Source organism: Siphateles boraxobius, unplaced genomic scaffold (genome assembly GCF_051911475.1).
Source record: "Siphateles boraxobius isolate OS27281-9 unplaced genomic scaffold, OSU_SipBor_1 41, whole genome shotgun sequence".
In the NCBI taxonomy this organism is placed as follows: Eukaryota; Metazoa; Chordata; class Actinopteri; order Cypriniformes; family Leuciscidae; genus Siphateles; species Siphateles boraxobius.
In genome coordinates, this window is record NW_027509042.1 from 36,053,743 (window position 1) to 36,170,735 (window position 116,993).

At 38.0% G+C, this 116,993-nt stretch overlaps 7 protein-coding genes and 1 long non-coding RNA gene across 12 annotated transcripts in view; 5 read left to right on the forward strand and 3 right to left on the reverse strand.

Moving 5' to 3' along the window:
* The window catches only part of etv5b (ETS variant transcription factor 5b), a 7,473-nt gene extending 5,940 nt beyond the window's left edge, over window positions 1–1,533 (forward strand). The window contains exons 11-12 of one of the 2 annotated variants that reach the window (XM_077199259.1): window positions 1–55; window positions 225–1,533. The exon at window positions 1–55 is cut by the window's left edge and continues 47 nt beyond it. In XM_077199259.1, the coding sequence (XP_077055374.1) occupies window positions 1–55; window positions 225–461 (292 nt within the window). In that variant the 3' untranslated portion in view covers window positions 462–1,533. Of the gene's footprint in view, window positions 62–224 lie in introns of both variants that reach the window. The other variant, XM_077199258.1, reaches the window with a different exon arrangement.
* Window positions 1,534–9,716: 8,183 nt separating this feature from the next.
* Window positions 9,717–13,897, forward strand: gca (grancalcin). The gene is made up of 8 exons (XM_077199253.1): window positions 9,717–9,854; window positions 12,144–12,308; window positions 12,383–12,452; window positions 12,577–12,620; window positions 12,743–12,890; window positions 13,126–13,239; window positions 13,377–13,435; window positions 13,607–13,897. Exons 1-8 carry the CDS (start codon window positions 9,831–9,833, stop codon window positions 13,631–13,633), a joined length of 651 nt encoding a protein of 216 aa, XP_077055368.1. The 5' UTR covers window positions 9,717–9,830; the 3' UTR covers window positions 13,634–13,897.
* Window positions 13,898–16,539: 2,642 nt separating this feature from the next.
* On the reverse strand, window positions 16,540–38,374 carry ptprnb (protein tyrosine phosphatase receptor type Nb). 2 transcript variants are annotated; one of them, XM_077199255.1, is made up of 23 exons: window positions 38,138–38,374; window positions 35,966–36,016; window positions 35,116–35,226; window positions 34,245–34,350; window positions 34,030–34,156; window positions 33,561–33,900; window positions 32,003–32,140; window positions 31,835–31,869; window positions 30,848–31,107; window positions 30,521–30,607; window positions 29,417–29,496; window positions 28,326–28,390; window positions 26,703–26,912; window positions 26,180–26,431; window positions 24,418–24,565; window positions 24,147–24,220; window positions 23,649–23,726; window positions 21,930–22,049; window positions 21,661–21,827; window positions 18,764–18,817; window positions 18,487–18,551; window positions 18,307–18,380; window positions 16,540–18,063 (listed from the first exon to the last, which is right to left on the reverse strand). In XM_077199255.1, the coding sequence occupies exons 1-23, from the start codon at window positions 38,211–38,213 to the stop codon at window positions 17,992–17,994; spliced, it is 2,790 nt and encodes a 929-aa protein (XP_077055370.1). In that variant the 5' UTR covers window positions 38,214–38,374; the 3' UTR covers window positions 16,540–17,991. The 2 variants fall into 2 exon arrangements, with proteins under 2 accessions (XP_077055370.1, XP_077055371.1); XM_077199256.1 differs by lacking the exon at window positions 30,521–30,607.
* A 204-nt stretch (window positions 38,375–38,578) lies between these two features.
* dnpep (aspartyl aminopeptidase) lies at window positions 38,579–47,070 on the reverse strand. Its single transcript, XM_077199257.1, has 15 exons — window positions 46,959–47,070; window positions 46,513–46,603; window positions 46,072–46,160; window positions 45,824–45,937; window positions 45,498–45,623; window positions 44,951–45,075; window positions 44,736–44,820; window positions 42,654–42,761; window positions 41,898–41,975; window positions 41,702–41,782; window positions 41,436–41,596; window positions 40,709–40,748; window positions 40,510–40,611; window positions 39,532–39,699; window positions 38,579–38,880 (listed from the first exon to the last, which is right to left on the reverse strand). Exons 1-15 carry the CDS (start codon window positions 46,962–46,964, stop codon window positions 38,830–38,832), a joined length of 1,425 nt encoding a protein of 474 aa, XP_077055372.1. The 5' UTR covers window positions 46,965–47,070; the 3' UTR covers window positions 38,579–38,829.
* Window positions 47,071–52,046: 4,976 nt separating this feature from the next.
* Window positions 52,047–58,617, forward strand: desmb (desmin b). The gene is made up of 9 exons (XM_077199260.1): window positions 52,047–52,704; window positions 54,622–54,682; window positions 54,771–54,866; window positions 56,113–56,274; window positions 56,347–56,472; window positions 56,562–56,782; window positions 56,906–56,949; window positions 57,884–57,972; window positions 58,218–58,617. The coding sequence occupies exons 1-9, from the start codon at window positions 52,124–52,126 to the stop codon at window positions 58,257–58,259; spliced, it is 1,422 nt and encodes a 473-aa protein (XP_077055375.1). The 5' UTR covers window positions 52,047–52,123; the 3' UTR covers window positions 58,260–58,617.
* Window positions 58,618–58,712: 95 nt separating this feature from the next.
* tmem198ab (transmembrane protein 198ab) lies at window positions 58,713–97,464 on the reverse strand. 3 transcript variants are annotated; one of them, XM_077199264.1, is made up of 6 exons: window positions 97,414–97,464; window positions 97,032–97,302; window positions 65,816–66,093; window positions 63,257–63,838; window positions 61,196–61,398; window positions 58,713–60,378 (listed from the first exon to the last, which is right to left on the reverse strand). In XM_077199264.1, exons 3-6 carry the CDS (start codon window positions 65,982–65,984, stop codon window positions 60,223–60,225), a joined length of 1,110 nt encoding a protein of 369 aa, XP_077055379.1. In that variant the 5' UTR covers window positions 65,985–66,093; window positions 97,032–97,302; window positions 97,414–97,464; the 3' UTR covers window positions 58,713–60,222. The 3 variants fall into 3 exon arrangements, with proteins under 3 accessions (XP_077055379.1, XP_077055377.1, XP_077055376.1); XM_077199262.1 differs by having other exon boundaries at window positions 97,410–97,430; XM_077199261.1 differs by having other exon boundaries at window positions 97,032–97,440.
* Window positions 97,465–100,110: 2,646 nt separating this feature from the next.
* LOC143707278 (uncharacterized) lies at window positions 100,111–101,449 on the forward strand. Its single transcript, XR_013193151.1, has 2 exons — window positions 100,111–100,473; window positions 100,956–101,449. It is a non-coding gene; the product is annotated as an uncharacterized LOC143707278 (long non-coding RNA).
* A 6,059-nt stretch (window positions 101,450–107,508) lies between these two features.
* Window positions 107,509–109,337, forward strand: cryba2a (crystallin, beta A2a). Its single transcript, XM_077199987.1, has 4 exons — window positions 107,509–107,669; window positions 108,434–108,575; window positions 108,848–108,990; window positions 109,092–109,337. Exons 1-4 carry the CDS (start codon window positions 107,509–107,511, stop codon window positions 109,237–109,239), a joined length of 594 nt encoding a protein of 197 aa, XP_077056102.1. The 3' UTR covers window positions 109,240–109,337.
* Window positions 109,338–116,993: the final 7,656 nt, after the last annotated feature.

A 116,993-nucleotide genomic window follows, 5' to 3' on the forward strand; every position in this document is an offset into this window, starting at 1 on the left:
TGACAAGCTGAGCCGCTCTCTGCGTTACTACTATGAGAAGGGCATCATGCAGAAGGTAAAGGCACGTTCACGTTCCAATGTAATTTTTCTTCTTTCAATCCCTCAATAATTAGATTGTAGTTCCCTCATTACCTATAGTTAGTTAAATCCACCCCATCAAAGCATATCAGCTTTTCCCAAACAAGATTTTCTAAAACATTTCTCTTTCTCTTGTTCATATGCAGGTTGCTGGAGAGCGGTACGTGTATAAGTTTGTGTGTGATCCCGATGCACTGTTCTCCATGGCATTCCCTGACAACCAGAGGCCCAGTCTGAAGGCAGACCCCGATGGGATGCAGGTTCCTGAGGATGACACTGTTCCACTCTCACACTTTGACGAGACTAACAGTGTCCCTTATCCAGCAGATGCCAGGGACCAGTGCTTAGTGGGGCCGTCCTTTTCTGAGAATTATGCTTTCTGAACTGTTTCATTACCAGAACTGTAAAATGCATCCTCGCACTCCAAATGCAGCCCATGTCAAATTGTAATCGCTCCAATGAGGAATCTGTAATGCCTGCTGAAAAGTCTCTATACTTTCTTGCCACATTTTTATTGTTCATTTGTTTGTTACTACACAGGTTCCATTATAGAAAAATGTTTGCTTTTTTTAAATGTACACAAAAAAAGTAAAGGGTCACAACAGTATTTTTCAGTATATCCTTTGATTTATATTTCAAAGCTTATACTGAAAAATACTGTTGCTTTCTTTGTGTATTGGGCCTGGTGTCTATTATTCAATGCTCTACTTCAGTGAGTTTTTTTAGAACACTTCCGACAATGCATAATGATGCACCTCAGGCTGTGTTGTAATTATCTGTGTATATAGCTTTGATTATAATCTGGAAAAATGCACAATTTTTCTCCAGCTGGCCAAGTAAAATCTTTATAACTGTTCAGAAATAGTAATTTCATCTGCTTTTGTAATGTGATTTTTAAGGGTGGGGTAGAATAGGCAAAAACAGAGCAGGGGAAATGAAAATTGAAGAATCTATGTATATTATGATTATATTTTTGCAAAAGCAGAATTGAATAGCAATGTATAAACTGTACAACAGACTTTTATCACTTCTACTCTGTTCTGTTTCTACAGTGGTGTGTGTGAAATTGAAAACCAGCTCTTGATATAGGGGAAAATTGAGGATGAAAAGCCTGATTGCTGATTCAGGGTCAGTCATGCTTGTGTGACCTTTAACTATTTACCAAAGGATTAGAGCAAGGCCATCTGATCACTGTTCAGTAGTAAACCAGCATGGCAAGATACCCCCTAGCTTTTTCCACATTCATTGTCAACCTTACTTGTCTTTCCTGGGTACAACAGACCCCTAGTTCTGTTTCACTGTGGATAAAACTGTTTTTTCATTGTCTTTTGAAGGCAATTTCTTTCATTAAGAATTTTTAAGTACAGTTTTGGTGTACAATTACAGACCTGTATTTTCTAAACTATAAAAGTACAGGATAATAAATGTCCATAAACAGATATGGTTCTTTTTGGATACAGTTTGTTTGGTTTTTGTCTCATTTATAGCCAGTGGCACATCACCTACACTTTGAGAACATATTTGGGGTAAATGAACAAAGTAAAGAGCATTATGATGGTCATTAATACATTAAGGCCTGGTTTCACAGCCAGGATTAGACCTTAGTTTTTTAGGGCATTTAAGTAGTTTTTATACGTAAATGTGCCTAAAAAACATTACTGGAGTGCATCCTGAGACAAGACAACGGCAAGGGCAAGACAATATTTTATGATATGCCAGTGCAAGTTGCTTTCACTTAAAACCACTTAAACATGCCTTTTAGTCTGGGACTATCTTAAGGCTTGCCTGTGAAACCGGGGGTACGTGATTTTTGCTCAGATTTGCAGTCTGGACGAATCGAATCGATTCTTGGTGACGAAAATCAGTTTTAGTGTGACAGATTGTTTCAGTTTTAGTTTATATACGACAACGATTACTAAAAACAGAACGTTTTTTCTTCGCATTTTTCGCATACAGACGACAACATTGTCAAAACGAACCCCATTCACGCGGATCCGCGAAAACAACTAAAACGCTGTATCATGCTGCCATGCCAGTAGATGGCAATGTCACTTTGTAAAGAAAAACAATAGACTGAACACGTAATACGCATGTGCATGACATCACTGTTTTCACAAATTTGCGTTTTTGTAGTTTACACAGAGACGACAATGGTATTGTTTTCAAAAACTTGCACTTTGGGGCCATTTACATGACAGTGTTTTCAACTAAAAATGGAAAACTCTTGTGGTTTAAAAGTATGGTAGTGTGTAATCCTCAGGCGTTTAGTTTATAATGCCTATAGTGTTTTAAAATCTATTCAGATTTTAAAGGTTGTGTAGTGTATTCCAGCCTTTACATTCAGACTATTCAGTCCATTTGGCACATTGAGGAATCTCATTTATGTGCGTCTGTGATCTTTCCAGGAATCTCTCAGTCTGACCACTAAACTGTAACCCAGCAAAGCCTGTGTAACGAGGCGATGCAAAGTAACAGGGTATTGCATAACCTAGTGACGCTCGTTCTCTTTCTTCTCTCCTCTCTCCTTTAGCAGGGTTAGTCTTAATCCTGCTGGTGACCTTGTTCCATGGAGCCAGAGAATAGAAGAGTTATTAAGCTGTCATACATAATCATCATAAAGGAACTTAAGCTTACTGAATGCTTAACAAATTATGAAGTATAACATTTTTGGTGCCAAACCACAGAAAAGTTACATACCTAAAAATGTGTAATTCTTAGAGACTGAGTCCCATACTGTTATACAACAGTTCCAGAACTCAAATCTGAGCTGCGATATAGGCATAATAGCACCGGGATGTCTAACAGTTCGTATAAATCAGTTCCTCTGTGTTTATGCTATTCCAGACCATATATTTAAGTGGTGCTGAGTGGAAGCCAAGCAAAGATAGAGCACTTCTGCTCATGTGATATTGCTCAAATAAATTTACAGTTTTAACAGTGTATTCATATGGAATCCTTCTTCCTTAAATTTAAAATGTAGCTCTTAAAGGGCTCTTATTATGCCCTTTTACAAAGTCTTGATTTTGTTTTTGGGGTGTACTAGAATGTTTTCATGCTTAATAGGTTTAAAAAAAGCATAATTTTGTACATATTTTACATTATTGCAGCTCCTCTCTCCTCAGTCTGGCTCGAACACGCCGATTTCCATGAAGCCCCTCCTTCCGAAATACGAAATGTGCTGTGATTGGTTAGCTGGCCCAGTGTGTTGTGATTGGCAGCCCTTAGCTCGTGTATAACTGCAAGTTCTTCTCTAGTGTAAATATTAATGACGGTGTCAATTTCAAAACATTTCGAGCCCGACTCAGACCCTGACAAAGTTGACAAACAAGAGGATCGTGCAGAACGTATTTCATGCACAGACTTTGCAAGCACAGATTTCACAGGACATTTCAGAGTGGTATGTTTTTTGTAATTTTCTTATACGGTACATTATAGATACAATGTTATCCACCATTTAATCGTTATATTTGTTGGAAAACTAAGGTAATACAAAAAGTGATCTATCCCAAAACAATGGTTAATTTTCCTAAGGAGCTGTGAATGGTCTTACAAAGCTAACAAAAGCGACAGAAAACAAGCTGTTTTCCATAAAATGTCCAGTACACAGATAAATGTTGGGGTTTTTATGCTTGTTTAGGAACAGTGTTTAAAACTCAAACAGTGTTTTAACCACTCAAAAGTTCGTCAGCCTTAGGAAGGTCAAACAAATGAGTTTTGGAAATGATGCAGCGTCTCTTTGACACAAGTATTACGGAATTAATTTGCGTATTCCGTGGGCGGGGATTATTTAAATGAGTAACATTGTGACTTCATAAGATCCGGAAAAATCACGCTGTAGTACAAACGAGCCGTTCGTTGTTGTTCTTAAAAAGGGGATCCTGTTAATATCGAATAAAATATCTTCCTTTGGAGTGGACTTTGAGCTTTGTAACGTTGAAGATCTTTTTTATGCTCAAACAGCAACATTACAGACTAACTAAAGTGGAAAAGCATAATAGGACCCCCGTTTAAAAATAAAAGTTAGGGTTAGGGGGGTTTTCACAACAATGCTATAAAATAATAATTTCGGGTTCACCGAAGAACCTTTCAGTGAACACTTTTTTGAAAACAGTGTGAAAAACAATTTAATACTCTTAAGAATCCTTTTCTACTATAAAGAACCTTCGGTGCAATGGAAAAGTTCCATGGATGTTCTTGTGGAACCATAAGATTTCAATAAAGGACCTTTATTTTTTAACCCAGCAAGCAATAGCCATCATTTCACCGTCTAGGTAAACTATAGACCCGATATAGTCTGGCTATGACCTTGAATTTAAACATTAAATTGAATTGAAAATAACCATGAATTTGGTTACATGTCGTTTTTGCCAAAATAACTTGCTGTTCTATCATGTAAGCAAAGTCAACAGTGATTGGTTTCATTTTTTAAACATGTTCTATGCATAGCCTGGGAGTCTATTCTTGGTCTATGGTTAAATGTCTATTAAATGTTTACTGACAGCCCAAATTATGCCTTGTTTTAGCCTAGACGTCAAGGCTGTGTTTGGATGGCTATTGGACGTCTTTTAAACTCTTAATTGCTTGCTGGGAAGGGTCCAAAACTTACCTCAAACTAGAGTCTTTTTGCCGGGTTGAGCACAGGAGCTGCTAGCTTCTACTTTTAGTGTTTTAGCGCCGACCGCTGGTTCTCAACGTAAATGACAGATTGGTGTTATATAAGCAGTGGCGGATTAAGGCTCTGGTGCCCCTGACACCTAGAATGGTTAAACACCATGGTAAAATCGTTAAATATAAGAATAAATGAATCTTCCATGACAATTGTGTTAAAAATAATATTCTAATGGTCTCAAAACTGATAAATAACGAGGGCTACTTATTATATTTACTGATTTTTAAAATACATTCGGGATTCCAATATCTCCATGAGAATATAGCATTGTTTTTATGCAATTCCAGCAGGGTTTTTGAGACTTTTGCAGTAGTGAACCTCATAAGCAATCAATGTTTAAAAAACAGGTTTTATTAAACGGTGTTGATATTAAAGATATTATATTATACATTTTTCAGATGCCTGATTCATTGCCCTGCATGTCACAGTGTCTGGTTTGTGTTCCCTGGGTTGCCACTAGAGGTCCTCGTTCTCACGGTGTCTTTCACGTTTGACTTCATTTCCCAGCATTCTGTCTGTCACTCATCAGTTCATTGCACTCAGCTGTTTCCCATCACCTTGTTAGTTTGAGTGTATATATACCCTGTCTGTTTTAGTGTTTGTCACGGAGTCGTTGTTATTCGTCACACCACTTTGGAGGTCTGTGTTCTTGCCTTTTATTGTTTTGATTCTTGTTTATGGATTGCCTTTTGGTTTTGACCCCTGCCTGGACTGGTTTTATGATTTTGGATTACCCGAATAAACTGCTATTGGATCTACCCCTGTTTCCTGTGTGTGGTATCGTGACAGAACGACTCCGCCACGATGAATAGATCCAGCAGTTCGGGATTCCATAACCCTTCTCCTGTGTATGGGGAAGGAAGGGGACCACAGAGAGGAGGTTCGCAGGTCGGGGAGGAAGCGCCTCGACTAAACATTTTTCAATGTTTTGGCTTATGGGCCCAGCAGACTGAGGAAGCAGCGGCGGCTAAGGCTTCAGCGAACTCGTCCATCAGAGATGGTGAGTCGTTTCTGGGGACTCGTCTGGCAAAGTTCTCCGGAACTCGGGGAGGTTGCAGGGGAGGAGGTGGTCGACAAATTCCACGACACCATCCTCCGCCTTTCCATTCTTCTGATCCGGAGCCGCCGGACTGGTCCAGTACAAGATTCTCACCGCTGGTTCCACCCCGCACAAAGTCATCATCGTGGGGCTCATCTACCACAAGGTCCTCACCACTGGTCCCGTCCAACTCAAGATCCTCGCCGCTGGTTCCGCCCAGCACAAGATCTTCGCCGCTGGTCCCGTCCATCTTAAAGCCCTCGCCACTGGTTTCGTCCAGCCCAAGGTCCTCCTCACCACTGGTCCTGTCCAGTCCAAAGTCCTCGCCCCTGGTCCCGTCTAGTACTGAGGCTGCAGCTCGCCATCAAGGACGGAGGAGGAGGAGAAGGGCCTCGTATCTCCCCAACAACCCGGTGGTCCCGAGTCCGGTGGTCTCAGTTCCGGTGGTCTCAGTTCCGGTGGTCCCAGTGCCGGTGGTCCCGAGTCCAGTGGTCCCGAGTCAAGTGTCTGCTGTTCCAGAGCCGGAGCCAGTGTCTGCTGTTCCAGAGCCAGAGCCAGTGCCTGTTCCAGAGCCGGAGCCTGTGTCTGCTGTACCTGAGCCGGAGCCAGAGCCAATGCCTGTTCCAGAGCCGGAGCCTGTGTCTGCTGTACCGGAGCCAGAGCCAGCGCCTGTTCCTGAACCAGTGTTTGTTTCTGTGTTTGTGTCTGTTCTTATGGCTGTTACAGTTTTGGTGTCTGTTCCTGAGCCGGAGCCAGTGTGTGTTCCTGAGCCGGAGCCAGTGTCTGTTCCTGAGCCGGAGCCAGTGTCTGTTCCTGAGCCGGAGCCAGTGTCTGTTCCTGAGCCGGAGCCAGTGTCTGTTCCTGAGCCGGAGCCAGTGTCTGTTCCTGAGCCGGAGCCAGTGTCTGTTCCTGAGCCGGAGCCAGTGTCTGTTCCTGAGCCGGAGCCAGTGTCTGCTCCTGAGCCGGAGCCAGTGTCTGTTCCTGAGCCGGAGCCAGTGTCTGCTCCTGAGCCGGAGCCGCCCGAGGGGTCTTCACCGCCCTGGCCGCCCGAGGGGTCTTCACCGCCCTGGCCGCCCGAGGGGTCTTCACCGCCCTGGCCGCCCGAGGGGTCTTCACCGCCCTGGCCGCCCGAGGGGTCTTCACCGCCCTGGCCGCCCGAGGGGTCTTCACCGCCCTGGCCGCCCGAGGGGTCTTCACCGCCCTGGCCGCCCGAGGGGTCTTCACCGCCCTGGCCGCCCGAGGGGTCTTCACCGCCCTGGCCGCCCGAGGGGTCTTCACCGCCCTGGTCGCCCGAGGGGTCTTCACCGCCCTGGTCGCCCGAGGGGTCGTCTGCTTCGCCCTGGCCGCCCGATGGACTGTCTGCTTCGCCCTGGCCGCCCGATGGACTGTCAGCTTCGCCCTGGCCGCCCGATGGACTGTCAGCTTCGCCCTGGCCGCCCGATGGACTGTCACCTTCGCCCTGGCCGCCCGATGGACTGTCAGCTTCGCCCTGGCCGCCCGATGGACTGTCAGCTTCGCCCTGGCCGCCCGATGAACTGTCTGCTTCGCCCTGGCCGCCCGATGGACTGTCTGCTTCGCCCTGGCCACCCGATGGACTGTCTGCTTCGACCTGGCCGCCCGATGGACTGTCTGCTTTGACCTGGCCGCCCGATGGACTGTCTGCTTCGCCCTGGCCGCCCGATGGACCGTCTGCTTCGCCCTGGCCGCCGGCTAAACCATCACCCCCTGTTTCTGTTCCCTTCCATGGACCTGGCCCCCCATCCCTCCCCCTGATCCTCCACCGTTCCACCTCCCTCCTGGTCTCTTGTTTTGTTTGTTTTTTGTGGGTCTTGGAGCGTCTGGTAGCCGCTCCGTAGAGGGGGGGTTATGTCACAGTGTCTGGTTTGTGTTCCCTGGGTTGCCACTAGAGGTCCTCGTTCTCACGGTGTCTTTCACGTTTGACTTCATTTCCCAGCATTCTGTCTGTCACTCATCAGTTCATTGCACTCAGCTGTTTCCCATCACCTTGTTAGTTTGAGTGTATATATACCCTGTCTGTTTTAGTGTTTGTCACGGAGTCGTTGTTATTCGTCACACCACTTTGGAGGTCTGTGTTCTTGCCTTTTATTGTTTTGATTCTTGTTTATGGATTGCCTTTTGGTTTTGACCCCTGCCTGGACTGGTTTTATGATTTTGGATTACCCGAATAAACTGCTATTGGATCTACCCCTGTTTCCTGTGTGTGGTATCGTGACAGAGCAACACCTCAAAATAAATACTTTTGGAATGACCATTTTGAAAATATTAGTTGGAGATTGATTTGGATTTATAATAACAAATACTGTATCAATGATAAATTATAGGCCTACATACAATTTATCCAACAAACCAGTTCTTAAAAAGATATAAAAATGACCTTTCTGAATCCTGTATATTTTGTAAAAAGGATACTGAAACTATTTTGCATCTTTTTTTGAATGTATGTTAAATCATTTTGGATTGATGTGGAATATTTATTTAATATCTTAAGTGGAATTAAAATTGACAGAAAGAAATGTTATTTTTATTATGACAAAAAATACATAGTCAAGAGTCACGTTTTTATGTTAAAATCTTATTATATTACTTGGTAAGTTTTATACACAAATGTAAATGGTCTGAAAGGATACCCAACATCTACCATTTTAAGGCTGACATGAAGATTTACTTTGAAATATTGCAAGGCCTTTCAAAACGGAAAGTAACCAGAACTATTGACATCTACAAAGAATAAAATTCCTCTGCTTTATTTTGATTATAGAAGTATACAGTCTCTTTCCGTTATGTTTTATTTTATTTTCCTTGTTGTGTGAATCGGTTTTCTTTAATATTTTTGATATGAATGTTACCTTTAATGTTCTTCATGGCTTGTGATGCTATGGGATCATTTAGAGTACTATATGTGAAACATTTGTATATTGTATTATTACATGTATAATTTTGTAAATAAAAATAAAATAAAAAATAGAGTTAGAACGTTCTGATGAAAGGGTATATATAGGCCTAGGCTAGAACTACGTTTGAGAATGAATCGCTTGTTTTAAAAGAGAAAAAAAAATTGCGTGATGGGCACTTGCCCAATTGCCCTTATGGTTAATCCATCTAAGCACGCACCAATGATAAACACGTCACCCCTAGCCAATGGCGAGTTACTACAGAATAACTCTATTAAAATTAATCACCAGTAAATACGTCTGTGACCATTTTGAACGTAATAGTGATTCCCATGATGCATTTAATAAGCAAAACTGCGCAATATCATTGGCCACCAAGGTTATCAGTCAAATGGCCACATGACTTCCGTGTAAGATAAGGCTTGTTCGACTTGAACCGGCGCTGCACAGACCGATCGGTTGATGACATCAAAGTACCGCGAGAGCGATTAGAGAGCAGACGGCTCCTTATGCTTTTGAATCGCTCTCGCGGTACTTTGATGTCATCAACCGATCGGTCTGCGCAGCGCCGGTTCAAGTCGAACAAGCCTATAGTGACCGCTTGGTTTCTATTTGGAGTTAATCCAAAATCGGCTCTGCATAGATAATGTAGTCATGTTTTATGACGTAAGGTTAAACTAAAACTCAGCGACCACAGTCAGTCACCCTATCTTTTAAAGAAAAAAAAGAAAAAGAAAAAAAAAAAAAATATATATATATATATATATGTATGTATATATATATGTATGTATATATATATATATATATATATATATATATATATATATATATATATATATATATGTGTGTGTGTGTGTGTATATATATATATGTGTGTGTGTATATATATATATATATATATATATATATATATATATATATATATATATATATATATATATAAATTTTATTTAGTCAGTCCTTATCTCTTTTTTTGTCAGTCCCTATAGCTGTCAGTCACGCTGATCCTAATGACGTCACCATATGACTTCCCGTCACAGTCGAAGTACGGAAGTGATTGGACTCGCCGAAAACTTTCCCATAAGATTCGTTTTTAAGTCGTTTCTTTTCCTTGAGGGTGCAATCACTAAATATGGCGTATCCTGGGTATAACAATGTAAGTATCACTTAGATATGTTATGTTGCAGAATGTAAAAATAAATCGATAATTAGTTTTAAAAAAACGCCAGAATGGTTGAAAAATCTGTCTAGTTACGGAATTGTTACATTTAAACAATTAACGTTACATATAACTTAATACCGGTAATTACATTTCCTCTAATATGGATTCGGCATAAGTGAAACTAATATGTAACGTTAGGCTATTAGGCATACCGATTGAAACCGCAGTAGGTTAACTTATACTCGAGTCCAGTATAAGAAATGTAACTTTTTAACTAATAAAGGGCTAGGCTATTATTTGCCTACCGCCCGCCCACCCGGTTTTCAAGGGCAAGGACATTTTCAACAATACAATATATAAGCCATTACTTTTTTGTATTGTTTTGTTTTGTTTTCCATTGAAACATATAAACATTACTAAAGCAACTTATCTTGATATTTAAAATTGTGGAAGAATTTTGTTTTGTTTTTTCTTTAAAATGTTTTGAAATGTGTTTTATGCATAAACGTCCACTTCGCCTTCTAGAAATTTTATTTTAAGAATGTTTAGATGTTTTTATAAAATATCTCCACACAAAAAAAAGTCACAGCACGTCATCCATCTATGTCTAAAACATAAGCTATTGAATCAAGTGAAATCAATTCTATATTACACCACCCACACATTTTTTAAGGGCAAGGACATTTTCAACAATACAATACATAAGCCATAACATTTTTGTCTTGTTTTGGTTTCCATTGAAACATCGAAAGAAACATTACTAAAGCAAATTATATTGAAATTTTAAATTGTTTAACCTATTGGCAAATAATTTGTCTTGTTTTAAGCATAAACTTTCACTTCTAGTAAATCTTATTTTAAGGATGTTTAAATGTTTTTCTAAAAAATATATATTTTTCTCTTTTTTTGCTGCGTGTCAAAGCACGTCGTCCATCTTTGTCAAAAACATAAGTTAAATGAATCAAGTGAATTAAATTCTCAGGCTGAATTCCTACAGTCAGGAAGAAAAAATGTGGGAAAATGATGCTGGTTTAGCAAGCCACAGCTTGTGACTTGCAACTGGGAAAAGCTGTTGTAGCCTTGAAAGTTTGTTTCCCCCTTTTTTTCTGAGAGTGTATAACTCCAAATATTTATTTATATTTTTAGTCACTTTTATTGACATTTTCTGCTCCAAGTCATGCCTATCTATATGCATGTCTAATTTACCATGAACGATATATGCATGATGGTATATGACCATATAGCATACATGTGGTTTCACCACAGAAAGCACATGTGAAGCCTTTTGGCTATGAACAGGCTGGAGTTTATTTAATAGGCCAAATAGTGATTGGCCACCCCTGTCTGTACTCTTGGTAAAACTCAGTGGAATGTTATGAGTTTAATTGGACAATTGTGTGTGTGTTTTAAAACAAATCCAAGTGGAGTAAGTAATACATGATGTTCAGCAATTGGTTGGTTGATACATTCTTTTGAACAGACACTAAAGGTTGTTTTAGATTGCACATTTTATTATAGCTGTAGCCTATTGTCAGAGGCAGAACCCCTGAACCTAGTTGTAACAAGTCTTAAATGTAGTCATGAACAGAAATTTACATCTGAAAATGATTTCTCATTTTTAATCAATCTGCATTTCAATGAACCAAGATATTTTTGTCTATACTGTTTTCAGGTAGGCTAATGCATGAACAAAACATCAGTAAACATAATTTTTAGCGCACCTAACATTACCATCTAATAATCGCAATAAGCATTGTGCTTTGATACGAAACAAAGTGTGAGCATTCAAATTCTGTACATTTTTTAATGAAATTCAAACAAGAAATGCTGTGTTGGTGCTTTTTTGACATATCACTGTAGCCACCTCAGTTCTTCTTCATTACTTATAGCACGAAATAAACAATAATGTGCGTCAGAAGGTATGTTAAAAGAAACTGTACAACTTACTGAAATGTCTCATGTAATCGCTCCATCAATGTTTCAAGACGTCAATATCTCAGGAAAGCCATTCGATGTCCATAGAAAGCTAATTTATATTACAACCACCATTTAAATATTCATAATTCAACAATGAATTAGAGTAGAAACATAATTATGTCATTATGGTTGATATAAAACTGCCATATGTGCAATTTAAATGTTTGTATACAGCTCAGTATATATAACTAATTTGATTAATTAATTGATTATTAAATAAACTTTGAGGTTTGGTTTTTCAGGCAAATTAATTTGTTTCCGATCAGTACAGAAGGCTGCTTAAAAGTGTCACGTTTTTACTTGCAGTTTGGTGGTCCAATGCCAGGAGTTCCTGCTCATGGTATGGCAATGCCAGGGGTCCCGGCTGCAGGTGGTTACCCAGCACAGCCATATGGGGCGTACCAGGGGAGTTTTCCTGCTTCTCCTGCCCAGGACCCAATGTGGGGCTATTTCACAGCAATAGCTGGTCAGGTGAGAGCTGCTAGCTATACTGTCTTTTCTGTCCCATTATGTTGTTCATGTAGTAAACATAAATCTTATGTCAGGATGGTGAAGTTGATGCTGAAGAACTTCAAAGGTGCCTCACCCAGACTGGAATCAGTGGCACCTACAATCGTGAGTACAAAGATTGTAGAAGGATTTTTAGTTCCAAATGCTTGGACTAGCAAATCAATAATATAGAGCGAGTGGATCATGCTCACCGCGCTGCTTCCCCCCTTTTTTTTTTCTTTTTTTGCAGCCTTCAGTTTGGAAACCTGCAGGATTATGATTGCCATGCTGGATGTATCCTTCACAGAAAAATGAAAAAGCTCTGTTCTTATCTCTACAACTTGAGTCAAAAGTTTGCTTCATGCAGTATCCCAACATTTTGAAGTGGTTTAGATTCTTTACGCATGTGTGTACAGAGAGATCACACCGGAAAGATGGGGTTCAATGAGTTTAAAGAACTGTTCACTGTGCTAAACGGCTGGAAGCAGAACTTCATAATGGTGGACAGGGACGGCAGTGGAACGGTGGATCCTCCTGAGATGTCTCAGTGCCTTGTTAACATGGGTGAGTGTGATCTTTCATAGAAGTATAATTAAAGTCTATTTCTATTGACTGAGATTAAAAAGTAGCTGGTTCTCAGGGCAAAATATCTCTCAAAGAATAAATAACAAGTCACTAATGTTGAGCTTTAAGATAAAATCAAACCTGTCCTTGTACATGTATGGCACAATGTACAGGTCTTAGCCAATAGCCTTGGAGACTGTTATGTAAGAAAAAATTTTTTGTCATGATTGCACAGGTTTCCGAATTAGCCCACAGGCACTGAACGCCATCATCAAACGCTACAGCAAGTCTGGAAAGATCTACTTTGATGACTATGTGGCGTGTTGTGTGAGGCTAAGGGCACTTACAGGTGACACTTTTTGTTAAATTTAGAAATACAAATCTATACAAAACATGATTATTACAACTACACCGATTATAGTTATACTAAGTATTCTGTTATTTGTATTTTTGATCAAACACTGCATGACTTTTTTTTTTACGTAGACAACTTTAGGAGGAGAGATACAATGCAGCAGGGAATGGTGAACTTCCAGTATGATGATGTAAGTGAAGACAAAGTTTTCCCATTTCAGTGCCTATATTTTCTGCCTCACTTCTACCACTTCTTTTTAAAATCTAAGATGGTTTTTACTAATTCATTGTAGAAGTAAAATGGGTTACTTCATGAAAGCATATAGGAAGCTGTTGTAACATCTTCAATTTCCCTCCTGCAGTTCATCTTGTGTACTATGTCTCTCTGAAGCGGATTAATGACAAGTACAGTATGCACTCCAAGAAGAGCACTGAATGAAATATATTTGCTAATTTGCCAGTATGATGTTATATGTGAACATAGGAGTAAACCATATATTGCTTGAAATTGCTTTCAAAATTAGTGCCAAAGCAGACCTCAATTGTTTTTAAATGATCTTTTTCATATTCATTCTTTATACATTCTGTGTATTATGTGAAAATATAACCACACTTACCATATTTTTTGCCAATAAAACATGGTATATCTTAAAGGGTTGTGTTCTGGCTTTATTTAGCAGTAAGGACAGTGAGAATGTGCCGCTGTGGTTCAGGTAGGTAGTAAAAATCAGTGTCGGGGGTAACACATTACAAGTACGTAATCAGATTACTTTTTTCAAGTAACTAGCAAAGTAACACTACTTTTTAATTTACATTTATTTACTGACAGCTTTCCTGTCTGCATGTTGAGAGAAATCGGGAGTAAGCGCAGAGGTGTTGTGTGTGCTGCCTAAACATGAGCTGGCTTGTTGTAGTTCTAGACTAAATGTGAGCATGCATTTACTCGTCTCACTAGCACAAAAACAGATTAAGTATTCCTCAAGTCACCTTCATTATATAGCCCTTTTAACAATATAGATTGTTTCAAAGCAGCTTTACAGTGATATGAAATTTAAGTAACAAAGATGGTTTGGGCTTTAAAGCAGCTCTAGAATGAAGTTATTGTCCAGCTAAAGTTAGTTTTGATTGATTCACTTCCGTTGCAAAGATCATTAGTTATTAACTTAGCGGTCGCTTACACAACACCGTTCTAACAGAAAACCCTTAATGCGCTCTGGCCCTCTCATCCGCACAACAACAGTGCGTGGTGGCTCGAGAACGCAAACCTTGAAATAGGTTCCAAGGTGCAAGTGTTGACAAATTAAAAAAGAAACGTCATCTCTGCCTAAACTTCAAAAACGCGAATCTGTGAAAACGCTGACGCCATGCATATTATGTGCTTAGTCTATAGGTATACGCGTTTGAATAGACATATTTGAATAGACACAGTCTTTCTTTACAAATTGACCTCAACAAACTACTTGTCTGGCCTTAAAAATTCAATGTTTGTCGATTCCATGTGAACTGGAATCATTTTGACAAAGTTTTATCTGTGCAGAGGTAAAGGGAAGGGAAGGAGGCTTTCACAGAGGAGAGAGATTTCGTTGTTTCCAGGTGCATGTCCTTCATCAGATCTGGAGACGGCCTGAATCTGGCGGACTGTGATAAACCTTGGGATAAACAAAGAGACTAATATCAGCATAGATGCCATTCTTCTAGTGATGCAACGAGTACATCAGGATTTATGGGAAGTGTTCCTAGTTCTGGCTGACCTAATCTATGCAGCCTAACATTGAATTATTGAAGTTGATAATGTGTTGTGTGTGGTGGGTCAAAGAGATGTGTTTGATAAAATGATAAAAACAGTGAAATGCAAACTCGGAGTATTATGCAAGCCTGCAAAAATGAAATGTTAAAAATATACTTGATGTATTTAATCTTACTTTATTAAACAATGCTTTGCTGCTGACCTTCAATGATCCAGGTCAACCATATGAATAAGCAAAAATCACTTTAGTTAAACATCACTTCTTTTTATTTTGCTATAATAAGGGGCTGCATCCAAAATTGCATACTCTCTTGAGTAGGTAGTTATTTTGAATAATTACTTAACGGCTGCTAAAAAGTATGTTCAATATAGTATGAATGTAATCCAGGTCATCGCCATGTCATTATCACGTGACCTATCAGCATCAGTTGCGTTGATGTGGCCTCATGGGATAGTAGGCCTACAGTGTCCATCCTATGCACACTTCAGAATCTCGCCGGAAGAAGTACCTGGTCATCCGAGTACTTTTTGTCTACTCTTTTATGAATACTGTGAATTCGGTCATAATTCTTTTTCACTTATGTTCGCAAATCACATAGTAGGGAGGGAGGTATGCGATTTTGGATGCAGCCGGAGGCATACTCTCTTGAGTAGGTAATTATTTTAAATAATACTTCATGACTGCTAAAAAAAAAAAAGTATGTTCTATATAGTATGAATGCAATTCGGAAGTACATCCACCATGCAGTCATTATCATATGACCTGACTACCTTCACAGCCATTCAAAATCCTTTCCTGTGGCCTAATGGGATAGTAAAAGTGTCCATCTTTCTTATGCACACTTCAGAATCTCGATGAAAGTCATCCGTCTACTTTTTGCGAGCACTGTGTATGCGGGCATACTCTTATCTTATACTGTTTTCCACCTACAATATAGTAAGGATGTAGTCGGAGTGTAACTTTCTTCTCCTGCGATTTAGAATGGCAGAATGCAAAGCAGAAAGGTTTGTCTAAGCTGTGCCCTTTACTGTTCAGGCTTGACTTTCCATTTCCTTCAGTCTGAGGCTTACTTATTTCAATTATAATGTGAAAGGGCCTTTCCAAAAATATATCTTTTTTTTTGTTATGAAAAGAAACAAGCCCGGCCCAGCCATAATTAAGCAAAAGTAATGCAACACAATACTTTCCATAAAAGGTTACGCAATTATTAATTTTTAGGGAGTGAGAGAATATTGTAAAGCATTGATTGTAAACGTAATTTTCCCCAACACTAAAATTAATCTTGAGGATGATAAAGCTATGAGACTCCATTCTGTCAAAAATTAGGTTTTGGGACAGCTATTTTTTAAAAGTTCAATATGTAACTGCGTGTTTTAAAATGATTCTTGTTGCAAATTATACAGATATGCACAAGCAATAGAAAATGTTTTTTTTTTTTTCATTTTCAGAAAAACCCATAAAAGAATGAACGTATAATCTATGTGGAAAACAGTTCAATATATTAAAAATAATAAAACACTGAATAAAAAGACACATATACACAGTGATGCTCTGCATCACTTCACAAACAAGTTTTATTAGTCATCACAAGATACAAAATATATACTTTTTTAAATCATTCTGAATTTTTTTTTTTTTTTTTTTTACTGATTTGCCAGAGGAATAGAACAATTAAGCTGATCACAATAACCATAAAGTAGAGAGAGATTTTGACCAATGAGGAAAAGAGGGAATTCGATCACTCTGTCTTCAACATAATACTACATCAGATCAGCATGTTCCTCAAAATCTAATCTGAAATTCAACATATCTTCCACTTCAAGTTCCTGCTGTCTCATACGCATTTGATAGCTTTCTCGTTGAAATGAAGTGTGATTGATTCCCATAGGAAACTTAAGAAATGTGCAGTTTCTAGGATGTAGTTTGAGTGGATACACATGGTTAGGCTCAAACGGAATAGGCTATTTTTTCCACATTTTATGTTCTGCCTGTGAGGGCCAGTTGTTATAACTATGTGTAATAGATTAAAACTGGAAAATAGAAATGTTTTTTTTTAAATGAATGAAAATGCAAAGGGACGTTAAAAATTCTGAGGGCACACGTCAACATTGAATGTGTGTTAAATATGTTGAACATGAGACTACAGAAAAGCTCACCTTCATGACACTTGTTTCCCCCGCCCCCTACCACCCCAGTAGACAAGACTATTGTGTAGGAAACTCACATAACACTGAAGAAGTGTACGTAACAGGACTAAGTCATCACCATGGTGAAACTGAGGGCAGCATAAAAGAGATAGTGCAAACACGGAGAAACGGACTTCCCTTTAGATAATTACATTTTTGTTACCAAGAGTGAAGGCAAGGAAGAAATCAGATCTTGAAGAGCGTAAATATAGGTCCATGTATATATATTTTTTGAATATTCATTTAAAGGAGATTTGAAATTACATGCTATAGGAAGGCAATTTTGAAGAACTAATTGGGATTTACTGTTTTGAGTGTTTATGTGCAATAAATCAGAAGTACTAATTAGGGATGCCACAGAGTCATTTTGTAGGCAAGTACTCTTACATTAAAAACAAGTAATCATTACACCTAAAAAAAGGTAATAAAAAAATGTATTCACAAAGACCAGTCTAAATCAACTTTACAATGGTTTCAGAAGATAACAAGCTATGCCTTTTGTTTTGAAAAGATATAAAGACTAATTACTTATGACGATAAAAAAAAAAGTAATTTTATCATGACATTAATATTACTCAGAAATACAAGAGCTGTAAGTCGATTATGTACGATTTAAGTGAAGGCAAAGGAAAATCAATTTGCGAGTAGTTTGTGTAGAGTTTTACTAGTTAGTTGTAGAACGAGTACTTGTCTAGTTGATTACTTGTGCACATCCCTAATACTAACCTCAGTGGCCACATAAGGTATGTATGCACACATGCATGTAATCTGTGAGTGTGTATGTGTGTGTCTGCTCAGTCATGGGGATTCGTTTCACTGGGGTAGAGCTTTGAGAATAGCATTAACCTCTTCAGCAACAGCGGTCAGTGCAAACTCAAACTGATCCTGAGGAGAGAGAAAAGCATAGATCAGCGTTTCTATTTTACGATCCACTACTCCATCCGTCAAACTCTCCTTTAATAACACCATCAGTGCCAATGAAAATGATATATAGCAGTTACTGCAACTGAGGAGAACAAGAGAGGCTGCTGATACTATGGTGTTTAATGGGTACAATAGTGCTTTTATTTCTCATATGGGGCTCTGTGGTGTTACTGAGCACAGCTCTGCTGTTCTGTCCTTCATTACCTTGGTGCGCACCATTCCTGGCCTCTGGTCTCGAATGTGTTCCAGGGTTGCGGCAATATCGATCTCCTTTACTCCTGTGTTAAAAAACAACAACAAACTTTATTAAGCATCTTCATTATGTTGTACTTACCGAAACACTGATTTCTTCACAAGCTTTACTAGTTTATATCATGTGCTGACCTTTAGCCATGCGGTTCAGGACCATGTCGATCAAGATGTATGTTCCAGTCCGGCCTGTGCCATCACTGCATGAAAAACCAATACTGTGAGCAATACACTCTAAAAAAAAATCTAATGTGACATTTGTGAACATACAAGTCACAATGCAATACTTGATCTCCACAAGAATACAGGGTGTATTTCAAAACACCTTCTAATTAAATGTTTGGTAGGCTTAGCATCTCTTAGCAACTACACAAACATTTAATTCCTCGAATGCATCAATGTGTTAAAATACCTGCAGTGCACGATGATGGGGCAGGAGCGTCCACGGTAGCACTTGTTGACTTTCCTGAAGGGCAGAAAGAAAGATTTCCTGAAGGAAATACTAGTGCTTGCAAAGCAGCTAAAATATTGTTTTTAAGTTAGGTTAGCTCCTTTTCTGAGTAAATAAAATAACGATTAAAAGTTGTAATGGCATTGCTTTCTGTCTGCTGTTCACAAGAGAGCATGCGACAGTGTAAAGGAGTATGCAGTACAAAAGTATGTAATGTGTACCGTAATTAAAGGCCAGAAAAGCAATCCAAATCCACCATCCAAATAGTACGGTGTTGAATAACAAACATTCTATTAATGTAAGTCAGTTTCTAAAATGTCTATAAAACGGTATAGAACTGTATTCAACGGTTTGGGTTTAGTAAGAATTTTTAATGATTTTGAAAGAAGTCAATTATGCTCACTAAGGCTGCATTTATTTGCATATTATTACAATTTAAAACAACTATTTTCTATTTTAATATATTTGTAATTTATTCCTCTGATGGCAAAGCTGAATTTTCAACAGCCAATACTCCAGTTTTCAGTGTCACATGATGATTTTATTATTTATTAACATGTATTATTAATTATCATATTATAACATTTATTATTAATTATTATATATCTATAATTATAACATTTATTATATTATTATTAATTGTGTAAACAGTTTTGATACTTAATATTCGGTATAAACAGTGATGTTGTTTTTTCAGGATTCTTTGAAGAATAGTTCAAAGGTCAAATTTATTTGTATAGCATTAAAAAAAGAACCACAGTTGACCAAAAGTGCTCGGTTAAGCACCAATAGTTTGGTTGGTTTCTATTCTAAGTGAATAAAAAGTTTATTTTAAATATTTTTTTGTAACAATGTAAAAGTCTTTACTGTGACTACTGTGTGATCAATTTAATGCAAGCTTGCTGAATAAAAGTTATTATTATTATTATTAAATAATTAGTAAAAATATTTCTTACCTCAAACCTTTGAAAGGTAGTGTGCACATATAATGTAATGATTAATAATTTTAATCATTTAACATTATAACATACAGAACATTTTTGAAGTTTAAAAAAATAAATAAGTATAAATATGTTGCTCTGTGTAATTTGATGTGCTTATACGATGATGGTGATTTGTATTGATGACGATGACAAATATAACATGTTTTTGTTAAAGTATATATATATATATATATATACACATACATACATACATACATACACAAAGACTTCAGATGTCCCAAAAAACCTGGAGCATTTAGGTTTTTAATTTTACTCTTAACAGTGAAATTTTTGAAAATAACGCAGTTCAATAATCTTCACATAATATCCTTTTCATTGCCATTAAAGTGAAATTACTGAACCTAAACAGATGACCCCGATAAAAAAATGCTCATTAAAAAAATATGTTAGACTGACTTAGAGGTTTTTGGAAGTCTTCATTTATACATACATACATACATATATATATATATATATATATATGTTGCTCTGTGTGTTATTTATTTTAGTATTTATATTAATATTATGATGATCGTGATTTGTATTGATGATGATGAATGTTTGGATTTTCATATGGTTAAGTTTTATAATTTAATAAAAAAACGAAAAGAAAATAGAAATATGTTCTATTGGGTATTATTAATTTTAGTGTTTATAATAATATCATGATGATTGTGATTTGTATTGATGACGAAGAATGTTTGGATTTCGATTAATTTTCTCAGTGGCTGGAAAAAAGAAAGATAGCAAAGCACAACAGAAGCTTAATTTAATCTACAGAGCAAAGTTTAAATTGTGTCTGGACTGGAATATATGTAGCCATTTAAGATGAAATAATTGCAGACTTGGGTGGAGAACAAAAATGAATAAAGATGAGAGGAATTTCAACACGGTTGTAGCCTCGCAAGAACTGTAAAATCGAGGCTAATGTAGAGTAGAGACCCACAGAGATCAGAGGAAAACATCAGGACCACTGCACAGTAGAGAGCCAGAAAGATCAAAAAGAGGAGTGTTATAGCAGTCAAGAGTGGTAAGAAACAAGCAACATCAACCCCACACATCAAAAAGCATGTAATGTAAGGACGTGTTGGAGAAAGGAGAGACACAGAAAAGGAAATGAAAAGAGACTAAGATGAAAAGGTCGACAGAGAACGTGGAAGGGGAGTTAGGCGATGGAGCGTTTCATCAGCGTTGCTGCAGCCACACCTGTCTGTGCTCATTTTTGTGACTATGCAACTGGAACCAGACTACTAGCTGCAAACCACAAAAATGACACAGACAGCTGTGCAATACCTCGCTACTGCGCTCCATCGCTCTCAGAAAGAGACTGACAGAGGTCGAGAGGATAAAAGAGACTGAAGAGAATGGATGGAATAAGAGTGTAGCATGATGGAACGATATCATGGCAGCTGGGAGTAAAGAGCGAGCAAATGGAGAACATGACGTCAAACTGACATATACATAAATTCACACAGAGCTGGCATGGCTGCAAAAAAATGTTTTTTTTTGGTAATGTTATTTCTAACTATTATTTGTCATTTTGTGTGTGAAAGTTATAGTGTACGCTTATTACACCAACACCTTAAGAATTTGCTGTCATTTGTTTACACTGAACTGAAAAGTTGTTAAATATAAAAATATTTATAACTGTTAAAAATATCACCTATCCCACCTTATTATATCATTACAGTAAAACAAATAAATACAAATAAAATTTGAATAATAATGATGGTTCTTATTATTTTAAAGCATTTTATAATATTATGATGTTATTGCTATTAGAGTAAATAATCATGATCAGGTAATAATTAAGCCTTCATACATGTGTAAGTAATGCATTTACACATTATGCATGTTTGTGAGCATGTGTAGTACCTGCGGAAGTCCAGCAGAGGGCGTGTGGAGGTGGGTATTCCCTGGGCGGGCCAGCTCAGGAAGTGGAACTGAGTGAGGGTACGAGTTTCCTGGGTTTGGACGTTCTTCAGGTAGAAACTACGCACCAGGAAGTCATTACACCAGATATGCTCAGACACCAGGTTCACCTGAGTGAGATGATTGAAGGGTAACAAAATTTGATATAGTTCACACTACATAAAGCAAACAGCTCCAGGCATCTCTTCAGGTTCACAAATGATATTACAAACCTCATAAATGTGGTAGAGAGAAGATCCCTCATCCGGCCAGTAGCGATCGCACTGCTTTTCTCCGTCCTCAACCAGAGCCGTCATCATCACTATGACTGTGCATCCGCTCTCCCAAACCATCTGCGCAACATACATGGCTTGCCATTTAAGTTGTATTTACATGAATGCTCAGAAAATAAGCAATAATTGATACGTAGAACAGTGTAAAATATACGGAAATACAACATTCAAAAATGTGGCATTACGATTTTTTTTATGTTTTTGAAAGAATTCTTCTCCGCTCACTAAAGCTGCAAAATTATATAATTTAAATGTAATATATAATTAATTATATATTAATTTATATTTTAAACTTTCATTTATTCCTCTGATGGGAAAGCTGAATTTTCAACAGCCCTTATTCCAGTCTTCAGTGTCACATGATCCTTCTGAAATCATTCTAATATGCTGATTTGGTGCTCAGATAACAGTTCTTATTATTATCAACGTTGAAAACAGTTGTGCTGTTTAATATTTGTATGGCAACCGTAATGCATTTATTATTATCATTTATCTGATGAATAGAAAGCTAAAAAAAAAAGCATTTATTTGAAATAGAATGTTTTTATTAAAGTCCCTGTAAAGTAAAAATTAAGTATGTGTTCTGAGTTTGTCACACCACAGAAAAATGTGTTATTAGCCACCCAGCCAAATTTGAATGATGAAGAAGCCGGCAAGTACATAAAATAAGCTATAAAAATCTGGAAAAAATGAGCAGTAGTCTCTGCTCTCAAACGCTGGGGGCGTGTCCGCTGGCTGCGCTGAAACCACGCCCACTTGCGGGATGTATTACACTCATCAGTTATCGGCGCGACGGGAGGATGAAGGCCGAGGCGGGAGATAGTCGGTTCGGCCCTTTTTTTACAGCCTATGGTTCGGCCCCATTCACCAGCAACAGCGGATTATCAGTGAATCCCAGTTTTGTCTCCAATGAAAGTTTATAAAACTATCCCGTGTAAAATGATCACTACAGAGGCGGGTGTTTGCAGTGATCCTCAGCTCTCCATCAAAGTGGCTCTTCACAAAATTAATCCACCTCTTCTTGATGTGATCGTATTTCGGAAATGCAAATAAGGACACAGATCTGTTTTGTACGTGATCACATCCAGGTAGTACGCATTTCCGTGACGAACGCATAGCTAGCTAGCAAACTGTAGGCTGTAGTAACTAATAATACTGACAGTAACTCACGATTGAGCGGCAAACTGATGTTATTAATGTGCTCTATTTATATTGTTAGGGGAGGGGCCAGATTCTGTGGCTCCAGTGTGTCATCAAGTAGGGGCGTGTTCAGGAGCTCAGGCACTCCAGTGCATCATCAAGACCCCGTTTTAGCCCCGCCCAAAAAAATCCGGAACACAGCAATGGTGAAAAACTGTTTAACGGTCTAACTCCACAATTCAGTACTTCACAGTTCAGTCTTTGTATGTTTTAGCAACACATTTCTAACATTTATAATGTGTTTAGAATTTTTTTTTAGAATTGCCTTTAAAGGGACTTTAATGTAGATATCTTTACTGTGACTTTTGACCTATTTAATGCATCCTTGTTGAATAAAAGTATATATAAATAATTTTACTGACCCAAATTTTTGAATGGTAATGTACATTTCAAGCGACTTGTATTACTTTATATCAAATGATTACAAAGGTCTCACATCCATACACAGATGTGACTGACCTGCCAGAAATCAGAGATGGTGTGTGAGAGAGGTCCTTGGGTGGCGATATAAGCTGGCATCCGGGGGTCATGCTCGATCTAAAGGGTGAATAGTAGACAAAAGGTCAGGGGTCAGTGCTTTAGCCCTTCTTAACCCTGGATCTGCCCATCACCATGACAACATGAGGCGCATGAAGGCTTAATTGATGATCCCTTGCTCTCAACTACAACAGAGCAGCAGGGGATTCCAGACCTAAACATCATGAATGAGATCAATACAATGTAACTATGGCAACGCTGAGAGGGGGATTCCGAAACCAGTGGCAGCCTTGCACATCTATGAGGAATAAATGGATTATTGCCTTGGTAACAGGAGGAGATGCAAGGAAAGGACGGCTTTCTAGCTTTAGATTTCAGCTACAGCGGAAAGGAAAGAGACAATCATACAGGCCCTTCAAAAAGCACTGAGTCACATGATGAGGTCCAGGGCAAAGAGGACCATCAAGTGCGCATACTTACAATGGTGCTGGCGTTGATGTAATCTGTCCTGGAGGGGTTAATCTCAGCTTTCAGCTTCACTCTTGAATGGTCATCTGCATAAAACAATTGACAGTTACACATCTAATCCATTAAAAAGGGTCGATCAGGTTGTGTGAAAAAGAGGTGCGTCCCAATTTACGCACTAATGCACTTTTTTATATTATAAATAGTGTGAGTAGTGTGATCACAATGAACTAACTCCTCAGGTACTCTTGCAGGCAGGGGGTGGGGGCAATGGGTTCTTACTCACAGGGCACGGCATCAGAGCAGCGGTTCTTCTTTATGTTACTTTCACTCTGGGCCACTGAGATGGTGCTGGGTTCAGCCTGGTAGGAGCACAGAGCCTCCCATTCTTTGAGCAAACGGTCTTTATTCTTCAGATGATCCTCCATATATGCCTAGAAAACATGAGAGAGAGAGAGAGAGAGAGAGAGAGAGAGAGAGAGAGAGAGAGAGAGAGTGAAACGCCAGTAAAGACTCCTGATTTCTCAGAAATTCTGCTCATTCATGTGATACTTACTTAAAAAAAGAAAATTTTGAGAATGCCAGTACTTACAAAATCAAAACAGAAACACTCTTTGTAAAACATGAAGTAAATATAGTAAATATAAATGTTTACGAACAGCTGCAGGCCAATTCATATCCGAAGCTTTAACCAAAGGGAAAGAATGAAAGGCTGTGACACACCAGGGATGAATACTATAATGATAAACTATAAAGTTTTAATAAGTGTTGTAATTCTATGAGAATAGGAAAGTCGACACCATATACGATGTATACACCCACACGATCTCATTCCTTAATGACAACAATTCTCCTGTGTCTACTAAAATCAAACTGGAACTTTCAGATCTGCGTTGGCACTGCCACTGACCGGGAGAAAGAAGTTGTCATGTATAGGTACTGAACAGCTTCACAAACTTAGTATTTTCAACCAACCATCATTATTTCTATGTTACAAACAGGGCTTGAAATTAACACCTGCCAACCTGTCAAATCACTAGCCAATTTGGCAGGTTATTTATTATTTTTACTCACTTTGCTGGGAAAGTTAGTGTAAGCCATATCTGTGTAGATTTAGCGCAAATACTCAACCTGTGAGTCATCATGATATATTAAATACAGCGTATTGCGCAGAATCTGCGCATATCTGGCTTGCTTGAACATGCCCGTCACTATAGCGGTGCGCTTGTTCATTTGCATTGAAGTAATAGTGTCGATTAAAAAGCATTTGGTTAACAAAATAGCCATTGTTATTTTCCAACATCCTACATGTTCTTTGTACTGTATTGATCTGGCCACCTAAAACACTTTTTTTTGGTGAAAAGGATGAGGATGAAAGAGGAAGGGAGGAGATGACTGGATTTCATACATTAATTTCTTGTTCAAACAAAATCCTCATTTTATAATATAAGCTGTGACGCAGTTAATCTGGTTTATTTCTCTCTTTTGGGGCTAGTAGAAGTTCTGAATGGCCGGTAACTCAAAAATTTAGTCGACAAATTGGCCGGTGAGTGAAAAAGTTAATTTCAAACCCTGGTTACAAATATTCAAATGATAACAGAAAGTAACCCCTTTTGAAAGTAACTTGGTGCTTCATTTCGAAATATTGTTTAGAACAGATAGTATGCGAATTGGGATGTAGCAACTTATTCATCCAGCAATAAAACAAGTGAAGTATTTATGAACGAGTCATTGAATCATTCATTCAAACCGATTTTTTTTTTTTTAATGATTCATTCGGATTAATTAAACTTTTTAAATAGACCGCAGCCATTGACATTTTGTCAGAACCTCTACTAAATTACTTGTTATTTTGGTTAGTTGTCTGTTCAGAATCGTGGGAAAATCGCAATCTCTATTTGAAACAAAAAAATTGTGATTCTCAATTTATCCAGAATCGTGCAGCTCTACCATATAGTTATCGGTCTTGGTGCGAACGGGCCTTAATTGTTTACACTCTAAGTGAATCGCATTTTTTGTGTCGGTAAATAGGGGTATAGAGTGTCTACCAGTATCATGTGCCCAGTGGAGATATCCATGTTAGACTGTGCTGGCTCCTCACACCAGGAGGGAGTGCTGCTATGTGAACTAGGGCTTGGCTGAGGTGCGTCACTGAACTGTGACGACACGCTACTGACTCGTGACGTATCCGTTCCTCCACCACCACCTCCTCCTCCTGCACCGGCACCCCCTGCAGCTCCGACTCCGCAGTCCTGCCTGCCCATAGAGGACTTAGCAGCCATGTGCTGCCGACAAAGATCCTGAAAAATTAAGAAAATCAGAGAATGTGAGAGAAAGTAACATAGAATTAGCTACTACTGACAAATTGAATTTCACAGTCACACAGTAAATGAATATCGACAGTAATCAAATTACTCTGGTTTGCTTCTGTTCAAATCAAATAAATCTGATCACATTAGTGTCTGATAATAACATGCCATCACAGTCAAAGCCACTAAAATAGCTTGAATTCAGAGAATGATTTTATTGCAGAGATATGATGCAGTACGCATTTCAAACACTCCTTCCGACCTGGTACTCATAATGCGTCACATTTCCTGCTTCAGGTCCTAGTCCCAGTTTCCCTGAGGCCAACTGGCGGGCATGTGTGCGTAAGCAGGCGATGGTCAACGCCCCCACCAGGAGTCCACCCACACAAGCCACACCCACAAGCATGAGGAACACCCACTGGGTGTTGTCACGTACACGTGTTGCCACTGGCAACGCATGGCCGTCGTTCTTCTGCAATGACGGAGAGACGGAAACAGATGAAAACCAATACATCCCATAATTAATGTTGTGTTAGCATAGTTTGTACTATCCTAGAGAAGCACATATTTTACCCCTGAGAGGAACCATAAAGGACTGTGTATTTCTCTGAAAAATTTTAAGATGGAAAAGTGAAGAGGGAGGAGGGTCCATAAGGAGTATTAAAACAAGTATTTAAAACAGGGTTGCCCATCCCACCCTGCTGTCTGGAACTAAGACTCAGTGGGCAACATCATAACGTCTGATGTAAGTACAACAGAGTAGTAATTAACATGACAGAATAGATGAGAGAAAACAGACGGTATCTAAATCCTTTATTACACCTCATTTCAACACACAAGAATCCCATCACATTCCCCAGTCCTATTTCTCAGCTAGAATGATGCCGACCACACAGGAGCCAGGGCATTACATCATCACTCCTGTGTGCACACCGCACTGACCTTGTCGCCACAGCAACCAACTTTACCTGACATCACTGTCTGTGTTGAGATTCTGAGTGCAGATCATTCTGATTGGTCATTTTTAATGCGCGTTCTTTATTTCAACAAATCACTGAGCACTTCGAGGAAAATAGTTTAACGACTACAGCAGGTTCCTAGATTCAAATAAAAACAGACTGGACCGGCCAGTACTCCAACTACTCATTTTATTTATTACATTTAACTTTTATCATTTAGCAGACGCTTTTTTTATATAAAAAGATTACAATTCTGATCATAAGCTTTAAGACTTCGAATGGGGAGTAAAATTAATGCTGGGAAAATCCATGATTTCTTTATAGTTTTACGTATGACCTGCACTTGCAAGTGTTTAATTTACATGTTTAATATAATTGAAAAGGATATTAATCCAACGTTACATTTAATCAAGTTTAAGAAGAAGTGCAACTCACCAAAAAATCAATAAACTAATGGAGAATGGAAACCTCACGCGCCCGGTGGTCCGCCGAAGATGAGCAGAAATTTGTAGCAGCTACGTGCAATAACCCTAGAGCTCTTCTGCACCGGTTTGACATTTGAATTTCGTCCACTTTTGTTAGGAACTGTAAAGGTTGGTAAGTTTAAGTTCGCGGGAAACGAACAACGGTGACCGAGATCAGCCCTGGAACAGACATCGTGATGTTTTGCGGGAATGTTGCGCTCTGAGGGGAGAAGCATTTGGGATGGCATTTGGCCGCGCGCTTAGAGTCGTGAACGCGCCTGACAATTTGACACGTATGATGTCGTTGTCATAGCAACAAAGCAAATGAGACGGGGGTGGGTGTCAGGGGTCTTGTGAGATATTCCCTCCTCAACCATCGAAAGAGACAGAAATCATCGGGAAAGGGATAAACAACAGGCTCAAAAGTTAAGACATTGATTAAATGTTTCTGCACATCCTTACCTCCCCAACACCTGCCTGAAGCACCTTTAGACCAGTCTCTGATTCTAGAAGGTTCTTTTGAGCCACTGCATGTGAAAAAATATAAATCAATGTAAAGACAGTCACAGACAGCTTATTCTAATGTTTTCTCAACATAGTTTCTTATAAGCTGATACATAGAAGACATTTAAATAGACCTTATGTAGAGCAGCGCCATGACAGGTATGAAAGCGAAGCTGTGAGAGATAACTTAGATTTACCATGTTTTCAATGGCCTATAAAGCTCCTAGATCACTTATAATTTTTCATAGTTCATGTTGTCTGGAGTTGTTTTTTTTTGTATACTGAAATATTTTGGAAAGATAATTGTGCAGTGTTTCATAAAAACACATTAAATAACAGTACAACCCACTGAAGAGATGTCTACCCCTCACAGCCTCGCTTTCATGCATTAAAAATCAAAGATGGTGCTGCTGTGAATAAGGTCTATTCACTGTGCGCCAGTCTTTTGTCGTAAAGCAACGAGTCACAAAAGGTTGTGCATTACAGTGATTTTTTTTAACGCAATTCTAAAAGCGCACAGCTTCAAGTAGCTTATTGGTTTAATAATGGTACGTAACAGAAATATGATAAAATACATATTGCTTATGTTCAATAACATTAATCAATAATATACACACTTGATGCAAATATAGAATTCAACGAATGTGGGTCACGTGACTCATCCAACTGATTTTTAGTCACCTGGGTCTGTTTGCTTTTAAGGCTAGTGTGCTTCAAAACATTGTCAAAATTCACTTTTTATACGCAATTACAATCCAGTCCTCTTCCAAAAATAGGTCGAAAAAACTGATGACTCATGGTGCACTCACTTATTAAGTCAAATCAAATGCTCTCTAGAGCGAGAATGCCTTCTAGTGGCAAATCGCCATTTTCTATTTAAAAACAACGACAAGCTCTTCAGAAATACATCAAGATTGGGGGGCCTTTCAAGTAATTAGTTTTTACTTTGTGTTGTATAAATTCTGAGCCATTATTATGTATCTCAGAAACACTTCTGTGTGACAAACATCACTAGTCAATAATCATGAAACATTCTCTTCATTACTCACCAGTCTTTTCGGACACCTCATTTGCTGTTAAATTCTGGCTGTTAGGGAGCACCCGGAAAGTGACAGCTGGACCAACCACACTGTGTAGAGCAGAATTTTTTTTTTTATCACATACAAGTTTCCAGCATAATTATGAAAAGGGTTTGAAATCAACTTTTTCACTCACCAGCCAATTAGGCCACAATTTTTTTTCAATGTCAATGTTTCAAACCATTCAGAACTTGCCAAAACAAGAATATCAGAAATAAACCAGATCATCAAATGCAAAGCTTAGATTTAAATATATCTTATTAAATCTAATTCTGAATCATTGAATGGCATCCAGTTTTATAAAAGTCAGTCATTGTTTGCGGATACCAAAAAAATAAAACAGAAAAAAATCTCTGTGACTTTCCACATATTCTAATTTTAAAGATGTGACGCGACACTCCTCGTCCAACTGCTTTAAGCTTTTGTTTCGATAATGTTGGAGGTTCCTCTTAGGGGAAGGACTCTGGACATAGGTCATAAGGAAAATAGGAACTGCATAGGAAAAAAGTCACATCATTTATGAAACATAACCTGTCAAATTAGCTAGTGAGTTGATATGCATTACCTGCCACGGTTGATTTTCGTCCACATTTGGTGGGTTGGCAGGTGTTAATTTCAAACCCTGATTATGTGTGTTAGATATTGTGATCCAAGCAAAAAGGGATGGAAAAGTAATGAAGCAAATCCACTTTTGAGGTCAGTTCATTCCATTCACTTTTCTCTCTCATTCTTTCCCTCTAGCCATCCCCCTCTGTCCTCCAAGGACAATGGATCAAGGTTCCAGCTCACCACAGTTTGATTTAGTAAAAAGGTTAGTGGGATTAGTGTTTGCTTCCTAACCAGAGCAACAAACAGCAATCAAGACTGTTTGCTTTAATAAAATAATTATATTGAATAAGTAAAGCATTGTTAGCTAAGTTAAACTGCTTGCTTTTTTAATTCCATATCTTCAAATTGTGAGTTAGTAAATGCCTTTGCAAGTTTGCTTAATAAATAAAGCTTAGGGTTAGTGCCCACCGCATCAAAGCTAATTCTGGGACTCTCCTCAGCTTTTGCTGCTAAACCTAAGCCTACCTGATATTGATGAAAGAGCCAGTGGTGAGATGGATCCTCTCAGCAAGGGTCTTCAGAAGACGAACCCCATCAGACAGACTAAGATGGCTGTAGAGAGACATACACATTCATATGCCCCCACACACAATTTCACAAGCGCAAACCAACACATACCTCACAAAAACAACACACAAACAGACTCTCCACCGAATATCCAGTTTGACGTGTGCCCTCAGGTCCTTCGTTAGTGTTTTGAAAACAAATACCACATGACTACTTTGCTTTCAGACAAAAGTAACGCCCACATAGACTAGCACGCAGTCCAACAGTCTAAACTGTTAGTTGTACCTTTGATTGGTGACAATGTATCCAAATTCCTCCTTTAACTTGGTTTCATTCTTTCCTGGTTGCACACTCAGGGCTCCCTTTCCAAGTCGTCCTTCCTCTTGCTTAAGAGCTGAAGGCCCTAGTAGACTGGCACCCATTGGGATGGAGATATCCTGGGAGGTTTCGGGCCCGGGGTTGAGTGGGGAAGGGAAAGAGGAATTTGTAGCTGGGGCAGAAGCCTTCTCCGCCACATGGGTCATCTCCTCCTCTGAAATCTTCATCTGAGCACATAAAATATGCCATGTCAGGAATAGTCTGGAATAAACTCCACAACTTTTACATTTTAAAACACTAGGCATCATATTCTTGCTGACTTGGTTACACTGTCACATACTACCAGACATTAAGTGGTTCGATCATAGTCTGATTGTGAAGCTAAAAAATCTGAGTCATCATACACTACACGATTTTCTGTGAAATCTGTCTACTGAAATCTGCAGACTTGCTCTGACTTTCGGCAACCAACCTCGACTCATCCTGTAAATCTAAGCAGAAATGTGGGCACATGTTCCAGCCTAAAATTCCAGCCTAAAACTGACAACAGATGATCATTTGTTCAATTTATGATGTATACAGCTTATCTTCCTAGTCTTTTCTCTCTTATTCTCTTTAAAATGCCTTTGGGAGGACCATCAAGTAGTGTAGATTTATTTTGTAACCATGACCATTGATCAAAGACAAAAGGTAGAGGAAAGGATATCTTGTTTCAGCAGTAGATACACTAATGTTTGGTAAGAGCCCTAATAGATAAAAGATTTACAAAACAAATCACACATAATCATGGCTCTTGTTTCCCTCATGTTATAATTTTCATAGTATTATGTATTATAGTATTAAGAGTTAACACTTGCTGCCCCCTGTTGGTAATATATAGCATTACTACTGAGATAAACCCAACCTTGTAACAATACTAAAGCACTTTACAGCAGAAACATTTTTAATGCTCACCACTTTTGGAGGTGCAGAAGAATCCTTTGTTTCAGCTGAATAAAGGAAAACAAGCAGTTATGACTTAACATATTTTTTGGAGCTCCAACTCCTCATATATGGTGCGTATATTTTGGAGTTGTATACTGATACTCTATAAAAAATCCAGTGAAATCTCAGGGTGCTCACGTTTTCTCTGACTGTTTGTCGGTTCGCTTTGCAGGAGTTGAAGAACAGTGAAGAGACGCTCCGTCTCCTCGGGGTTCAGGTGGTTTAGATCAAATCCATGTTGCAGGAGCAGCCCATTCAGGTTCTGTTGAGTGGGTCCTGGAGTCAGAGTTCAGAAGTCATTGGCAAAGTATAAAAGTATATTTAACATACAGTGTATATATATATATATATATATATATATATATATATATATATATATATATATATATATATATATACACACTGAACAAAATTATAAACGCAACACTTTCGTTTTTGCCCCCATTTTTCATGAACTGAACTCAAAGATCTTAGACTTTATCTATGTACACAAAGGGCCTATTTCTCTCAAATATTGTTCACAAATCTGTTAAATCTGTGTTAGTGAGCACTTCTCCTTTGCCGAGATAATCCATCCACCTCACAAGTGTGGCATAACAAGATGTTGATTAGACAGCATGATTATTGCACAGGTGTGCCTTAGGCTGGCCACAATAAAAGGCCACTCTAAAATGTGCAGTTTTATCACACAGCACAATGCCACCGGTGTCGCAAGTTTTGAGGGAGTGAGCAATTGGCATGCTGACTGCAGGAATGTCCACCCGAGCTGTTGCCCGTGAATTGAATGTTCATTTCTCTACCATAAGCCGTCTCCATAGGCTTTTCAGAGAATTTGGCACTTCATCCAACCGGCCTCACAATCGCAGACCACGTGTAACCACACCAGCCCAGGACCTCCACATCCAGCATCTTCACCTCTAAGATCGTCTGAGACCAGCCACCCGGACAGCTGCTGCAACAATCGGTTTGCATAACCATAGAATTTCTGCACAAACTGTCAGAAACCGTCTCAGGGAAGCTCATCTGCATGCTTGTCGTCCTCATCGGGGTCTCGACCTGACGGCACTTTGGAGAGTTGTTCTCTTCACGGATGAATCCCGGTTTTCACTGTACAGGGCAGATGGCAGACAGCTTGTATGGCGTCATGTGGGTGACCGGTTTCCTGATGTCAACGTTTGTGGATCGAGTGGCCCATGGTGGTGGGGTTATGGTATGGGCAGGCGTATGTTATGGACAATGAACACAGGTGCATTTTATTGATGGCATTTTGAATGCACAGAGATACCGTGACGAGATATGAGGCCCATTGTTGGACATGGCACCCATTGAGCATGTTTGGGATGCTCTGGATCGTCGTATACGACAGCGTGTTCCAGGTCCTGCCAATATCCAGCAACTTCGCACAGCCATTGAAGAGGAGTGGACCAACATTCCACAGGCCACAATCAACAACCTGATCAACTCTATAAGAAGGAGATGTGTTGCACTGCGTGAGGCAAATGGTGGAGATACTGACTTGTGTTTGGATTATTTTGGCAAAGGATAAGTGCTCACTAACACAGATTTAGACAGATTTGTGAACAATATTTCAGAGAAATAGGCCTTCTTTTCAGCTCATGAAAAATGGGGGCAAAAACAAAAGTGTTGCGTTTATAATTTTGTTCAGTGTATATATAACATTAACAAACAATCTCACCACTGTGCCCAGTAAACACTCCATACTTCTGGGGACCTTTCTTTTGCTCCTGTTGGCTGTTGATCTTCTCATTTTGGGAAAAGAAGCCCTTGTTATAGTCAAGCGGGAAATCCAGCTCCTGAAAAAAAGATGAGGCGGAGTGAGGCGCTGCCACACGATGGCGTGAGGTCAGCTGTCCAGGCGAGGAAAGGAGGAGAGTCATCAGATCCTGCAGAAGCTGATCATCTTTATCTAGAGACGGAGGGAGTGGAGAATTTCCCCTAATGCGAGAGGAGGCCGGTGGGTACCTGCCCCCATCCACCAAGTTCAAAGAGCGCTCCTCTTCATCTTGGTAACCATACTGAGAGACAAAAAGACAAGATGCAGGAATTAAAGAGAAGTAGTTGTAGACATCTGTCTAAAGCTACAATGAGCACAATTTAACTAAAGTGTTACAGTATGTGTTTGGTGCTTGTGCAGGTTCTCTCACTCGCTGGTAACTATATGGATCCAAACTCTGCATATGGAGCGATGACTGAGGTGGATCGACAATCATGTAGTCCATATAAGGCTGCACCAGTTTGGAGTTGAGCTGGTTTGTAGGGCGAATCTGAGGCCTTTTATAATAGAGAGATTAAGAGAAAAATAAATGCAGTGGAAGAAAAAAAGGGGAAAGGAAACTGAATATGTGACAAAATTGTATACTCTGTGGATGGGACATTCTTTATCCCAGAAGAGAGTGGGATCTTCGGAACTTTGCTAAGTTCTTTCTTAATCACTGATTGAGTGACATCATCCCGCCAAGTTAATCCTGCAAAATAAAAAGGGAAAAACACACCAGCTCCGAGCAACCAAAAAGGTTTGTATTGTTTGTGGGTAAATGACACAATAAGAATGTCCATGATAAAAAAGGGAAAAATCTAGTCGAAAACATGTGAAATTTCAGTTTCATTATAAAAATGTCATTTGTTAACCCTCAGACAAAAAGTTATAATGTTTTCCTTACACACATCTTAAGTGTTATATATTTTTATGATTTTTTTAAATATATTTTAAAGTATATATAATTAAATATATTACAAATATCACGAGTAATTCGTTTTAGAGAGTTTCACAGGGTAAGGAGTAACACAGTCCTATATATGGCACATCAGAACATTTTCTTGAATGACGTTTTTTATTGAATGAGGCTTTTTTATTATGATGACAGGACAGTTGTAGCACCCTGACATCTTTATGCTTTATCGAAAAAAAGAGATGATTTAAGTGCAAGTTTAAGTTAAACTGCATTTTTTAAAATCTATTTTTTGATTAAACCAATAGATCCAGAAAAAAATGGCATCATTGATACATGTACATTCACACATGTATTCACTTTTGATTCATTTGACCTTGGTTACTGTGGTAACATTTGGACCATTTTCTTTCACATGCTGGTGGATGAATCGTCACTTTGCCCCTCGTGTTTGCATTGTGTGGTTTCTGTGGCAACCGCCATTTTTTTGCTAGATGGAAAAGTGCCAAGAAATTTAATTTCCAATGAAGGAGGATTTTAAAATTTGCATGAGAAACTCACCTTCCTTCATAAGCGTTTGCAGTAATGACTGCAGTCTGTCCAGTAGAACTGCAGTCACCCTGTAGCGAAACCTTTCCTGTCTCTGTGCAAGACACTGACCAAACAGCTCATCTGGAAAACACATATAGAAACCTTACACTATGTGTCTTAGACAGTGTATATAGACAGTGGTCATGGCCTGTCAATATCAAACAGCTCACCTAATTAAATATATATATATATATATATGTATTGTGCAGCTTTCTATTTAATATATTTGTGACAGCCACAAACATTGACAAAATATACACACCAAGGTTTATCTGAGGATCTCTTTGCCTTTTTATATTTTGCTTTCTAACCACTGCTCTTTCTGCTTGTATTAGACATAAACAGAGACTCCAGCCAGGGTGAAGTTGTGTGATGTCACAGTTGCCATGGAAATGGTTGAAGAACACTGATTGGGTAAGACCAGGTATGGTGAAAGTGTGTGTTTACTGTGTAGTCAATGATTGGTTTTACACACTCAACTGCACAAATCAGCTTTAGCAAAAAGCTACAAAATAGTCAGAGATCAAACTACACATAATAATCTGTATTACCAGTATTTTTTTGTTTTTTGTAAGAAAATCAGTTTGTCGTGTTTGTCAACATGACAGACAATGAAGGTAATTGTATACACATAAAACAAATAAACATGAAGGCAAGACTGATGCATGAAAGCCAGATAAAACATAAAAGACGGAAGGGATGGTAGTAGCATGTAGAGTCAATATTGCACATCTGTTCCAGAGACTCATTATTGTTCATTATTTTCCAGTGATGAGTAACATTATGTAAAACGGAAACTGTAAAATATGGCAGCACTCACCATCCCAGCAAACCTGCCCGTTGGAGCACAGGCCTTCATCAAACAGACAACCTTACCAGAAATAAATGGAGAAAGAGAACATAGAGTATGAAAGACTCTTAGGTTATTGTTTTTCTGACATTTGACAAAATAGACCAGCACAGACCATCTCTTCTCATAAGTGAGCAGGTTGTTTCAAGATTTGTACTAGCTAGCTCACAGCAGCACAAACATCCCAGAGATATGAGTTACATTTACATTAACCAGCACACCTCTGACAATTTCAGCACAATATAAGTCAGTTTGAGCAATTGCTTATCAAACACTTTCAATCAATTTAACACCACAGCAGCAAACAGGTTCTGGTTTGGAATAATGACCAGCCACCATAATGGGCATTAATAACATTTGCCAGAATACAGAGACAAAACAAGCAAGAGTAGTTCTAACTGCCATCTGCATCTCAGTACAAATGTTTCTAAATAGGATTTACAAATAAGAATGGCAAATTACTGAGAGAGAGAGTAATTTCAGTACCCCCACCCCTTGTGCTCTCTCAAATATACACACACATTTAGACTTCGGCAGACACACTCATCATATATAAATTGAATCATGGGATGAAAGTTGGTTACATGAGTGGGAGTTCCTGCTCCAGTCTTCTGTACTAGATCAAAATAAATGTAAAGAGGCAAAAGTGTACGAGATAGGGCACAGAAGAGGAGATGAGAGAAGTCCCCAAGATTCCTTTCTCCATTTGAAACCCATAATTAGTAGTCTAATTACACATCTCCTGTCTATTATGCCATTTTTGTCACATGTAAATCAATATTTATGCTGTACAGCTTCCACAACAGCTCTCTCATAGATTAATGACACCTTCCCATAGAGTTTTGTATGCTCGTGCCCTCACAGTGACGGCTATTATAAGAATGACGTGAGATGGATCGTCAGTGGTGAGTCAGCCTGCAGACGAGGAGCTGACACAGATGCAGTGCACAAGCGGACATACTATCTTTGTGTACGAGACAACCACTCCGACACCCCCCACCCCGCAAACATACGCCCCATCAACTTCAGTTTAATTTGAAGCAATTGTTCCCAAATCGACCCACTGTGCACAATTAGACCACTTCCGCTGTCCATGGTGCTGAGTTTTTAAATCATAACAAACAGAACGGCCTCTAGCAATGGACTATGGTCTTGTGTGAAAGTCGTAAAATGCCTATGAAGACAGAGGATTGCTCAGCTGTTCAAATAATCACTGCATAAGTGATTAATGCCACTAAATAACCATATTGTACCAGTATAAAAATAGTGTTATTACTGTGAACTATTCCAAACACAGACGTGTCTGTTTGCGTCGTATAAATCGCTAGAAGCTATAGGCTGTGTTGTTGCGGGGTTTATCATCATGCCTTTATCTGTCGACAAATTTTTTCTTTTTTTACAGAGAATAAGAATATTATAGCCTACAACAAAAGAAAAATTATACAAATAAATACAAAATAAGGTATATAAATAAATATTTTGTAGAATTTACACATAGCTACTTAATACACAATTTTAAAAGCTTTTTAATCAGAGTTTCTAATAGCCTACTCCCAATAACCCCCTGATTTACCTTAATAACACATACAAAAGTTAGTTTTGTCATTAGTAAATTTACATTAAGACTAGGCTATTTGATAAATATATAGCCTATTTTAAATGTAGCCAAATTTATATCAAATGAATACAATTGTTTATCATCATCATCATCTAAAAGATAAGTGAAAACAAGAAGCACTTTCCCCACAATTAAATATATTTTCAAACGCTGCCATTCCCGAGACAATCTATTCGACGTCAACATTACAGCAAGCACGCACGATTTTCTTTGTCAAAATCATATTAAATGCATGTAGCAAATTTACAGATAGCATTTAGCAAGCACGTTATTGTGCATAAAATAACCCGTTTTTACTAATTCCAGGTGCAGCTTTACATGACAAACGCTTACAATGTGATATTAAAGTACAAAAAAAAAAACTATGAAGGATATAGATAGTGGACATGCATTTAATGTGTGTGAGTGGGGGGAGGAGGTATGCACCATATTAAAATCTGATATTTAATAGTTGATTTTCCGCAGTTGAAACATGCATCATTCAGTCAGCTGAAGTTAACCTGTGGCTCGTCCTCTTGACGTACCGTATCTATCACCGGTGCCAAGCTGACAGCACGCAGTCGCCAAACAGACCAGCATCCACAGACGAGCCGATTTCATCTTCCCTCGGCTTCTCTCCTAGGTCTCCGTTTACACAGACATGTTTAGATGACACAGCGATCAATGTGATGTTGCGCGCGTGCCAAACACCAGAAACACGAGACGTGGGCAAGAGTGCGATAAAGATGAGTGTTTGCGAGAAGAAGCACCAGTGCGCTCCTGAAGGGAGGGGGTGAGAGGGCAGGACAGACTGAAAACCCGGAAAGTGGGCACGACAATCAGTACAGTAATGCAGTTATTTTAAGTAATACACAATTACATCATAATGGCCATTGCTGGTCCGTGCTTTGGACTTAATGCTTACATATTCAAGGCACATATAACATGCAACTAACAATAATGGGAGACATGAAAACAAGGCATCATAGGTTTATCTGTTTTTATTAGCAAGTTCACAAAGTTGAGTGCATTGAAACGTTGTTGAAGTACCACAGTATTTGAACTTTTATTTTAACTCTCCATCTTCACCAAGCAGTGATAAACAAATGGATATATGTAAATGAACAGATGGCAGTGATTGATACGATGAGAAAATGAATGGGTGTTGGAAAAGTGATACTGATGTCGCTAATAATGACGTCCATGAATCCCATCTGTATGGTTCTGATGATTCAGTCTAGTCCACAGTTACTGTTCTTCGTACAATAGGGAAGTGCTCAAAGAAACCCTGCATATTACAACACAGTTATTACAACCCAAAACAGACTTAAATAAAACATTAATTAGACAATCCAACCTTAACCCTTAAAGGAACAGTCCACCCAAAACTGAAAACTCACCCTTATGTTGTTCCAAACCCAGCTGGCTTGAAAAGATTAAAATTAAAAGAATTGCACTTGTCACTCCTTTTCATGCAATTACAATGAATGGAGCATGATGCTTCAAAAAGTGCTCTTCAAGGCATGTGAAACACAAATTCTTGTGTTGGACCTTTTTAATATATTGGTTGACCCCGTTCACAAAACCTCTCTGAATAATTTATTCACCAATATAGCAGCATTTTATGATGCATTCATGGAGCTTTTTTGTAAACCTTTAGCCTCCATTTTTTATTGTCGCAAAGCAAGTGATCCAGGTTTGAAACAACATGAAGAGTAAATGACAAATTTCATTTTTGAGTGAACCATTTCTTTAAGCTTATTTTCAGCATTTACAGGCTCCCATTGTCATTCTGAAATGATTCACTTCATTACCATGGCCTATTTAATATTTCAATTTTCAAACTTAATAGGAGTGTTTTAGATTTATATTTGCCCATATAAAACTAAATTACCAAAAACTTATCAAACTGCCAAGCTGAAGTTAACCTGGCATTTACCTTAAAGAGGGTGGTGGTCTGGAGAACTCCAGATGTGCAGCACATCTCACGAATGGAGTGCATAGCAAGTTGCGGTGCCCCGAGATCCAGGACTGCCATTCCTAAACGAGCTGCTAAAATTGGCCCAATCGTTGTTCCACATGGACTGTCATTCCTAACCATCACATCCTGGAGAAGAATAAGTAGAAAAATCTTTTAATTATATAGCTGATTTCCACAAGCATGAGGTCGCTTTTCAAAAAATACATTTCAAATTAAACTTAAAAGGGATAGTTCACCCAAAAATTCTGACGTCGTTCAAAACCCGTAAGACTTTCATACACCTTCTGGACAAAAATGAAGATCTTTTTGATGAAATCTGAGAGATTTCTGTCCCTCTTTTGACAGTTACTCAACTACCACTTTGACGCTTCAAAAAGTTAATAAACAGATCGTAAAAAAACTAATCCTTATGAATCGAGCGGTTTAGTCCAAATTTTCTGAAGAGACACGATCGCTTTATATGATGAACAGATTGAATTTAGGCTTTTAAATATTAATATCAATGCCCATTCCACACACAGAGAAGAGAGTTATTTGTATCAGTGTTAATTATACAAACAGGGTCTATGGTGTCTTGGTGACCAAGCCAAGATTTCATTCACCCTCTTTCTATCATTCTTTTTCCTCTTCTGCACCCTTTTGTGAATCCCACACAGTTTTATGAGCAGCCTGTAGCTAGGAGCAACGGTATGAAGAGAGATGGCATTCTCTTGATATATACAAACATCAATAAACATTCTAAATGGCTAACAACAAAACAAACCACACGATAGTAATCAACTGCTTTCTCCTGCATTTCATGTCTTCAGAGCAGTGATGCTAATTTTAGCTCAGATAATGAGGAGCACTTGAACTGATTTATATGGCAGAAGAATCTTGACAGATGGTGAAGCAGGATATATTGAAATTGAAGGGAGGAGGGAATGTTCTGTTTACCTGTAGAGGTACGCCCACTTTTCCAGCAATCTCTCGTAATATAGCAGCAGTTACAGCAGTGGTGGCATAGCGCTGGTTACTGTTAAACTTGATGACCGGACCCTGATCCAGGACAAACAATGTGAGAGATTTAGCTAATTGGGCTCTGTCGAGGTCTTCGTGAATGTGTGGAAGAGGCATTAGTGAGTATGTTTGTTACCTTATGAAAAGCAGGCCTGTGGTTCTCCTCATGTTTCTCCCTGTAAGATGAATAATATTTATAATACATTACAAATATAATACGTTTTAAACTAGAAAACGAATATTCCTTTAATTTAAAGTGGACACTCATTTGTCATTGACCCTTGCCCAGTTGGATAATTAATAATAAGGTAATTAATCATTTTATCAGCCTGTAAACAAAACATATACATCACATGCTATGCAAAACGTTTTTTTAGTTTATTTTTTTTTTTAAAACTGCCCTGCTTTTACTGGATCAAAAATATATTAAAAACAGAAATAATGTGAAATTTTATTACAATTTCAAATAACTGTTTTCTATTTTAATATACTTTAAGATGTAATTTATTCCTGTGATGCCAAAGCCGAATTCTTCTATGTCACATTATCTTTTTAGAAATCATTCTAATATGCTGATTTTGTGCTCTGGAACCATTTCTTCTTATTATCAATGTTGAAAACAGATGTGCTGCTTAATATTAATGATAATGCCTTTAGATTTTATAATTTTTTATTTTTTATTACTTCCAAGACTGGAAATAACAATTTGAAAATTCCCAGGTATTTCTTGTGACTGGGAAATATGATTATTATTAAAACAAAAAAAAAGCACAAATTGCGGTGTCACCATAGTGATGATGCATTGTACCAGGATAAAGGCGGTCAGCGCAGAAACAAACAAGCTGGCATAGTAAGAGACTGACTGGTAGTTAGGGTGTGCAGCGTGTGCCATGTCTGCACTGATCATGTAGGACAGTGGCACTGCTTCCTGAAAGGCGGTCAGATTGTCAGGGGTCGAAGCTAGACGTCGCAGAATCAACTCAGTCAGGTTAGACTGAGCTCCCTGAGCGCTTTCAGATCCCACCTATAGATCAACCAAGGAGCCAAATTATTTGGGTTGGGAGACTAGTGACCGATGGATTTAGAATCTGCATTTGCTCATAATATTTGCATTATGTTTTTGTCTCACCTCTTCGTTGTCATATAGAGTAACCATACGGATGTTTGTTTCTTTAGCTAGAGAATCAGGTGTGCTGGAGTCCATGAGTGCCTGGGAGAGAAGACATAAGTATGCATTAATTATTTATCATCACTCCTCAGATCATTTCTGAGTGAGTGAATGAGTGAATATTTAATAAGATGTTGCTCTCTGTGTTCAGACGTACCGTGAGGGCACAGAAACAACTGTGCAGGTTGTCCAGACGAGGAGAGAAAATGAATTCCTCATAGACACCACCTAATGCCTGCAGAACACAAAAACATGTCGAAGCTGATGATAATTAGTTAAAAAGCCCAGGTGAGAACCCCGCCGTAGTTTTGACAGATAGTTTGTGTGTAAATCATATGGAAATGAGAGCCATTAGAGCTTCCAGATTATCTAAAGTAATGTTTCATTCTGCTGGCAGTCCCACTCTCACATTTAAAGGCTTCTCTTCAGTCGGGTAAAAATAACAGCAATCCTCTTTGCTGAGAACAAAATGTACCCTGCATACTAATCCTCTTTATGTCAGCACAATTCTGTTCAAAACCTCAACAAAAAAAAAGAAAGAAAAGAAAAAGACTACCCTAGTAAAAAAACTACACCAAAATGCATTTAAAATACATTTATTTCATACTAAGTATAGTACAAATCCATAAACCTATTTACTGACATATCGCTTGAGACTTACTGATATACATGCACTGCTTCCAGATAACTAAAATACAAATTAAGTTGTTACAATTTAGCAGACTTTAAGTATATCAATTTATTGCAGGGTATTTATAACAAGTAAATACAAATGTAAATATATTTGTAGTATACTTAGCATTAAATAAATGTTTTTCAGATACATTTTGGCCTATTTAATTTTCACTAGGGTACAAAGAAAAACTGAGATCTTTTTTAGGTATTTGTCAAACATGAAGACGAAGAGACTTACGCCAGGCTGTGTGTCTGCCAGACAGAGCTCAAAGTCCAGTAATGCGTTTGGCTCGACCCCGAGCTGTCCACACAGCATCTGGATCAGTGCAGGGTGATGCTTCTCTGCCTGAACACACATTGATGCAAAAACACTGAGAAAAATGTTCACACAAGGATTGGTCACTTTTTCAATTGCTATCAGTCGAAATCAGAAATCTTAAAATATCTGTTTTTCTACTGCACATTGTAACGTTGTAGTGTCTAAATTCACTTGTTTCATTCTACAACAACTGAATTTGGGTTCTATTTTAAATATACTTAATAGGCTTATAGTATAGAATTTGAATATTGGTCATAACCTATAAGAAAATAATTATTGGTCTACTCACTTTCATGTCGTTCCATTAATATGGAAACTCAAAAGTGTTTGCTTCACGCCTGACAACCATTAAGGTTTGTTCTCGCATATCATGCAAGCACGTTTGAGCTTCTTCAAGAACCAATGAGGTTTGTTCTCTCCTGAGGATGAGCTGCCATTGGCCAAATCTGATGTGCTCTATATATGCGTGTTGATCAATGTTTATATGTGAATAAAAGTTTAAATGAAACTCACTCATCATATAAAGTGATCATATCTCTTTGGAAGACTTGGAAGTTAAACGGCTTGATTTATATGGATTACTTTTACAAAGTCTTTATAAACATTTTGAAGCTTCGATGGATTGGACTTTCAGTGGAGGGATGGAAATCTCTCAGGTTTTACAAAAAAAAACAAAAATCTTCATGTGTGTTTCAAAGATGAACGAAATTCTTATAGGTTTGGAATGATAAATGAAAACAAAATGTTCTTTTTTGGGTAAACTATCCCTTTATTATTGGTGCATCTCGATTTTACAGTGTTAAGCATTATGCTGAATAATTGGGTTTAGTGCTTCTATGAGTCTCTTTGTAAAACATTGGCTTTCAGATCAATATTGGATGATGATCACAGGATTAAATTATTGGTCAATGAAATTTAAGCTTAAAATTTCCTGATCAATGCACCATTATTAATTATTAGGGCCGTAGATTTAACGTGTTGATTTGATGCGATTACATATGGAAAAAAGAATGTCTAAAATGTATTAACGCACCCCACTCCGGCCCAGACCTGTACGTCATCTTACATTGCATGCAGTTTAGTTACAAACATGATTCAGGGCAATGAGTCCAACAACTGACTGCGTGATGAAGCCTATTAGAATTCAGTTATAATGGCACTTAAATTCAAGATAAGAGGGCAAAAAAATGCTCATGTATGTTTTTTTGTCTTATATTAATATCATATGACCTGCATGATGAAGCCTATTAGAATTCAGTTATAATGCCACTAAAATTCAAGATATGAGGGCAAAAAAATGCCCATATTTGATTTGTCGTCTTATATTAATATCATATGACATAGTTTAGCAATATCACACGAGCAAGGGTGTCATTTCCCTGAATATCTGCACGATTGTAAATGTGATATTGATTTTATACAACAGTTAAATAAACAAGAAATTAATATTGTTACATTTTAGACACAAAAGTGAGCCATTGTTTCAGTGACCCATTCATAGATGGTCACTTGCTTCGTTCCTGAATGAATACAGCCATTTGAATGAATGAATGAATGAATGAATGAATGACTGACTCATTAAGACAGCGACTTGCCACCATCTACTGGCGATTTTAGATTAATATTTAGAGTATCATTTCATTTTTCCTTCATATTCATGCCACTTCAGATGCAGCTTCTAAAAGGTATGGTCAAGTTTATGTATAATAAAATCTGTGGCGAATCAAAAAGATTTTTTCTATAAAGCTACTTTTTGTAATATCTATTCAATGCTTTTCTCATCTAACAAAATAAATAACTTACTTTTTTTTGGGTAACTTCTCTACCAAAATGGATGCGTAATTAATTCAAATCGGCACATTATGTAATTATTAGATTAAAATTTTTAAGTGCTTGACAGCCCTATTAATTGTCATTTGGTTGCGCAGAAAGCATATACTTCAACTTTAATCAGGCGTGTGTGGTTTTGTACACCTAAAGCATGAATTTGCATGATCTTACGATGGATGTTGCATTAGAGGCATCTCCACAGGAGGCAGTTCCTGTTTCCAGCTCCTCCTGTATGGCAGTGGCCAGGAAAGGTGCTCTACAACGGACAAAAATACAGATACATACTAAACAAAAATCAGCAGCATTCCAGTGTGCTCATCTACATCCGTCCCATAGCTCCACCTGTCCTGCTCCCTGTCTTTTCCTATGGCTAAATTAGTGCTTACAGGTGGTTTTCCTTGTTAGGTCCAAAGGAGTCATTGATGTCTCTCTGCAGGTGAATGGCAAGGTGGGGGATCCTGAGGATGGGACGGGGTATGTGAACCAGACGCTGCACAAGCTTGCCTTCGCTCTGTCCAAAGAGAAATAAACAGACAACATTGGTAAAAGCAAGTGTTATTCATATATACCTTAAGATCGACAATGGGTAATTCAAATTAACTTGGGTAGGTTTTATATTTCTATATCATAGATTAAAGGCCTGTTCACACCAAGAATGATTACTATAATAATAACGAGTTTTCAAAAACACTCTAAATGTAAAATAAAACAGTCCACACCACAACTATAACAATAACGGCACCGAAAACTAAACCGAAACATACCTGGCTACAACCTAAACCGGCTTCATGGTATAGGCCCCAAGTCGAGGACCCATTGTGATGGGTTTTTGCGAGACAATCGAGGGCGGAGTAGAATGCAGTAAGTTTGCTTTTGATTGGATCACGATGATCGCATGTTAAATGCCAAGTGTAAACGCAGTCAGAGGTTTACCTTAACAATGATACGTCCAGCAATTGTCAGGTCACGATCAAACCATGTGTTCCAGATTCCCCCTCCATAACACTCCACTCCTATCTGCAAGAAGCCTAACTTTGTCTTCTTGGAGCGTGGCTTCACCTGAGCATGCACACACACACACACACACAAAGGAAATTAAGATTGATACCCATATGCATCCTCTACTTACATTAATGTGCAATACAGTCATCTGACTGCTATAATGTAATTACTAAACAAAACTACAGAACACTCCGAGAACTGATATTTGATCTATATCAAAGCCCTTTCACAGGGCATCAGGTGTTTGTCCTTCTCACCCTCAGACATGGACTGTCCGTATGAGCCCCGATCATCGAAAAACCATTTCCAGGCTTGTAGAGACCACCGACAGCAAAGGCAATAATGGAGGAGTAATTTCTGGTTACAAAGTACTGGAAAGGGAAAGATCACAGTAAATACAGTTTCTCATTCTGTGCATAAATAATAGCATAAGCTACATATGGCTGAAGACATTTCCCCATTCGTAGGGGCTTATTACGGTAAACTAAGATTCAAGCGCACACACCTTACTGGCAGGTTCAATGTTCCAATGTTCAGCCTCCTTGAGCTCAGTAAAACCAGCCTTCAGAAGGCGGGATTTACATTCCTCCACCACTGCAAGACGGAGAAGAAAGGAAAAGTGAGATATACAGACTGTAAACTTAGATACAATCTGAATTGAGAAATAATCAAAGGAGTGACATTACAAATCTTGTGATCTAGGGAATAAGTGAAGGTGCATTCTTTCAAAGTCTAGATCAAGATCTATTAACCATATCTGGAGCTCTATCAGCCAGTAAGGAACAATGTACAAGACCCATATCTAGTCATACTGTAAAGTTGGCTAATCATATGACCGACAAAGTGGAGCTCAAGCTTTCATGCATTTCTCTATATTTACATTGTCATGGCTCGCAGCTCAATATACAGCATTTCATTCAGCATTTCAGTCCTATGTCATTCTTACCATGGTATGGTGAAACTCCTTTATTGACAAATGTAAGAAACTCTTTGGCAGCGGCCTGAACAGCTTCTTTGGAGCTTTTCATGATGAAAGACTGTGAAAATAATTGAGGAAACAGTAAAATATAAGCACAAGCGGTCTGTCATATGCAGAGACACTTTCACATCAGCCACTCTATTAGTGACATCGTGAAACCAACTGTATTCTTGTTTTGGAGATTTTCATTATCATTGTTTTGGAGATTTTTTTCATATCTTTAGTAAAGCTTATGCACATGAATACATTAGAAACAACAAAAATAAAGTACAAATGTAAAAACAAAAACACCAATCACACAGTCGATACCAAACTACAACCCTTGCGGAATACCTGAAATCCGACACAAGGAACACTTTACAAATCTCTACACTTTAACAGCACTTTTAAAGTTACCCGTCGACCGTTCTTACCTGCATATATGATAAAGTGGACTTTCACATTCAGTTCTTTGGTTCAGGGCATGACCGCAGGAAGCAATGGGGATTTGCTGTAGTCTAGTCGGTAGCAGAAGAAGTTTTGCGCCCTCTAGTGGTTGGAGGTACAGTAGGCGTGTGTTTACAATAGGGAAACGTTTACTGAATGCCTCTTCTTTGGGGCAAATGCTTTCGTCAGCAAAACAGTTTTACATTATATGAACATAGGATTTAGGATATGGGCAGAATTTAACGTGACTTGTCGTGCATCTTCAGAATGTCTTGTCTATCTGTATCAAGATCTGTTATGGTTGGCCTTTGCATTCAGCCGATATTCTTCAGACGTTAGGCAATGCCCCAAAATTGAATTGGCTTCATTGAGATGATGCATGCCAAATTCCATGCAATATATAGGAGGCTGATTCAGAGGAATTTGGTTTCTGGACCATACGGTTTAAGAGTTAAGATCTAAAATGTAGCCTACATGGCCTTATTACAGCGCCAAGTGTCAGACGGATGTCTGTCTGTGTGTCACTTTTTCAGGATCATCCTGCCAGGTTTGGGGTCTCTATGATTTATGGTCTTTGAAGAAACAAAGCTTATTGTCCTGGTCAATATAATAAAATATAATACAATATTCATTCATGGGAAAGTAAGGAAACTGGTGGAATCATGGCAAGCAAGGAAATGTGTTCACTCAAAAAACAGAAATACATATCAACATTAAAATAATTTTAATGCTCAGAGATGAGTACATAAAAAAAAAAAAAAAAACACACACACACACACACACACACACACATACACACACAAACACTTGTATATGTATGTCTATGTTTTGTACTGTTGCCTGGTTTCAATACAATATTTAGAAACATGATCTTCCCCGCTTCCCATCACAAGAGCACACACAGCCCTGAAGCACGAAGTTAAGCTGGTATGATTCACAAAACTTCATAATAACATACAGCATTTTTCACAGTTATACAAATCATTATGTTGTTTGGAGTTATCCTATATCCTATGTTTGAAAACTTGTATACATTTTCAGTTGTGTGTCAGTGTGTTTGTCCTATCCTGTTCTAAGAAACAAATAAAATATTTTATCTCATCCAGGAATTGCAAGTTTATCTGAGTGATATTTGGCAGCAACATCCCTGAACTTTTAGGGTGTGATGTTTTCGACCACGGCATATTTTTATTCAGTCACAAAACAAAAACGAAATGTCACAGCTTCTATGTGAATAATACCATGGCAACATCTGATAGTGAAAGGTCACATTCTCTAATTAAAGCAGTTTCATAGAAAACAGGAACTTGTCCTGTTGCCAAGGAAGGATTTAAAGACTCTACTCTGAGTTTGTCACAATTTGATCTTTTCTGGACAGCAATTATTTATATTTTTATTTGTATTTGTTTTGCATTTATGGTTTTTTTATATTAATAATTACACATTAAATAGAGAAAATGTAAACAATAGACCTGTAAACAATAGAATTATTGTCAGGATGATTAATTGGCTTACATTTTTGGCATAAGCCAATAACCGGGACACTTGGCCATATCTATATATATAGCCTAGATAGTGGTATTTGCACTTTTCATTGAAAAATCTAAATTGGTCACCCAGTAGTGAATATATATTATTAATATATATTTGTTTGTTTTTTGCACTCGTCGATATGGCAGTCTTTTTGGACATACACTGACACCTAGCGTCGTTAATGTAACATGATCCAATATTTCCAAATGTTTCAGGTGCAATTATCCTCTATTCACAATTTGTGTCTGTCTGTGTGTGTGTGTGTGTGTGTGTGTGTGCGTGCGTGCGTGCGTGCGTGTGTGTGTGTGCGCGCGCGCCTACGTGACTCAAACTTTTTGAATGAGAAAAATATTGCTGAATGCAGCTATATAAATAACATTTATCTTCATAATTTTACTTCATTATAGCCTACTTGTGCACCTTATATAGAGCCGAAAGAGGTAGAACAGTGAGAGGAGAGGTAAATAAACAGGAGGAGAGTGGGAGAATAGAGGAAAAGAAGATCTGTTTATATTCTCTGTCACCTGTGGTCTCTCTCTCCTGCCAGTTGAAGGCTTCCAGAGAAGCTTTTGTAATGATGGAATTCCAGTCCTCTTACACTCTCTATAAATAGGTTTGACAAAAACCAGGGAAAGCCACCAGAGGCTTGTAGCAATTTATATGCCTTATTTGATCCCTCAGCTCAAAAGATCTGAAATTGCACACTTTAAAATATATGAGATTGTATAGGAAAAAAGGCGTTGATCTCCACTTTTCGCAATTCATCTTCAGAAATAGGTCTGACATTACATGCATATCTTTGGGTATTTTATTATTAATACTGCTTGATGCTGGTCTAAAACTGGGGTCTTTAATAGGGGGTCCACAACTCTTAGGGGGACTTAGACTTAAACTTCCAATTAGTTTGTGAAATAATGAAAATGTGAGGGGAAAAAAATAAAAAAAATACAATAATTAGTTAACTAAGCAGATGTTAAGTAAAACTAAAATGTACTAATGATTATTTTAATGGCTTTGCAAAGTAGGCTAAATAATTTAAATGCATGAATATGATAGATGCGAATATGAGAAATACATTAAATGCAACACTCAATTTTATACAGCTTGTAGCAGAGAATCCCTGCACTCCCTCTCATCCTCTAAGCCTAAGGAGTACATGACATTGATACTCAAGACAAAATACCCTTGGTTAGTATTATAGGCCACTTTAAACAAATTCACCCACCATGGTCTCTAAATCAAATGAACTCAATAACAAGGGTGTGTTGTGTTGAAACATCTTAAAACTGTTCTCCTTCAGTTGTGACATGGCAAATGACATTATCCAATAATGACACAATGCATTTACCAATGCAGGAGGACAGGATCATCTCTTCTGCTGTTTCCAGAGAAGGTACACAGTCGTACATCCCCTGCTCTCCGGTTCATTCCTTTCCTTTTTAAGGCAGCTTCGATAAACCTTCTGCTCGATCTGTTTACCGGCTTTAGGTGCTGCACCCAACAATCTTATAATGTGACATTTTCTCAAGCTGTTATCAGGGCATTTGGAAAGGGCAGAGCAATGCAGTGACATCATTGTAGCTATTTATGGAATCCCAATGTAAATGCTCTTTAATTTTTTCCCAATCAATAAATGGTACACATTTGAGGAATGATTTTATTCTTAAAGTTGCCCTTTGCTTTTAAACTTAAAGGAACAGTTCTTCCAGAAAAGGAAACAACTGTTATCATTACACCCTCATGTCATTCCAAACCTGTATTACTTTCTGGAAAAGGAAATAAGTGCTATTTTATTATCATTTGATATGCTATTATAGTTTTTATTAATATTTAATATTGTTTATTTTAAAAATATTTTCCATTTTCATTTTATTTTTAGTTCAAATTTTGGTATTTTTGTTATATGTGTTTTGTCATTTTCTATTAGTTTTTTTATTTTAATTTTAACAGATTTAAAAAAAGAGTAATGCAACTAACTGAAATAAAATAAAATAATTTTTTTAGTTAAAATTTATTTTATTTAAAGTAATTGATTTTTTTATGGTTTTATTTTTAATTTTATTTTAAGTTAACTATAATAACCCTGGCACATACAGTTAATGGGGTCCAAAACAACAACAACAAACACCAAGAAATTTCTCAAAATATCTTGTTTTGTATTTCACATAAGATTAGTAAGTCATACATCTATCTATCTATAAATTACAGGAACGTCTGTCTGTCTGTGTGTCTATCTGTCTGTGTGTCTGTCTTTTAATCGCATATCTCTCGAACCGTTAGTCCGATGGATTTCAAACTTGACAGGTGTCTCGCTTCGGGCACGAGTAAGTGCAGTGCCGAGTTTGACGTTGTTTGGATTAGAAATGCAAAATATATCTTCAAATATATCGGTAAAAGAACATTGAAGTTGTGGTTTAAAAATAAACATTCTGTCAGCTAAACATTAAGTCAGCTACACTGTTTACTTCTGAATATTGTAGTTATTCAAGTAGTTAGTTGTCAGTTAGTTATATATGCAGTTCAATTTTCCATATTTATTGTATGTCATTATGTCAGTAGGCCTATCAGTATTTCCTTTCAACCATGCACTAATAAAAATCTCACTGAACTTTTGCTGTGTAATTGTAATAATGAGCATTCAAACAAACCAACAATTACTAAAAACACACACAAAAACTGATTTTGCACATAAATACTGTCAAATCGATTAATCGCGATTAAAAAAATATACAGCACACACACACACACACACACACACACACACACACACACACACACACACACACACACACACACACACACACACACACACACACACACACACACACAATATACAGTATATATAAATATAATATAACCTATACACACAGACACACATAGGCCTACATCATATCTATAAATTACAGAAACGTCTGTCTGTGTGCCTGTTATTCGCATATCTCAGTAAAAGCACACATTGAAGATGTTTAGATGATGTTTAGAAGGTTGTGGATAAACATTCTGACATTACAGAGTTGTGGTTTAAAAATATCTGAATCTTATATTTTTTATTCACGGCCATCATTTGTAGGAGCCTATTCACAAACTGGGCTCCTGTGTAATAGTAGCCTAGGCTAATCAGCAACTCAAACAAACCAAACCAACAATTACTAAAAAAACACAAATACATGGGCATTGCACTAGTGTTTAAAACTACAAGATGGGGGTGAGTAAATGATGAAGCCATTTTCATTTTGGTTGATCTATCCTTTTAATTAGAAAAAAGAAATAGAAAAAGGAAAAAAACATACATTTGCTTGTCATTTAGTCATTTCCCAAGATTGCAGGTTTGGACCAGAGTCCACAACTGTGATGGGGGGCACAGTTGGTTCTCTCTCTCACTTCATACTCAATATTCTTGTTCCAAGAGTTGGGACAGCTGGACAGTAAGTGAAAGAGGTATAGAGATAATTAAGGGGTATGGGAGAGTGGGGCTGAAGGAGTTTGGGTAGTTGGGGAGGGAGGGAGGGGGGCTTAAGCCTACAAATAGCCACAGATGATCATGTCATGTGCTCATTCTGTCTCTGTCCTCTCCGGAGGCTGTTTGTATTCATCTGGTCTGTCCTTCTTGTGCTCCAACATGAGCCACGCTTATGCCTCCTCCTCAGCCTCTTCATACCGTCGCATGTTTGGCAGTCCCGGCTACCTGACGCCACCAATGTCCCGGTCAATGTTTGGCCGAGCCTCCACCGGGGGGTCCGGCAACTCTAGGGTCAGCTCCAGAGTCTACGAGCTCTCCAAGTCCTCCACTTCTTCTCCTGGATTCTCCAATTATCGAGCCTCCTCCTACAGTATGCCCAACTTATCTGCGGGCTATACCCGCTCCTATGGCGGGATGGGTGAGACGCTGGACTTCAGCCTGGCAGACGCGCTCAACCAGGAGTTTCTCCACACACGCACTAATGAGAAGGCTGAACTTCAGCATCTGAACGACCGATTTGCCAGCTACATCGAGAAGGTTCGCATGCTGGAGCAGCAGAATCAGGTGCTGGTGGTTGAGGTGGAGCGTTTGAGGGGGAGGGAGCCCACGCGCATCGCCGACCTGTACGAGGATGAGATGAGGGAGCTTAGGAGAGAGATCGAAGTGGTGACCAATCACAGATCACGTGTGGAGGTGGAGCGGGACAACTTGGCAGATGACCTGCAGAAACTGAAAATCAGGTAAGATGCATGAATACTCCACTGGAAAACAAACAAACATCTTAAACCAGCCTAAGTTGGTTCAACAGTCTCCCAGTCTTCAGGCTGGTTTTAGATGGGACATTTCAGCTAGTCAGGCTGTGAGAAACCAGTTGACTGCTCTCGACTGCTCCTGTGAACGCGCGTTGGAGATTAATATTTTGTAAATAAAGTGGTAAATTATGGGGGGTTTTGCAAATAAAGGACTCACTTCGCTTTATAAAATTGAGTTTAAACCACTGGAGTCACTTGGATCATGTCTTTACTACCTTTCTGGGGCTTGAAAGTGGTAGTTGCGTAGGGTGTCAATGGAGGGTCAGAAAGCTCTTAGTTTTCATTAAAAAGATCTTCATTTGTGTTTCGAAGATTAACGAAAGTCTTACGGGGTTGGGACGACATGAGGGAGAGCAATTAATGAATGAATTTTCATTTTTTGGGTGAACTAACTCTTTAAGATTCTTTATGGAACCACAGATGACAATACAGTAACCATCATTTTTAAGAGTGTTGGCCAGAGTCCAACTAGACCAGCTGAAAACCATCTTAGCCAGGCTGGGAGACCATCTTAAACCATCTAAGACCAGTTAACCAGCTTGGGCTGGTTTAAGCATTTAATAATGGAATAAAAATGACAGTTTCTGTTTGAAGGATACAGTTGAAAAAAGTGCTATTTTGTTTAAAAAAAAACTATGTGCAAAATGTATTATTTGTGGTAGTGAAGCTCTCAATCCACACTTGAGTTTCATTTATAGAAACAACGTACTTTACATAACAATCTAGAGTCTTTCAGAGACAACGGAGAAACGAACATGATCTCTCCCCGTCACAAACATCTTATAAACACTCATAAGACAACAACGCACTGTCATAGCAATTTGTAACAATTTTACGTTTCGCTAAAAGGTGGCTGATTCATATGAATTTGTATGATCTCCGACGAAAATTTTTGAATGATCTGCTTAAGCCCCACTGATGTTATGTTTAGGGGTGGACCTTTTTTCTTAGTTTAAAAAAAATATTGTACCTCGTACAAATCAAGTTCATACGAAATTGGTACCTTGTAAAATAGTTATGTTTTCTCATGAGATCAGGTTGAAGGTATAACATAATCTGAGAGGAATACAAATATCACATTCACCCATAAAACAACATGAAGACTAAATCACAGCAAAAAAAGAGCATAAGCTCTTGTGAACTGGACAACTGGAGGAAAGAAAAAGAAATGTAAGTTTATATTTAATCCAATTTATTATTGAGTTTGTAAAGCTTATATGCTATATTAAAGCATGCACTTTATCTCATGAAATATCGCTATACTAAGCTGAGAATGGGAAAAGGGACTTTTCTCCCCTAAAATGACCGTTTTTCCAGAAAACGTAGGCTATATGTAACTGTTGGAGGGGTTATTATGACAGTCTTCTCAAAATACAGGCATAATATTTATATAATGGATTTGATAAATCAGGCTGAGACCATGTGTTACAGGGTCTCTGGATTGTTCTGATGTGTTCTTTACTTAATGCTGAAAAGAGTTTCAAATTGCCTCTCTCTGCAGTGACCAAGCTAAGAAATAATTTAAACATGACTTCATCCGGTCTACCATTTAATTATGAGCTAAATAAAATACTGCATCAGACATTGAGAGGTTATTAAAGGCTTAAAGAAACTGCCTTTATAAAGGAAGCTATTGTCCTCTCAAACATGTTGTTTACAATAGCCTAGCTTTAATTCCTATTCAGGAGTTAGTCAGCCTAAAAGTGCTGGCCCCACTCCACCTTCCAGCGCGAAGAGCATTTGTGTGAGGTTATTGTGCACCTTCAGTCTATAAAAGGAAAGGAAAGAGGCTGGTTGTAATAAATATGACATACATAACTCCCATTCCCCTTTTCTTCTTGCCAGGCTTCAGGAGGAGATTGCACTGAGGGAGGAGGCAGAGAATACTCTGTCCACTTTCAGAGCAGTGAGTCCCCTAAACAACCCCCTATTGCTTTTATTAATGGGCATTAAAATGTGGCATAGATTTATTTTGGTATCACATCGACTCTCAGGACGTGGATGCTGCCACTTTGGCCCGCCTGGATCTGGAAAGACGTATAGAGACTCTCCAGGAGGAGATCGCCTTCCTCAAGAAGATCCACGAGGAGGTCAGCACATTTAAAGACTTTTCATTTAGTTAGTCTGTGTTATTCTGACTTAGTGGCGCACACACAAAGTAACTAATTATATTGTAGCTTTTTCAGTAGCAAACCTTTTTACAAGTACTGTGTTGAGTGATATAACGTTGTTGTTCGTCACACAAACACAGCCTCCAGGTAAGTCAGCTAAAATGTAACATTTTGTGTCCGCTGCCTCAAACTATATCAATCAGTGTTCATTTAAAAAAAAAAAAAAAAAGATTCACGGATTTATGTGTAGCATTGGAAAGTGAGAAGACTCACTTGTCTCGTACAAACAGATATTTATCTTCTTCTTTTTTTTGCTTCAAAACTGTTATATAAATTCAACTCATATTTGTGAATCAGTGTGTCTGACACCTCATGCATATATGAATCTCTTCAAAAATGATTCAGTGATTCATTTGAGTCCCTTCATTTAGGGCCTTGTTTGTAAAACTTTTTTGCATTGCAATATTTGGTTAAATTCTGCTGTTTGTCACTATATTTTATACTCACTACTGTTCAAAACTTTGGGGTCGTTACACGTTTTTGAAATAAATCTTTTTTAATGCTCACAAGGATGGATTTATTTAATCAAAAATAGAGTTAAAACTAATTTTGTGAAATATTATTACAATTTATAATGATATTTTAATATATTTTTTAAATGTAATTTATTACTGTGATGGTAAAGCTGAATTTTCAGCATCATTACTCCAGTCTTCAGTGTCACATGATCCTTCAGTGATGATTTTAATTTTCGGATTATTTTCAATGAACATCTGATTTGGTGCTCAAGAAACATTTTTTATTATTGTCAATTTTTGTGATATTTTATTTTCAGGATTCGTTGATGAATTTAAAGTCCAAAAGAACAGCATTAATTGGAATAAGAAATATTTTGTAACATGAAGATTAAATTATCTAAATATACAAAAATGTAAATCATCATGATACAATGCAAGCCTATAGCTTTAAATTAGCTTAAAGTTTTGAAAGCAAGAGTTTCAAAGTAGCTTCCCCAACACTGCTGAGCTGAGTGAATCTCAGAGCTCTATTAGAGCTGCATCTGTTCCTAAACACACTTTGAAACACCACATGACAGGCCTCTGCTTCAGGGCCAGGTGTGTGTGGATGTTTGACATTAGTCCTGCCAGTAGTCCCTTTATCAAAAATGCCGTGCTGCTTTATTAGAACAAGCACAAACACAAGCCTTTTCTTCCTCTGTGTGTAGGAAATCCGTGAGTTGCAGGCCCAGATGCAAGAGACCCAAGTCCAGATCCAGATGGACATGTCCAAACCAGACCTGACCGCCGCCCTGAGGGACATCCGTGCTCAGTATGAGGGTATCGCTGCAAAGAACATCGCAGAAGCCGAGGACTGGTACAAGTCAAAGGTGAGACCGAAGAAAGAGAGAAGTGAAAGGAGCACCTGCTGATCTTTGACCTTTGTTTTTTTTCACCATCAGGTGTCAGACCTTAACCAGGCAGTGAGCAAGAACAACGAGGCTCTCAAACAATCCAAGCTGGAGAGCATGGAGTTCAGACACCAGATCCAGTCCTACACCTGTGAGATCGATTCCCTCAAGGGCACTGTGCGTTTGTCTGTTCTATCTGATGTGGATTGCTCTGTTCTTTTGTCTTTCTTCATGTGTCATTCATCTTTTTCTCTGTCACTCTGTAGAACGAGTCTCTCATGAGGCAGATGAGAGATATGGAGGATCGCCACGGTCGTGAGGCCGGCTCTTTCCAGGACACCATCGCCAGGCTGGAGGCGGAGATCTCTAACATGAAGGATGAGATGGCACGCCACCTGAGAGAATATCAGGACCTGCTCAACATTAAGATGGCCCTGGATGTGGAGATCGCCACCTATAGGAAGCTGCTGGAAGGAGAGGAGAGCAGGTACAAAGGACAGGAGACCAAACATATGTGTTCTTGTTGTTTTTAAACATACTCCATCCTTTCTACTTATTATGATGGCTTTTTCTTACTTTTTTTCATCTTCCTTCCTCTCCCACGTTAAAGGATTGTGATGCCCATGCAAGCGTATTCCACTATAAGCTTTAGAGGTAAGATGAAAACCTTGTTATAGTTTTAACTAGAAATGTTTGTATGTGTTTCCTCAGAGGCCACAGGGTGGCGTTGTACCTGACTTAATGCAATTTGTGATGCCTTGTTTATGATTTTTTTGAAGACTCAGTAAGATATATTTTTTTTGAAAAAATACAGAATTAATACTTTTATTCAGATAGAAAAGACTTTTATATTACTAAAGAAAACTTTCAAATATTTCAAATAAATGCTGTTCTTATGAACTTTATATTCATCAAAGAATCCTGAAAAAGAATATCACAGTTTCCACAAAAATATTAAGCAGCACAACTGTTTTCAACATTGATAAGAAGAAATGTTGGTAATTTTACATTAAGGTTCCATTTGTTAACATGAAATAACAATGAAAACTGCTTCTAAAGCATTTTTTTTTTATCTTAGCCAATGTTAATTTGATAATTTACGAATGCATCATTAAAATCAAATGCTGTATCTGTTAATATTACTTAATTTACCTGAGCTATTATAAACTGACTATGAACAGTTGTAGGCTATTTTTTTATTAACTTCATTTGATAAAGATTAATAAATACTGCAACAAATGTACAGTTAATGTACTTATTAAGTAATGTTAACTAAAATGACCTTTTGAATGTTTCTTGATTAGCAAATCAGCTTATTATAATGGTTTCTGAAGAATCATGACACTGAAGACTGTAATGTTGCTGATTGAGTAATGATGCTGATTCAGCCTTGCAATTACAGAAATAAATTACATTTTCAATTATAAAAACATATTTTAAATTGTAATAACATTTAACAATATGACTTTTTTTTCTGTATTTTTGATCAAATACAATGATGCATCGGTGAGCTTGAGACTCTTTCAAAAACATCTCACTAACCCCAAACTTTGGAATGGTATGTTTTCATTAATGTCATTTTCAACAGAGACGAGTCCAGAGCACCAACAGAGAGCATCTGAAATGCACTCCAAGAAAACGGTCCTGATCAAAACCATTGAGACGCGTGACGGAGAGGTGTGATGCATGCGCGCGCACATTCACACATTTCAGTTCATTCTCCCTCATAACATCATATGCAAAACCAGCTTCACATTAGATGCAGTAAAAAAGTTGTGTTCAAAATAGTCTAATAAAACATCAAAATATTTGATTAGAGTACTTGAATATTGTAAATCATTAAATAAAGTAACATTAACTGCAGAAGCCTGCTGACAGGAAGAGATGTCTTTGAATTTAAATCAGTCTACTGCCCCCTACAGGTGGTGAGTGAATCTACGCAGCACCAGCAGGACATCATGTAAACCTCGGACGAGAAGACGAAAATAAAACTTTTAGGACAGTTAATCATATTCTGTACTTTCCCCACCCCCTTTACATCCTAAAAGTGATACGAGCACATCTGCATGAGTGGGAGAAGAGAAAGATCACTTTCTTTTCAAATCTATATTTTTAATAAAAAAGTCCAGTATGTCAATTTTATAATAATGTAAGGTAGATTAATCTATACATTTCAAATAAAATAAAAAGAATGACAGAAATCTTAAAGGAGGTGTGAGTGTAGCAAAAGGAGAGAGGTGGAAGACAGACTACTCTGAGAAAAATGTAGCAAATTGTGATGGTACCAAGCATAACAAAATAAACTAAAGATACCTAAACCAACACATTGTATTATGTATTCTCTCTGTGTTTGTGTGTCTGTTCACATATACATAGTATAAAAATGCACTTAGACAAATAAATCATAGACCACAAGAGACAGTGAATTCACAAACTTTACTATAATAACCAGGCCCATACAAACACATGCTGTTGTACAGTGTTAAAAAAAAAGCTGATGTCAGATTGTCAAAGGTTTCATTGCATGAGGACTTTTAGTCTTTAAGACTATGCTCCGTTATCAGAAAGTTAGTTATAAAGAAAACATGACAAACAAATTAAACAAACTAATAAATACCACCATCCATCCACCTGTCGGGACTCAAAAACCCTTGAAAAACAATTCATTAGAATTAAACCAATATCTAATAAATATGAGAGGCCATGTTGAAATGGATATACTAAATGTGCATTATATGTACATAACATAGACTTTTCTGCTTTGCAGAATTTAAGTGAGAGAGAGAGAGAGAGAGAGAGAGAGAGCGAGAGAGAGAGAGAGAAAGAGACCATGGCAGAAACTGTTCATTTCAATTATTTGTATGAGGATGAGCATGAAAACAAATTGTTGAAAGAAAATTGGGGTGTTTATGTCATGCAGTTTGCCCCCAAGGGATTGCGGGGGTCTTTTTAGAAGGATGTTGTCCTCCTGGACACCATAAATGTTTTCTTGTATGGCACTGCAAACTAGTTTTATACACAGCAGTAACTGAACAGTCATGGTGACATCCCTTTTGCACTTGCCTCAGAGGGGACATCATCATAATTTTTGCATCATCATTCTGTGTCCTCATCCTTTGTAGTTCTTCCCCCAATACTCCATAACATTCACGCCATCCCTGAGTAACATCTTCACTTTTTTTTCACCATCTTGACTTGTCCTCCTTCGTTTTATCACCAGGTGTGCAGCTCTGCATCCCAGAGTGGACCAGGTGGCTCTGATCAGCAGTAATATGGCTCTTTGCCCTACAGCCTTTCTGAAACAAGGCTAAGGAGTTGCATTCTCCTGAGAGAGTTTCATACTGGTGTCTGGAAGGCACCCCTGCTCAACAGTATTTGGTTCAGTCCTGGGCGGGAATGCGGGATCTCACAGTACAGACACTGACTGGTGGAGTCCACAGACTTTACAATGAGAGGAAGGGTGGCTGACTTCGACATGAGTCAGCGTTATTGTACAGATTCAGCACCAACTGATGAATTTGTCACAAACAAACGGAAACGCAATATCGTGAAACACTGATGAACGGCCAACACGCTAAATTCACCACACTGACGTTTTTAGAAAATAAATTGACTGAATGGAGCCCAGATTGATTTTTTCTTTTTTAAACCACCTAATGGTTTTAAAATTAGGTGAACAGAATGCCACATCTCAGGCACATGTTCAGGAAAAGTGTATTAGTGTAAATATGTGTGTGAAAGCAGCTCTTTAATACAACCATGGTCTCAGAAGGATGAGTCCAGTATTATAGTTAGAAGTGCTTTAATTGTTCCGTAATGAATGGTGAGGAGACCCAAGCCTCTGTGCGTGCGGGACCAAGGGTCAGGTCAGCACCGGAATTATGTGTGTGTTAGTGTACGTGTTTATTTGTGAATTAGTGAGTGTGGTCAGACCCGAACATGTGGTCCAACCCCAGAAGTGAGGGGGACGGTAGAGCCACAGTCATAGTCCATATCCACACTTGTGTGACCCGAAGCTATCAGCCCGCCCACTGGATAAGCACGTCCATCCACCTGTCTTTCCCGAAAACTCTGGATGTAGCTCTGCCAGAGAGAAAAACACATAAATAGGCCTATGTATCATAGGTATAGATTCAAAATATTACTACATATTATACAGTGAACATAAACAGAACCTCAACCTTACTTAACAATTTTTTTGTCTGACTTTTACACACATTTAAGCACACATGCTAAAATCGATCAGTGCCTTCATGTTAGTTTATGCTGCAATGGACAGATTCAGAGTCTGGCAGATTTACAACAGGTACATGTATTCACTTCTCCTGAAATTCATTAAAGTGAGTGGCCAGTGAACTGGGAGAAGAATAAAATAAATGTTATAGTTACCTCCCAAATGTGTTTGTAACATAAAACACATAGTCAAATTATGTTTGAAAGGGTTCAATTATTTCCCATCGATTTTCTGCTTCAATAGACATCAGCGTGTATTTTACAAACTATAAATGTTTTTGCTAGTACTTGCGTATTTAAATTTCTGAAACCTAAAATACGCACAAAGAAAACACTGAACACTTGTGATATACGACAAGTCTCTCTCTGGCTTGGCGCCAGTCAAAGCACAAAAGCAGATTTGAATTTAGCAGTTGATCACATGATGCACTGAGTGTTTCAAATACACTGGTGTGATTGTATGCGAAGGGTCGAATAAAATCTCCATCCAGATAATTAGACAAATCAACCAAGCTAAAATAAAATCCCCAAGGAATTCATTACGGGGCATTATTTTGCAATCACATTTTTTGACCCCAAGCCCCAATCATTTTGAACCCTGCCCTCCAGCATAGGTGTATAATTTGAGCAAGTATGCATGTATAGGATGGTGTGTATGTGGACTCACAGGAGAAAGTACATCTCCATCAAAGCGTCGTATAGGGTTGGGTTTCCTGCGGTAGGCAGGCTCTGGGTGCAGGGCTTTAGCGGCATGTGTGTGTTGTGAGTCCTGCTTCTGCTTCTTTTTTTTCTTCCTGCTGCTTTCCCTCCTCTCCTCCTTCTGACGAATACGCATGAGCTGAACTCTTCGCTGCTGACGACTGATCATCACTGAAAAAGAGAGAAAGAGAGCATTACATAACAGTAACATACATTTTGTATATAATAGTATAATAGTAATTGTATATATAATATAAACATTTTGTTCACTCAAAATGTAAAACTATTTTTAAAAACTAAATATTTCTAAACTAATTGTTTCTATATAACTAAAGTGAATGGGAACGAACACTGTCAAGCAAATGAAGCATCACAAAAGAACCATAAATGTAGTAATACAGCACACATGTGGTGTTTCATGTGATATATTATTCCCAAGCCATTTAATAACTTAATGCAATGAACAGAGACAGAGTGTGTTTACATGCACTGTGTTAGTGGTGTACTATTACCCGAGTATACATATGGCTCCACCAGTAAGCCGTTTTCTCCACATTATTCCTTTACTTTAATCATCCATTCTTTATTAAAAACTTTTTATTCTAAAGTCATGCACACTCTTCATAAACCTACATTTGTTTGCATGATCACATAAGTCGCTTTCTCTGGCACAAACCCAGGTGTAAAACTGGTTTCTCTTAATCCCTTAAATGGTGTAAAAAAAAAGAAAGAATATGTTTACATGATGTTTCAAAAAGCTGTTTCAAAAACCCTGGAATTTTCTTAAGCGTATAAACGTACTTACTTAAATTTACGTCTTCATTCACTGATAATCGGAACACAGCATGATTATCAACATATAGCACAGATGTTGTATAGAATAGGGCTGCACGATTTGGGAAAAATTGCACGAAAGATCGAATTGCAATTTTTTGGATAATAATTTGATTGCGAAGAGCTCCAGGTTACAATAGTATATTCCTTTTGTAATAATACTATTTAACTGTAAAATAAAAATAGAGCATTTCAGAAAAATAAAATTTTTTTTTATTATTATTTTTTTCTGCAAATTTACAATTCTCATATTTATTTTTTCCAAATCAAGCTTTCATTTTGGCTGAAAATTGCAGGGAGCAATGAAATGGAAGTAGAGATAGCCCTTTTCTTCCGTACTGTGACATTGTACGTCTGAGTAAAACAGATTGACAAAAAAAAAAAGCAGGGTGTGACTTGGCTCCATGTATTGATTGTTAAATGGATTTTCAGATAATAATAAAAAAAATAAAAAAAACATATGCATTGATGAATTGTTCACAATTAGAACTTTTAGAAATATATATAGAGCAAATTTCCATTTCATGCAGACTTTAAAGCCTTTCTCTTTATAAATGCTTTCGAGCTGCTTGAAGACACTGAAAACACTGAATCACGAGCTGCACGCGTTTATGAACAGTGCCGCACTTGGCTCTCAAATTAGCTGTGCATATGTTTTTTATTTAATAAAATCGCAGCCTTTGCAATTGATAATCTCACTAAGTTCATATTTCAATTTAATTTTGATTAATCATTCAGGCCTAGTATAGACTTCTTTTGAGTTTGACAGCATATTTGCCCTTTTCACTTTCAAAAGAAGACTGCACGTTCTGCTAAACATCTCCTCTTGTGTTCAATGGAACAAAGAAAAATCATGCAGTTTTGGAATGACATAATGTTGAAATAATGCCAGAACATTCATGTAAACTCACTCTTTAAGAAATTTGACATTAAAAACCGTTCAGTGGACACACATTTGGAATGGAAACTGCCTTGGAAGAGACAGAGAGAACCTCTCCATGACCTGATGCTCTGCTCTGCATGATTGTTTCTGTTATCATTAGTCACACAGGCCTGAGAGTACACCGATAGACAGGAACCATCTGCCGTGCTGCACACACATTCATACAAACCTCCTCTCCCTCTCTGGTACAGTAAATCTACAAGAACAGTGTGTCACAAACTCCAAACAACACTCTGTCTCTCTCTGACTCACCCTTCGTGTGGGAGTAGCCCTCTGCCGTCACTCTCCACTGCACCAAAACACCCAGCAGGGCGAGAGCAGGCCAGGCTCCCAGGACCACCCACGTAGTCCAGCACACCGGCTCCCGGGGGCCCGTTTTCACCCGGTCATAAATGTACCTCACAAGTCCAAAGAGCTCCACGAAATAATCAGTGGCCACGACGATCACTGCCGCCCCGAACACGGCTGTGGAGAGCGTGGTGAAGCATCTCTGCCACTGCAGGGTGAGGACGGCGAACAGCATGCCCAGACCCAGCAGCACACCCAGGGGCACCCACACTGACCGCGGGGGGTTGGATGACAGCTCTTCCATGCCTATCAGGGTCCCGATGCCCACCAGCAGGCCCAGGAGCAGCCCCACCATAAAAAGCCCAACGCTCCGTACCAGCATAGTCACCAGGCCGCATAGGGTGCCGATGCCCAGCCCGATGCCCACGCTGGCCTCAATGCTCAGCTGCGTGTCTAATACTCGCTCCTTGTAACAGAGCAGGAAGATGATCACAGAACCGAACATCAGACCCGTGAGGAAAAGTACAGCCTTAAAACAGCGGTAACCTGCAAAAGGGAAAGAGAACTACAGATGAGAATTGAAAGAATGAATGACGGAGAAGAGAAAGACTCCGAGGTGGATAAATACTGGAAGTTTGTACAGAGCGTCTGATTTCACAGCTCAAGAATAGCAGTTTATTAGCAGCTCAACACTTTCCATAGTTGTCAGTTTGAAAAAAAAAAAAAACCTAAAACAAAACACAAATTACTTTAGTTGAAGCACTCAGGATTATACCTTTAATGTATAATACTAAAAAATAACAGGGTATTAAATAACAATAAAATCACTAAAAAGTTAAATAAATTCTTTTTAAATGCTATAAGTAAATTTAGGCATCACATTACAATGTATATTATGAAAATGGATGTAAACATTTCATTGGTTCACGACACAAGTAGAAAGATTGCCTACTTGTTAATGCACTGGCATTAGCAAAGCTATTGCTCATTAGATGTAGAATCATACAGCATAGTTTTTGTACATGCAGCCATGCACAACCTAACCATAAGCTCTACTTTTCTGCACAATGTTAACCATAAAAACTTCAACATAAAAAAAATCTATTTTATAATGTCAAACATAACTGAACATTAAACATTAACAGGTCTTTCCCTTCACTCCAAAACACATTAAATAACACTTAATTTAAACATTTACTCTCCAGATCCAGCCAGATCCAAAGCCTGCTGGGAAATAAAATTCCTAAGCCCAGTTTCAGTAAATGCAACAAAAATTTGTTGTTACATTTGTTCATGTAACTCAAATGGTAAAAGTAAACTTAATTCTAAATATTTTTAAGTGGATTGGACACAATGAAATTAAGTTAAGGCAAAATGTATAGCAATTGTGTTGCTTTAGCTCATTTTAATTAAGTAATTTAAACAAGCAGCATAAATCTTTTTTTTTCACTAGGAACCACATTCAGATCCCCATGTCTCTGGGATTAAACCTAATAGGACCTTAAAAATGAACATTAGAAAAAAGAAACATTTATTAAGAACCAGAATCTAGAAGGATATTAAGATCTATTTAATACTTTTAGAGTTACAGGCACACAGTCCTTTGGAAAAGAATATTTGTGGCACTTGTTTTGATAGGAAAAACAAGATAAATTTCTAGTTTCAACGTTATTTGTTACTCAGCTGTTTCTCTTTGAAAGAAAAAAAAAATCAGCGGTACTTTTATTTATTCAGTAAATATACATCCATTACATTTAATATTTAATCTTGCATCGCTATTTTGTCTATATTGTCTTTTCTCACTTTTTTTTTTTTTACAAAATAAAAAAATTAGAAGCGGGGAGTTTCTCAAAATTGATTGATTTAACAAGAACGACCCACCTTTAGTTTATTCAGAGGCATAAAATATGCTCAAATTTGGTTATTTATACAGATAACTTACAGATATGTGCATTAAATGCACATATGCAAATATATCAGTTTTCACTCCATAAATTGTCTGCTTAAGATGATATATAAATGCATAGTTTTACAAGCAAAGCTCAGTAGTTTTAATTGTGGACGTTTTTAGAATTATTCTAAAAGGCTTTTTACTTCAAAATAGAGAATGCTTAAAGGTACGGTGTCAAAAACATCTATTAAATTCTATTTAACAGCTGTTGACTAACAAAAGTGGATTGAATGGTACAAAAAGTAGAATATTTTCCCTTTAAATCTGTAGCCATCTCAAGTAGACTGCAGTTATACAAGCTATGACCTTATTTAGAACCTCATCAATATTGAAATAAGGGCAAAAAACAACTCTCAGAACAAGAGAACATGGGTTTGACACAGAAACAGAATAAAAATGTAAAACCACCACCATAACTCTGAGAAATAATTATAATAGGGACAGACTGCAAGCATGAGATCATGTGCCATCTACAGATTGTTAACTGTAATCAAATTATTTACATTGTATCTTGGTCACATTCAAATATTGTGTTTTGGTAATGCATACATAAACATGAAGACTCAACTCACCAAAGAAGCAATAGATGATTCCAAAGAGACAGCACATAGAGCAGACCACCGAAGGGACCACCTCATAACGTCGTCCCACTCCATCGCTACAAGGCTCCGATTGCTCTGCTCCAGCTTCTCTTGAGGGAGGGGCCAGCTTAAAGGCTAGGGTCTGCAAGGTGGACGTCATGGTGACCGTAGTGCACTGGACGGAGCGAACAGGTTGTAGGGAAGGGGTGACTGAGGGAAGGGGAAAGGGCTGGGAAATCAGGGTACACCACGTGTCCACATGAATCTACCTGTAAGAGAGAGAAAAAACTGTGTTATAAGATTGGAAGACTATAAGTTGCAAAGCCAACATGGAATTAGTAGGAAAATCTAGCCAAGTCAAGCCAAATTTATTTGTATAGCAGTTTTCACAGTACACATAATTTTAAAGCATCCTGACAGAAAATCATGATGTTAACGTTTATGAGTCAGGCGATAATATTGTTTAAATTTTTTCTACAATATAACAATCAAACAGTAGATATGCCAGATATAGCATATTTTGCCCTATGCGAAATATTAGCCAAGATTTGCTATACAGTATATTGCTTTATATGGGAATACTGTATGTGCAGGTAAAGTAGGATAAACTCTTTATCCCACATTTAATAAGTTGCTGGGCGATAATACAGTAAGTGTACATTTTCAACAATATAACAATCAACCAGTTAAGATTTGCTACATAGAACCTATAAAATCGAACCTAAAAAAATCCCTTGTAGTTGCCTAGGCTATTTATTATGTTTATTAAAGTTTTACAGGTTCTGAATTACACTTGACTCTTTCACTCTCCCTCCCCTTTAGTTTAACTTTTTCCCCTGTGTCTGGCTGTTTGGAAATGATATTGGATAATGTAAGGCTACTTTTATGAAATTTACAGATGTCCAAGACACTACTGATATGTAGGCCATTTCTTACTCAGATATTTGCCGTTTCATTTATTCTCTACTTTAGTCAAGTGAAGTCACCTTCATTTATATAGCGCTGGTAACAATATGGACTGTTTCAAAGCTTTACAGTGATAAGAAATTAAAGTAACAGAGATTGTTTTGGCTTTACAGCAGCTCTACAATAAAGTTATTGTCCAGCTAAAGTTAGTTGTGATTGATTCACTTCCGTTGCAACGATCATTAGTTATTAACTTAGGTGCCGCTAACACCAGAAAATTCTTTAATGCGATCCGGCCGCTCATTTGCATAAAACAGTGGCAGGTGGTTCTTAGACTTTTTTTTAAATCGCGTCCGCATAGTCACGTGAATCGGAACTATCCCGTTAACGTTTTATCAGTACAGAGGTAAAGGGAAGGAGGCCTTCACAAGGGAGAGACTAGTTGACACTTCAGGACTTGCGTTGTCATTGTGTCCAGGTCCTTCATTAGATCCAGATACGGCCTTTACTTCACTCTTCTTTATTCTCTGCCTTTCTTTATCTCCCCCACTCACTTCCTCCTCCTCCACCACTTGTTCAGTCATGCCCTTCTCCTCTGTCACATAGGCCTAATTGTGGTTCATTTTGTTCACACATACTCCCGTTCGTAGTGCGTATGCGGTATGTGTTGCAGTTAGGGATGGGACGATTACCGGTTTCACTATAAACCACGATAAAATGTACTGACGGTTAGTAATATCGTTTAAAATTCAATTATCATTAAAACCGTGTTTGATTATCGTGATTTTAATAACTCTATAAATCCTGTCCAGCCAGTAACAGTCTGACGCAGGCGCGCAATGTTGTTTTTTTCTTTTTATTCGAGAAGGAATGGCGGCCGCAGTGACCGTGTTCGGGAGATTTTTCAGCCTTTTAAGAGGACCAAATCTGAGGTGTGGTCATATTTTGGCATTTACAAAAATCCTGAGGGAAACTTAATCGAGGATGGTCACTCTGTCTGCAGAACATGCTCAAAAAAAGTCGCTGTGATACTTCAAATCTGCCGAGTCGTCTTGTGTGACCATAACACACTGTTGTAGCGAACACAAGGCAAGTTAACTTTGACCTCAGTACTAAAACTTCGTCTGGGAAATAATTGGGCACAAAATATTGTTTTGAGTTGAAATATTTTATCTCACTCACTTGAAATAAACTTGAAGCTTCCGCGAAGAAAAGTTCGCAGCAATAAGTGGCTTTGAGCCAAAGACGAACGAACAAGTTCAAACAAGACTATTAAGAGTGACATTTAAGAGATGATAATGTATATTCATTGTACACTTATTACACCAAGTTTTTTTTACCACATAATTACAGGGACATATTGAATATAGATTAATGTCTCTATTCTTACCTGTTAAATCCATTTTGTACAGCGTACAAAACTGGTCCAGACAAGATGATCACAACAATATTATCAAATTCTGTAAACAATAAATCAACTCTGATTTAATTTTACATACAATCAAAAACGGAGACTCAAGATGACAAGTTGTATTTGAATGATATGAGAGCGCGCGTCCGTTGTGATACATGGATGTGCGCTGAGTTATAATGCGTTGCTATTAACGACGGTCATTATAAGGAAGGAAATGCCACAGAATAGAATCTTGATTTAAAAAGTGCATAGAGCTGCTCGTTTTATTTGTTGTTTGTTGATTCTCAAATATAAAACTTGTTGAAATGTTTTCAATGTGAGCATCAGTTCTTTAACACTTTCATCTTGTTTCAACTAAAACCGTGATAATATTGATAATCACGATAATTTTGGTCACTATAATCGTGATATGAAATTTTCATACCGTCCCATCCCTAGTTGCAGTACGTATGCGATGTAGGAGCAGCTCTCACATGTCACATTTGCAGTGTGCAACTGATGCACGGCTGTATACCACAAACACAACATTTATTCATAATTTTTTATTTCAAATCAAAAAGTTGTTAGCCAACTGAAAATGTTTTGTCAGCATTGCGATTGTCTTTGTACACAGTACAAAAATCTTTCATAGATGTATTCACGTTTAAACACACTAAAATTAAAAAAAAATATTATTTAATGCTTCTAATTAGATTTATATATTAAGTTGCTCAAGCAAGTGGCAAAACATTTAAACATACTTTTCTTATGTTAAAATATCACGCCTTTTCTTTTGCGTTTAAATCTTTATACAAGAAATCCTGCAGGTCATCGAGTGCCATCCATTATGTCGCCTTGAGGTAAGGAGTAGTTTTCCTTGCTTTACCCTGGGCAAAAAGCGTTATGTTGACTGTGAAACAGTAGAGTTTAATTTTTAGCATTTATGGTAAAATTACTAAATTTGTGTGTCAATCTCTGTTTATGCGAACAATGCACTTTCACTGTAATTTAGCGCGTGCAGCACAGCAAAAATGTGGGTTACATGGCGTTGCTCATGGCAGAAGTTGAAAACTTTAACTTTAAGAGCCAACGCAGGCGTCAGCCAATTAGATCGCCTATGCAAATACCTTGTATATACCGCAATACCAGTGTATGTTGCTTTAACAATGATCAGAACGTGGCGCGACACTGTTTGAGAGGGGTTGCTTTTCAATGTTGCACTGAGGTCACAGCTGTATGTGTTACTAGCGTGACGGTGAAGATGGATAGGATAAACTATAATTGACAGCTGTCAAATTATATTAGTGTTTCCCATTCATTGTTTCACAATATCAACACTGCCAACCACAAATAGATTTTCCAAAAGACTTTGTATAATACGTACTGCTGAAATTTGTCATGTTGCGCCACGTTATAGACCAGGCAGAACAATCATTCCAACCACTATAGATAGATTCTCAAATAGCTTACCTGATCTATCTCAGCTGCGCAGTGCACCCAAACAAACAGATGAACTAGAGGAAATGACTAGCAGTTTGAGCACCATGTTCTCTAGTACACTAGATATTGTTGCACCAATTAGATTAAAAAAGGTTAGAGAGAAAACTAAAGCACCATGGTACAACAGTGCTACGCATGCAATCAAGAGAGAAACTCGTAACTTAGAGCGTAAATGGAAACAAACTAATTTAGAGGTCTTTAGAATCGCGTGGAAAGACAGTATGTCACGTTATAAAAAGGCTCTAAAAGCAGCCAGGGCTGAGCATCTCCGCAAACTAATAGAAAATAACCAAAATAATCCAAGGTTTTTATTCAACACCGTGGCTAGACTAACAAATAAACAAACATCACCAGAGCAAAATATTCCATTACAATATAGTAGTAATGATTTTATGAATTACTTCAATGAGAAAATAGAAAGCATCCGAAACACAATTGTAAATATACAATCCTCTATGATGTCTTATGATTCAGCCTCAATTATGGCCCCTCTAGTCTAGAACAACTACACCGCTTTACAACTATAGGACAGGAAGAGCTAAATAAACTTATCATTGCATCTAAACCAACAACATGTTTATTAGATCCAATACCCACTAAACTACTGAAAGAAGTGTTACCTGTAGTCGAAGAGCCTCTTCTTAATATTATTAACTCGTCTTTATTTTTAGGTCATGTTCCAAAAATATTCAAGCTGGCAGTAATAAAACCTCTCATTAAGAAACCGCAATTAGATCCAAATAACTTAGCAAATTACAGACCCATCTCAAATCTTCCATTTATGTCTAAAATACTAGAAAAAATTTTGTCCGCTCAATTGTGCTCTTTCTTACAAGAAAATGATATCTATGAAAAATTCCAGTCGGGATTCAGACCGCATCATAGCACAGAAACTGCGCTAGTTAAAATTACAAATGATTTACTTTTAGCTTCTGACCAAGGCTGTATCTCAATACTAGTTCTACTCGATCTTAGTGCTGCGTTCGATACTATCGATCATAAAATACTCTTGGATCGACTACAAAACTACACTGGTGTTCAGGGACAGGCATTAAGCTGGTTTAGATCGTACTTATCAGACCGTTACCATTTTGTCTGTTTAAATGGGGAAAAATCAAAGATAACGTCAGTAGACTATGGAGTGCCGCAAGGATCGGTGTTAGGCCCTCTGCTATTCTCAATATATATGCTGCCACTTGGTAATATTATAAGAAAACATGGAATTAATTTCCACTGTTATGCTGATGACACTCAATTATATATCTCATCACGACCAGATGAAAACACTAACTTATCTAAATTGACAGAGTGTCTAAATGATATAAAATGCTGGATGACGTGTAATTTCCTGCTATTAAATTCAGATAAAACGGAGGTACTACTTATTGGTCCAAAAAACTACCCACAAAATCCCTTACAATACAACTTTAATTTAGAAGGATGTCCTGTTACTTTATCCACTACAGTAAAAGACCTGGGTGTTATACTAGACCGCAACTTGACTTTCGAAAATCATATTTCATATATTACAAGAACAGCCTTTTTCCACCTTAGAAACATTGCTAAGCTACGCAACATGCTATCTGTTTCTGATGCAGAAAAGTTAGTTCATGCATTCATGACCTCGAGACTAGATTACTGTAATGCTTTATTAGCTGGTTGTCCTGCATCCTCAATCAACAAGCTAAAGTTAGTGCAAAATGCAGCTGCTAGAGTTCTTACTAGATCAAGAAAATATGATCATATAACACCTATTTTATCATCTCTACACTGGTTACCTATTAAGTTACGTATCAATTACAAAGTATTCCTACTGACCTATAAAGCCCTAAATGGTTTAGCTCCTGTGTATTTAACAGACCTTCTATCGCCATACAATCCATCGCGCTCTTTAAGATCACTAAATTCGAGGCTTCTGGTCATTCCTAGGATATCTAAGTCCACTAAAGGAGGGAGGGCGTTCTCGCATTTAGCTCCTAAACTCTGGAATAGCCTTCCTGATATTGTATGAGACTCAGACTCGCTGTCCCAGTTTAAAACTAGATTAAAGACGCATCTCTTTAACCAAGCATTCACTTTATCCTTAACCTTTGATACTACTGCTGAATCAGTTCGAATGCATTAACATTATGAACATCAGCTATGCTAATTTTTCCCATCTGCCTTTCTGCTGTTATCTCGGGACGCTAGTCCCGAGGTAAATAGCGTTCGTCAGCTCCAGTTTGTATCCAGCCTCTCACGGAGACTTCAGATGCCCCAACGCCTGTGAAGAGACGACTCGACGCCTGTGAAGAGACGACTCAAAGCCGGCGATATGTTATGCCATAAATTAATACTTGATTAACTAACTGTATTTTTCTATGTACATTTCCGAAATGCAATTTCTGTAAAGCTGCTTTGAGACAATGTGTATTGTGTAAAGCGCTATACAAATAAATTTGAATTGAATTGAATTGAACTTTGACATCGTTGAATAAACATGAGCACTGCACGTTTCAAAGTCAAACCGCGGTGCAGGCGTTTTTATATGAATGTATCTGAAGTGAACTGACGTTTTTTTATAAAAGTTTCAATTTTTCAATTTAATCTTTCTTTATCTTAACTGATAAAGCAGAGTTTATGAGCGCTGCTTTGTGTACAGCCGTTACCGGGGCCTTGCAAACCTGTATTAATACTAGTGTGGATTTTTTCTACAATATTCACTCATGAAAGTAAAAATAGGGCATTCTAAGTCAATATACTGCAGTATTTCCTCTATCAATCAGTAGAAAATGTGGTTAACACCCAGTCTTGTTTGAAAAAAATAAATACCGTCATATACCGTGAAACTGGTATAATTTTGAAAAATACCGTGATATGGATTTTTGGTCATACCGCCCAGCACTATTCTGAATGCAAAAATACATTCTGTGAAACATGTTTGGTGGACATGGCCCTAAACCAACTTAATTATACAGGGTTTCCTTAAAGGAGAACTCTGGTCAATTTTAACATTGAGCTAATTTTTGTGTAAATTTGGAGTGCTGTCAGTACAGAGAACAACGACAAAAATCGGTGTTGCCTACACCATGTTATCCTCTTTTTAAAATTTACACCCTGTTGACTTAAATGGGCCAAGTTTTAACCCTGCTTTTAGCCTCTTAACATCCTTGATGTGTCATTACAAGTGCACAGCCATATGAGTGATTTAATTCAGAGTAAACACGGTGAATCTGACTGCAGTAGATGTGAAAGATATGAATAAAAACTATGTTAATTCAGCCAGCTCACATACTACCTGTATTTACTTCCTGTTTTCGGTCGAAGTCCACAGTAGTCGATTGTCGAGTGCGCGCGAGCGCGCGATCATTCATACTCAAAAACCTCCGTGTGTTCAACATCTGATTCGGATGAACAATCCATTTGAGCTGATATTCTCAGAACACGACACAGCACCGTCATCGGCTGACAGCAGACAGTCTGAGTCTCCCCTGTCGCTTAGTTACCAATGATCGCGCACGCACTCGACAATCGACTACTGTGGACTTCGACCGAAAACAGAAAGTAAATACAGGTATGTGAGCTGGCTGAATTAACATCACTTTTATTCATATCTTTCACATCTACTGCAGTCAGATGAACCGTGTTCACTCTGAATAAAGTCACTTACATGGCTGTGCACTTGTAATGACACATCAAGGATGTTAAGAGGCTAAAAGCAAGTTCAAAACTTCCCCCAATTAAGTCAACAGGGTGCACATTTTAAAAAGAGGATAACACGGTGTAGGCAACACCGATTTTTGTCGTTGTTCTCTGCACTGACAGCACTCCAAATTTACAAAAAAATGAGCTCAATGTTAAAATTGACCGGAGTTCTCCTTTAAGACCCACTTATCAACTAGTCATTCAGAAAACCAACTGAGTAGAAGATTATGAAAATATGTAGTTCTGCATATCCCTAGCCCATAATTCCCCTGTAGCCAGTCAGAGTTGAGTGTGAGAAAATTCTCCATTCGGTTATGCTCCCTCCCTATTTTCTCCCCTTCTCTGTCATACAAAGCACATGTCTTAGTAATTATCTTTAACATAGGGACAATCAAAGCTCTGTTTATGTCAACCCCCATGTGGCAGAGAATCCCTGCCAAACCAAACTACAATCCAGCATAGAAAGTAAAAAAGCCATAATCTACATTGGTAAGTACATGTTTTGATAAAAACATATTTTACATCAATAGATCCAGATGTCCAACATCAATGACTTTCCACTTCCTGTCTGTGACCATAAACGTAAAAAGATGCAACCCTTATCAGCTCTAGGCCAGGCAGCATTGACCAATAGGAAGGCAGCCTCCCCCTCCATAGCAACAGACTAGGATCCAATCAGAGCCATTCTAGCTTGTGGGGCTCTTCTAAGTGTTGCTGTAGTATCATCATCACAACCTGAGGAACTAAAACAAATGACCACATACCCTCATTTATTATGCTTATACAAAAGTTCACCATACTCTCCTGAATGTTTAAACTCACATTTGAGTACACAACAAGCAAAACTCTAGTTGAGGGACAAATATAACCAAGTTATATGTAAAGATGTAAAGAATTGTTTGGGGAAGTTAGTTTGATGATTTTACTTTTTACTCAGCAGACTAACATTTCCTTTAACACAGAGTGAAAAAAGAGCCTGATTGAACGGAAAGTGGCTCCATGGAAATTTAAGTTTGGGATAAATTAGGAATTCTGAATAGTGTATTGTGTAAGCCATCACACAGATTGTGGTCCAAGCAGGTTTAAGAAAACTTTGCAATGCATTTCAAGTGGCAATACCATCAAACACCATTTGTTTTATTCAAGAGTGTGTAGAACTCACTCAGAAAGGCCCTTCAAAATGACTTCTTCTGAAAGTTGAAAGCTTTAAAACAATCCCATAATTCCCTTTAAAGGCTACAAGCTAGAAAATGAACATTGCTTACATAAATTATAAAAAGACATGAATGAATAAAATTATTAGTAACTGTAATATAAATAGCTATATATTTTATTTTATACTATATCATTCTACAATATACTATCATTCAAAGTTAAGGGTCAGTAAGATTCTTTTTGAAAGAAATTCAGAAAAAAGTATGCATTGTTATAAACCAGTGGTAGAAGCTGTTTGTCTGAATCTTTCCATGCATCAAAGTTCCCACAGCACAACTTTATTTCAACATAATAATAATAAGAAATGTTTATTGAGCACCAAAACAACATGCTAGAGTGATATCTGAAGAGGACAGTAAAATGAGTTACTGCACTTATACTGCTGTGGTTTCTGAAACTGTCACTTTCTAGAGGTTACCTGAGGTCACAGGGATGACCACATTCAAATAGACAACACCCGTTTATCGAACATGTTAATATCAAGACCTCTGGAGTGTCTTGCCCCGCCTGTTGTTGGATAGCCAGCTGGATACTTGTAACCACGGTAACCTAATCTGACACAGCTGTAAGAGCTGTCTGGCTTCGATTTATCCCATTGTTTCAGTTTGCCTTCCTTTTGCTCAGTTCCTAGCCTCCCACTTTTTTTGTTCTTCCTCACTTGCTGTTCTCATCTAAAGCTCATTAATTACTTCCATCTGCAGTGGTTTACTTCAACTTGCACTTCTTTCCATTTAAACAGAGACCCTTAGTGTTCACCGTATTTATTCCCTGGAGATGTTTTAGTGGATTTGGTAACCTGTCCTTCTCTTTCTCACCTTAACGCTCTCAGAGTTTCCTCCATGTCACACGCTTGTGTTTATCTGTCCTCTAAAGCAAGAACATAATCAGATTACTGACAAACACTATATGATTAATCGCCTGCTGGTCCAACATTAGCCACCCGGCCCATTCCCATTCCAGGAAACACGTTTAAAAAACCATCCAATTTACCTTACACCACTGCATGTAAAAGCGGAGCACTCAATGAGATTAAATCCCTTGCTTTTGTTCATTGTCGCTTTCCATTCTCTTATTTCCTCTGATAAACTGAAATGCAGTCCAGTCTTTACTGTTCAGCCAGAGTCCCTCTCCTATGGGAAGCCAACAAGTTTAGCTAAAAAAATGTGCAATGTCCAACAGGGAGATCAGAGGTTGTTCTTTTTGAATTGCACTAAATAAACTGCTTTGGTGCAAACACAGCTTAACACTTAATAAATTGACTGATAGACAGATGAATTGACTAGGGATGTCCCAATACCATTTTTTTTCTGAACCGATACCAAAAATTCTGAGTACCGACCGATACCGATCCGATAACAGCGCAGTTTTTTTTTTTAAATCAAGTAGAATTTCTATAACTCTGTGTGAACGGATAATCATTCTTTTGTGTGTTAAACACAATCTACTTAATACAGACAACTTAATTATAAAGAAATATATAACTAAATCTGGTAAATTGTTACACATTGCTCTTTGTATTGTTGTAAAATACATTCATGAAAAACAAGATAACATATCAAAAAGGTCAATTATTTTATATATAGCCTACTATAAAATTAAGACTTTTTTAAATGTATAGCACAGCTGTTTGATGAGGCAGCAACATATGATAGATAGATAGGACAGAACAAAAAAGGCTATTAATAATCTTTCATTGCCCAAAAGTATAATGATATGATTATGAAAGACTCCAATACAGTGCGGCACAAAGCGCTTATGCGCATTCCGAGCGCAGAATGATGCGCTTGAAGCAACACAGAGTCACATCGCGCAGCTCTTCCAGTCCGCATTGAAAAGTTCAAAGCACAAAGGAAAGACATATCGATGCATAGTGTATTATACAGTATCTGTCTATGCAATAGTTTATTGAGCCTTTTCTTTTAATAGTTTTAAATTTCAGTTACTGTGCCCATAAAGAACAATTATAGTGCCCTCCAGTGTTGTGATCTAACAGACACGGTAAAAAGGAACATGATTAAGGTATAGCAATACAGTCCAGCAAGATAGTCATTTTATGCAAAACCATAGAGCTTTATCTACAGATCAAGTATAAAAATTGAAACATTGAATCATCTTGGATAGAGTTTCATCGTTGACTGTCACCGAACGCGACACACTGTCTGAATGCTGAATGGATGACTGACAGCCGCAGCTGAGGGAAGAGTTTACGTGAATTTGAATTGAATGACTTAAATATTAATTTCTATCTCACATTATACTATAGTATTGCTTCAGTACACTTATAATATAGTGCACGAAAACGTTATGGTGCTTTATGCTTTTGTGGGGCTTAACAAAAACACAGAATAGTAAACGCACAATATCGGATTTGGATCGGCCTCGTCTGACCGATACCGATCCGGCCAAGAATGTCAGTATCGGAGCCGATAGCGATACTGAGTATCGGATCGGGACATCCCTAGAATTGATAGATGAAGATGTTGCCACTTCCTCCTTACCCGAGTAACTCTCTAGTTTAACTACCACTGTAAACTGCTCTAGCTTTTTAACCTAACACAGAAGATAAAATATGTTTAAAGGGGACTGTGAGAACGTCTCTGGTTACGAATGTAACCATGAAGGAGAACGAGACACTGCATCTTAGGACACTTTGGGGAATGCCTCCAGAGTGACTGGTGTCTGAATCATGTGTCTTAACACAACAATAACATTGGCAGGTGACAGCCTATGACGTCACTAACGGTGTGACCAGAGTATAAAAGGGCGCCTGTAGTACACGTCAACAACTTCTTTTGTCTGATGGAGACGTGGGCAGGCATACCTAAAGCATGGCCTTCTCAGGGAACCATAATTACATTTGTAACCCAACACATTCCCTGTTGAATGGGAACTTGCACTGCATCCTAGGACGCTTTTTGTGAACAAAATACCCATTCCGCCATGTAAAGGAATGAATTCTATAAAAGCGGACAAATTCAATGACAGTCCACCGCCTCCACAGAGCTCTCAGAGCAGAGGCTTCAGCATTTACGACCCTCTATAGTGAGAGGAAGCCTAAATAACAAAAACAGTTCAATTCCGCATTAGTTGTAGCTATTTTTAAATAGAAAAGTCTTTAAGCCTTTTCTTAAGTGGTCAACTGACTGTGGAACCCTCAGGTGGTCTGGCAATGAGTTCCACAGTCGCAGGGCAACAGAGGAGAAAGCACGATCTCCCATGGTCCGGAGCTTGGTTCTGGGTGGACAGAGGAGATTGCCATTTTGTGAGCGGGGATTTCTGGTTGATGTTTGCTGGGTGAGAAGTTCCTTGAGGTAGGGTGGAGCATTGCCATGGATGCATTGGTGAGTGAGGAGACTGATTTTTTAGTGAATCTTGGCAGAGATGGGGAGCCAGTGAAGTGCTTGAAGGATGGGGGTTATGTGTTCATATTTACGCACTCTCATCAGGATCCTAGCAGCACTGTTCTGTATGTGTTGGAGTTTCTGCAGACTCTTGCTAGGGGTTCCATAGAGATTTGCGTTGCAATAGTCCAGCCTGGCGGAGACAAAGGCATGGACAAGTTTTGTGGCGTCGGAAAGGGTAAGTGTGGGACGGAGTTTGGCAATATTCCTGAGGTGGCAAAAGGATGATTTGCACAGATGAGTTTGTTTTGAGGTAAAGTTGTGTGTCATCAGCGTAGCAATGGAAGGAGATTCCATGCTGGCTAATGATGTGGCCAAGGGGGAGCATGTAAAGAATGAAGAGAGTTGGACAGAGTACCGACCCTTTAGGAACACCAAATGTGACAGCATGTGGGTGAGATTTAGCTCCACCCAAACTGACGTACTCGATCTTCCCAGAAAGGTAGGATATGAACCAGTCCAAGGCAGAATTTGATAGTCCTATATCACTGTGGAGGAGGTTGAGAAGGATGTTGTGGTCGACAGTGTCAAAAGCTGCGGTGAGGTCGAGAAGGATGAGAAGTGAGGGAGAGCCAGCATCGGCTGCCATCAGAAGGTCATTTGTGACTCTGACCAGAGCTGTTTCTGTGCTGTGGGCGGACCGGAACCCTGACTGAAACTTATCGTACAGGTTGTGATGTTGAAGATGGTCCTGGAGCTGAGCGGCAAATGCTTTTTCCAATACTTTGGAAAGGAATGGAAGGTTGGATATGGGCCTGAAGTTGGCAAGGACTTCCGGATCCAAAGTGTTTTTTTTAAGAAGTTGTGTAATAGCCACAATTTTAAGGGGGGAAGGAACATGGCCAGACCGGAGGGTGTGGTTTATTGTTTTTGTGATAAGGGGACTTATGGCAGAGAGATTAGATTTTATCAGGATAGTGGGAAAGGGGTCCAGGGCACAGAATGATGATTTAATTGATGATTCCCTCAATTTCAAGTTGTGAAACGTCAGAGAAACAGTGAAGAGAGTGGGCGAATCCAGACTGTGAACTGACAGAAAGGGCAGGTAGTGCAAAGGGACCAGAGAGATGCGATCGGATGGAGTCTATTTTTCTTCTAAAGAAAGTGATAAAGTTGTTGCAGCGTTCCTCTGTGTTTTCTGTGTGAGCTTTTGTCTGAGGTTTAAGAAGATGGTTTATTGTAGAGAAGAGCTGCTTGGAGTTTCCAGGATTGTTGTTGATGATGTCCGAGAAGAACTGTGACCATGCATCTTTAAGTGACTTGGAGTAGGCTGGTTGGTGTTCTCTATAGGCTAGTCTGTGTACAGTTAGTGCAGATGTTTTGAAACGACGCTCAAGGACACGGCCAAGTGCCTTCATTTTCCGCAGCTCCGAGGTTAACTTATGGTTAGATAGGCCAAGATCATGCACTTGCAGGTTGTTAATGGAAGCAGAATCAGTGATGACCAGATCAAGAGTGTGCCCCCTGGTGTGTGTTGGGACATCAACATGCTGAGTAAAATTCAAACAGTCTAGTAATTGTAAAAAATCAGCAGCTGAGTGACAAGAGGGGGTGTCAACGTGAATATTCATGTCTCCAAGTATTAAAAGGTTGGCAGATGTGGAACAAAGTGTTGTGAGTAGATTGTGCATCTCATTGATAAAGACTGAGTTTGGTTTGGGTGGGCGGTATATAAGTAATATTGTTATCGGAAAAGGGGGTTTGCATTTGAAAGCTAAGCATTCAAATGAGGAAAACTCAGGAAGTGGCAAGGCGGACAGTTTGAATTTAGTTTGGTGTATTATAACAAGGCCACCACCACGTCCAGTGCTACGAGCTTTCTGCAGGTAGGTGTAATCAGAGGGACAGGCTTCATTTATGGCAGAATAAACCTCTGGCTGATGCCAAGTTTCAGTGAGGCACATGAAGTCAGTTCGATTTTCCAAGACGTGATCATGTATGAAGCTTGCTTTTCCTGTCAAGGATTGTGTATTTAAAAGTTCTATTTTAATGTGTGAAGAATTTGTGATTTTCTGCACGGGTCTGAGCAGGCTGTGATCCGCTCCTGGTTTTCTGTCCCACTCAGTGTGCCTCACAGTGTTTCCAAGGACACTAGACCAAGCAGTTACAGCGCTCTGATGACGTAACAGTGGTGCGACGTTGCGTTCAGCTGACCAGATAGATGTGATAGAAGACCGGGTATAAACAAACTTTCTGCGGGAACTTCTGTGGATGTAACGGGGTCTGCGTAGGAGTCCAGACTGTTTGATGGCTGAAATGCATACTGGAGTGGAGTAGTTGTTATATTCCAGCAGTTGCAGATCGGACTATATCAACATCATGCCAATCGCGTTGAATGTTCGCCTGATTATTGCCGTTTGACACAATCTGGCGGCACAGAGATGGAAGCTGGGCAGGTGATCCGAGGCAAAACAATGCCAATCCTCAACGAAAGAGCTGAAGGACTGTCCGGGACAATACCACCAACAGTGGCAGCTAGAAAGCGTCGAGATTGTCCGGGTTGGTGCCTCTATTTGCGAGAGGACAATTTGCTGTAAGCCAATGTGAGCGAGGAAAGTAGCAGGTAAGCTACACAGTCCTACAAATCCGGTGGAAAACCAAAAACGGTCCAAAACCGGGTAGATGCTTCACCCAGCGATAGCTACAAAGACATATAAGACAGAACTCAAAAAAATTAAAATTCTAAAATCAGCCGAAGTCAGGAGGAGAAGCGGCGAATAGTCAGCGCCAGCGTCCTCTCCTCAATCAATCTCAATCATCTCACCTATACAACTTGAACATGTTATCTTATGTTATCTTATGCGGAGCTCTGGGGAGCGGAGGTCTCAGCATGACGACTCTAAATCGACAGAAAACCTAACAACACTTCCTAAGGGTGGTCCCACCAAGGAGGTAGAGCTGCACGATTATGACAAAAATCATAATTTCCGATTATTCCCTTGAAATTGTAATTGCGATTATTAATTACGATTATCACAATTTACATTGAATATATATAGGCATATTATAATACATGTTTACACAAAAATTGTTAACACACACAAGTACTGTTCCACTTTACTTAACATACACATAAATTGTAAGAATGACTCATAGTAAAGACTAGAAAAACATTAGGACTATGCTAAAGCAATTAAATAGCAGTCCCAAACTAGTTTTTGTTAATACAATGTTGATATGAGCCACCACAGTCATTTAATAATATAAAAAATAACACAAAGTGAAAATAAAGTGGAATTTTTGAAAGGACAGTTACCATGGCAAATACACAATACTAACAAGAACTGTTAATGAAACAGCTCCTGGTGAATAGATTGAAAATCATACCTGCATACAAATCCTTCTCAGCTAACACATTTATTGGTATTTTACTTTTATTTCGTGACTTAATAATTTGCATTGTAACGACGTTCCATGCACGTAGTTTCTTTTGCACTTTATACAGTGAAGTACGGTGGCCGAGAGGTGCAAAACAAATCAATTATAAGAACAAAATAACAATTCAGAAAACACAACGACAATTCAGAAAGCAAAATAACAATTCAGAAAACACAATAACAATTCAGAAAACACAATAACAATTCAGAAAACAAAAGGTCTCTCGCTCTCTGTCTCTACCTCTCTGCCGTGTGCTACACGGTTTGGAGCTCGCAAGCTCTAGATTCTCTAGAGCTCCGAGTTTTTAACTAATTTGCGGGCATCAGGGAGCCGCTATCAATATGGAACTTCCGGGAGACTTGGGATGTCTGCATATCACTCCATGGGACCGAACTATCTTTGGCATGTTGATGGGTGCGCAAAAACTTAAGCCATTTGAGCACAAGCTCATTTTAATGTCGTGGTATGTCGCCAGCATGTCCACAATCACGGCATATGAATGTCCTTCTTCAAAGTAACGTTTAAATTTCTTACTTCCTGTAAAGCTTGATTGACAGGTGTCTCGTCCAATCAGCGACAAGTTTGCCATTCTCAAAATGTACCTACCTTTTCCATTTTCTATGAAATGTCGTTGTGTTTTCTGAATTGTTATTGTGTTTTCTGAATTGTTATTGTGTTTTCTGAAATGTCGTTATGTTTTCTGAATTGTTATTTTGTTTTTATAATTGTTATTTTGTTTTTATAATTGTGATTTGTTTTGCACCTCTCGGCCACCGTAGTGAAGCGATACACAGCGCGCGCCGTCGCATTTGCGCGTGCAATTGAAGAGTGCGCGCTACGAACACAGTATAACGGCTGACAGGACATTAAAGTCCGTTTTTCTGAGGTGAAAGACTTTTTATTTCAGCGTACACTTACGTCACTGCCTGATATGTCATATTGTGCTGGGTTTTCTGAAGTAGTAGTGATTCGCCTCTCATAACATAATTATGCTCTAAACACACACACACACAGAGTGGACTTTTTTGTAATCGCGGCTTTGAACGATTACGTAATCGTGGCATCCGTAATCGTAATCGCAATTAGAAATTCGATTAATTGTGCAGCCCTACAAGGAGGCTCACAGAGAGCCATACGACCCACCGTAGCCACCCCAACAAAGCTCTAGAACGGAGGTCTCAGCAAAACGACACTCTAAAGAAAGAGGATCCCTAACTACTTTCTACGCTAAGGACTGCTTAACAAGGAGAAGGAGGCTCAGAAAAGAGCCTCAAACTCGATTCTGCAATCCAGGTGGAGCTCTGGGGGTGAAGGCCTCAGCAGGATTACACTCGTCTAGAGGGAGAGGAAGCCTAGCAATGCCCACGTTGAAGACAGTTAACCAAGGGAGGCTCAAAAAGAGCCTACAAATTCACAGCTCTACGGAGCTTACAGAGCAGAGGTTTTAGCATAACAACCCACTATTGAGAGAGGAAGCCTAACTACGTTTTATGTTAAGAACTGCTTAACAAGGAGGCTCACAAAAGAGCCTGACAACTTGATACTACTATCCAAGCAGAGCTCTGGGGAGTGGAGGCCTCAACAGAATGACTCTCTAGAGCAAGAGGAGGGCTAACAACACTCCACATTAAAGACAGTTCCACCAAGGAGGCTCACAGAAAACAATACCACTCGATGTCATTGTCTATAGTGGAATAATGCTGTAAGGACCATTGTAAAACCTGTAATATGATTTGGTCTCTAGACTCCAGCACTCTAAGAGGTGCCGTACAACAGGAGGGGGTTCGCCCAAGAAGAACAGACCACTTCCTGTTGGAGTCCAGATCCCAAGAAAGTAGGGATGGGCATTTTTCAAAAGCTTTGTATTGGAAAATTTGGGCTCATAAATGTCATAGACATTTAAAAGAAGTTTAATGATAAAAAATGCTAATAAAGACTGTGCCAGTTATCGTGCAGAACGGATACACTCGAGTCAGCATATGCTTATCGTGTTTATATTGTTCCACAAGTTCATTTTGAGGAAAAAAAGAATATCCACATGCTCAGGTGAAAGTTGGCTCCTAAGTCTGATAACAATAAGGCCAGGTGCAGAGAAGAAGGGACACCGATAACCGTGTGCTAGGGGTGTGCGATATCACGGTTTTTGATCGTGGACGATTAAAATGCCTCCGCAATCTGCTTTTTAAGAAATATCGTAGTATCGTGCTACAGTGCATTAGTTCAGTTCTGGCGCCTCCATCTCAACGTGACGTATATCTAACGCAGCAGTAGAGTTACACTCACAGTACATTGCAGGTCATAAAAGTTCATTATTTGCCTGTGCATTAAAGCTTTACCGGTTAAACATTTCATTCATGTGCTGTTGCGGAGTTCTAACTAACATGAGCTTTTCGGAGCATACTAAAACGTCAAACAGCACCTGATTTCTGGACTAAGTTTTCTTTCCAGTCTTATTGCGCTAATACTGTCAAATACACTCAAGGTTTACATAAACACAGTTGGTTATATCTAAAGAGAAAGCAAGCATTTGAGAGAAAATGGGATGCGTGTCTCATGTGTGTCCATTGTTGTCCACATACATATTGAAAAGACAAGTGTAAAAGCACTTCTGATCGGAATGTTATCGAATCTCAGTGTAATGTAAATGCAATCCAGCCATCGTCCATCCATTTACAGGTGTCACGCACGTCACACAAAACCCCACCCACTGTCATTATTCCCCCGCCTCTCTCCGTCCCCTGTCCCAAATGGCGCACTTCATGTGGATTTCGGTCTTGTGGACTTAAATTGCGCGTGCTCGCTGAGTCTACTAGTCCGTAGGCCGTCCCATTCATCATTTTAACGCTCTGAAGTGTGCTTAGCAGTGCACCCTTTGTACCCTTGAAACGGTCTTCTGCGAAGCCCGCATGGATGCAGGCTCCACACTCTTTAACTACCCAGGAATCCTTGCGAAAGGCCAATTAGACAACAGATGGGAGGAGATTTCGCTCACGGACAATTGTTAACATGGCTGAGAAGAAAATATTTAAATGCAAGTATCATTACGGTTTTTATGACATAGGTCATACAAGTTTATACAAACATTATGGTCATCAACCAGTGGTTGATGTCTCAAACATAGGCTAAATATAAAGATGAAAAACCGCACTCTCTAGTTACTTCTTCATATTTATTAATACCATGTCCACACAGACACGTTTCAGCCTAAGCCATCATCAGTGTGTGGTGTGAAACACCAAAGAGATTGCTTTTAAACATAACAGGTGAACCCCATTAACATCCAATCATCTGCACCATCAGGTGCATCAAGTTACCAACATTGTAAAGACACACAGAGAGTAACGACAAAACAAACCATAAATAATGCTCACATGTAACCCTCACAAACAATTACCAAGTTTAAACATAAGAATTAAATTGATTAACTTAATTCCAGATTAAATTGTTTCCAAGAAACAATTTAAAGCCAATTCTTCATTTAAACCATTGGGGTATACCGTTTGTAGCGTATAAATCCAAAAAGCCTCTCGTTGAAGGAGATAGTGCTCCCTATCTCCACCCCATTGGAGAGATTTAACTAACTTGATGCCTTGAAATTTCAAAGTACAAATACCATGCCCAAATTCATTAAAATGTCTAGCCACTGGTGACTTAATGTCATGATGACGTATATTACTTTTATGTTCGTGAAATCTTATTCTTAACTCTCTTTTGGTTTTACCCACATAACAAAGCCCACATGGACATTTAAGTAAATACACAACAAAAGAAGTACGGCAAGTAATTCTCCCTCTCACAGAGAATTTTTTACCAGTCCGTGGATGTGGGAAAGTATTACCTGTAATCATCGCATTACAATTCGCGCAACTCCTACAAGGGAAATTGCCCGGATCAAGGGCTGTAAGCCAATTGGTAGGCGGAGTGTAAGAATCAGCTCTGACCAACATTTACATTTACATTTATTCATTTAGCTGACGCTTTTATCCAAAGCGACTTACAATTGCTACATTTCAGAGGTCGCACGCCTCTGGAGCCACTAGTGGTTAAGTGTCTTGCTCAGGGACACATTGGTGTCTCACAGTGGATTCGAACCCGGGTCTCTCACACCAAAGGCATGTGTCTTATCCACTGCGCCATGTCCACCCCCATATATCACCAACATATCTCTCAAATTACGCGACCTCTTATAGGCAAAGAGTGGAGGGTTTTGAAAAGACTGGCCAATCTGTGTATCACTAGATAAAATATGCCAGTGCTTATAAAGCAAACACAGGCTAAAAATAGCGTGCTGAATAATACGATCGCATTATGATTCATTAAATAAATAGAACCGCATGTCAGAGTTTAACTGAATCATATGTAACAACAACAGGCAGCATATTTCCCCAAACCTGCAGCTCCTGTCCATAACACCAACCAGATCGTCTTCCTATTTCCGGCTTGACGATCAAGTCTGTCCCAAAAATACCTCTCAATGCGCCCTTCTGGACTCACGCCAAGGGCCCTATAGCCCTGCACTACATGACGTCACCAAAGTGTGGAGTCTGAGGAAGTCCACAAGTCCGGAGTGTGCCATTTGGGACAGGGCCACAGTCGAGTGTGAATTACATGTAGGCTACATCGCAAATATACTGAAATGTTTGCCTTTGCAGTTTGCACCCGAAAGTTGCAGAACCATTCATTTTCTGTAAAGAACGCGCATTTTACCCACCACAGCACCCGGACCCCTACATTTCTCTGTACCGTTTCCATTACGGCATTTATCCACATTATAATGGCGCTTTTACACTGCATGGTACGGCTCGGTATGTCTCAGTACGGTTCGGCTTGGAGGGCATGGTTCGGCTCGCTTCGCTTTTCCACTGCGTAGTACGACTCGGCACGGCACGGCTCGGTTCGCTTTAGCTCGGTTTCCTTTTCCACTGCAGTTAGTACCGCTTCAAAGTGGGTGGGATTATAGACTAATCGTTATAGTTTATCCGCTCCTCGGCAACCAACGAGAGGAACGTCTGCACTTCGTCCACTGACCACGATTCAGTCATTTCTTTTTTGGAAGTTTTTTTTCTTTCTTTTTTCATCAAGCAAGTCAAGCAAGTAGTTTTATAACAGTTGCTACAGCGGTGGCTGTTACTGGCTATTTAAATCTAGGGGGTTTGATGTCTCGCCAATACAATGACGCTGGTAGTGACGATTCTGTCTGAGCAATCAGTGATCTGCAGTGTTTTCAAGCCACATTTTAGTATCGGTACGGTACGCTTGGAACCTCAACAGAGGTGGTACCATTTAAAGTGAGTCGAAGTGAGCCGTACCGTACCGTACCATGCAGTGGAAAAGCGCCATAAGTAGTCTAGTTTCAGCCTCTTCATCCTCCTCATTTTGCAAGAATTTGTAAAATGTCCCCCGACTGAAAACTGTTTTTAAAAGAAAACCCATCACTTCTGGTCGACTTTGCACCGGAGCCATCCTTTTTTTTTTAATTTAATTAAAAATAATTTTGCCGGAAATGCGAGATCCGATCTGTGCACTTAATGTGCACCGGATCGGATCTCGGTGATGGCATATTAATGCCAAGTGTAAACGCAGCCTTAGATGCACCGGTCTTTAAGTGACAGTAGCCCAATGTTAAACATGCTGCCGCTTGTCTTTAAAGGGATAGTTCACCCAAAAATTAAAATTCTATCATGACTTACTCACTTTAATGTTGTTCCAAACCTGTATTCATCTCTTTCTTGTGCTTAACAAAAAAATTAAAAAAATTAAAATATGAATGTGGCTGTCCAAACAGTTGCTGGTCCCAATTGACTTCCATAGGAAAAATATACTAAATATACTATGGGGACCAGCAACTGTTTGGTTACCCATATTCTTCAAAATAACTTTTATTTTCAACAGAAGAAATAAATTTATTCAGGTTTAAAACAACTTGAGAGAGTAAATTATGACAATTTTCATTTTGGGGGAAACTAGGCTAATCCTTTAATGTTAATAAAACAACAAAAAACAAAGAGAAAATCAGGTTGACTCGAACACTCACACAGGTGCCTAGACTGAAATGTTTTACCATTGGGCTCACTTCTTGTATCTTTTGCAAAGTCTCGCACACGACAGCGTTCTAAAAACGTGGTGCTCAAGTTAAAAGTGCAATTTTTAAATACGCATCTCGAATTTTTCCTCCATTCCACTGTCCATGTCTCACATTTTTCAAAGCAAACCCTGTTCTGTGAGAATGGCCCCTTATACAGGCGTGTTGTTGCCACTGTTGCCACGGTCAACCGGCCCGAACAGCAACTTGTTTCATGGGCATAATCATCCCGATTTAAAATACTAAATATAAAACATGATGTTTTATATTATTGGGGCGGTCCCAGTGTGTCTGCAAACAGATCGGGAGGTTTAAGATTTGATCTGTAAATGCCTCATAACACCAGATAATCTGAGGTGAACATTGTAAACGACTAAGGTCCTGGACAAGATTTTTTCTCAGTTTGTTTAGAGGGGTAAATCAGGGATAAATCGGCCTAAAACTCCTGTAGTCTGAGCTCAGCGTTAAAGGAAAATAATATGAAACAATACAAAGTAGGGCTGTTGTGATACTGATTTTTAACTACATTGTTATCATAGCCAAAATAATTTACAGTAGCAATATTATCAAAATTTCTATAGATATTTTAAATAAATAAATTAGTCTTCTTTGACTATTGTTTTCTCTTTTTTTGCCAATAAATAACACTCATAATGTGTAGGGAGGTAGAGAGATAGTTGTTGATCAGTACTTCCTGCATCCCATTTAATAATAAAAAAAAAACTCACACTGGTTAGATACATTTTCTGGGTGTGGATAGTGTGATAGTGGATAGTAGCTACACCTGCATTGTTTTATGATGGGTCGCAACTACTGTTAGTAACTAAGTGTTAACCAAACAAGATTCTGGCGCAGGATTATTTACAATATTATCACTTGTGTAGAACTAACATGATATCAATATTACATTTAAGGGGTCATGAAATGAGAATCAAAATGTTCTTGATATTTACACATATAAGAGGTTACTTTACAGTAAAAACATAGGCTACTAGTGCTTTCAGAATTCAGAAGTTTTAGATCTCAAAACTAACTCCCTAGTTTAAAATATTAACAATTAAATAAACACTTATTCTTTTCTATCCTCCACAAACAGAATGATTTGAAATCAGGAGAATTGTGATGTCACCTTTCTCCTCAACACGCCACTTAACATGCGTCATCAACGTAAATTTATGGAGGCGTGTTCATCAATCATAAGAGTGATTCTGCTGTTGGATAAAGATGTCGAGTAAGACCGTCAAACTCAGATGTTGTTCTCAGTGGATATACAGTACAGAAACTGCACCTCCAAACCTGCCTAAAATTACAAATGCATGGTTGAATTTATTTTTAATGACGTGCATGAACACTAAAATTATGGTTTGCGCTTCACATTTTTCAAAATATATTTTATTGAAAGATATAGCAATGCCAAGAATTGTGTCCTCGGGGTCAACGCACCCCTTAAAGCAAATTTTACTTTGAAGACCAAAAAAGCAACTGATTCCAGACTGATTCATGCATGAATAACTACAGACACAGTCATTTGTTTGTATGGGTTTGATGATGTACTGAATGAGTGGCACTATGTGAGTGGTATTTGACCACAGAAACAGATCCGGCACCACCTGCTACACCCCCTACAAGCTGTCCTGTCGTACCTAACACCAGGGCCTTGTCTGTGGGCTATGTTCTCTCACGACTCCCTTAGTCACCCAATCATCCATTCAGTAACCCACCTACAGCACCGTCAGCATGCGTTGGCTACAGATGATATTGTGTGTCTTTTAGGCAGTGTCGTGTTTGGAAAGCATTCAGTTCCTGAAAACTGTTCAGTTTGGCTGATGATTTGAACAGTGTGTATGTTCATCAGAGCACAAGGTTCCAGCCTGATGCGTCACCCTGCAACAAAATCAATGTGTATCGTGTTGTCTCATTGTTTTCCATATCTTATCCAGCCTACAGATTGTTTCTCTTCTCTGCCAGCTCTTTATCCAGGTTTGCTCATGAAATGCAATACTTTCTTGACTCGCATACTATGGTTTGTTCCAGTATTGTGTGTTAGTGTTGCAAAATGTCAGCAAAGCGTCTGTCCAGCAGTAAACCTCAATCATATCCTCCCACAAGCGCCAAAAACTACACCCCACCACTCTATCTTTCCCTTACATAAACATTTACACATTTTCTTTGTCTTATCCAATTTAAAACACACATACAAACATTCTTTATCATATTTGCACAGACATGGTGTACCCTCTCATTCACACATTGTCTAGATAGCGCCCAACACACCACCATCCTAATGATAATCCTCCACTAGCAGATTTTCCTATTTTCATGAATCAGGTGGTGCTCTTTGGCAAAGGCTGCTACTAAAATAGTCTGCCGTCTCGGCCAAACCCTGCAGGGGCTGTATTTCTCTCATCCCATTGCGGTTTGGACACTGCCAAACACCCAGCGTGGAGTTACAGAATTCCACTCCGGAAAAGATCAGTGTGAGTGATTTTGTGTCTGTGTGTGTGTGCGTGGGTGAACCTGGAACACTGCCAGCGGAAGAAACTTGGGCAGAGAATAGAGAGGATGGAATAAAAAAGGAGGAAAAAATGAGATGATGAAAAGCAATGAGCAAAACAAAAGAGAGAAGACTGTGGTGCGTTTTAAAGAGTATAAGAGACCGAAGGGGAATACAATGTGAGGAATAGAAGAATTGATAAGAGGGAGAGTTAACGTGTGTGTAGGGAGGAGAAAGAAATGGAACCCTCTCTTGCATAACTCCTTCATAATGGATCAGTCATGCTCCACTCATTCTGTTCATGTGTCGCCTGCAGTATCTGCTGACGAAGGTGAAAGGAACCCACAGCCTGGTTGTGCAGAGAACTAGAAAATGGAGTCAGATGAAACTTTTCACAACTCTTCAGACGGAGATTAGCAAATCTGACTAAGGACCTGTTTCCACGACACCGTTTTCAACTAAAAACAGAAAACTTTTTGTGTGTTTTTTTGGCCGTTAATTTACACGACAACGGCCTTTTGGGGCCCTGAAATTGCTAATTTTTTTAACGTTTTTAAAAACTATACTGTTATTGTCTCCGTGTAAACTACAAAAACGGGGACATTATGCATATTATGTGTTCAGTAAATTGGCATGAAGTTTTACGCCAACTACTGGCCTGGAAGTATAATACAGCATTTTTAGTCGTTTTTCCGGATTCGTGTCAATGGGGATCGTTTTTACAACGTTGTCGTCTGTACGCGAAAAACAAAAACCTTTTTTGTTTCTAGTACATCGTTGCATCTAAACGTGCCCTAAAATGCATGAGTGTGGACAATAACGATTTTTAATAACAATAACTTTTTTTCTCTGAATGACAAGGAAATTAAATTCATATGCTTTAGTTTCAAAGAGCCAAACTCTGGGCCTCCCAGAACGACAAGGCTCCAGTGAGGTCATACTCTCGGCACCTCATGGCTCAGTCTACAGGAAACACATTGTATAAAAACAACAAAATCAACTTCAAAGCAAAAACAACAGATGTAAAAAATAAAGTAAAAAAAAAAAATATATATACAAAACACAAAGAAGAAGAAAAAAGCGGATTACTAGCACATAGAGGCTGGCCTACCTATTTTCTTTCACAGGATCTATCATCACTCTAATCACTCATAAAACTACTATTGGTAATGAAAACAATCTGTTATTCTAGAAATTCTAGAAAACAATCTGTTATTCTTGTGACTTCTGGATTGAATTTTAGAGGTTCCTCTGGTGTCAGACCTGTAATCGTACCCACAGGGGTGGTCACATGAGATCACATCAATGTAAAACAACAGAGGCTCATGTGCAACAAACACTTACAGCAATCACCTAAAAAAAATATGGTGCTAATAACAACAACCACAACAAGTAAAGGTGCAGTTAATAAATCTATGTTTCTTCTTTATGCTGATGCATGGTTATCAAGTAGGGCTGCACGTTTTCAAGTTTTTCATTAACCGTTAACCGAGGCCCTTAGCGGTTAATACTCGGTTAACCATAGTCTACGCGCCGCAACCCCGAGATAGAGACACACGAGAAAGGGGTAGTTCATTTTTAACACCTTTAATAACTGCACAAAACGTCTTTAACTTTTAGGTGGCAAAATATTGTTTTAGGCTACCTAATTCTGTGAATTACACTGCACAAACCAAAAGTACTACTGCCGAATGAAGAAGGGCCAGTTCTCCCCAGAACATAAAATATTCATTTTATTTTATTTTTCGTGTTCGCATTTATATGGAACAAACAATGGGACGTGGCAGTTCTGGAAGCGGCACTAAAACTTTCACAGAGACCTCAAACAGAATGCACAAAGCCTTTCTTTAAAGTGAATTTCGTTTTGTATTAATTGTATCTTAATTTTAATCAATGTTTCATCAACCAATTACCTGGGAATAAAAAGTAAATATAGCAGACATTAGATAATACGGAGCCGCCGGCGCATGAACTGGAGCTCATCTCATAAACGAATTCCGAAACTCAGCGTAGGCTATAAGGTAGCCTACTTGTCTCACAGACCTGAGAAATAAATCTATATTGAAATGTCTACTTTTAAACTCAACAATTTAAAACGAAAGAAAACAGACTGCTCTCTGCTTATGTAATCCGTATGAAAAGTGCATTTCTCTCTGGCGTGTTCACTGCGAAGATCGCGATTCAGCATTGTCAACTTCATCTTTCCAGCTGAGTGAGCCTGCAAACAATTAAAACGTCTCCTTGCTATATTTGACATATTCATAATCATTACTTTTGCCTGTACTTTTTGACAGCTTTTAGGTTATTGGCAGCGCAACCCAGGCTACATTACATGAACGCGTCAGCACCGAAAACATGGAGATGGAGATTTTTTTTAAATAATCGCACAACCTATTTGATATTCCAATTAAATAGGCTACTCAGTTAGGCTACTCATCCCAACCAACTATTAAAAAAATGTTTACTTGTAAGCGGTCTTTTTACATGTTAGTTTTTTTCTGTGAGCGGGAATTGAAAACCAGGAGTGGACTATTAGCGAAGTGATTACAGAATGCTAGAGTGGAGAGAGGAACGTGCTTTCGCTCCACTCCAGGCTTTGATCACATCCCGCTCAGCAAGGTGAATACACCTCGTCTTTCCTTAATTTAAGACCTATTCAAACTAAAATTAAGACATTACACTATTTGAGAAATGAAAGCCTATTTACGGCCTTAAAATTATGAAAAGTGAACTTCTTGTGGACAATTCAAATGTCTGGGAGCGCTCTGGGGGTGCAAAAATGTATTACAACTAAATTCAATGCACGCCATTGACGCCACTTAACCGAGCAAAATGTGACACTCGGTTACGCAATTTTTAACGGTTAATCGGTTAACCATGGACACCCCTATTATCAAAACACAAAAATGTGTCCAGTTTGGTGATTACTTTGTTCCTCAGTAACAATGATGGACATTCTGTTAAATTTATATCTGGTCATTCAATGAATGTCCATAGACAATACTAAAAAAATTAAACCCGATCATTCCAGGCGAATGGGGTGAGGTTACAGATTCGACGCACAAGAAATATACCCGGCATGGAAAAAACAAAAGGGGGGGATTGGGGTGAGAAAGAAACAGGCTTTCCTCAGACTACCACACCAGATTTCACTACAAAGCTTGCAATGGCTCTGACAGAGAGCACTGAACAAAGGAGTGTGTGGCTATTCTACTATAACTTAACACAAATAAGTTATGGCATTGCTCAGACCACTGAATATCACAGCCAGCTAGGGAAGAGCTTTATAGTAAACAGACTTGATCAGTAATGACAGGCCTTAGATGGGGCTACTAGTCTACTATACATAATGACGTCAGATCCCTGGCAGACTCAGTTTATTTAAGGTCTCATTAATTCTGAATCAGACTGAAATACATTATTCTGTATCATTTTATTGCATGCCAACAAATAACGTTGAAGCAAAGACGAATTTTTCATTTGTGGGTCAACTATCCCTTTAAGGCCATGGAAAATGTCATGGATTGAAAAGTATTTTCAATGTCCTGTTGGCTAAACAATCTACACTAAGGTTCTCAACAATAACTTTTGGAGCTCATTGTACTCATGTCCCGTAAAGCCTTGCCTTTATTCGCATCAAATGAAAAATGCCATTTACCCATGTCTATATAGTAATTTCATGAACGACTAATTAGAATGCACAGACTAGTTCCAGAAATGTCCACTCCCATCCAATAACAGTCACTGTTTTCATAACACCACAATGATGAAATGCTTGTGCATGCTGGAATTTAAAAAGATTCTGCAGTACATGTGGCTTGTGTTGAGTGGATTAATAGTATTATGAACTCACGCCTCCACCCTCTCTGTACACCTTTGTCTTTTCTTTAGCGGCAACCCCATATCACCTCTCAGTCTTTCCAGGTCACTTCTATTGTGTTCGTTCAAGGTTTAAGGAATGCCTCCACCTAACCACCTGTGACTTAACTGCACACACCATTACACTCAATGTTTTTGTTCATTATTTATTACTCTGTAACACCAACACATATACTCCAACACCCATTACACTAACATGCAGAAATTGCCACATAATCTGTTCTGCAACCAATACAACTGTAACATAACATGGGGTTAAACATGCAGACTGATCGGGACAAAGCAATGAGTTTTTATGCTAAAAAAAAATCCCATCATAAGAAGGTCTGAGAGTCATATATCTGTCTGAGTTGGTGGACATCAAAAGAATGCAACTCTTTTGGTGATTTGGACATGGAATAAAAGGATCCCCATGTGGCACACACAAGTTAGGACGAAAGACGAAAGATTTGACCAAACAGCTAGAGGCCTGAAGGACAATGAATGGTCTGTTCATCAAACAGTGCATCCGGGGGAAAGTCTTTCTCTGTTTCTGTGTTCATGGAAGTTGAGCCAGCGTAAAAAGAGCTAAACCACATCAATATCTGCAGTTTAGATCAACAATATGCATCAAATTATGACGGTCTAAACATACGTTACATGGGCAACATATGTTTTGGTTAAATGCGTAAAAAAGTAGTGGTTGGTGTAAAAATGAAGACTAAAGGTGCGGTCACAAAAATGGTGCAAAACGGTCCATTGTCTATTGTCAATAGTGTAATGATCCAAGAAGCATAGCTCACACAGAAGTCACTTTCAAAACATGCAGCTTTTTGTTCATCAACCTGGAAAATGACCATTCAACACTGCGTGGTCAATTTGAATCCATTGCAAAATGTGTGTGGGCCATTCCACGAAATTCACAGTTGTGTGGATTCAATGACTGACTCAATGACAAAAATTCACCAAACAAAAGTGAATGTGACTGTGACTTAAAACTCCAATGCAGTGATTGAAAAGACATGTGTGTGTATTGATGCTACCTCACTTGCGTGTGATCTCTAATCTGGTGTCCATATTGACAAGCCAAATCATTAAAAATTAATAATTTATTAACATTAATGATACTAACACCTGACAGCAGACCATGGCATAATCTAACATACCAGTTAATGTACTAATATACATAATCTAATGTAACCTAACCATAGCAATTATCACAAGCTCACATCCAAACTACTCAAATCTGTTGGTGTCGCATGATAGCTCTGCTAAATGTGACAGATTTTACAGGAATAGGTCTTCAGCCATGATGAATTAACTTTGATTCGATGTGTGCTGACATTCAGGACAAATGATGGGGACTGCCCTGGGGGCATCATTTGTGCTGTGCCACTGCTCCTTTACTGTACCACTGCAATCGATGGGTGACATGTGCCAATACCAAATGTTCCTAGGGAACGTCCGCACAGGCTAAAGTCAAGTGACTACATCACACAAATAAAACTGGCAGTGCACATGCTGATAGTCACCAACTCCTTAAAGCAATCGGCAAGCAACCCTTTCACACAGTAAAACACAGGGTTAAAAAGATAGATGCCAAGTGTATTGCTGTCAATGAAAAAGATTTGGTATGGTACGTACATTTTTCGTAGCATGCACCAACAAAGTCTACAATGTGTGGGAACTCTGATGGGATCAGAGTTAGACCTAACAAAGAACCTAAAGAGAACATGGTGATAAGATGAAGCAAACAAACTAGTGAACATGACACGTCACGATATGATGACATACCTAAGATCACAGAAGAGGTTATGCGAGAAACCAAATGACTTGTACAGTAGGACACTGATCAAGATCACTGGCTCTACCTTAAGAAAAGCACTGTTTGTAAAAATTATATCAAAGAAAGTCTAAAAGAAATAATTTAATGATACTGGTTCTCACAGTAATTTGATCTGGAATCGGACTACACTGCTCGTGCTCTTTGTTTTTGTTCATAAGAAGAATGGGTTTGGGTCACTGTAGCTGCTAGGCCTAGCCTATATTCTGAGTTGTGGTGTTGTAGTAACATTTATTAGACTAAGGCAAGAAACTTTGTCAAAGTACTTTTTCACAGTCCATGAACAAACCAAACATCATGAAAATTGCAAAGTAATTCTGGAATTTAAAAAAAGAAATTGGTTCCAGTTCTTGGGAGGATAGGCTACTCCATCCAAAAATCAACCTCATGCCAGCCCGGATGTATATGACTTTCTTTTGTGGAACACAAATGGAAATTTTTACAAAAATTATGTAGATTTATCCATCCGTTTAGCCTATATAATATGAATAGGTCCCACAAAGTTGACGATGTGAAACTCGAAGTGACGGTCCACTGTGATTCCGCATCACTTCTCGCATGAGATGTTCAGACAGTTGGACAAAAGTGATGGTTTGTAGTTGAAGACTTTAAAAAAATATTTGTATTATTCCACACACACCGATAATTTTGCATCAGAAGACAATGATTCATCAAACTGGGATCATATGGATTAGTCGTGCTCATTTCGCTTGGTTTTTGAAGGACTTGCATATGCACTCTAAATCTAAGAGATGGATTATTTTACCGAAAAAATCTGTTTCTGTTCCACATAATAAAGGTAGTCACACAACTCATCAGTAAATGATGAGAGAATTATGCTTTTTGGGTGGAGTATGCCTTCAATAAAAACAGTTCTCAGTTTCCTAAGATGTCAATGAAATAGTTTAACATGATATCTCCCAATTCCATACATTGTACATTCTCTGGGAGAATAAAATGTTTAGTTTACTATAACACACTCGAATAACATAAAAGCCAACAAATAACAAAAAGCAAGTCTAAGTTCATGAGGATGTCGCATTCAAGTTAGTTTGTGTGTCCTGTCTCGTCTGGCACGTCAATGCCCTTCTGCTGCATGTTAACAGAAGTCATAATCACTTTACCCGCAGGTATGAACAAAACACATGCATAGAGAACTATATATGCGTAAGACACTAATAGTGCCATCACATCTTGAAAATCTCATGCAAAAACTCATTTGGACTGGGAGCAGATGACACATCTCGAGCGAAGTAGGCCACGACATCATTTTCTTGATATGATCGCATTCATAACACGCAAGCAAATCCCCCTATGCTACTGATGTACAGACATTTACAGTAACGCGTGTCTGTGACATGAACGACAGTGCCAGAATGCTAAACCAAACCCGCACTTGGCGTTCTCATGTTATTCTGAACAAAAGCGTCCAGACGTGGCCATATGCACTTACCCTGATCGCGGTTCAGCATCCTGCTTGTCCCAGATCCCGGTCCCGTGCTTTGGCTTCGCTCGTCCGACAGTCTAATCTCCGGCGAAACAGCCACATTCCAGTCCTATCGATCAAGCCCTGCACACTTGAGCTCGCTCGGGAATATAAAGCACTTGTTTGTCCTGACACACCGCTCCGGAGATGTTCCCGAGGTTCTCCCTGTCGGCTTCTCGTTGGTCGTGGGTGCTGCCAATTAGTCCACGCACTGATTATTGCCTTACATTTGTAAACCCTAAGACAGATAAAGCACAATATTTATAGTATGCTGTGGAGTGACTTCAGTGGGATGACAGTCACTGATCAGAAAGATACCGAAACACACATAAATACTGCTGTTACCTACTCTGTCTGGGCTGGGGCGGACCGTATTGGCCCGAGCAGGCGGGGTCAGGGGGAGATGTAGGGCACGAGAGTGCTACTAGTGGAGGATCGTGAATTTGAACACATGCGCAAATCCCTGGGATTCATTTCGATTAATGGGAATCTCTACAGCTACTCTTGGTAGTATCTAGGGGCAAATCTGATAAAAATCAGTATTTAATCAGTGTCTGTAAATAAAACTCTCAGTTTTCCTCATTTAACAAACAACCTCTCTGTAATGAACTGTATCGACTCAAGAGAATAAATACAAAACAACTACCAAACGATACTTTTACATTTACATTAACTTAAGGTGATTATACACAGGGCAACTTTTTGAGCAATGTTGCTGGGCAATCTTGCCAAGCGATTGTTGCTTGGGCACTTTCCCATTGAAAATGGGCAATACATTTCTATCTGGATAATTTAGATCGGTCGTGGGCCCTGTGTCTCATCTGGTTGCCCGTTGACGGCAACATTGCCCAACAACATTGCTCAAAAAGTTGCCCTGTGTATCATCACCTTTACAGATTATGGAACATTTAATTTAGCCTACTGTGCGTTAATAGGCTACCTACTGGCACAAATGAGTGGATTCAAAATCTATACGCTTATCAAATTCATGTCATTAAATAGGCTATATCTGTAAATATCATTATATGTCGTTGTTATTCTCACATTAATATTACAGCCCAACATTCCAACAGATGATGGAAATGTGAGCAATTTGAGAAGAAAGTTCAAAACCACTGCTGCCACCTGCTGGACACAAGGTCTATAGCATATAAGTGAGGTAAAGAGACGCAGGGGAGCTGCAGAATGGATGTGTTCACCCAAAAATAGAACACAAACGAAGATGTTAGGCTTTATGGCATGGCAGTGTAAGGGTGGATTTCCTGCAGGGGTCCAGGCTGCAAGACTGCCGAATGACTAAAGAAACGTTGTTAGCAAGATAGTAGAAAACTGAACATTTCTTTATACCACCCACTGCTACTTTTACCATCGACGGAAATAAGCGTTTACAATAGCTTTATGTGGGAGAGCGTTGCTATAGAGAGTGGCAATATTGTATTGCAATAGGTAGCAATTCAAAGTCAAAACCAAATACAAACTACTTAGCACATCCTTTGTAATTGAAAAGGTTTAATGACAAAATATGGTTATGGTTACACTTAAAATAGTTACAAAATAGATGTTTGAGATGGTAAAGAGAGAGAGAGCTCCAAAAAAGGAACCCAGAGAATAAAAGAGAGCCAGAGCATAAAAGAGACAGAGCATTGGGATAAGGGGTGGAAAACAGTAAAAGCAAATGTGTTTGTTCATTTAAAATATTTTAGATTATTTCCAATCCGACAGCAGCCTGCATGAAAAAAAAAATGCCATGAAAGTGAATGGTGACTGGTTTGAAAGAAACCTCAGGGTGAGTATACATTTTGACAGAATTTTCACTATCACTTCGACAGTTATTAGGCTGACTAGCAGCATAACTGTTTCTTGCAACATTAATAATAAATCAGCATATTAGAATGATTTCTAATCATTCAGATCAGAAGACTGGAGTAATAATGCTGAAAATTCAGCTTTTCATCACAGAAATAAATTACATTTTAAAGTATATTAAAATAGAAAACCATTAAAATTGTAATAATATTTCACAATATTAATGTTTTTCTGTATTTCTGATCAAATAAATGCAGGCTTGATGAGTATAAGAGACTACTTCCAAAACATAAAAAATAGTAATGTTTCCAAACTTTTTACCAGGACACTGCTATTCAAAAGTTTGGGATTGGTAATAGAAAGCTTTTGTAACATTATACACTACCGGTCAAAAGTCTGGGGTCAGTAAGATTTTTCTTTAAAGAAATTAACACTTTTATTCAGCAAGGAATCATTAAAATGCTCAAAAGTGTAAAGACAATTATAATCTTACAAAAGATTTCAATTTCAGATATGCTGTTCTTTTGAACTTTCTATTCATCAAAGAATCCTGAAACAACAGTAATATTGTGAATCTAATCTTATCCATAGTGTAGGCCCTATAGCCTACTATTTTGATTAAATGAATGCAGGCTTGTTGAGCAGAAGAGACTTCTTTTAAAAGCATAAAATGGCAGTGTATATCAAAAGGCCTATGAACATCCAACAAAAACTTTACTTTTTTTAAACAATGATCTTTTATACAATGGTGTTTCTTAAAATGACCCTACAATGTATGGACTCACAGAAACTCAGGTCGTTTCCATCATTCACCACACGATGGTGCCATATTCTTGCAACAAGCACCGAGCAGAAATAATCATTGAAGCGAGAACATAAAATGTAGGTTTTGAATGTAAGCCTACTACACATAATCGAATTTAGAAGAGTTACGTATTTAACCTGAGGCAAACTTCAATTGTTTATGTGATAGGCCTAATGGACAATAACTAATAAATATTCTACTCAGAAGTGAAACCCTATATTTTACTGCTGGTCAGTTTTCTCTGCACATAGCCTACATAACATTAGCTAACCTACAAAAAGTAGGCTGGTAGTCGTCCATCGGGTAACTATCTTATTCAGCGTCTGATCTAAATCAGGAAAAAAAGAGACATTTGCAAGTGTCATGTAAATTTTGTGCAAATTATACCCGCCCTACGTGAAATAGACAAGCCCTTCCTTGTCATCGTGATTCAGTGACTGAATGATTCAAAACGTTTACCGCTTACGATCAAGGATGATCCGTATAACATATCCGTATATCGGATCTTAGAAGTAAAATGACATTTGCATCTAAAGCCTTGGAGGCCCAAACCACACTTCAGCAGGACCATCATCATCATCATCATCACACCCCGCCCCTCGGTCAACATTAGACCTGTGTAAAGTGCGACAGGTGCGTGGAGAGATCAGCACCTTTACAGCTGCGGGGAAAGGAGAGGGGCCACGACTATAAAAACCCGACACTGGCCAGGCTGATTCACAGGACCCGCAGGTACGGAAACGAGCATGTCGACCGAGGCCCTCCATCAGAACAACCTGGATATGAAACTACAGACAGGTAAAACCAACTAAACAAAAAAACTTGAAGGGATTTTCTCAGACCATACATAAATCCATTAGGGTACAGGCATTTTTTATTTATTTAACTATTTGCATTGTTCAGAATATAGCATATTTTACAAATTTTTTGGGATTTGATATCGATATACGCACAAACTACAGTATCGACATTTATTAAAATTAACCTTTTTAATTTTGTAAGTTAGGGGAAGGAAACATGCATTGTGAAAAAAAACCCTGAAAACTTTAATGTAGTAAATTGAAAGTAGAGCCAAAATTGCATCATGCAGTGGAAAATGATTTGCAGTTTCGACCAGATTGAATGTAATTAAGAAATCAAATTAAAACTTGTCAGGAAAGTCATCATAAGTTGATTGAAACAAAAACATTATTGTAACAATATATCCAAGAATGTACTGTAATGCTATACTATCCAATTTAATTAAAACTGTTACTTATTTTACTTTTTCTTACTTGCAGGTAAATGGCAGGGAACACCTGAAAAATGAAATCTACTCGATTCAAAGTTTTTGACCGTATAGTTTCTGGAGTTTATCACGGTCTGCCTCCAGAACGTCGCAAACTGCACTTGCTCTACGTTGAGCCACACGCACAATACATATGGATTCAGTTTTGTTCGTTCGGCTCGCGTTAAGCAAGTGCAGAACTTCTTCAGTTGCCAAACTCCTGTGCCATTTTATGGATTAGAAGCATGAATAACTGCTGTGCTCTATGTTTGGAATGGAAAATAAGTACCCAAACCTCATAAATGTGAGATATCCATACAAAAAATGAGTGAGCTACTATATTGATCACCTGCCTTCTGAAATGACCATGATTTACAATATCACCTGTTACCCAACACAATGTTTGTTGAGCTCACTACCTCTCTTCTGTGCTGGTTTTAAATGAGTAAACTTCTCACACATGCTGCAGTGATGTAACGGCAAAATAAAATACTTCTTAATCCTTCAGTGTTTGTATGTTGAGTTATCACACGTACGCTATAGCCTGGTAACTGTGGAAGCATATGATTGCTATGGAAATCTAGAAGTCTGTGGAGAGTTTGATGTGCATAATGGGTAATCTGCTCTAATAGGTAACAGGTAAAACATTAACTAGAGGAGCCTGGACTCTCTTCCCTCTCCATCAGCCTGACCATCTGCTCCTGGCTGTTTCTCACAGGCTCACATTGAGTCACCCTGGCCTCTATCTCTCAAGTCAAATTCATTCAAATAAATTAACATTATCTCAACTCTTCTGGATAACACGCACATAAAGCCATTCGACGTCTGGCTGTTGTTAGGTTAGCAGTGCATCATTATAGCACGCCTTTGGTGTGTTTTTTTCTTCTTTATTTACCATACAGCTGCATTATATTAACTGTTACAGTGTGAGGCATTGTTTTATTTCACCTCTGTTGTTCCTATTAGGCACTACTACAAAGCTCAAAGACTACACAAGAATACTAATAAAACAAGCAGTTTAGCTGAAAGTGAAATGGGGTTTGTGATGGCAGATGTGCAATCGGAGGGCTGTTATTAGATCAGAATTTGGTGTTCTGCTCTGATGATGCTGAAGGCTACTGCAACTAAAGAGGCTCCAGAGGCCATGTGTTTCAGCCAAAGACTATTACAATACCACTAATGAAATATGCAAGTGCCTTTGGGCTGCTTCACAGCCTGTGATTGGCCATAGACGTATCTTCAGTATCACCAATTAGACTGAGGAATATTGAGGTCAACGTTCAATGAGCCCAAAGCAATTTTGATGAGTTTTGTTCGAGCTGTTTATTGATTCTATCTGGCAAAAAAACCTAAACACACCTACTTGTATACATGGACGTGCTCACACATTTACAGTGAGCTCTATACAGTGTCTCCAAAACATTTGGACACTTAACGTACATTTTAAAACTCACATTTTCTCAATTCTGAATCTGAATTTTCACCAGCCATTACTCCAGTCTTCAGTGTCACATGATCCTTCAGAAATCATTCTAATATGCTGATTTGTCAAGAAACATTTTTTATTGTAATCAATGTTGAAAACGGTTGTGCTGCTATTACTATTATACTATTTTTGTGGAAACTGTGATACATTTCTTAGGATTCTTATTAGAACAGCATTTATTTAAAATAGAAATCTTTTGTAACATTATAAATATCTTTACCACAGCTTTTGATCAATTCAATGCATCCTAGCTGCAATAAAAGTCTTGATTTTTTATATGTAAATTGTGTGTGTGCTGGGTATACTTACAAATTATAGTTGGTTACTAATTCCAAATTAGATTATTAAGTTAGTAACATCCAGTACATTACATATTTAAAGGAATCGTTCACCCAAAAATGAAAATTCTGTTATCATTTACTCACCCTCATGTTGTTCTAAACCCGTAAGACTTTTGTTCATCTTCGAAACACAAATGAAGACATTTTAATGAAATCTGAGAGATTTCTGTCCCTCCATTGACAGTCCAAGCAACTTCTATGTCACTTCAAAAAGTTCATAAAGAGATCGTAAAACTTTAATCCATATGAATTGGGTGGTTTTGTCCAAATTTTCTGAAGAGACACGATCATAGGCTATAATTTAGGCTTTTATTCACATATAAACATTCATCACCGCACACGTCAGATATGGTAAACGGAAACTCAAGCATGCTTTCTTGACATGCGAGAACCAATGAGGTTCATTTTCATGTGTCAAGCAGATTCAGTTTAGCTTTTGATTATGTTCTTTGATCAATGTTTATGTGAATAAAAGGAAAAATTCAATCTATTCATCATATAAACCAATAGTGTCTCTTCAGAAAATTCGGACAAAACCGCTATGTATTAGTTTTACGATCTCTTTATGAACTTGCAAGGACAGAAATCTCTCAAATTATATTTAAAATATCGTCATTTGTGTTTTAAAGGTCTTACGGGTTTAAGATTACTTTCAGATTGCCTTTGACCTAACTCGTTCACATTGATTTGAATAGGATGATCTTGTACCATATTAATACAAAGAGAAAGAAAATATTTTCCATTCTTTGTAATCAACAATATGAAGTGCATTATGACATTACGTGAGGGTTTTCCAGACTGGGGTTCGTGAGATTAATGAAAAGATGTTCCCCCTAGTTTCACAGACAAGGTTTAAGATATTCCCAAACTAAAATACATGTTTGAGCAGTAAAAACTGAAAGCAACTTGCACTAATATCTTGAAATATGTCAGAGCCATTGTTTTGTTTATATAATTATATATATACATATATATATATATATATATATATATAGTATACTGTATTTATATATACTATATATATATATATATATAACTATTAGTAATATATTTTAAACAACTGTTTCAAACATGAGCATGTCACAGAAACACACAAAGTGAGAGTCACAGCATATTTGTTGGTGTTACAGATGTCTGAGTTTGAGCTGTCAGGACCCGTTTTTCACACAGAGAGCAGGATTAGTTTCCATGGTGGCAGTGAACATGTGGCAGGTGGTTTTTGCCCTCAGCTTTGTACCAACAGAAAAATACTAGTTTTGTCTATAAGGAAATCCTAAAACAGTCATAAAAGAAACTATACATTTTGGATAAGGAAGTGTGTGCTTTCCAGCTGTATATATATATATATAGGGAAAAAACCAATGAATACATTTCATTTGATTAATATTTTATAACTATTTTTTTCTGTTCTATTTTTCCATTCCAGTAAACATATCCATACTGCAACTTCTTTGTCTGTTGCATGCCATTTACATGAGAGATATAATCTTTAAAAAGAATGCAAATGAGAAATTTGGCAGTGAAATTGGTGTAACTGTTGTGCTGCGTGTCTGTATGGAGGATATTAAATTCAAGGTGTGTGTAAACTTTACCGAATATAGTTCCAAGGACAGGTGACCGGTCAACAGCCCCTGGAGATGTGCGTCATTCAGACAGCTCTTGTTTTCCAGAGCCTACCTGACAACACGGAGATGCTAATGCCATCTCAGAGACGCAGAAAGAACAGGAGACGAAGAGTGTTACCATGGAACAGATGGATTTATGAAAGAGGCGCACACACACACACAGCGCTTGTATACTATCTGACCCTGTCGTTCACACACGGAATGAGATACACACTAATAAACATTCATCACACACACAGGTATAGGGTGTAGCACACAGACAGCAGGAGTGGGGGCAGATGTGTAAACACTACCTGTTTGTTCTGTGTAATGGCTGAATGACTGGGGAAGTGAGAAGCAGGTGATGGTCCTGCCGGAACACTGAGCTCCATATAATACATTCAAGCTACATGTGACAGCCTTGGATTTTCTCCAAGAGTGGGTGGAGTGTATGATTCTCACGGTAAAACAGTAATAAGAGAGTGTTTACAATACATGCTATACTACTAATCATTTTTACCATACATTGTGAGTAGCCTGCTAACTCTCTTAGTCTGGTTCATAAAGAACTGAACTCACTGAACTACTTTGAATGGTTATCTGTGTGTGAGAGTAAGCTGGTCTGTGATGTAAATGGACTAATTTTACTGTGAAATGAATGCTGTAGTGATGCAAGGAGAGATGATTAGCCTGCGGCCTTGACTGAGTTTGCCAACTCCTCTGTCTCACACCAATAGAAGCACAGAAACACCTCTCACTTATTTCTATAATCCATGAACAAATATACGCTTGACTTTTTGATGATCACAATCAGTTTAAATATATAGCTAAAATTTCTAAAAACAAATGTAGGCCTATACACTGTCCTATTTTGCGCAACGTATCCTGGTTCAGTAATAAGACTTTGAATAATAGTGTTATAACCCTCCCTGTTTGGTTAGTCATTATAATTGCATAATTGTGTTTTTTTATTTGTTGGGTTTGGTGGTGGAATGCTTGTGTGGGGGAGAACCTGTTACTTCAAATGATACCTGTTCTATTAAAATGATGGCAAATCAAATGAAAAACCATGCATGAAATGTATATATATTTTGTATGTAATAATGAATGGGGAGTTTCTTCAACTATGCTGCTTTTGGCCCTGCGGCCAGTTCACTGAATTTCTGTCATAATGATGGCCAGTGGTCAATATGCATTACAGTTTTTTTTGTTTTTTTTACAAAAGAAAATTCCCACCAGTATTCAGTAGAGTTTTGTGATAAAAAATAATGGTAGTGGTAGTTGAAGTTCATTTAAGAGCTGAGAGCTCAGAGCTGCGTTTTATGTAACCTATAAACAAAATAATTGTCATTCTTCTAGAATATTTTGAAAAAATAATGACTCATATTAAACATATTCTGCTTACAGGAGATATTGATTTTTTTCTTTGTATATCACATGTCTCATATTTCATCTCAAGCATGGTATTTATTGACATTAGTCTTCTTGGCAACAAAGTACAGTAGAATGTTTAACAAATAATAATTAAAAAGAAAAACGATAGTAGGGGCATTGTACTTGTGGTACTGCAGTAGGATAACTGTAATTGATATAAATCATTCACACACAAAATATTGAAACGGTTCCTCTCTTTGTATAGATTTTCATATGACTGAATGTCTGCGTCTGAGATAAAGGTAAAACGAAATATATACAAAAGACATTTGAAAGGTTTCCAAAACACTTTTATTGTGATATAACCCCCCCGGGACATAAATTTAAAAGTAAAAAAAGAAAAAGGAAATCCTGAACAAATGTATAAATAATAGCAGCATACAAATGGTGCTATGCTAAACAGTAATATAATTCAACATTATATAAACTGATTAAAATACCCAAATATTAAACATTTTATGCTTTACTTTCTTATTTAGGAGTGAATTTCTGTACTCTCTCACAAAAGTTATTAAAAGCTCCTTTTTAAGTACTTAACAAGCTTGTTTTTAACAAGAGCTTTTAGCAAGTTCATATTATGTAATGTTTTAATATGCTAGAATGTGCTTAAAGAAAAAAGAAACAGGGTTCATCTGTAGGTGCTACAATGACTGTACCACCACAAAAGATGATGGCCATATAACAACAATACCTTTTGCTTGGACTCTCACAACAGTGCATCATGTTCCTGAAACTGTGAGAGGACACCACATCATGGATGGATGTTCCACTGCAATAAACAACAGTATTAAAACAGGATGTTAGCTGATGCAGTTGCTGTAAATGTATATCTGCTATCTCTCTCTCTTGGGACTCCATGAATCTACATTAAGGTTAAACAGTATGGATGGGCCTTGTTTTTTCTGATGAGTCAGAAATTGAAGCCCCACGTTAGACAATAACAGGACTTAAGCTCTCTTTTGACAGATGTTGCTGAGCTAGCATTCCCTCTGCACATTCTGCAGTAACTGCAGAGACAGCGGCTATATAAACACCCCGCATTGGACCGACCCCCAACGTTTATTACGCCAAATCTCTCCCACAACAGCATGTGAGTATGGGTCGCCGTCATGCTGCCAAAATCAACATCATAACAAACCTCATGAAAGCGGATTTAACTGTGAAAATGGATAAACTGATGCTCAGTCGTGTTGACTGGACACAATCATCATGGATCATGAATGATGGGAGATAGAGGCCTTTGTGAATCTTTCCATGGACTGAAAAGTCACCCATTTCTGGTGGTTGCTAATTGAATTTTCAAAGCAATGTTTGGAATTGAATCATTTCGGCCATCGCTGGATTCATGGGGCCCCTATTATCTTTGACTGCAAACTATTTATTGGTTGTTTTAGAGCAGATAGGCATCAGTTTGTGAATATCATGTCTGATAGGTACCTTTCTCTTGTCGCAACCACACTGAAATGGCCGAATAGAACAAAAAGTGTTTATTCTAAAGTGACCTAAAAGAAGAATGTACATGTCTCACATTATTGCTTTTGACAACTTGATGCTAACAGTAATGTCCTGAGGTCATAGGTTAGGCCTGAATGTTGTTGATAGTAGTGCTTGTGATCTTTCAGGTGAGTTTAGGTGGTGTTGTATTGTTAACCTTATCCCTTAATGTTGCCGGTAGCTGGAGAGAGCAGACAGGCGGCCATCATGAATCAGCGAGAGCAGATGGAGCAGAGGGGGCAGTGGAGGATCACAGTGTGGGAAGAGGAGAACTTCCAGGGCAAGCGCTGCGAGTTCATGCTGGAGTGCCCGAACATTTTGGACAGGAATTTCCAAAAGATCCGATCTATCAAGGTGGACAATGGCCCGTAAGTGTGTGTTTGAGCTGATTTTCTTTTGCTGATATCAGTGTCTTACATGTGTACTGTATGTGTGTGATTATGAATAAGTTGGGGTTGTTTTTAAGATATATTAACATATATCTCAAAAAGAACCCCATCATATACATACATAGTCAAATTGACAGCAATCAATTAATTGCAATCAGTTTGTAATCGCATATTAATATCTATTTATATATACATTAGTTTGTAAATATGTAATATATACATACATACACACACATATTATATATATATATATGTGTGTGTGTGTGTCAGCTGGCAAATCAATTATTCGCGTATAACATAAAAGTTTGTATATACATCTACAAACTTTAATGTTATATGCGATTAACTGTGAATAATCGAATTGACAGCACACACACACACACACACACACACACACACACACACACACATATATATAACTAACATATATATATATATATATATATATATATATATATATATATATATAAGTGCTGTAAAATCAATTAATCGTGATTAATCGTAGACAGCCATCGATTAATTGTGATTAGTTTGTAATCGCTAATTACAATGTCTACAGACTTTCATGTTAGATGCAATTAATTGCAATTAATCGATTTGACAGCACTAATATATATATATATATATATATATATATATATATATATATATATATGTGTGTTTGTGTAGTTTATAATATTTTTAATAGGTTTTTGTCCCTTTTTTTCTTGAGATAATATAAACATTGATCCTATTTTTTACAGCTGGGTGGGTTATGAGTATCCAGAGTTTCAGGGTCAGCAGTTCATCCTAGAGAAAGGAGATTATCCCTGTTATCAGGCCTGGAGCGGAAACAGCAGCTACCGCACTGAGCACCTGCTCTCCTTCAGACCCATCAAATGCGCTGTGAGTTACATTTAAGTGTCTCGTTTATTTACATTTAATTTTGAGTTCAAATCAAATTTGTTTGTGAAATATCACAGAACCATTATATATATATATATATAAATATTGAAAAGGGCATTGTATGATATAGACATACAATATACTCTGCTGAAATGCAATGTGTACATCATTTTAATTTTATAGCATTTTAAAATGAACATGACATCTTGCATCTGAAATAGCCTACAAACTTTTCAAAATATTCTTTTGTGTGTGTCCTCTTTCACCGCCAGAAACACAGTGATAGTAAAATTACCCTGTATGAGTGTGAGGACATGATGGGACGCAAGTTTGAGATGTGCGACGACTATCCTTCTCTTCAAGCCATGGGCTGGTGCAGTAAGGAGGTTCCTTCTATGAAAGTCAACAATGGAGCGTAAGTCATCCTCCATTTTGCCTCAATATATGTTATGTTTGTATTATTCTCTCAGCACTCAGATTTATCTAATTTATGTGTTCTTCATCCTCTCACGGCAGGTGGGTGGGCTACCAGTTTCCAGGTTACCGTGGATACCAGTATATCTTTGAGAGAGACAGACGTCAGGGAGAATACAGGAACTATAATGAGTTCGGCACCCAGGCCCACAGCAATCAGATCCAATCAATCCGCAGAATTCAGCACTAACTCCGCCCCCGCTCTTCTCCTATTGGCTAATGTGAATCAAGTGACAGCATTATATGAGACGAATAAGGCAATAAACGCTTTTCAAACTCCAGAAAAAAGAGTGTGCTTTTCGCCATTCCTTTAATTTATCAACAAATTTAACGTTAGATCGATAAAAAAACTGGAGTGTAATTATTTTATAACAAATCAAGATGGAATACAGCTTATAAGGCTATCCTAGCCTTTGTACTTATAACGATTTAGCATTTTGTTAACAGAATTTTTCAATTCAGATTAGAGATTTTTAGATTAGATTTTTTGTTTTATTTCATTTTTTTCCCTTAATGTCAGACATAGAATGTATATTGTTCTTGTCGGATTGTATTTTATTTTCAATAAACAAAAGCACGAGATGATGGCTGTAGTGTTTCTACTGTGTGCTATTGTTGCCAGATCTGTTGTGTTTTGCAGCTCAAAACGTTTGATTATTATTACGATTTGGTCAGATAAAATTAAAATCATATATTTAAGAATAAGTAATTCATCGAGAGCTGTCCACGGTGCTGATATATTCTAACCGCGTATCAGAGCAAATAAGAGACTAACAAAGCATTAATATTTGTGGAAATATTTAGGCTACTGGCAAGGTATTTTTCATCCGTTTCTGAACTTCACAGAAATTCCCATTGGACTTTCGTCGAATTAAGTTAAAAATGTAAATCAAGAAGAATTAAGGAGAATATGAAAATGTAGTCAACACGCCTGACTGAAGTACAGCAAAGCGGCTTTACAGCACAACAAAACACAGTCGGTTACAAAGGTCCAGTAAATGTAGTATTTTGATAGGCGAGGAGCATTCAAATAGACAGCAGGCTGGCAGCGCAGGAGACGATCATTGAGCGCCCTCTGCTGGTTACTTTTTGGCTTTACCTTTTCTGTTACCTTAAATTATATCTTTATCTCTGTAAAGCTGCTTTGAAACAATCTACATTGTTAAAAGCGCTATATAAATGAGGATGACTTGACTTGACTTGACTTTACAGTAGGTGTAGACCTCAGTTTACCTATAATTTGAAAACTTTAATCAAAATGTGTGTTTTATTAAAAATGACTTTAAATAGATAAAAAGTGGGAAAAAGTCTTATGATGATAAACTAAAAGTGTCTTACAGAGGTGCTATTATCGGTTATCACGATCACAACTTCATAACATAGCTATTATTAATGTTCGCTGTTACATTATTAATGTTCAAATAGAAATATTTGAATAAAAAAAACACAAAATACATAAACATATGAATTTACTGTTTATTTTATGAATTAATAAATTACGTGGCCAATACATAATGAATGAAAAAAGAAGAAGATAAAAAGCTAGTCTCTCATGTTGCCCCATGATGGCGCCCTTGATTTTTGCATTGAAACGTTTGGGTGTTTTACGTTGTCAGAAAATAGAGAAAGGATTTTTTTTCTATATCGTTTCAAGTTAAATTCATAACTAGCCATGAAATTCAGTAACATAACAGCTTCGGTAAATATCTGTTTCTGATGTCAAAATGTCATGGAGAAACAACTGCCCTAGGGATTTGACCGGGATCAATCCAAGTCAAGTCACATTTATTCTTTTTAGCGCTGCAGGCTACAATGCAGATTGTTTCAAAAGCTTCACATTAATAGACAGTGTTAATGTTATAAAATCACCCATTTAGACAGAAATTCAATTTCAACTGTGAAGCAACAGTATATAGGTCTAATGGCGTCATTATTCAGCTCTGTTCAATGCTGTTTCAATTAAGTTCAATGTGTTAATGTTGCAAAGCTCATCATTATGAAACCAAATCAATTCCGCTACAATAGGGCTTTTCAGATAAGTCCCACTGTAGTCATTTTTTTTTTACAATAGCTTGAATGTAACTCTGCACCCTTACTTAATTTAGTAAATGCAGGCAATGAATATGCAAATTAGCCCCGCCTCCACTCAATACTCACATCAGCTCAGAATACCTGATCCACACAGTCAACTTTAATGTAGTAAGTAAACACTGCACGAGGAAATACTGGTTTAATTCAGCCATATATATCTGAACCAGAAACTGATTCAGAAGAAGAAGTGGAAGAGTTCATTATAGGCTCGTATACAAGTCGATGTATCAGAATGGTAATGTAACTTAGAACGTGAGTGGAGAAAGGCTTATAGTTAACCCCTTACCAGTCGCCCCCCTTTTTGGCAATCGAGTGCAAAATGACATACCCATAATAAAATGGTTGTTTGATGGTCAACATCAATATTCATCATACTCATAATTTATATGAATGGGTGGGGGTTGGGGGGGGGGGTTGACTTATAAGGATGTTGATACAAACTCATTGACCTAGTTTAGACTTGAATGAGGCCACTGCACTTTTTTTAAGTAACACTGCACCTGCTGCTATGTTAATTATAGCAGCCATTACTCTTCATCAGGAGAGTTTAATCAGGTGTAAACAACTCAAATCACCCTCTTACCACCAACCTATCATGCCCATCACCCACCGCCTCCAAAAATAACACGCCCGAGATGTACATCTCCTCTGCTGTACATCCATCATTACATTTTCCCCACTCATGTTCTCATGTTCTTGTTCTATTCTGTGCTCTAAATACATCAAAATTCAGCTCTGTCAATATACTCAAATATATATGGGTTGATCTATCTACCTATCTACCTATCTATCTATCTATCTATCTATCTATCTATCTATCTATCTATCTATCTATCTATCTATCTATCTATCTATCTATCTATCTATCTATCTATCTATCTATCTATATATCTACAAAATAGGTAGATCATTTCAAATAAATGTTTTTTATTTTTATTTCTATTCATCAAAGAATCCTGAAGCATGTATCACAGTTTCCACAAAAATAATAAAATACGACTATACGACAGTTTTCAACAGTGATAATAATAAGAAATGTTTCTTGAGCACAAAATCAGCATATTAGAATTACTGTATTTCTGAAGGATCATGTGACACTGATGACAGTAATAATGTTGAAAAATCAGCTTTGCCATCAATAATACATTTTAAAATATATTACAATAGTAAACAGTTGTATTTTTTTTTCTCAGATTTGCACCCATCATATTGTCCCCATTTATGTTCTCGTTTTACTTTCTGTTCTATTCTGTGTTCTGAACAGACGTTCTTCCCACTTCTTTCCAGCTGCCAGCATCTCTCACTCTTTTTTTCTGGCTCTGCTGTTACTGCCACTGCTGGCTACCATGGCAACACTCTGGCAATGATGTTCTAGAAGGTACAGGAAGTGATGACCCCACACAAATCAGTCCTTGTTGTGATTGTGTCAATCTGTCATTCACATACCAATTGACATTGAGAAATGCAGCAATATTTAGTATATAATATAATAATAATAATAATAATAATAATAATATAATACACTATAACATAGTTTACTATAAAATAAAATAAAATAATTTGAAATAAAATAATATAATATAATATAATTAGTATAATTGATAAGTGCATCCTTTTTATATCTCTCCCAAAAATAGAGGTCCAAAATAGATATGAAGGTTTTGTTATGAACCTGTTTTCCCTTCTTATTCCATAGCATAAAGCCTCATGGTACAGCTACAATCTTACGTAACCCTGATATGCATAAAATCCTGATATGCAATCATATGAAATAATAGTCAAAACTATTTTTTTAATGGAAGAGTTCAGAGGCCCAAACAGAGCATTTGGTGCAGTTGCTGTAATTTATATGACCTACAATTCTGATAGCTTGTAATATAGATGAATGCGATCGTTATACCTGCAGTCTACTAAATATCAGTTTTTGCTCTATATCTTCCCGTAAGATGATATTTAAATGCTTCGTTTCATGATCAAATCTCTGTAGTTTTTATTGTGGGGGCAAAATATATAATGTAATGCAATACAATGACGACTGAGAGATGTATAAATAAATGATCTTCAAAAGCCTGATATATTGATGCTCACATTTTGTCATGATTTTTCTATAAAAAAAAAAACATATGTCTGGATAATCAAGTAAACCTAAGTTGCTTCAGTCCAGTAAGTATTAATCTATATAACTAACAATATAAAAGTTATTTGAATGTTTACTTTATAAAATTCAGTAAAGAATTCACAGCAAGAAAAAATGTACCTCAACCTGAAGTTTTTTTTTTTTTAATTATATGGCATACTGCCTTTTACCTTCTAAAAAAGTATAAACTATCCATCAGACAACAGAAGGCATGTAGTAGATTGTGTACAATAGGTTTTGATCATGTTGATAATTTAGAGGCCTTAGAAATGTGTGTATCAAATGTGATGCAGTAGGCTTTAGGGTTAAATAGTGTTCTATGTTGTAACCAATGAAACCTTCTGATAAGCTCATCTCCAGTGAAAACTTACACACGCTGCTCTGCCCTGACTTGCCCTGTGCATACAAGCTGAATCCTGAAGGTGCTGAATGAGCTTATATTCAGGGCTTATATAAATATATCTCTCAGCTCTGAGACTTTATTCATAATTGTGCCAGGTGGGTGGAACAAGCTTAATCCCCATCGAGTCTCATCAGGAATGTTCTCCTGGGATATGAAAGGCCCCAAGGAAGAACAAAATCCATGGATAGTGTCATTTGTCATGAGGGGAAAGAGAACAGAATTTGGTGCAAGAAATAAACAAACTGTCATTGCAGATTTGAAGTGAAAAATGTGCAATGTAAGATGAGAGCATCCTTCGGTATCACTGACATGATAAATGCCACTATAGTACACCTATCAAAAAGTTTCCAAAGCTGATCTGTAATGATAACTATTGATTCAAGTCAGTCTTCAATCTTCATCATCACTCATGTTTGTATGAAATCATCAAAAGCTTCATTGATGACTCCCCCTCGTTCACATTATCTAACCATTGTGTGGGCGAGTTGTTTTCGTTGGAAGTCCTTGGCAAAGTTTCATGAATGTTGTGTCAAGGGATGAAAATTACTGTTGCAAAAAAATACATCCTTGCATCAATGCGTATTTACCATGAACCATTGTATCATAAAAATAGGTTGTTAATAAAAGCTTGCAAATAAACCACTGACAAAAAGATGGACAGATTTCAGCACAACTGACGTACTCAACTAAATACTTAAAAATATACTGTACAACAGTCTACTTAAATATAAGGGACTAATAAATGATAAATAAAGGGTTTATTTAAATAAACACACTCACACAAACAAATAAATTAATATTTTTATTTAGCAAGGGCACATTAAATTGTTCTAATGTAACAGCAAATTTCGATTTGCTATCAATTATAAATTGTAAATAATATTTCACAACATTACTGTTTTTACTGTATTTTGACATCTTAACATTTTGACACAGCATTAATGCAATCCTGGTAAGCATAAGAGATTTCTTTCAAAAGCATAAAAAAATCTCTGGTTACACTTTATTTCGATAGTCTACTTTAGACATTCTACTAACTATAAATAACTTTGCAGCTACAGGTCAACTAACTCATTAATTTGAAACTACATGTCAAATAACTCTCATTAATAGTAGATTGTTATGTTATGTTATGGTTATGATTAGTAGAATAAGTTGATATGAACTTGCAAAGTTATAGTCAGTAGAATGTCTGTTGAGGACCGTGTTGCAGACAGTCTATACTCTTAAGTTGACATGTAGTTGCAAATTTACTTATAGTTAGTAGAATGTCTAAAGTGGATTATTGAAATAAAGTGTTGCCAAATCTCTTACAGACTCCAAAAATATGAACAGTAGCTCTTGCATTGAAACATACTAAAATGCTTACATGCAAGAATATTGGGTTATCTGGATACCTTGAACATATTTTGTTGTAACACTTTATTTTGATGGTCCTTTTTGAACATGTTGACTATAAATAACTTTGCAACTACAAACTTATTCTAACTAATACTAATACTCTAATGAGATTAGACATGTTGGTGCAACATTACTTAACAGAATGTGTTAAACCATCAAAATACAGTGTAACCAATTTTGTTATTTCACATCCAATTTTATGGCATTTCTATCCAATAATAGCATACAATGTCATATCATTTTAGTTTAGTTCTGTTCTTTTTCTTCTTCTTTCTTTTTGTGACTGTTCATGTTCTTGGCCCCTTTGTTATTTTCATAAATACTAGCTGTGGATTATGTCTTCCGAATTCCGCCGAGTGTCTCAGAGGGGCTATAACTGCATGCACAGGGAGAATAAAATAATCTCATAACCAAGATTAGCCCATACCAATATAGCCTGTAGTACAGAAAGACATAAGCCCCCTCGTGGATAAAGAACAAATATAAACAGACTATCGCTTGTGTTGATTACCTGAAATATACTGATATTGGTTAAGAGGGATGATATTTGATATGTATACAGTATGGTAATTAGATCAACTGTGTTATATGAATATTATTTGTCAGTGTGTATATATCTAAATTTTCAATGTTTTCTTGTGTCTTGATAGAAAGAGAAAGACCGTGCAATCATCCTGACCTCTTTACAAAATAAAATTCAGTTTGAAGTTGCTTCTATTTTAAATGAGTTGTTATGCTTCAGAAGTTGTCATTCCATACTTTGACTATTAACCAATGTACCATTTAATGTGCTTTATTTGCTGAATATTGAGGTGAAGAACATTAGCTTTTTTAACCTTTAGTTTAATAAAATCTTTCTGACAAAAACTGTATCATACTTTTGATATAATAACCTACAGGTAAGTAGTCTGAACTGCATCCATTTATTTTGTTTCAGTGGAATCATGAATGGTTGAAGGCAGGGCTTGACATTAACTTTTCTGCTCACCAGCCACTGTGGCTTGTAGTTTTCCAAAGTAACTAACAACTTTTTTCAACTTTTTTCAAGCATTTTCATTGGCCCCAGATATTTGTAAAATGATCTCATAATTTGGCAGCAGGTAAATTAGACTTCTGTCTCTTTAAGACGATTCACTTGTATTAAAACAACTGACTGTGTTTATGTGAATACTCGCCAAGAGAAGCATTTTGACATTATTTTGTGTGTATTTGTTTAAGTACCAATAATTACCAAAAAAAAATAACTCAATTTAGTAGCCTACTGAGAGGATAGCCTATGGCATTCGCCAGGGACTAATCCCACATTCCCACCAAAGGTCTGACAGTCATGTGTAGTAAAAATAGAAAGCCGAAAGAAATATTGTAAATTATTAATTGTCTGCTTCATCCTTGCTGTGGTCCCTGGATCTGACTTCCAGCTGCTGGCGTTTCCACAGCAACCTCATTCCTAGGCTGCATCCGTATCCAGCAGACAAGAACATACACTTACATAAACGGCTTATTTAACAAGAATGATCTTAACATAATGAAGGTTAATTCAAGAACAATGACTAATTCATGCTTGCTGATGCATTTCTCCATGGCATATCGCTTTAAGGGCTATTACGGCTCTTCCAGCCCATTAACATTCATGTCTGACTCTGCAACCTCTCCTGCTTCACTCTCAAGAACATTGATTGAATATTGGGGCATTTATGTAACATTAGTAATAAGGTGTGATACGTTTACTGACACTAGGTTGTATCTAATCGTTTAATTTTGGGCGTCCGGTTTTAATACTGTATAGAGACAGATATTGTACGAGATTTAGTTTTTCTCACCCCACTCTAGATCTGGATCAGTAATAAAGCCGTTGCCATAGAGACGGAGCGGAATGCGCCCGCAGAATTCCTATGGCCGACACGCGGCCGGT

Coding starts and splice junctions, on each gene's coding strand:
- gca (XM_077199253.1), top strand. CDS start 9,831: ATGGCGTATCCTGGGTATAACAAT. Junction 12,309..12,382: donor TCACAGCAATAGCTGGTCAG/GTGAGAGCTGCT, acceptor ATCTTATGTCAG/GATGGTGAAGTTGATGCTGA. Junction 13,240..13,376: donor GAGGCTAAGGGCACTTACAG/GTGACACTTTTT, acceptor TTTTTTACGTAG/ACAACTTTAGGAGGAGAGAT.
- ptprnb (XM_077199255.1), bottom strand. CDS start 38,213: ATGAAATCGGCTCGTCTGTGGATGCTGGTCTGTTTGGCGACTGCGTGC. Junction 31,870..32,002: donor GACAAACAGTCAGAGAAAAC/GTGAGCACCCTG, acceptor TCCTTTATTCAG/CTGAAACAAAGGATTCTTCT. Junction 21,828..21,929: donor CTCTCTACCACATTTATGAG/GTTTGTAATATC, acceptor CATCTCACTCAG/GTGAACCTGGTGTCTGAGCA.
- dnpep (XM_077199257.1), bottom strand. Junction 45,076..45,497: donor CTGGACGTATCATTGTTAAG/GTAAACCTCTGA, acceptor CTCTTTGGACAG/AGCGAAGGCAAGCTTGTGCA. Junction 40,612..40,708: donor ACAGGCCTGCTTTTCATAAG/GTAACAAACATA, acceptor GTCCTGGATCAG/GGTCCGGTCATCAAGTTTAA.
- desmb (XM_077199260.1), top strand. CDS start 52,124: ATGAGCCACGCTTATGCCTCCTCCTCAGCCTCTTCATACCGTCGCATG. Junction 56,783..56,905: donor CTGGAAGGAGAGGAGAGCAG/GTACAAAGGACA, acceptor CCCACGTTAAAG/GATTGTGATGCCCATGCAAG. Junction 56,950..57,883: donor TTCCACTATAAGCTTTAGAG/GTAAGATGAAAA, acceptor CATTTTCAACAG/AGACGAGTCCAGAGCACCAA.
- tmem198ab (XM_077199264.1), bottom strand. CDS start 65,984: ATGACGTCCACCTTGCAGACCCTAGCCTTTAAGCTGGCCCCTCCCTCA. Junction 63,839..65,815: donor AATCATCTATTGCTTCTTTG/GTGAGTTGAGTC, acceptor TCCCTTTTGCAG/GTTACCGCTGTTTTAAGGCT. Junction 61,399..63,256: donor GGGCTACTCCCACACGAAGG/GTGAGTCAGAGA, acceptor TCTCTTTTTCAG/TGATGATCAGTCGTCAGCAG.
- cryba2a (XM_077199987.1), top strand. CDS start 107,509: ATGAATCAGCGAGAGCAGATGGAGCAGAGGGGGCAGTGGAGGATCACA. Junction 108,576..108,847: donor TCAGACCCATCAAATGCGCT/GTGAGTTACATT, acceptor TTTCACCGCCAG/AAACACAGTGATAGTAAAAT. Junction 108,991..109,091: donor ATGAAAGTCAACAATGGAGC/GTAAGTCATCCT, acceptor CTCTCACGGCAG/GTGGGTGGGCTACCAGTTTC.